The sequence below is a fragment of the Loxodonta africana genome, chromosome 21 (assembly GCF_030014295.1).
Source record: "Loxodonta africana isolate mLoxAfr1 chromosome 21, mLoxAfr1.hap2, whole genome shotgun sequence".
Classification (NCBI taxonomy): domain Eukaryota; kingdom Metazoa; phylum Chordata; class Mammalia; order Proboscidea; family Elephantidae; genus Loxodonta; species Loxodonta africana.
Genome location: NC_087362.1, coordinates 59,795,813 through 59,938,553, shown reverse-complemented (window position 1 = coordinate 59,938,553; position 142,741 = coordinate 59,795,813). Strand labels below are relative to the sequence as shown.

At 47.3% G+C, this 142,741-nt stretch overlaps 2 protein-coding genes across 13 annotated transcripts; both read left to right on the top strand.

The window, feature by feature from the left end:
* Window positions 1-19,254: 19,254 nt before the first annotated feature.
* Window positions 19,255-43,575, top strand: CETP (cholesteryl ester transfer protein). Its single transcript, XM_010596073.3, has 15 exons — window positions 19,255-20,075; window positions 20,954-21,068; window positions 24,131-24,265; window positions 24,379-24,449; window positions 24,670-24,757; window positions 25,971-26,040; window positions 26,260-26,320; window positions 26,677-26,768; window positions 32,886-32,936; window positions 37,397-37,564; window positions 40,030-40,097; window positions 40,713-40,746; window positions 41,219-41,288; window positions 42,891-42,976; window positions 43,154-43,575. The coding sequence occupies exons 1-15, from the start codon at window positions 19,952-19,954 to the stop codon at window positions 43,226-43,228; spliced, it is 1,308 nt and encodes a 435-aa protein (XP_010594375.2). The 5' UTR covers window positions 19,255-19,951; the 3' UTR covers window positions 43,229-43,575.
* A 6,403-nt stretch (window positions 43,576-49,978) lies between these two features.
* NLRC5 (NLR family CARD domain containing 5) lies at window positions 49,979-141,811 on the top strand. 12 transcript variants are annotated; one of them, XM_023555574.2, is made up of 48 exons: window positions 49,979-50,096; window positions 81,292-81,611; window positions 82,274-82,333; window positions 84,144-84,212; window positions 85,312-86,965; window positions 88,269-88,352; window positions 88,493-88,576; window positions 90,666-90,749; window positions 90,886-90,975; window positions 91,747-91,806; window positions 93,432-93,491; window positions 93,913-94,095; window positions 95,654-95,737; window positions 96,796-96,885; window positions 98,036-98,104; window positions 99,017-99,085; window positions 99,815-99,898; window positions 100,271-100,354; window positions 103,288-103,377; window positions 104,937-104,981; window positions 105,978-106,067; window positions 107,149-107,232; window positions 109,715-109,798; window positions 112,720-112,809; window positions 113,003-113,065; window positions 115,507-115,590; window positions 117,673-117,756; window positions 118,563-118,652; window positions 119,045-119,110; window positions 121,384-121,467; window positions 121,555-121,638; window positions 123,306-123,392; window positions 124,405-124,524; window positions 125,439-125,522; window positions 125,860-125,943; window positions 127,860-127,943; window positions 128,568-128,639; window positions 131,255-131,338; window positions 132,675-132,758; window positions 133,587-133,670; window positions 134,002-134,085; window positions 134,222-134,299; window positions 135,035-135,118; window positions 135,205-135,276; window positions 135,549-135,632; window positions 136,890-136,973; window positions 137,296-137,379; window positions 140,588-141,811. In XM_023555574.2, the coding sequence occupies exons 2-48, from the start codon at window positions 81,317-81,319 to the stop codon at window positions 140,697-140,699; spliced, it is 5,706 nt and encodes a 1,901-aa protein (XP_023411342.2). In that variant the 5' UTR covers window positions 49,979-50,096; window positions 81,292-81,316; the 3' UTR covers window positions 140,700-141,811. The 12 variants fall into 12 exon arrangements, with proteins under 12 accessions (XP_023411342.2, XP_064130074.1, XP_003416404.3 ...); XM_003416356.3 differs by having other exon boundaries at window positions 50,009-50,096; window positions 81,305-81,611; window positions 94,012-94,095; window positions 124,405-124,485; XM_023555577.2 differs by having other exon boundaries at window positions 50,009-50,096; window positions 81,305-81,611; window positions 94,012-94,095.
* Window positions 141,812-142,741: the final 930 nt, after the last annotated feature.

Here is a 142,741-nt window from a genome sequence, read left to right as displayed (position 1 = left end):
ACAGAAGTTTAGGGAATTAGTAAAAACCAAACCAAAACTACTAGAAATACTAAAGGGAGTTCTCTGGTTAGAAAATCAGTAATATCAGATATCAGCCCAAGACTAGAACACAGGACAGAGCAACCAGATATCAACTTAGATAGGGAAATCACAAAAATAAATCAAGATTTAAAAAAAGCTCAAAATAGGGAAACAGCAATGTCATTATGTAAAAGAAGACAACATTAAAACAATAAAGAGGGACTAAGAAATGTAGTCATAGATCTTTCATACGGAGAGGAAGGCAAGGAAATATAAAGAAATAAAAGTTAGGCTTAAACTTAGAAAAATAGGGGTAAATATTAAGGTAACCACAAAGGAGACTAACAATCTTACTCATCAAAATAAAATACAAGAAAAAAATAGAGACTCAGCAGAAACAAATCAATAACAACGAATAAGAGGAAAAGACAATATGTAAAGATAAACTACTCAGCACAAAAAATTAAGTGGGAAAAAAAACTGTCAATAACACACAAAAAAAGACATCAAAATGACAGCACTAAACTCATACATATCCATAATTACACTGAATATAAATGGACTAAATATACCAATAAAGAGACAGAGAATGGCAGAATGGATTAAAAAACAAGATCCGTCTATATGCTGCCTACAAGAGATGCACCTTAGACTCAGAGACACAAACAAACTACAACTCAAAGGATGGAAAAAAATATATCAAGCAAACAATAATCAAAAAAGAGCAGGAGTGACAATATCAATTTCTGACAAAATAGACTTTAAAGTTAAATCCACCACAAAGGATAAGGAAGGACACTATATAAAGGAACAATATACCAGGAGGATATAACCATGTTAAATATTTACGCACCCAATGACAGGGCTACAACATACATGATACAAACTCTAACAGCATTGAAAAGTGAGATAGATAGCTCCACAATAATAGTTGGAGACTTCAACGCACCACTTTCGGTGAAGGACAGGACATCCAGAAAGAAGCTCAATAAAGACACGGAAGATCTAAATGCCACGTTCAACCAACTTGACCTTGTAGACATATATACAGAGCGCTCTACCCAACAGCAACCAACTATACTTTCTTTTCTAGTGCACATGGAACATTCTCTAGAATAGACCACATATTAGGTCATAAAGCAAGCCTTAGCAGAATCCAAAACACCGAAATATTACAAAGCATCTTCTCTGACTATAAGGCCATAAAAGTAGAAATCAGTAACAGAAAAAGCAGGGAAAAGAAATCGAACACTGGGAAACCGAAAAATGCCCTGCTCAAAACAACTGGGTTGTAGAAGACCTTAAGAGTAGAATAAAGAAATTCATAGAACCCAATGAGAATGAAAACACTTGCTATCAGAACCTTTGGGACACAGCTAAAACAGTGCTCAGAGGTCAATTTATATCAATAAAGGCACACATCCAAAAAGAAGAAAGGGCCAAAATCAAAGAATTATTCCTACAACTTGAACAAATATAAAGAGAGCAACAAAAGAAATCCTCAGGCACCAGAAGAAAGCAAATAATAAAAATTAGAGCAGAATTAAATGAAATAGAAATCAGAAAAACAATTGAAAGTGTTAACAAGACCAAAAGCTGGTTCTTTGAAAATTAACAAAATTGATAAACCATTGGCCAAAACGACAAAAGAAAAACAGGAGAGGAAGCAAATAACCCAGATAAGAAATGAGAGGGGCAATATCGCAACAGACTCAGCTGAAATTAAAAGAATCATATCAGATTACTATGAAAAATTGTACTCTAACAAATTTGAAAACCTAGAAGAAATGGAAGAATTCCTAGAAACACACTACCTACCTAAACTAACACAAACAGAGGTAGAACAACTAAATAAACCCATAACAAAAGAAGATATTGAAAAGATAATTAAAACCCACCCACCCCCCCACCACCAAAAAGCGCTGGCCCGGACAGCTTCACTGCAGCGTTGTAACACCACTACTACTAAAGGTATTTCAGAGCATAGAAAAGGATGGAATACTCCCAAACTCATTCTACGAAGCCAGCATATCCCTGTTACTAAAACCAGGTAAAGACACCACAAAAAAAGAAAATTATAGACTATATCCCTCATGAATTTAGATGCAAAAATCCTCAACAAAATTCTAGCCAATAGAATTCAACAATATATCAAAAAAATAGTTCACCACGACCAAGTGGGATTCATACCAGGTACGTAAGGATGATTAAACGTTAGAACAATTAAAGTAATCCATTCTATAAATAAAACAAAAGAACCACATGATCTTATCAATTGATGCAGAAAAGGCATTTGACGAAGCTCAACACCCATCAGTGATAAAAACTCCCAGCAAAATAGGAATAGAAGGAAAATTCCTCAGCATCATAAAGGGCACTTATATACAAAGCTAACAGCCAACATCATCCTAAATGGAGACAGCCTGAAAGCATTCCCATTGAGATCGGGAACCAGAAAAGGATGCCCTTTATCACCATTCTTATTCAACATTGTGCTGGAGGTCCTAGCTAGAGCCATTAGGCTAGATAAAGAAATAAAGTGCGTCCAGATTAGTAAGAAAGAAGTAGAAGTATCTCTATTTGCAGATGACATGATCTTACACACAGAAAACCCTAAAGAACCCTCAGGAAAACTAGTGAAACTAATAGTTCAGCAGAGTATCAGGATACAAGATAAATGTACAAAACTCTACACCAACAAAAAGAATATCGAAGAGAAAATCACCAAATCGATACTATTTTCAGTAGGCCCCAAGAAGATAAAATACTTAGGAATAAATCTCACCAGAGATGTAAAAGGCCTATACAAAGAAAACTACAAGACACTACTGCAAGAAACCAAAAGAGACCTACTTAAGTGGAAAAACATGGATAGGAAGACTTAACATTGTAAAATGTCTATTCTACCGAAAGCGATCTATAGATACAATGACATTCCGATCCAAATTCCAACGACCTTTTTTAATGAGATGGAGGAACAAATCACCAGCTTCATATGGAAGGGGAAGAGGCCCTGGATAAGCAAAGCATTACTGAAAAAGAAGAACAAAGCGGGAGGCCTCACTCTACCTGATTTTAGAAACTATTATACCGCCACAGTGGTCAAAACAGCCTGGTACTGGTACGGCTACAGATACATAGACCAGTGGAACAGAATTGAGAATACAGAAATAAATCCATCCATGTATGAGCAGCCAATATTTGACAAAGCACCCAAAGTCTGTTAAATGTGGAAAACACAGTCTCTTTAACAAATGGTGCAGGCATAACTGGATATCCATCTGCAAAAAAATGAAACAAGACCCGTATCTCACACCATGCACAAAAACATCGAAAAGGATCAAAGACCTAAATACCAAATCTAAAATGATAAAAATCATGGAAGAAAAAATGGGGACAACACTAGGAGCCCTAATACATGGCATAAACAGTACACAAAATATTACTAACAATGCACAAACACAAACTAGATAACTCGGAGCTCCTAAAAATCAAACACCTATGCTCATCCAAAGAGTTCACCAAAAGAGTAAAAAGATTACCTACAGGCTGGGAAAAAGTTTTTAGCTACGACATTTCTGATCAGTGTCTGATCTCTAAAATCTACATGATGCTGCAAAAACTCAATGACAAAAAGACAAATAATCTAATTAAAAAGTGGGCAAAGGATATGAACAAACACTTCACTAAGAAGACTTTTAGGTAGCTAACAGATACATGAGGAAATGCTCACAATCGTTAGTCATTGTTCTTTTTGTTAGGTGCTGTTGAGTCGATTCCCACTTATAGTGACCCTATGCACAACAGAACGAAACACTGCCCGGTCCTGAGCCATCCTTACAATTGCTGTTATGCTTGAGCTCATTGTTGCAGCCACTGTGTCAATCCACCTCGTTGAGGGTCTTCCTCTTTTCTGCTGACCCTGTACTCTGCCAAGCATGATGACCTTCTCCAGGGACTGACCTCTCCTGACAACACGTCCAAAGTATGTAAGACGCAGTCTCGCCACCCTTGCCTCTAAGGAGCATTCTGGCCACACTTCTTTCAAGACAGATTTGTTCGTTCTTTTGGTAGTCCATGGTATATTCAATATTCTTCGCCAACACCACAACTCAAAGGCGTCAACTCTTCTTCTGTCTTCCTTATTCATTGTCCAGCTTTCACATGCATGTGATGTGATTGAAAATACCATGGCTTGAGTCAGGCACACCTTAGTCTTCAAAGTGACATCTTTGCTCTTCAACACTTTGAAGAGGTCTTTTGCAGCAGATTTACCCAATGCAATGTGTCTTTTGATTTCTTGACTGCTGCTTCCATGGATGTTGATTGTGGATCCAAGTAAAATGAAATCCTTGACAACTTCAATCTTTTCTCAGTTTATCATGATGTTGCTCATTGGTCCAGTTGTGAGGATTTTTGTTTTCTTTATGTTGAGGTGTAATCCATACTGAAGGCTGTGGTCTCTGATCTTCATTAGTAAGTGCTTCAAGTCCTCTTCACTTTCAGCAAGCAAGGTTGTGTTATCTGTGTAACACAGGTTGTTAATGAGTCTTCCTCCAATCCTGATGCCCCGTTCTTCTTTATATAGTCCAGCTTCTCAAATTATTTGTTCAGCATACAGATTAAATAGGTATGGTGAAAGAATACAACCTTGACACACACCTTTCCTGACTTTAAACCAATCAGTATCCCTTGTTCTGTCTGAACAACTACCTCTTGATCTATGTAAAGGTTCCTCGTGAGCACAATTAAGTGTTCTGGAATTCCCATTCTTCGCAATGTTATCCATAGTTTGTTATGATCTGCACAGTTGAATGCCTTTGCATAGTCATTAAACACAGGTAAACATCCTTCTGGTATTTTCTGCTTTTAGCCGGGATCCATCTGACATCAGCAATGATATCCCTGGTTCCACATCCTCTTCTGAAACCGGCCTGAATTTCTGGCAGCTCCCTGTTCATACACTGCTGCAGCCGTTTTCAAATGATCTTCAGCACAATTTTGCTTGTGTGTGATATTAATGATATTGTTCTATAATTTCCACATTCAGTTGGATCACCTTTCTTGGGAATAGGCATAAACACGGATCTCTTCCAGTCAGTTGGCCAGGAAGCTGTCTTCCATATTTTTTGGCATAGATGGATGAGCACCTCCAGCGTTGCATCTGTTTGTTGAAACATCTCAATTGATATTCCATCAGTTCCTGGAGCCTTGTTTTTCTCCAATGCCTTCAAAACAGCTTGGACTTCTTCCTTCAGTACCATCAGTTCCCGATCATATGCCACTTCTTGAAATGGTTGAATATCGACTAATTCTTTTTGGTATAATGACTCTGCATATTCTTTCCATCTTCTTTTGATGCTTCCTGCATCATTTAATATTTTCCCCCATAGAATCCTTCACTATTGCAACTTGAGGCTTGAATTTTTTCTTCAGTTCTTTCAGCTTGAGAAACGCCGAGCGTGTTCTTCCCTTTTGGTTTTCCATCTCCAGGTCTTTGCACATGTCATTATAATTCTTTACCTTGTCTTCTCAAGAGGCCTTTTGAAATCTTCTGTTCAGTTCTTTTACTTCATCAATTTTTCCTTTTGCTTTAGCTGCTCGATGTTTCAGAGCAAGTTTCAGAGTCTCCTCTGACATCCATCTTGGTCTTTTCTTTCTTTCCTGTCTTTTCAGTGACCACTTGCTTTCTTTATGCATGATGTCCTTGATGTCATTCCCCAACTCGTCCGGTCTTTGGTCACTAGTGTGCAAAGCACTGAACACTAGTGACATTAGCCATTAGACAAATGCAAATCAAAAGTACAATGAGATTCCATCTTACCACAGTAAAAAGGCTGGCATTAATCCAAAAAACACAAAATAATAAATGTTGGAGAGGTTACGGAGAGACTGGAACACTTATACTCTGTTGGTGGGAATGTAAAGTGGTACAACCACTTTAGAAATCAATTCAGCACTTCCTTAAAAAGCTAGAAATAGAATTACCGTATGATGCAGCAATCCCACTCTTTGGAATATATCCTAGAGAAATAAGAGCCATTATACAAACAGATATACGCACGCTCTTGTTCATTGCAGCACTGTTTACAGTAGCAAAAAGACGGAAGCAACCAAGGTGCCCATCAATGGACGAACGGATAAATAAATTATGGCATATTCACTCAACGGAATACCAAGCATCGGTAAAGAACAAAGGTGAATTCATGAAACGTTTCATATCATGGAGGAATGTGGAAGGCATTATGCTGAGTGAAATCAGTCAGTTGTGAAAGGACAAATATTGTATGAGCCCACTATTATAAGAACTAGAGAAATAGTTTAAACAGAGAAGAAAACATTCTTTGATGGTTACGAGAGTGGGGAGGGAGGAAGGGAGAGGGATATTCACTAATTAGATAGTAGGCAAGAACCATTTTAGGTGAAGGGAAAGACAACACACAATACAGGAGAGGTCAGCACAACTGGACTAAACCAAAAGCAAAGTAGTTTCCTGAATAAACTGAACACTTCGAAGGCGAGCGTAGCAGGGGCGGGGGTTTGGGGACTATGGTTTCAGGGGACATTTAAGTCAATTGGCATAATAAAATCCATTAAGAAAACATTTGGCATCCCATTTTGGAAAGTGGTGTCTGGGATCTTAAACACTAGGGAGCAGCCATCTAAGATCCATCAATGGATCTCAACCCACCTGGATCAAAGGAGGATGAAAAACACCAAAGACACAAGGTAATTATGAGCCCAAGAGACAGAAAGGGCCACATAAACCAGAGACTACATCACCCTGAGACTAGAAGAACTAAATGGTGCCCAGCTACAACCCACGACTGCCCTGACAGAGAACATAACAGAGAACCCCTGAGGGATCAGTAAAGCAGACCTCAAATTCTCATATAAAGACCAGACTTAATGGCCTGACTGAGGCTAGGAGGACCCCAGAGGTCATAGGCCCCAGACCTTCTGTTAGCCAAAGACAGGAACCATTCCCAAAGCCAACTCTTCAGACAGGGATTGGACTGGCCTATGGTATAGAAAATGATACAGGTGAGGAGTGAGTTTCTTGGATCAAGTGGACACATGAGACTATGTGGGCAGGTCCTGTCTGGAAGGGGGATGAGAGGGCAGAGGGGGTCAGAAGTTGGCCGAATGGACACGCAAACAGAAAGTGGCGAGAAGGAGTGTGCTGTCTCATCAGGGGGAGAGCAACTAGGAGTACATAGCAAGGCATACATAAATTTTTTTATGAGAGACTGACTCGATTTGTAAACTTTCACTTAAATCACAAAAAAAAAAAAAAAAAAAAAGCCAGTCAGTTAAAAAAGTTAAGTGAATAATAGTCAAAGCATATTCAAGAAAGACAGAAACTGTGGCAGGAGCTCCTGAATGATCGAGGTTCAGGGAACACTAAAGACTAAACGCTTTGCACATGCACAGTTCACAAAAAAGTGGAAAAATACACAAATATCAACACGTTTGTTTGTATGTATTTCTGGTGGGTCCTATGGGCATATCAGAACAGGTGTGTGGATATGGGTGTATCTGGTGTTCCACTCTGTCCTGCAGAGTTGCTGTGAGCTGGAATTGACTTGAAGGCAGCAGATTTGTTTTTGTTTTTGCTGCATGCTAGTTTCTGAGTCGCTGCTGAGGCCTACTCGGTGGTGAGGCTGCCTGGCAACAGTGACACAAGGATGTCTGTGAAGTCACTTCCCCTGTCCAGCCCTCAGCACTACACAATGGGCCTGGGCAGGAAGCCTGAGACTGGCTGTTCGCCAGCCACCAGGGGGCAGAGGATGGCTGGGCAAGGCTGCTTTTGCCTGCAGTGGGCCCCTTTCTTCTGGGACAGGCTTGGGATCTTCACTCAGGCAGGGTTGCTCTGAACCTGGCACAGAGGCCCTCCAAAGTCTCTCTCAGCCCTGTCCCCATCTCCCCTGACCCTCCCACAGGCCTCTGCTGGATTAGCCAGTGGTCCCTGACTGCAGCTTTCTGGAGGGTCTAGGACCCAGAAAGTGGACCTGTTGTTGTAGGGTGGAATTGGAGCCCCTGGACAGACAGGGTGGTCTCATGGGATCTTGGGGGAAGGGATGCTCCTGGCCCACCCTAGACTGGGCCCCTCAGGTGAGGCACCTGGGCCTCTGGGAATAGGCTGGCCGCTTCTGGCTCCTCCACAGTCTGAGCTTTGTCACTCTATGTCTGGCTCTCTTTCATGGGTGCTCTGTATAGTATGATCACATTTAAAAACAAACAATAACCATTGCATAGGTGCCAGGTAAAGGGTTTGAAGGGACACAAACCAAGGTGTAAACAACAGCTGTCATAGAGAGGATCATTGGTATTGCACATTTTTTTCTTTGCTTGTCTGAATATTTTTCGGTATTTTTTCCTGAGAATTTTTCCAAATAAAAAATATTTTTTTACTTGTTTGAAATTTCTTTCTGTAAAGTTTTTATGAATTATATTGGTTAATAAAGAAAAAGTGCAATTAATAAAAAAATTTACAAGGGAAACAAAAAACTGGCTGAAGTACAAGGTCAACTGTCTGAGGGCAGAAGTAAAAAAGAATTTTGGAAATCCAGGCAAAATGAATCACTGGAAACTTCTTGGAGAGAAGGCATTGGGGCTGGAAAGGGAAGACTTGTGAGTGGAGGAGGACGTGGTTGGTGGAGCAAAGCTCTGAAAGCCAGTTGAGCTAGCAAGGCAGGGACTGCCCACAAGTCGTTTCCAGATCCCCGGTCAGTAGGGTGCTAGTAAAAGTTTAACAATCAGCTCTTGTAGGTGGGAACAGGAGGCCTCATGTATAGTATTTGCCAATTTCTGTGGTGTAAATATTTCCACCATGGCCAATTGCAAGCTACCAACATGATGCCACTGAAGGCAAAGCTGGGAAGAGATAACGCAATAACAAGCCATTAAATAGTTATTTCCACTCTACAGATACAATAGACGTCAGTACTCTCAAGAGCATCAACGGTAGTGAAATGTACTAAAAAAAAATTCAGAAGTGATCAGTTTTGAGTATTTATTAACTTTGAAAAATAATCTATTTAATTATAAGTTTATGTAATTTTTAATAATGGCTGTGTTTAACAACTGTCTTGCAAAATTCCAGAAAATTGAGCAATTGGCCCTTAGAGTAGGCCAGGCTCCTTCAGGGCTCCTTGAACTGAACCCAGCTGACTCCAGAGCTTGTGGCATTCCAGCCCTGAGACCTCACCTGGGTTTGAGCTGTGACTGTGACCAGAGCTCTGCCCTCGAGAGTGCGAGAGTGAGTGCGTGAGTTTCTCCAGGTCATTGACCTGCAGCAGGAATGCCTGGCCCCTCCCTCAGACCTTGGTTGCAAATAGGAGGTCACAGATTTGCCAGCCAAGGGAAAGTTCCTTCCTTGCTGCCTCGAGTGAAGCCTTCCTGCCCCATTTGGCTGACCCCTCATCTTGCCTTGCTCTTGAACCTGGAGGCCTCCACTGTGCTCTCTATCTGGAAGAGAGATGGGTCATTAAACAGTCCACCTATCTTCTAGGCTGGGACTCTCCCCAAAAGAGTTAGGGGAGTGCCCCAGCTCAGGGCACAGCTGTCTCCAATCCAAGCTTCTCTAGACCCTGAGATATATGCCCCAACACCCCAACTGTTGAGCACCAAGTCCCCCCACTGGAGCAAATGATGAAGTTGGCTTTCTCTCTTGCCCCCACCTCCACACCTTAAGTTTATTTTTCCTCCTTGATGCACTCTATTTTTCTCATCTAATGCCCATAAACTTCTTCCTCTCTCCATGATTAATACTTACTTTCAGAAAAGGAATTTATTAGCTACTTCTTGCTGTTGTGTACTTGACTAATATGGCAAAGTCTTAGATGAATAGAACTTCCCAACTGGTGGAATGAGAATTTTGGAGCTGGGTTCTGGGTCCACGTTTGCCACAAATTCTTCTTTCTGGGCCTATCCTCCAAAGGTGTCATCTTAGGCATCACTGAGTGAGTGGAGAAGGTTCTTAGAGTCAGTGGGCTGTCACCCATGGGACAAGATCAGCAAAGGGGACATGACAAGCCATACTGAAGCCTGAGGCAAAAGGAAAAATCAGTAATACTGATCCTGTCTTTGTTTAAAGTTTTGGTCATTATGGATATTTTTGGTAACTTTGAGTTTTAAAACTATTGCATTTAAATAATATTTCTCGGCAATAAAACTAGAGATCAATAACAGAAAAACGAGGGAAAAGAAATCAAATACTTGGAAAATGAACAATACCCTCCTGAAAAAAGACTGGGTTATAGAAGACATCAAGGAGGGAATAAGGAAATTCATAGAAAGCAACGAGAATGAAAATACTTCCTATCAAAACCTCTGGGACACAGCAAAAGCAGTGCTCAGAGGCCAATTTATATCAATAAATGCACACATACAAAAAGAAGAAAGAGCCAAAATCAGAGAACTGTCCCTACAACTCGAACAAATAGAAAGTGAGCAACAAAAGAATTCATCAGGCACCAGAAGAAAACAAATAATAAAAATTAGAGCTGAACTAAATGAATTAGAGAACAGAAAAACAATCGAAAGAATTAACAAAGCCAAAAGCTGGTTCTTTGAAAAAATTAACAAAATTGATAAACCATTGGCTAGACTGACTAAAGAAATACAGGAAAGGAAACAAATAACCCGAATAAGAAATGAGAAGGACCACATCACAACAGAACCAAATGAAATTAAAAGAATCATTTCAGATTATTATGAAAAATTGTACTCTAACAAATTTGAAAACCTAGAAGAAATGGATGAATTCTTGGAAAAACACTACCTACCTAAACTAACACATTCAGAAGTAGAACAACTAAATAGACCCATAACAAAAAAAAGAGATTGAAACGATAATCAAAAAACTCCCAACAAAAAAAAGCCCTGGCCCGGACGGCTTCACTGCAGAGTTCTACCAAACTTTCAGAGAAGAGTTAACACCACTACTACTGAAGGTATTTCAAAGCATAGAAAAGGAGGGAATACTACCCAACTCATTCTATGAAGCTACCATCTCCCTGATACCAAAAACAGGTAAAGACATTACAAAAAAAGAAAATTATAGACCTATATCCCTCATGAACATTGATGCAAAAATCCTCAACAAAATTCTAGCCAATAGAATCCAACAACACATCAAAAAAATAATTCACCCTGATCAAGTGGGCTTTATACCAGGTATGCAAGGCTGGTTTAATATCAGAAAAACCATTAATGTAATCCATCACATAAATAAAACAAAAGACAAAAACCACATGATCTTATCAATTGATGCAGAAAAGGCATTTGACAAAGTCCAACACCCATTCATGATAAAAACTCTTACCAAAATAGGAATTGAAGGAAAATTCCTCAACATAATAAAGGGCATCTATGCAAAGCCAACAGCCAATATCACTCTAAATGGAGAGAACCTGAAAGCATTTCCCTTGAGAACGGGAACCAGACAAGGATGCCCTTTATCACCGCTCTTATTCAACATCGTGTTGGAAGTCTTAGCCAGGGCAATTAGGCTAGACAAAGAAATAAAAGGTATCCGGATTGGCAAGGAAGAAGTAAAGTTATCACTATTTGCAGATGACATGATTATATACACAGAAAACCCTAAGGAATCCTCCAGAAAACTACTGAAACTAATAGAAGAGTTTGGCAGAGTCTCAGGTTATAAAATAAACATACAAAAATCACTTGGATTCCTCTACATCAACAAAAAGAACACTGAAGAGGAAATAACCAAATCAATACCATTCACAGTAGCCCCCAAGAAGATAAGATACTTAGGAATAAATCTTACCAAGGATGTAAAAGACCTATACAAAGAAAACTACAAAGCTCTACTACAAGAAATTCAAAAGGACATACTTAAGTGGAAAAACATACCTTGCTCATGGGTAGGAAGACTTAACATAGTAAAAATGTCTATCCTACCAAAAGCCATCTATACATTTAACGCACTTCCGATCCAAATTCCAATGTCATATTTTAAGGGGATAGAGAAACAAATCACCAATTTCATATGGAAGGGAAAGAAGCCCCGGATAAGCAAAGCACTACTGAAAAAGAAGAAGAAAGTGGGAGGCCTCACCTTACCTGACTTCAGAACCTATTATACAGCCACAGTAGTCAAAACAGCCTGGTATTGGTACAACAACAGACACATAGACCAATGGAACAGAATTGAGAACCCAGACATAGATCCATCCACGTATGAGCAGCTGATATTTGACAAAGGACCAGTGTCAATTAACTGGGGAAAAGATAGCCTTTTTAACAAATGGTGCTGGCATCACTGGATATCCATTTGCAAAAAAATGAAACAGGACCCATACCTCACACCATGCACAAAAACTAACTCCAAGTGGATCAAAGACCTAAACATAAAGACTAAAACGATAAAGATCATGGAAGAAAAAATTGGGACAACCCTAGGAGCCCTAATACAAGGTATAAACAGAATACAAAACATTACCAAAAATGATGAAGAGAAACCCGATAACTGGGAGCTCCTAAAAATCAAACACCTATGCTCATCTAAAGACTTCACCAAAAGAGTAAAAAGATCACCTACAGATTGGGAAAGAATTTTCAGCTATGACATCTCCGACCAGCGCCTGATCTCTAAAATCTACATGATTCTGTCAAAACTCAACAAAAGCCAACAGATACATGAGAAAATGCTCTCGATCATTAGCCATTAGAGAAATGCAAATTAAAACTACGATGAGATTCCATCTCACACCAGCAAGGCTGGCATTAATCCAAAAAACACAAAATAATAAATGTTGGAGAGGCTGCGGAGAGATTGGAACTCTCATACACTGCTGGTGGGAATGTAAAATGGTACAACCACTTTGGAAATCTATCTGGCGTTATCTTAAACAGTTAGAAATAGAACTACCATACAACCCAGAAATCCCACTCCTAGGAATATACCCTAGAGATACAAGAGCCTTCATACAAACAGATATATGCACACCCATGTTTATTGCAGCTCTGTTTACAATAGCAAAAAGTTGGAAGCAACCAAGGTGTCCATCAACGGATGAATGGGTAAATAAATTGTGGTATATTCACACAATGGAATACTACGCATCGATAAAGAACAGTGACGAATCTCTGAAACATTTCATAACATGGAGGAACCTGGAAGGCATTATGCTGAGCGAAATTAGTCAGAGGCAAAAGGACAAATTTTGTATAAGACCACTATTATAAGATCTTGAGAAATAGTAAACCGGAGAAGAACACATACTTTTGTGGTTACGAGGTGGGGAGGGAGGGAGGGTGGAAGAGGGTTTTTTATTGATTAATCAGTAGATAAGAACTGCTTTAGGTGAAGGGAAAGACAACACTCAATACATGGAAGGTCAGCTCAATTGGACTGGACCAAAAGCAAAGAAGTTTCTGGGATAAAATGAATGCTTCAAAGCTCAGCGGAGCAAGTGCGGGGGTCTGGGGAATATGGTTTGCGGGGACTTCTAAGTCAATTGGCAAAATAATTCTATTATGAAATCATTCTGCATCCCACTTTGAAATGTGGCGTCTGGGGTCTTAAATGCTAACAAGCGGCCATCTAAGATGCAGCAATTGGTCTCAACCCACCTGGAGCAAAGGAAAATGAAGAACACCAAGCCCACACGGCAACTAAGAGCCCAAGAGACAGAAAGGGCCACATGAACCAGAGACCTACATCATCCTGAGACCAGAAGAACTAGTTGGTGCCCGGCCACAATTGATGACTGCCCTGACAGGGAGCACAGCAGAGGACCCCTGAGGGAGCAGGAGATCAGTGGGATGCAGACCCAAAATTCTCATAAAAAGACCAAACTTAATGGTCTGACTGAGACTGGAGGAATCCCGGCGGCCATGCTCTCCAGACCTTCTGTTGACACAGGACAGGAACCATCCCCGAAGACAACTCATCAGACATGAAAGGGACTGGTCAGCGGGTGGGAGAGAGACGCTGATGAAGAGTGAGCTAATTATATCAGGTGGACACTTGAGATTGTGTTGGCAACTCTTGTCTGGAGGGGGGATGGGAGGATAGAGAGAGAGGGAAGCAGGCAAAATTGTCAAGAAAGGAGAGACTGAAAGGGCTGACTCAAGACGGGGAGAGTAAGTGGGAGTAGGGAGTGAGATGTATGTAAACTTATATGTGACAGACTGATTGGATTTGTAAACGTTCACTTGAAGCTTAATAAAAGTTATTAAAAAAATAAATAAATAAAAAATTAAAAAATAAATAATATTTCTCTTGACCACTGAATTTTTTGTCACTCCTTAAATTTTGCACCCAGGTGAGTGTCTTATTCTCCTCCTCTGCCTCAGCCTAGTCCCAGCCCTGGTTTGAGAAATGTCCTGAATCTCTCTAGCAAAGTAAAATTGTCCTGAAAACTCATATTTTATCCTAAAAAATTCATGTGCAGCTCAAAAAAAAGTCACATTGTTGGGAGTATGTCAAAAGGATACAAGAGCAAAATAAAAGAGCTCCCAGTGGCCAATTTGAGCAGCAAAATAAATGAAGTAGGTTGAATTATAACCCAAAGTATAGAAGAAATACTAATGAGTCCGTACAGAGGTAAATACACCGATGCCTCCCTTATTGACCATCTCGTTGTCTGACATTTTGCATTTACGACAATAGTAAAAAATCTACTATCCAACTATTTTGTGTATTAATGACGTAAGTCTGGCAGTAAGAACACTGAGGTGAGAGGCAAGAATAACGCTGGCTGTAATTGTTAGAGTTATGTGTCAACTTGGCTGGACCATGATTCTCAGTGGTTTGGTAGTTATGTAGTGATGTATTTTGGCAGTTACGTAGTGGTGTGTGGTTATCCTACATTTTTGTGATCTGATGCGGTCATCCTCCATTTTTCCTTAATGACCTGGTTTTTGGAACTTAACCATGTGGATAAGTGAGGAGTGGGCGTAAATGGCTGAATAAATTAATGCATGAGGGAGAAGCGATAAATCTCCCATGCAGAAGAATTCCAAGTAAATTATGTAGATACTTTACCCTGAGGAGGAGGAACATAACTACACACTCCTTAAGCTTGGGCTATGCATAGTGGTCTCCTTCCAAAGAGTACGGCATGGAAAGGGGGGAAGAAGAGTAACTTTACAGTGGTGAAGCCTAACAAATACTACTTCAGCCAGGAGACCAAGGTCAACATCAACGGTCATAAATTATGTTGACTGTATGTACCTTTGACGTGATGTGATAAAAATGGTACTTTACCTCTGTGTTCTTCCTCCTAGAAAACCACAACTCCTGTCTAACCATGAGAATAACATCAGACAACTTCCAACAGGGGGCATCTTTTAACATACCTAAGAAATACTCCTCAAAAGCGTCAAGGTCATCAAAAGCAAGGAAAGTCTAAGAAACTGTCACAGCCAAGAGGAGCCTAAGGAGGTATGATGATTAATGTTGTGTAGTCTTGGAACAGAAGAAGAACATTAGGTCAAAACTAAGGAATTCTGAATAAGCTGTGAGCGCTAGTTGATAATAATATGTCAATATGGGTTGATTAATTGTAACACATGTGCCATACTAATGTCAGATGTTCAGTCAGGGAAACCGTGGAGGGGCATATATGGGAACTCTGTGTACTCAGCTAAATTTCTGTGTAAATCTAAAACTGTTCTAAAAAATAAAGTCTATTAAAAAATTCACCTGGAGTTTGCATTGTTCTCTGAAACATGGTTGGGTGAGTTAGAATTATGGAGTGGAGAAGATGGTCATATTACCCTGTGGCCCAGCACTCCTTGCCCCTCCCTGCACCTGAGGGCACCCCTTCCCCAGGAGCCGCAGCTCCAGTGTGAGGGAAGTGGGAGTTGCCGTGCTCTGAAGAACCTTGGTGTTCTGACTCCATTATTCAGCAATATTGCTCGTCAAAGAACCAAGAGGCAGCCTGTCACAGGGGCTGGGGCTGTAGGCCCTGGAGCCCGAGGCACTGAGCTCAGATTCTGGCTTTACCTCACCCTGGGTGACCCAGAGCACACTGTGTAAGCTTCTCTTTGCCTTACTTTTTTTTCTTTTAATCTGTAAAACAGGACAGTAATGACACCTCAGGGGCTGGTTATAAAGATAAAATGAAATAGGAAACACCTCAACTGCCCACCAACTGAGAAATGGATAAGCAAAATGTGCTATATAGATATAATGGAGTAAATTTTTTTTTTTTTTTTTTTACTCAGCCACGTAAAGGAATGAGGTATTGATAAATGCTATAACATGGATGAACTTTGAAAACTTTTTGCTAAATGAAAAAAGCCAGATGCAAAAGGCCACGTATTATATGATTCCATTTATACGGAATGTCTAGGATAGGCAAATCCACAGAGAGAAAGCAGATCAGTGATTGGGGGGTATCTTAGTCATCTAGTGCTGCTATAACGGAAATACCACAAGTGGATGGCTTTAACAAAGAGAAGTTTATTCTCTCACAGTCCAGTAGGCCAGAAGTCCGAATGCAGGGCACGGGCTCCAGGGGAAGGCTTTCTCTCTCTGTCCATTCTGGAGGAAGGTCCTTGTCATCAGTCTTGCCTTGGTCTGGGAGCATCTCGGCACAAGAACCTCAGGTCCAAAGGACGTGCTCTGCTCCTGGCACTGCTTTCATGGTGGTATGATGTCCCCATGTCTCTCTGCTCGCTTCTCTCTTTTATATCTCAAAAGAGATTGGATTAAGACACTATCTAATCTTGCAGACCTCATCAATATAACTGCCACTAATCCACCTCATTACATCGTAGTGGTAGAATTTACAACACACAGGGAAATCACATCAGGTGATAAATGGTAGACAGTCATACAACAGTGGGAATCATGACCTGGCCAAGTTGACAGGTATTTTGGGGGGATACAAGTCAATCCATGACAGGGAGGTACAGTTGGGGAGTGGGGAGAAGAGAATGGGGACTGACTGCTTATTGGGCACAGGGATTCCTTTTGGGGTGATGAGAATGTCCTGGATCTAGATAGGGGTGATGGGTATGTGACATTGTGAATGTACTAAACGCCACTAAATTATACACTTTAAAATGGCTAAAATGGTAAATTCTATGTTATGTGCATTTACCACAATTTAAAAAAATGGAGAAAGATAAAGAAAGATTAAATGAGATAATGTTAAAAAATTTTAGCTAACATTTTTATGATTATTAAAAATTTTAAGTCTGAGCCGCAAGGCTCTAAATTCTGAGGGCCAGGCTTTCCTCCTTTTTTTTGTTTGGGTTCATTGTTTTATTTTGTTTGTTAATCCATTATCCCATGGGACTCTGGCACCTGGCAATACTAAACGCTGGGAGCAGACCCCTCCCTCTTCTCCAGGCACTGTTGTTGACCACCAGAACCCTAGCCAGGGGCACTCTCGGTCATTGCCCCAGGAATAGAACGTAAACAGTCGCAAGGAGACAATAGCTGCAGGAAGTCTCTGCTCCCGGAAAAATGGTGCTCATTGAGGAGGCTCTCTGGCCCCACCCCTGGGTGTGGTGCTGGGAGGCCTATGCTAAACCACAGCCTTCTACCCCTGCTCTGGCAAGGCCAGTGGGCAGGTAGCCACTCAGCTGAGGGGAGCCCACGAGATGGCTGTGGGTAAGAGTCCCCGAGGCCTGTGTGTCCTGGGGAAGCAGACCTGCCTCTCCGAACCTTGGCAATCACGGAGGCTCAGCCCTGCCCTTTGGGTTTCTGGGCAGTCCTGGACTCTGAGCGGGAGCAGAACATGGGACTGGGAGGGACCTGGCCCAAGAGGGGGATGAGCAAGCCCACCCTGCTCAGCATTCCCTTGGCCTCCCTTTGAGCCCGGCATCCTGCCTGTCTCTCTGAGGCACTGGCTTCCCCTTACAAGGTCTCAGAGGAGGAGGAAGAGGCAGGACTCAGCCATGGGTCACAGTTGTCACGGGGGAGTTTTTAGTCCCAGCTGTGGGTAATTTTTGTAATTTTTTTTTTTTTAAGATAACACACTCACATGACTCCATATTCAAAAGGCACACAGTCCTCCATTCCTTTCTCCCAGACACCCAGTTCCTCCTAGAGGCGACCGATGTCTTCAGAGACTTCTGTTTCCATGCAGAGCTATATGCATAGCAACCAAAAGTCAGTACATAGGACTCTTTATAGGGTCCACTCCCTTCATCTCCTTGGACGCAAAGGGCAGAGATGAATATTTTCCCATTTTACAGATGAGGAAACTGAACCCAGTGACCAATCCAAGGTCACACAGTAGGTGAGGTAGGAACTGGCTACCCTACCCTCAATCAGGTTCAGGGGCTTGTGAAAGCCTTGTGCTAAAGAGAGTGTGGCCACAGGCAGCCAGTGAGCACCCTGCTGGGTGGCTACACCTAGCCTGTCCCTAGGTGAGAGAGCAGGAATGGCTGTGTGGAGCCTGTCCCCACTGCCAACAAGAGAGCTAGAAGTTTCTTGGTCCAGTTGGCTGCCCTTTGGGAAAGAAGATGTGAGGAGAGGATGGGAGTTGTTTATGACGCTTTCCAGATCATTACAGAACACGGGCTTTGTCGTTTAAGTCCTGGCCGTGATGCCCATCAGTTGTATGATCTAGAATAAGTTATTGAACCTCTCTGAGCTCAGATCCCTCATCTATAAAAGGGAGACAACAGTAACAGCTACTTATGGCTCTTGTGAGAGCAAAATAAGATAAGGCATGTAAAGAGCTCAGCACTGCACCTGGTATTTCTTTATTCAACAAACATTTGAATAAATGTGCCAAGCACCTGCTATGTGCCAAGCGCCTGCTATGTGAGGATACAATGCAGCCATAACCCGGCCCTCAGAGACCTCACAGACTAGCAGACCCATAATAAATGCCCCTGAAGAGTGAATATCATTATTCGACAAACAGCCATGTCACCTTCTGGAGAGGAGACCACCATGCCTGAGCCTCCACCTGTGTGTGTATCTCCTGTTTGAACGTGAGTCTATGAGAGAAGGGGCCAGCAGCTGTCTTGTTCTCTGCCTTCACACTCCCATCTGGTATAAAGTAGTGGGAAAAAAAAAAAAAGTTGCCATGGAGCCTACTCTGCCTCATGGCAACCCCATGTGTGTCAAAGTAGAGCTGTGCTCCACAGGGTTTTCAAATGGCTGATTTTTCGGAAGTAGCTCATGAGGCCTTTCTTTTGAGGCACCTCTGGGTGAACTCAAACCTCAAACCTTTTGGTTAGCTGCTGAGTGCGTAACTGTTTGAACCACCCTTGCTCATGAAGGGAAGCTAAATGCAATGATCTCCAACAGGGAATGTCCCAAGGTTTGAGATACAGACCTCTGGAAGAATGCAAGGTGATGTTACGTGAAGCACAAATACAGCTTTAAATAGCAAGAAGGAACGCGGGAGAGCAGTAGGCCTTTTCAAGCTTTCAAATTACAGCAAATGGAAGGGTCAAAAGGGTATCTTTTAACGCCCATGAGGGCCCCTCCCCTTTTTATTTTAATTGAGGTTTAATTTACATGCTAACGCAGGCCTCAAACTTGGGGTCACTGTCAGGCAACAGTATCTGGCAAGAATTGAATGTCTTTGTTTTATTGTCATTGTATTTTGGCCTCGGTCTACATATGGCAAGTGAGAGATAAAGAGTTTATTAGATACATTTATTTAAATTAGAAAAATAAGAAAAAACATCAAAGAAGCAATTTTCTAGATAATACAGGAGATGACAAAACTGGTGTGGATGGTTGGGGGGAGGCTAAGGGCCGGGTACCCTGGTCAGATGTCCAGCTCTGAACCCGGAGGAGGCCGAAGGGGCTGGGCAGGAAGGCGGCAAATCCCTGGGAGCAGGAAGCTGCAGCAATCAGGGAAGACCCTGCTACCCTGGAAGTGCCTCATGTCCCGTGGGGGCTGGGTGGACACACACATAAGAGCTCCAGGCCAGCCAGCTGCTAGGGCCACTCGCCCACCACTGCCCGCGAACCATGCTCTCCGCCACTCTGCTGGCCCTGGCCCTGGCCCTGCTGGGCAGTGCCCATGCCAGCCCCAAAGGCACCTCCTATGAAGCGGGCATCGTGTGCCGTATTACCAAGCCTGCCACCCTGGTTTGTAAGTACCATGGCTGCCCTTCTGCCCACCCATCTGTCTGTCCATCCAGGGCTCCTCTTAATGACACCCACTGTGCCAAGGGGTTCCCTGGCCAGAAGCCAGCCCTAGAGCCAGGAGCCACTCAGGGCAGCTGTAGCCCAAGGAGGAGAGTGCCCTGCATTGAGATGGGCTAAGCAGAGCCACCCTCACTTTTTCCTGACCTCACCTTCAAGGTCAAGCTCTCTGAGGAGAAGGTGCCTACTGGGCTGCGAGCAGCCAGGTAGAGGGGTTAGTGTTTGTATGGGACTCAGGGTCAATCTGAAGTTTCAACTAAGGTTCAGAGCAGGGCCAGGTGGGGGTTAGGTTCTGGTGAAGATTAGGAGGTCAGTGTGTATTTGGTGTTAGGGGTCATTTTATGGCTAGGGCTAGGGGTCAGCATGAGTTCAGGCTAGGGAGGCTGTGTGGGACTGCTGTGTGGCCTTGAGCAGTTCACTTCCCCTCTCTGGGCCTCAACCTCTTGCTCAGTACAAGGGAGGCTAAATGCAATGATCTCTGGAACAGACTATCCCAAAGTGTGAGACACAGGATTGTAGACTTTGCACACTGGGGTTTTGTACTGGTGGTCACAGCATGGTCGGGGTGAGGCTGGGGTCAGGATGTGGCCGGGATCAGGGGTGCCATTTGATGGGATCGTGGAGTTCCTGTGTGTCAGAATCCAGAGGCTGGGATATAACTGGGATCTCTGGCTGGGGTCAGAGGTCAGGGTTCTCTCCATGTCCCCAGAGAATAGTCATTCAACTTGCACCCGGAATGAGGCCCAGTCCAGCCCCTCAGCTTTGAGGCTTGATGGGAGGCTTCATCCTCCACCCAAAGAGTCCCAGTCACTGCCTCTCTTCCAGTGAACCAGGAGACCACCAAGGTGATCCAGACGGCCTTCCAGCGAGCCAGCTACCCAGACATCAAAGGCGAGAAGGCCATGATGTTCCTTGGCCAAGTCAAGTACGGTCTGCACAAGTGAGTTGAGCCTGGGTGTGAACAGCCTGGGGGGAGGGGAGGAGGAACAGAGCCTGGGACTTGCCCCCAGCCCATGCAAGTAAGGGCAACCAGGAGCACTCAGGCCTTTCCACTTGGCTTGGTACTAGGGTCGGAAGCCCAGCGCCTCTGCTCACCAGCCATGATTCTTCATCCTGCCCCCAACACCTGTGGGGATTTATTGACGTGTATCACCTGTCCCAGAATCCCCTGTAAGATTCGGGCCTTGAAAGGGTCCTTTTCCACAGGTAGGGACAGATTTGGTATAAGGGGAGGCAGGATAGAGGGACTCTTGGCAAAATGGGTCTGTTGACTTGACTCGGGATGATAGTGACAGCCAGTCATCTTTACAAACGATGTCTCATCTGCACCAGTTAAAATCAGTTGCTATCAAGTAGACCCCGAGTCCTGGTAACCCCATGTGTGTCAGGGTAGAACTGTGCTCCGTAGGGTTTTTGTGGCTGAGTTTTCAGAAGCAGATTGCCAGGCCTTTATTCCAGGCGCTTCAGGGTGGATTCAAAGCTCTGATCTCTCAGTTAGCACGTTAACTGTTTGTACCACCCAGGGACTCCTCATCTGCACCGTCCCCCCAATAGCCCTGCTTAAAGGACACAAACGCCCAGAGAGGTTCAACAGCTTGGAAGTCACACAGCGAGGCAGGGAGAGCATGTATGAAACAGGCCTGAGCACAAAACTTGGGTTGCCTCCTGGTACACATAACTTCCTGGCCCCTCAGGCTGCCCTGGAGCCTGGGTCTCTGTCTGTGCCTCTGTCTGAAATTCTACAGGAAGAGACCTTATCTTTGTTCTAAGACCAATCTCACCCCCCCAGCCCCTACCCCCAAAACAAAACAAAACAAAAGCAAGTTTAACCCAGGTGGACTCTTTACACAGGTAACTTGGTACTGGAGTTCTTGAAAATGTTTTAAAGCCACTAGGGGACGCTAGTGATGCTGGAATGCAGCCTCGCCTTGGGTGAGGAAAGCTGCCACCTAGCTCAGCCCCTGGCACTCTGTGGGAACTTGGGCTTCAATTTCCTTTTCTGTAAAATGAGGATAATACCATCGTCCATCTACAGTGCAAGAGGTCAGAGATGGCAAAAGAGCCTTGAAAAGTTAAGAGATAGCAATAATTCAATAAGTCCAGACTGTCCCAGAATCGATTTTGTTAACACATAACTTTTATCTAAAACAGATACGAGTGGAGATAAAATATGATTGGCCATGAGGGAGATTATTTGAAGTTGGATAATGGGTATAATCAGAATTCTTTATACTATTCTCTCTTTTAAAATAAATAAGTAGAACAGAACAGGGAGGGAAAAAACACGCAGACCTGGATTCTCCTTGCTGGGCACAGTAAATTATAGTGGCTATTATACTATATTACTTTACATTATATTATAAGCCACTATAATATACTGGGAGCCCTGGTTATACAGTGGTTAAGCACTCAGCTGCTAACCTAAATATTTGCAGTTCCAATCCACCAGCTGCTCCGCAGGAGAAAGAGGTGGCAATCTACTTCCATAAATATTTACAGCCTTGGAAACCCTATGGGGCATTTCTACTCTGTCCTGTAAACCACCAACCAAACCCATTGCCATCGAATCAATTCTGACTCATAGCAACTCTATAGAACAGAGTAGAACTGCCCCATAAAGTTTCCAAGGAGTGCCTGGCAGATTCAAACTGCTGACCCTTTCTTTGGTTAGCAGCCGTAGCACTGAGCCAGTATGCCATCAGGGTTTCCCCCTGTCCTATACGTCACTATAAATCGGAAGCAACCTGAGAAAAACTGGTTTATAATATAGTGGGTGGGACAGGTCTGGGGTCAAATTCCATTTCTGCTGAGGCTGTTTTAAGCCACATAAGCTCTCGGAGCCACTTCACCTCTGTCTAGTGGGTACAACAATAGTAGCCACCTCATGGGCTTTTGAGGGTTGAAAGGAAGCTCCAGTAATCTCTGGGTGCAGTGCCTGGCATGTGGTAGCTGCTCGGTGCCCAGTAGCTGCTTTTATGATGTCACATTCCACTTGCTGAAGCCAGGACCATGGAGCAGGCTTGCTGTGCGTAGACTGTGTGAGAGTCTGATTGTGTCCCACTGTCCTCCCTGCCTCCGGTCTCTGCCCTCTGGTCCTTGCTTTCTGGGGCCTCACTGAAACACCCCCTGCAGAACAGACTGTCCTTCAGGCTCAGCCCTGAGACCTGAAGCCAAATCCCTCGCCTGGCATTCAGGGCCCTCCCTGGCCTGGCTGAGGCTGCCTTCTGAGTCGAGCCTCCTTCTATTCTCCTCCAAACTGCCCTTCATCCTGCTCAACTGCTGCACACCCTCCACTCCAGAATCACCTCCTCAAGGAAGCCCTCTGGATTCTCTATCGTTGCCATAACAAAAGGCTTAAAACAGCACACATTTACTATCTTACAGTTCTGAGATTCAGCACTGGTCTCACAGGGCTCAAATCAAGGTGTTGGCAAGGCTGCATTCCTTCTGGAGGCTCCATTTCCTTTTCCAGGTTCTCGATGGCACCCACATTCCCCGGCTCATGGCCCCGCTCTCCTTCTTCAAAGCCAGCAACGTCACATCTCTTTGAGCATTCTTCCATAGTTACAGCTCCCTCTGCCTCTCCTGTTCTGCCTCCTCTGGCCACTCTTAAAGACCCTTATGATTACGCTGGGCCCACCCAGGTGATCCAGGATCATCTCCCCTCCTCAAGGTGTCTGCAAATTCCCTTTTGCCATGTAAGGTAACATAGCCACAGTTTCTGGGAATTAGGATGTGGATGTCTCTAGGGGCCACTCTTTTGCCTACCACAGCTTCGTTGGTCCCCCAGGCAGAGTTGGAGGCTTGCTCACTGGGGCTCCCTGCATCACCCAGCTCCTGAGGATGACTCTCTCCTTCTGTATGTTCCGAGCTCCAGGAAAGAAGCACAGGGCTTCTCCCAGTGTAGGCCATGGTTGAGCAAGTGGGGGTGTGACAAAAACACCACTTTCTCCCCATCCCCAGGCCCCACAGTGCCCACCCACTCCTCCTCTGTTCTCCCAGCATCCAGATCAGCCACGTGTCCATTGCCAGCAGCCAGGTCGAGCTGGTGGAAGGCAAGTCCATCGACATCTCCATCCAGAATGTGTCTGTGATCTTTAAGGGGACTCTGAACTATGGCTACACCGGTGCCTGGGGGTGAGCATTCCCACTCAACTGACATGCTGTGTGGCCTGGACCACCCCCTGCCCCTTTCTGGGCTGCAAGGCTGGAGGGCAGAACGAGGGTCCTGGGTCCTTGGCTCTTTACAGGTTGGGCGTTGATCAGTCTGTAGACTTCGAGATCGACTCCTCCGTTGATCTCCAGATCAACACGGAGCTGAGTACGTATCCTGTGCCCTGGGGAGGCAGGGAGGCTGGATTCCAGGAGCTGGCCTCAGTGGGGTGGGGCTGTGCAGACAGGGGGTTCTGAGGCTGCAAAAGGAGGCACAGCCTGGGAAGCAGGTGGGGGGGGCCCAGAGCTGGTCCATCTCCCTCTGGCAGCATGTGGGCCTCGCCCGGTGGCTGAGGCTACCCTGATGTGGTGTTGGTGCCTATCTACAGCCTGTGACTCTGGTCGTGTGCAGGCTGATGCCCTTGACTGCTATCTGTCTTTCCACAAGCTGCTCCTGCATCTCCACGGGGAACGTGAGTAAGTGCTGAACCTCTGTGGCCCCTATCCCTTGCTTGTGCCCCATCCCGTCTGTGTGAGCCCCTGAGTGGATGGTAGTGTGTCCACTGCCCACAGTCATCCACATCTGGGGGCATCAGCACCCTCAGTGAGGTCACTTACTCCCCCTCCCTACCAATAGCCCCAGAAATAATAATAATAATAATTGTTATATCAATAATAGTCCTATCAATAGCCCCCAAAATAATAATAATTATTATTGTAGCTAGAAATAATTGTTGACAGTTTGCTGTGTCCCAAGCACCTTTCCATGCCAACCCTAGGATTCTGTTATCAACCCCATTTTTACGTATGGGGAAACTGAGGCACAGAAAACCTAGGCAGGGAAGAAAGACTTGTATCCACTGAGCACATCCTGCATCCCAGACATCACACTAATCCACAGCTAAAGTTCCCAGCCAGTGCCAACTGGGTGTTTCCTGTGGGCCAGGCACTGCGTTAAGGCAGTTAATTTAATCCCCACAACAACCTTTGAGCAGACACTATGATTTTCCTCATTTTAAACTGGTTTAGAGAAGCTAAGTAACTTGCCCAAGGACACACAGCTCGCCATTCGGGGGCAGGGGATAGGATTTGCATCCAACACCCTTCAGCCCCAGAACCTGAGCTCCTGAGTGCTCTGCTCTCCTGCTTCCTGGAGAGGAGGGCTGTTTGTCTTGGCTAATCCTTTGTAATTTTTTTTTTTTAATCCTCTGTCAAGGAGTTGTGAGAAGCCTCATTGCACAGAGGAGGCTACTGAGACTCAGAGAGGCAAAGAGACATGCACAATTCACACAACAGTGACAGTCCCAATAGGAGTGTGGGAGGGACCTGGTGGGGGGCAGGGAGGAGCCCTCGATTCAGGCCTCTCTCTGCCCATGGAGCAGACGTGGATTGGACTCTAGCATGTCCATGTGTGTGAGTGTGCAGCAGGTGCAAATGTCACTGGACTGGGGCCTCCTGAGGGACTCTGGGGTGGTGCAGCAGTGAACATCCATGCCTGAATTCCAGCTCTGAAGGCCCTTGGGAGTGTCTTTGCCTCTCTGAGGCTCAATGTTCTCAGCTGTGAAATGGGCATGATGATGTCTGCCTCCCAGGCAATTTGAGGGTCCCAATGCTGGCAGAGCCCCAAGCAGTAGGTACTCATGAACCAGGCAGGGCTGGAAGGCACTCACTGTATGCTTGCTCCCCTCAGGCCTGGGTGGATCAAGTATCTGTTCACAAACTTTATCTCCTTCACCCTGAAGCTGGTCCTGAAGGGACAGGTGAGTGAGGTCTACTAACCCCACCTAGCCCTGCCAATCTACCATAGAGAACACTGAGCAGTCCAGGGTCTTGCTCAGGAGGCTGGACTGACCTCCCTCCCTGCCCTTCCCTGAGAAAGTGCCCACTGTGGCCAGGCCCCTCTACCCATTCCCAGTGGTGCCACCTCACCCAACTAGAAGGAGGCACTATCTTTGCCCCTACTCGGGTCTCCTCTCCAGGTCTGCAAAGAGATCAACGTCATCACCAACACCATGGCGAACTTTGTCCAGAGAAGGGCTGGTGAGTGCATGTTGGCCTGACTGCCTCAGAAGGCAGTGTGAGAGCCAGAGGGTTGTCCGTGGTCACTGTGTGACCTTCAGACAGTCACTCCCCTCAGCTGGGCCTCATGGCCCCTGACTCTGACGCTTGGTGATTAGTTATGGTCAGGCTATGGCAAATTGTTTCCCCCAGACCATGTGCACCCCAGGACCCACTTTACAGATGGGGACACTGAGGCTGGAGGCTGAGGGCACCTGCTTGTGGAGAGGGCACTAAGTTGGTGAATCAGGGCAGGCGGGACCGGACCCCAGTATCTGGACCCCTGTAGGCTGGTTCCCCCAATCTGAGGCCCCGTCTCAGTGTTTCCCTCCCCACAGCTGACTTCATCTCGGGCACAGACATCCAGGTGGACATTTCCCTGACAGGATCACCTGTCATCAAAGCCACCTACCTGGAGTCTCATCACAAGGTGGGAGTGGTAGGAGGGTGAGAGCTGGAACTCAACCTACTCCTTGGGCTGGGTCCTCGCATGTGCCCTGATGCTAACCCCCCAGTTTCAACCCTATGGAGACCAAGTGCCCACACTGACCAGGCCCAGTCCAAGGCCAAGGCCCCATTGCCACACCTTCTGTAGGGCCTTTCCTGATGCCATAAGCCCTCTTAGCAGACATCAGGGCTCCCAACTCCAAGGATCCCAGCGAGGCACCAGGCCCTTCCTAGATGGCTCATTGGCTTTTGTCAACCAGTGGCATGGGGGAGTCACCCCACTCCCCCTCAGAGGATCTGACAAAACCTTTGTACCCTTTATAACTTTGGATGTAGATTCAGTTGCCGTAACAGAAAGACCCAGAATGATAACAGCTTAAACAAGATAGACATCTATTTCTCTCTCTCATGTAATAGTCCAGGGGTTCACAGTCCAGGATGGAATTGGTGACTCCATGGGGTCCAGGCTCCATCTGCTGTGTACTCCACCATCTACAGGGTGTGGTCTTTGTCCACATGGTCCAAGATGGCTCACCTGACCACTACCACATCCACTTCTAAAAAAGAACTTCTAGTCAGGAAAAATGGAAAGGCAGGTGGTGGGAGATCTTCCATTTAAGGGCATGACCCAGAAGTTGCTCCCATCACTTTTGCTCACTTCCCATTGGCCAGAACTTGGTCACATGGCCACACCTAGCTGCAAGGGAAGCTGAGAAATTTACTCTGGATAACCATGAGCCCAGCTAAAAACTGGGTATTACAGAACTCTGAGAGAGATGGGGAGAATGGATTTTAGGGAACAACCAGCCATCTCTGTGGTGGAGTTTCTCCCCAGAAGAGTATAGAAAATACTTTCAGGGGTTTATAGACACCCCTGAAGCCCATTCACAGACTACTGGGCTGGATCCTATTACAGGGGCCAGGAACAGGGCAGTGGCTCATTTTCCTGATTTCAGCTGCCAGGGGCTGATGGCCAGTTGGCTATCTGCTCCCTTAAGGTGCAGGGCCTGGTGGTCAGCCAGGGTGGAGGTGGGGACGTGAGGCCCGTGGTCTCCCAGGTGTTCTGATGGACATCCTTGCTGGAATAGAAGCCAGTGAGGGTGGGGACCATGCCTGTCTGTTTCATCTTCTATCTGGCTCATCTTACATGCCGCCTGGGGCATAGCAGGCACTTGGGAAATATTCGTTGAGTGAATGAAAGACCAGCTGGGTGGGGGCCTTAGTTCTGAGAGCAGCTCTTCCTCAGTTTCCACACCTGCACTCCAGACTGCATGCTTTCCAAGGCTCTTTTTGGTCCCGCTGAAGATGATACATGGGGAAGGGCAGGGGAGTGTCCAGCCAGCACCCCGGCTTTCTCCAGGGACTTGTCATCTACAAGAATGTCTCCGAGGACCGCCCTCTCCCCAACTTCTCGCCCAGCCTTCTGGGGGATTCGCGCATGCTGTACTTCTGGTTCTCTGAGCAAGTCCTTGACTCCCTGGCCAAGGTTGCCTTCCAGGAGGGCTACCTCATGCTCAGCCTAACAGGGGATAAGTTCAAGGTAAGTGGAAAGGGCCAGGCTGATGGGGGAAGCCACTCATGTGTATGATATGTATGCGTGTATGCACACATGTGTGGAGGGGGAGGGAACTCTGGGAAACAGGCAAAGGATTATAGACTGTCTAATCCAGAACAAAAATACTGAAGTCCAGTGTTTTAATTATCTCATGCTGCTATAACAAAAATACCACAAGTGGATGGCTTTAACAAACAGGAATTTTTTCTGTCACAGTTTAGGAGGCTAGAAGTCTGAATTCAGGACACCAGCTCCTGGGGAATGCCCTCTCTCTTTGGGCGGTGGGGGAAGGTCCTTGGCATCAATCTTCCCCTGGTCTAGGAGCTTCTCAGGGCAGGGACCTCAGGTCCAAAGAATGCACTCTGTTCCTGGCACTGCTTTCGTGGTGGCATCTCTCTCTTCACTTCTCTCTTCTTTTATGTCTTGTAAGATGAAAGGTGATGCAGGCCACAACCTAGAGAAACTCCCTTTACATTGGAGAAGGGATGCAACCTGAGTAAGGGTGTTGCATCCCACCCTAATCCTCTTTAACATAATCTAATCTTGCCTCATTAACCACAGGCAGAGATTACTGTTTACCATACATAGGAAAATTACATCAAACCACAAAATGGAGGAAAACCACACAGTACTAGGAATCATGGCCTACCTGAGTTGACGCATATTTTTGGGGGACACAATTCAATTCATGACAGTTCAGCACCCATCAAGGCCTACTACATGCTGGTACTACCACGTGTCTGTCAGTTTGTCCTACTGTGGCAGCTTGTATGTTGCTGTGATACTGGAAGCTTTGCCACTGGTATTTCAAATACCAAGAAGGTTACCATTGTTAGACAGGTTTCAGTGGAGTTTCCAGGCTAAGTCAGACTAGGAAGAAGGACCTGGCAGTCTACATTTGAAAAATTGGACAGTGAAAACCTTATGAATAGCAGCTGAACATTGTCTGATATAGTGCTGGAAGATGAGCCCCTCAGGCTGGAGGGTACTCAAAATACAACAGGGTAAGAGCTGCCTCTTTAAAGTCAAGTCAGTCTTAATGACATGGTTGGAGTCAAGCTTTCAGAACCTTCATTTGCTGTTGTTGCATGACTCAAAATGAGAAGAAACAACTGCAAACATCCATTAATAATCAGAACATAGAATGTAAGAAATATGAATCTAGGAAGACTGGAAGTTGTCAAAAACAAAACAGAGCATATAAACATCAACATCCTAGTCATTAGTGACCTTAAATGGACTGGTATTGGCCATTTTGAGTCAGACAATCATATGGTCTACTATGCCGGGAATGACAAATTGAAGTGGAATGGCATTGCGTTCATCATCAAAAAGAAATTTCAAGATCTACCCTGAAGTGCAATGCTGTCAGTAATAGGATGATATCCATATACCTACAAGGAAGACCAGTTAATACAACTATTAGATCAAATTTACACACCAACTACTAGGGCAAAGATGAAGAAACTAAAGATTTTTATCAACTTCTACAGTCTGAAATTGATCAGACATGCAATCAAGATGCATTGATAATTACTGGCAATTGGTACGTGAAAGCTGGAAACAAAGAAAAAGGATCGGTAGTTGGAAATTTTGGCCTTGGTGATAGAAATGATGCTGGAGATCTGATGATGGAATTTTGCAAGACCAAAGACTTCTTCATTGCAAATACCTTTTTTCAACAACATGAATGGTGACTATACACATGGACCTCACCAGATGGAATACACAGGAATCAAACTGACTACATTTGTGGAAAATTGTGGGTGATGGAAAAGCTCAATGTCATCAGTCAGAACAAGGCCAACTGTGAAGCAGACCATCAATTGCTCATATGCAAGTTCAAGCAGAAGAAAATTAGAACAAGTCCACAAGGGCCAGAGTATAACCTTGAGCGTATCCCACCTGAAGTTAGCGACCATCTCAAGAATAGATTTGACGTGTTGAACACTAATGATCGAAGACCAGTAGAGTTGCAGAATGACGTCAACGACATATATGAAGAAAGTCAAGAGGTCATTAAAAGGACAAGAAAGAAAGAAAAGACCAAAATGGATGTCAGAAGAGACTCTGAAACTTGCTGTTGAACTTAGAGTAGCTAAAACGAATGGAAGAAATGATGAAGTCACTGAAGGTTTCAAAAGGCAGCTCAAGAAGACAAAGTAAAGTATTATAATGAAATGGGCAAAGACCTGGAGTTAGAAAACCAAAAGGGAAGAACACACTCAGCATTTCTCAAGCTGAAAGGACGGAAGAAAAAATTCAAACCTTGAGTTGCACTATTGAGGAATTCTTCAGGGAAAATAAATGACACAGGAAGTATCAAAAGAAGATGGAAGGAATACACAGTCACTGTACCAAAAAGAACTGGTTAATGTTCAACCATTCAGGAGGTAGCATATGATCAAGAACCTATGGTACTGAAGGAAGAAGTCCAAGATGCACTGAAGGTGTTGGGGAAAAACAAGCCTCCAGGAATTGACAGAATACCTATTGAGACGTTTCAACAAACGGATACAGTGCTGGAAGCACCCAATTGTCTATGCCAAGAAATTCCAAAGACAGCAGCTACCTGGCCAACTGATTGGAAGAGATCCATATTTGTACCCATTCCAAAGAAAGTTGATCCAATGGAATGTGGAAATTATTAAACAATATCACACACACATAAAATTTTGCTGAAGATCATTCAAAAGTAGTTGCAGCCATACATGGACAGAGAACTGCCAAAAATTCAAGCCAGATTCAGAAGAGGATGTGAAACAAGGGATATCATTGCTGATATCAGATGGCTCATGGCTGAAAGCAGAGAGTACCAGAAAGATCTTTGCCTATGTTTTATTGACTATGCAAAGGCATTCGAAGGTGTGGATCATAACAAATTATGGATGATGTTGTGAAGAATAGGAATTCCAGAACACTTAATTGTGCTCATGAGGAACCTGTACTTAGACCAAGAGGTAGTCATTTGAACAGAGCAAGAGGGTGCTTTGTGGTTTAAAGTCAAGAAAAATGTGCATTAGGGTTGTATCCTTTCACCATATTTATTCAGTCTGTATGCTAAGCAAATAATTCGAGACGCTGGACCATATGAAGAAGAATGGGGCATTGGAGGAACACTCATTAACAACCTGCAATATGCAGACGACACAGTCTTGCTTGCTGAAAGTGAAGAGGACTTGAAGCACTTACTAATGAAGATCAAAGACCACAGCCTTCAGTATGGATTACACCTCAACATAAAGAAAACAAAAATCCTCACAACTGGACCAATGAGCAACATCATCATAAATGGAGAAAAGATTGACGTTTTCAAGGATTTAATTTTATTTGGATTCATAATCAGTGCTCACAGAAGCAGCAGTCGAGAAATCAAAGGACACATTGCACTGGGCAAATCTCCTGCAAAAGTGTTAAAAAGCAAAGATGTCACTTTAAGACTAAAGTGCATCTGATCCAAGCCAAGGTGTTTTCAATGAACTCATATGCATGTGAAAGGTGGACAACACAACGAATAAGGAAAACCAAAGAAGAATTGATGCCTTTGAATTATGATGTTGGCAAAGGATATTGAGAACGAACAAATCTGTCTTGGAAGAAGTACAGCCAGAATGCTCATTAGAAGCAAAGGTGGTGAGACTTCGTCTCATGTCTCACATACTTTGGACGTGTTATCAGGAGGGACTGATCCCTGATGAGGGACATCATGTTTGATAAAGTAGAGGGTCAATGGAAAAGAGAAAGACCTCAAAGAGATGGATTAACACAGTGGCTGCAAAGATGGGTTCAAGTACAGCAATGATTGTGAGGATGGCGCAGGACCAGGCAGTGTTTCATTCTGTTGTGCATAGGGTCGCTATGAGTTGGAACTGACTTGATGGCACCGAACAACAACAACAACAAATGTGCCGATGAATCCCTGAATGGTAAAAACAGTTAAGCACTTGGCTACTAGCTGAAAGATTGGCTGTTTGAATCCACCCAGAGGTGCCTCAGAGAAAGGCCTGGAGCTACTTCGGAAAGATCACAGCCATTGAAAATCTTATGGACCATAGTTATACTCTGACACACACAGCGTTGCCTTGAATCAGAGTCAACTCATCGGCTACTGGTCGTATGTGCTGGGTGCTTTAATACGAATATAAAGTTTGGCAAAGAGTAAGCGTGCAATAAGTGTAAGCTGATGTTAATATCTTTGTTGTGCTCCCTGAGGTGAGGACTATTCTTGCCTCCATTTTACAAAAAATAAAATAAAATCTAAGCTTAGAGACGGTAGGTTTCTTGCTCAAGGTCACACAGGTGGTTTTCAGTCAACGCCTATCTTTGAACCAATGGGGAAACTGGGGCTCACAGAGGGGAAGGAAATTGCCCAGGAGTGACAGAGCAGGGACCAGAAGCCAGGCCTTCTCAAATCTTGTCTGGAGTGGGGTGGGTGTTGGGTCTGGGGAGAAACCCAGCCATTGATACCTCGCCTTCTCCCTGCAAAGTTTCTTTCTGAGGACTAACCTTCCCACCAACTTCTACCACTTCTCCATCTCTATGTAGGCAATGCTGGAGACCCAGGGCCTCAACACCAATCAAGATGTCTTTCAGAAGGTAACAGTCCCCCTGAGTGGGCTTAACCTTGTGCACACTCCAATCCTGCTCTTGCGTCGGGATCTACCACCCCCCTCCCACCCTGCCCCAATCAATAACAACAACAACGGCAACCGTAATAGCTAACACTAGGAGGCAGGCACTGAGCTATACACTGTATTACATCCCTTCCTTCAGTGCTCAGAGCACGTCAATGAGGGAGGCACTTTTATGATCTTTGTTTTACTCACAGGGAAACTGAGATGCAGAAAGGCCCACAGATTGACCGGAAGCTTCCAGTTAGTAAATGGCAGAGCTGAGTTTGAGCCTAGCTGTGTGGCCCTCAAAGACTGTGCTTTATGCCCTTACTCTATGGGCATTAACCAGGCCATAGGGCCTTGTGGGGGGCTGGGACTCCGGGAGGCAGCCCCAGGCTTAGACAGCCACAGCAAGAGGATGCTACTCTTGCTTGCTCCTAATTCCAAAGCCAACCTTGAGCAAGCCTCTTGAGGTGAGAACCTCTGCCTGCTCTTCCCATGTGGATGCCCATAATCTCCTTAACGCAAGGTTCCACTAAGAACCCACGATCCCCTACCTCAAATGGGCTCTTGTCCTTTCTGGGTAACCTTTCTCAGCTTTCTAGTCTATTCACTGGCCTACCATCTGCAATGACTTCTTCAGTCCTTCCCTACTATCGTCAACTCTCCAGCTGGCCCCTCCTATCTACTTTCTACTTTCTGCTCTACAAACAACCTTGCCTACTACTTCACAGAGCTGGGCAGTGCTGTCAGTAGAACTCTCCTTCATCTTCCTGCTCCCAGTCCTAGTGATTCACCCATACCTGTGCCTTCCTATTGTCCTTCTGTTCTAATAGACCATGGTCCCTCTGCCCATGTGAACCTCAGACCTGCCTTTTCTGTCCCTCCCCAGTCTGTGAATCAATATCTCTCTTTCTCTCTTGCTCCTTCCAGTTCTGCAACTCAGAATCTTAGTCATGATCTTAGCCCCTTCTTCTCCCTCACTCTCATCTCTGAGTCCTATCCACTTTATGTCCTAACTATCTCTACAGTCTGTCCCCTTCACTCTGCACCTTCACCCTAGGCCAAACTACCATGGTCTCTTGTGGGGACCCTTCTACAGCCTCCTCGTGGGTCTCCCTGCATCCTGGAGCTCTTACAGCCTGTTCCCCCCGCACCAGCCAGAATAATCTTTTTCAAGAAGTAAAACTGATTATTCACCTACCTGCTTAAAACTCATCCTTTATGGATAAGACTCTTAGGATAAAAGCAAAATTCTCTGACATGGCCTCCAGGGTGCAGTATTTTCTAGCCTCTGTCTACCTATGAATGTAGTTGTTTCTCTAAGGATGCTTTTAAGATTTTTCTCTTTGACTTTGGGGATTCAGCAGTTTCTCCAAAAGATGTGGATTTGGTTTTATATGTACTGCTTGGGACCCAGTGTGATTGTTCAGTTTCTCAGCCACTATCTCTTTGATTATTACCTCTCCCCCATTTTCTCTATTCTCAACTTCTTGAATTTCCATTAAACATATGTTGGGCCTTCTTATTCCATCTTATGTGTCTCTTGGTTGTTCTCTCATATTTTCAATCTCTTTATATCTCTCAACTAGATTATTGACCAAACCAAACCAAACTTGTTTCCTTGGAGTCAGTTCTGACTCATAGCAACCCTATAGGACAGAGTAGAACTGCCCCATAAGGTTCCCAAAGAGTGGCTGGTGGATTTGAACTGCTGACCTGTTTTTTTTTTTATTATTTATTAACTTTTATTGAGCTTCAAGTGAACGTTTACAAATCAAGTCAGACTGTCACATATAAGTTTATATACACCTTACTCCGTACTCCCACTTGCTCTCCCCCTAATGAGTCAGCCCTTCCAGTCTCTCCTTTCGTGACAATTTTGGCAGCTTCCAACTCTGTCTATCCTCCCATCCCCTCTCCAGACAGGAGATGCCAACACAGCCTCAAGTGTCCACCTGATATAAATCGCTCACTCTTCATCAGCATCTCTCTCACACCCGCTGACCAGTCCCTTTCATTTCTGATGAGTTGTCTTCGGGAATGGTTCCTGTCCTGGGCCAACAGAAGGTTTGGGGACCATGACCACCAGGATTCCTCTACTCTCAGTCAGACCATTAAGTATGGTCTTTTTGTGAGAATTTGGGGTCTGCATCCCACTGATCTCCTGCTCCCTCAGGGGTTCTTTGTTGTGCTCCCTAACAGGGCAGTCATCGGTTGTGGCTGGGCACCAACTAGTTCTTCTGGTCTCAGGATGATGTAGGTCTCTGGTTCATGTGGCCCTTTCTGTCTCTTGGGCTCTTAGTTGTCGTGTGACCTTGGTGTTCTTCATTCTCCTTTGATCCAGGTGGGTTGAGACCAATTGATGCATCTTAGATGGCCTCTTGTTAGCATTTAAGACCCCAGACGCCACATTTCAAAGTGGGGTGCAGAATGTTTTCATAATAGAATTATTTTGCCAATTGACTTAGAAGTCCCCTTAAACCATGGTCCCCAAACCCCTGCCCTTGCTCCACTGACCTTTGAAGCATTCAGTTTATCCCAGAAACTTCTTTGCTTTTGGTCCAGTCCAGTTGAGCTGACCTTCCATGTATTGAGTATTGTCCTTCCCTTTACCTAAAGCATGAACTGCTGACCTTTTGGTTAGCAGTCGTAGCTCTTAACCACTGTGCCACTGGGGCTCCAAATTATGGACAGTTTCTTCAAATATCTTTTTTCAATTCACTAATTCTTTTTACTGTGTCTGTTTACTCATCTACTGAATTTTTATTTCAATATCAATAGTTTTCCTAAAAAAAAAAAAAAATTCTATTTAATTGGTTTTCAAATCTGTTTTTTTTTTTTTTTAACTCTGGATTCCTGCTGTTTTACTATGGCTTCTTCCTTTAATCATTTAAAAAAAATTAATTTAGTTTCTTCCAGATTGTTCTATCATGTCAGAATTTTGGGGGTACTTATCCACTTATTTGTTGTGCTTGCTAGCTCATGGTGGATGGTTTCTTTGTGTGGTCTGTAATTTTTTGTCTATTTGTAAAATCATACTTAGTGGGGTTGGTTTTTCTGTGGATGTACTCTGCTCCCTACATTACCTAAATGTCCTTAGAGGGTGGTTTTGCATTTACTTGTGCTGGGGATCCCAGAAGTTACACGTTCATTTTTCTGCTAATTTCTCAGCTCAGGAAGTCCTGCACATGCTGGTGGTATGAAAAATGCTCCAGGCCTCCATATGCATGAGCCTGGGTTTTCCATTTATAGCCCTGTCTCTACCGCAACACTCCTTGTGGCTTCCTTTCTTGAGTAAAGTATTTTAATCTCCTTTTCATTGAGGGAAAAGTCTTTTTCTACTTCCTCATCTCACTTTTTATCCTCTCAGGGTGTTAAAATCCCAGGTCAGTGTGATTTGAACCAACATCCAGGTCTTTTTCTTTCTGGGCCATCTGCTTACAGTTATGACCATCAGTTCCCTCTTCTTCTCTAGCACCTAAGATTGTCCCTTTCTTTATTTTGAGCTCATTTTTTTAATGTATTAAATTAAAACTTTGTTGTAATGTGTGCATTGCTTCAATTCTGTGAGGAGGGGGAGCCCTGAGTTCAGTCCAACAGGCTGCAGATTGGAGGTCCAGCTGACCTGCTCAAGCCACCTCAGGCTATACTCCCCAGCCCCACTGGCTGCCTGCTGTTCCTTATATCAGTCATATTCCTTCCACAGGTCCTTTGTCCATGCTGTTCGCTCTGCCCAGAATGCTTTTCCTGCTTTCGTTCCCCATCCAACTTCTCCTCAACCTCAGTGAAGGCCTCCCTCACCTCTCTGACTAGTTTAGATGGCCTCTTGAGGGCTCTTGTAGCCTGATGTGTCTTTCCTTTGAAATACTGCCCAGTTGCAACTTTGCAGTTATTTATAAGATTATTTAATAAATGTTGAACTTCCTGAAGGTAGAGACCATGTCTATTGGCTCTCTACTATATCCCCACCTTCTAGTCCAGGGCTGAAGCATCGTCAGGACTCCATAAATATTGTTAAATAAAAAAAATAGGCATATCTTTTGAAGGGTTACCATGCAACAGGTCCTGTTCTAAACTTTTTACATGGATTATCTCAGTTAATTTTCACAACAACCCTACGTGGTAGACACTGTTATGATTCCATTTAACAGATGAATAAGGTGAGCAGGGCAAGGAACAGCTTCAGTGTTATACAGAAGAGAAAACGGAGGGTCAGAGAGGGCCAGGTCGTGCCCAAATCACAAAGCAAATCAGTGATGGGGTGGGGCTTAGGCTCAGGTCTGAGTCATTACCCTGGGCTGCTTCCTTTCTTCCCAGCCCTGGGATGCCAAGTCAGCTTCCTTCTCCCCCCAACCCCCCCCACCCCATCATCTCCAGGACAATGGCTGCAGCTGTTCTAACTGGGCCCTGTCCTGAACATGGGGCCCTTGTCTCCCACAGCTTTTTGGTGGCTTCTCTACCAGCCAGGCCCAAGTCACCGTCCACTGCCTCAAGATGCCCAAAATCTCCTGTCGACACCGGGGCATTATGGTCAATTCTTCTGTGATGGTGAAATTCTTCGTTCCACACACAGGCAGGGAACTCTTTGTGGCTTACTCTTTTGAAGAGGTGAGATGGGTGCTATTAAAGGCTGGGAGCAGGGAGCCTAGCCCACATAGGGGACATCTGGGGCAGGAATCTGAGGGTCTCTGAAACCTCCAAATTCTTCCCATTCATCTCCACTGTGATTGGTTGTTTCTTAAACATGGCTTTCCTTCTGAAAATTGTAGGATATAAGTTAGGAGGGGTACATATGAGGGTTTTGCCAATTTTAGGAATATATTATTTCTTAAGCTGAGTGGTGGGACATGGGTGTCTGTCACACAGGTCCACTGCCCCGTCCATATCCACTAGGGCCACGTGAGTTTACATATTCAGAATTTTGTGGCTTTTAGAAAGGTCTGTGTGATATATTACAGAACACTTCCAGTGGGGTTGGGGTGGTACCCCATGATCAAACAGTTAATATTCCTCCAGCATATAGATATTCACAAGAAGTGAGATAAAGGCTATAAATAATCTCCCATCCAAATGGCCAGGTTTTGCTGACAAACTTATGAAAAAAAAACAACTTTCAGTTTTCAGAGATTGTTTGATTTTGGAATTGTCGATAAGGAATTGAGGACCAGTGTTATCCACAATGTCTTTTTGTATGTCTTCAATATTTCTTAATACATTAAAAACGAAAGATTAAAATAATTCATGAACATTCTAGAAAATACAGAAAAGAATAAAGAAGAAAACCACAGTCACCCATTAAGCCCTTGCCCAGAGACCCCCCCACTGTGGACACCGGGGTGCGTTTCCTTCTGGCATTTTATTATTTTTTAATAAACTTTTTTATTTTGGAATAATTTTAGATTTGAAGACAAGTTGCAAAGATAGTGCACAGAGTTCTCATATACTCTTCACCCAGTTTTCCCTGTTATCATCTTACACAACCCAGGTACACTTGTCATGACTAAGAGATTAATATGGGCACATGACTATTAGCCAAACTCCAGACTTTACTGGAATTTTATCTGTGTCTCCACTAATGTCCTTTTTCTGTTCCAGGATTCCATGTTACATTTAGCTTATTTTAAGACTTTAAAATTTTCCTGCTGTTTTATTTATTTCTTTTTTTCTTATTTAAGGATCTGAAAAGTTCAGCATACTCTAACAAATACCTGTAAAGCCAGAATGTTCTGTTTGTTCTAAAAGGATTCACAGCCCTCCCCAACGTGGACTTTTCTAGGAGTTCCCTCAGGTTTCTGCCTCCTGAAGACTTACTTCCCTTCTTGCTTTGTGTTCGGGGTGTACAGAAATGTTTTCAACAATCTGTGTTTACCAGGCCTTCCGTGTGTGGAGCTGAGGGGAGTGCTTCTGGAAGGGAGAGTTAGCTGGATCTCAAGGGACAGGGAGAGAGTGATAACAAAGGTGTCCACTGAGGGAGGAGCATAAACAGGACCTGAAGAGGGAAATCCCAGGATGTGTTGGTGGGAGGGGTGTCCTTTTTAGCTGGAAGAGTTGCAGGTCAGGCCAGGGAGGCAGGTCAGGCCATGTCGTGAAGGCCAGAAGGAGGTGGTAGAAGCCAAAGAAGGCTTTGGAATGGGAAGTGGGGAAAGCTGGTACGATTGGGCTGGCAGTGCAGGTCGGTTGGGTTGAGGAACATCAATCTGAGCCCCGCCGAAATGGCAGAGAGTGGGAGCAGCCTTCAGGGGTCAGCTGGGCCACCCCTTCACTGTATAGAGGGAGCCCCAGAAGCCAAGATCCAGCAGGAGACTAGTTCAAGGTCACATTCATGACAAAATCAGAAGTTTCTGTCCCCCAGGGCTTTTTACTTGTTTGTTTGTTTATAGTCAACAAATATATGCTCAGTTCTTACACCTAGCCAGGCCTAGATGGTTCCTGACCTCAGGAAGTACATACAGACTAATAGACAGAGATAGACAATAAGTAACTAGTCAAATAAAAGACTATATAACCACTAATGGAGCCCTGGTGGCACTGTGGTTAAGAGCTTGGCTGTCAACCAAAAAAAAGGTTGACAGTTCAAATCCACCAGGCGCTCTTTGGAAAACCTATGGGGCAGTTCTACTCTGTCCTATAAGGTCGTTATGATGCTGCTGGTCCATACACCCCACTTGGACTAATGCCAATCTAGTGTATAAAAATATAGATAAACCAAACTGCGAGCAGATCAGACCTCTGTTGCTTTGGTGGTGGTCTGGAGGTGGAGAAAGTGAGCTAAGTGGGGAAGTCTGGCCGGGTTTATTTCTGACCAGTGAGGGAAGAAGTGGTTGGGAGGTGGATAAGTCAGAAACCAGGAGAGAAAATGACCATGTGACTTCTCACATCCTGACGGTGAAGCCTTGGGTGCTGGGAACTTTCTTTGGTTTTCAAAAGGTCAACAGCTAGCCTGGGCCCCAAGACCCACTGCTCCCCATTTCTCTCTGATCAATTGGTGCAGAGTTGAGGGTCCCGGGTAGGGGGCATTACTCTCTGCTGAGGGAAGGCTTGCTGCTCACTATGAATCTGGTTTCTCTCCCCAGGACACCATCGCCACTCTCCAGGCCTCCTATTCCAAGAAGAAGCTCTTTCTAAGCCTCTTGGATTTTCAGTATGTACTGCGAGAGGGGAGGGGTGAGCAGCTCAGCAAATCTTTCCCTGGCTTCTCTAGTGTCAAGCATGGCATTGCTGAGGAAACATAGCTCCTTCCTTCCATAGCTAACTCCCAGGATAAGACTCCTACCAACAAAAAAAAAACCCAAACCCATTGCTGCCTACCTGATTCCGACTCATAGTGACCTTATCGGACGGCTTAGAACTGCCCCATAGAGTTGCTAAGGCTGAAATCTTTGCGGAAGCAGACTGCCACATCTTCCTCCCATGGAATGGCTGACGGGTTTGAACCACCAACCTTTCTGTTAGCAGCAAAACACTTAACCACTGCACCACCAGGTCTCCTAAGACCCCTGCTCAGAGTCTTAATTGAGAGGGAGAGGCACCAGGAGAAATGGAGGGAGGCCAGAGCAGAAGGGACTGCTGGAGCAAAGGCCCAGAGGGATGGGGGTAGCTGGAATGGCGGTCTGAAGAGTGTCCTCTAGAGGGCTCTTTGGAAGGTCTTAAATATATTAGACAGAAGTCCTTAGACTTATTGCTAGAGTTTCTTTTGGGGAGTGTTATGGGAGGGGGCCCAAGTGAGGGCCGAACTCTCATCTCTTTTTGGTTTCAGGATTAAACCAAAGACTGTTTCCAACTCGACTGAGGTGGGTAGTCCTGAGTGACTGGGAGAAATAAGCCCTGTAGGACTTTATGCCTTCAAGAAAGCAGACAGAGGGCCCTAAAGAAAATCAGACAACAGACCAAAGGAAATTAAAGCAGATGGTCGTTCCCCTGTTGCTTGTGGACCTTCTCGCTGTTGTGTCTGTAGGAGAGCCCTTGGGCTGTGGAAATGGAATCATAGTGGTGTGAGGAGGTTGGATGGGAGAGTACTAGTCAACCAAAACCTCCCTGGGCTTCAGTTTGCCCTCTGTGGAATGCAGTAACAGTCCTACCTCTCCTCAGGGTCTAGCAGGGATCACTCATAAGAGGCACTGTCTGGTGGGGGTAGGGGGAAGGCTCAGGAGGAGAAGTGTGGGTTGGATGGGCAACTGTCCCCCTAGCCTGTATGACCCTCTGCCCTGTGGGTCACTTCTCTGCTCCCAGGGAGCACTGTACTCCTGAGTCTCTAATTGGCAGAGCTCCGAGTCCATCCAGAGCTTCCTGAGGTCGATGATCACCACAGTGGGCATCCCTGAAGTCATGTCTCGTAAGTGTGGGCTGGAGAAGAGGTTGGGGGACACCGAGCATGACGAGGAGGCTCTTACTTCGTCTTCTAGGCCCTTCCCAGAGCTCCAAGTGCCTCTGACTCTCCAGCCATCAAAATCTATCAGTCTTATGACCCTTGCCCTCAAGGCACCGCTCCGTCCTGGTGACAATGCATGCCAGTGACTTAGCCAGATGCACAGACCCCTGGTCCTGGTTTGTTGTTGTCTTTGTTGTTAGGAACCATCGAGTTGATCTTGTCTCACAGCAACCCCATATGACAGAGTAGATCTGCCCCATGGGGTTTTCCAGGCTGTAATCTTTACAGGAGCAGATGGCCAGGTCTTTCTCCCACAGAGCTGTGCTGTGTGGGTTTGAACCACCAACCTTTCAGTTAGGAGCCAAGCACTTAACCACCGAGCCACCAGGGCTCCTCTTGGTCCTGGTTTACCTGGAGAATATTATCTCTGCCACCCAATAGGTGGCTCAACCCCCTTTAAAGACACATGATTCAAATGGCAATTTGTTGTGGCAGAAAGAACCCTGGGCTGGGAGGTCGAAGACCTAAGTTATAGCCCAGCCCTGAGCCTCAGTTTCCCTTCCTATAAAATGAGAATGTTGAACTTGGTGTGATGAACTTGATGATTCCTTTTTGAGTCTGACATTGTAGGCTCTTTGTCCTTAAGAGGTGACTCGAATAGTGGAATCTCAGGCATCGTAACAGGGTGTGGGGGGGTTATTTTGGAGAAGGCACAGTTGAGAGCTTTCTGCCTCCTTCCCCCAGGGTATGTGGTATATTGAGCTGGCCCTGCACTCAACTTGAGTATCTGCTTGTCCACATGTGGTTTGGGTAGACACGGAAGGAGTGGGGGGGAGCGCTTAGTTAGGATCACTCTGGCTGGGTAGCTTGGGCTCTCTGGACCTCAATTTTCCCCATCTGTGCTAAGGAGACAGATTAAACTATTACTAGAGCTCCTTGCAGGAAGCCACTCTGTGTATGGCTTCAAAGCTCCTTTGATAAGCTTCTTGGGGTGAGGAGTGACCCCTAGGGCGTGTTTGAGCAGTGACCGCCACAACCACCAGTTGCCATCGAGTCGACTCTGACTCATGGCACCCCATGTGTGTCAGAGTAGAATTGTGCTCCACAGGGTTGCCAATGGCTGATTTTTCAGAAGTAGATCTCCAGGTCTTTCTTCCAAGGTGCATCTGGGCAGGCTCAAACCTCCGACCTTTAGTAAACAGCCAAGCATATAACCATTTGTACCACCCAGGGACTCCTAAGCAGTGACAGATGCTCCCTAAGCTTCCTTCCTAGCAGGGTAGATCTGGCAATCTATAGGCCGTGTGGCCAAGGGTGGGGGGGGCTCAAGATTGGGGCAGAGTGAAATTTCTCAGGACAGCGATGGCCATCCTGCAACCAGATGACCTCTGCCATCACTCGTCCTCACCAGCACTTGACTTTTCATGTAAATCAAAGAGAAACCAATGTTTATGCAATATTGGTCTGGAGGGGCCCCAGTGTCTCCGGATGCCTGGGGTGCCACAAACCTCAGGCTGACCCTACTCCCCAAGAAGGGCTGACCCAGTTCTGTCCCCCATGACCCAGGGCTCGAGGTGATGCTTACAGCCTTCATGAACAGCAAAGGCCTGGACCTCTTCGAAATCATCAACCCTGAGATTATCACTCGGGATGTGAGTACAAAGACCTCCCAGCCCCCAGTTCCTGGGGAGGGGGCCCCCAGGCAGCATTCTCCGGATGACAGTTGGCTGTGCAGAGACCAGCAGAGGGGTCTCCACCGGCTTGCTCCCTGGGGCCTGGCACTTAGGGCATCAGCCCAGCCTGATCATCTCCCCTCCTACTCTGTCTAGGGCTACCTGCTGCTTCAGATGGACTTTGGCTTCCCTGAGCACCTACTGGTAGATTTTCTCCAACACTTGACCTAGAAGGCTCCCAAGAGGTTGGAATGGAGCTCAAAGCAGAAGGCACTCCAGCTTGGCTCCACTCCATCAGACTCACAGCTGGAATGCTGGAGTCTCTGTCCAGGGTGGCTGGGCCAGGGAGGGGGTGGAGAGATGGAGACTGGGTTCCAACCTCTTCTTGTCAGGAAGGCCTCTTGGCATTAAAGGGCTGTATTGGAAGCTGGGGGAATACTTCTTCTGTGGCTGGAGGATATGAGGGTGGGGAAGGAGAAGATAAGCATGTCTCATGGGTCCTTCCCCCTTTGCTGGACACATTTGTTGTGCCTCATCCCTGGCAGTCCCCCCTCCTTTCAGCGCCCCCTCCCAATTCTATCCACCTGCCAAGCATCTGCTTCTAAACCCTCGGTGCTCCCCAGGGCCTGGAGGAAGAAATCCAAGCTGCTCACCTTGGAGTCTAGGCTTGTCACGATTACTACCAGCTGCTGTTGAGTCCATTCTAATTCATGGCAACCTCAGGTGTGTCAGAGTAGAACTGCGATCCATAGGGTTTTCAATGGCTGATCTTTTGGAAACAGATCTCCAGGCTTTTCTTCTGAGGTACCTCTGGTGGACTTGAACCTCCAACCTTTCAGTTAGTAGCCAAGCGCATTAACCGTTTGCACTGCCCAGAGACTGTCTCCATGATGGGCTCCTGGATCCCTTCCAAACTCATCTTCATAATCTACCACTCCTCAGCAGAACCTCTTCCCATCACACTGGTGCTGCTGCCTTTGCTGGACAATCCCAACAAGTTCTGTCCAAGTAGGCCACCCTCCTCCCACCCCTCCAGAACCACTCCACCCTCCCAGGGACAGATCAGGCCTTCTTCTCTGGGAACCTGTGCCAATCACCCACAAATACCCTCTGATGTCTCCCTTCCAAATCCATGCGCCTACTACCCATATGTACCACTCACAGGCCCTTAGCTCATCAACCCTGAGGCTCCAAGGAGCACCCACATACCCAAGACACAGATTATGAGTCCTCAATAGCAAACAACAGAATACAACTCTTGTGAAAACCAAAAAAATGACTATATTTGGGGGCATCTGGAATAGCTCATAGAATGAACAGGAGGCTGCAAATCCAGGCTTGGATCTTAGGGTAGAGCCCAAGGCACCTTGGGGCCTTGAGATAGCAAGGACTCCCCAGAGGTTTCATCAGGTGGCATCTAAGGAAGGATCAGTCCCAGTTGGTTTCCCATCCTTGCATTGGTCCTAATTGGCTGAGCGTGGGTGAAGTCCCACCCCTTGGCTGGGAACAGACAGGGCACTTTGATGGGCAGCCCTATGCAAGTTTCCACCCTGAGGAAACTCACATTTGGGGTGGGGTACCGGCAGGGACACTCATTTTCAATCTCAGTCTGGCCAGTAGAAATGATGACATTGGGCTGTGTCCTGAAGGCTGAGCAGGAGTTTGCCAAGTGGACACATGAGAAAGGTGCCCCAGCCAGAAGGACAGCAAGTTAGGTCTGGAAATATTCACTCACTCACTCATCAATTCACTGATGAGTTTATTTCAGTCATTGATCAAACATGTTGTTGTTGTTAATTGCTGTTGAGTTGGCTCTGATTCATGGTGACCTTATGCACGACAAAACAGAACATTACCTGGTCCTGCATCATCTTCATGATCACTGGTATGTTTGAGTCCATAGCTGTGGCTATTGTGCCAATCCATCTCATTGAAGGAGTCTCTCATTTTCATCGGAACTTCACCAACCATGATATCCTTTTGCAGCTGTTGGTCTTTCCTGATGATACGTCCAAAGTAAGCGAGTCTAAGTTTTGCCATCCTCACTTCTGAGGAATATTCTGGTTGTATTTCTTCTAAGACCGATTTGTTTGTTCTTCTGGCAGTCCACGGTAGATTCTTTGCCAACACCATGAACATACCAGATCAAACATACCGGATAATTTTGATTATCCTACATTCTCTCCAAGAGGTGGAACCTTGGACCTAGATGCTGGGACACATCATGTGGCTGCCTTGTTGGTCAGCAGAGAGCTTCTCTCAGACCCTCTCCCTCCCTTCCCCCAAGGCCCTTTCAGGCCCTTTGCCCACCCACCATCAAAAGTCCTATCATCTCTTCTGACCAGTCTCCTGCATGCATGTTCTCATTCTCTGTCCCACATGGTTCCGGGGCTGGATAGAAAGTGTGGCAGGATGGGGGAAACAGAGGTCTGGCATATGTGGAGGAGGGGGAGGAGGCCTTCAAAAAACAAATCAGGATTTTATATGGAAAAGAAACCTCTCAGGAGCAGATTTCCAGCCCATCTTATTATGGTCAGAGTGTCTTCTTCCCATCCTCCAACTACAATACGAAAAGTTCCTTTGTCTCATCCTAGACTTGGGAAGTACCAGACTCCAGAAGGGGTGTGTGTGAAGAAGGTGCATCCTGCCATATTGGCCAAGCAGGGTGGGGAAAAACAAAGGAAATGCAAAGGCCCTGGAGTAGAAGGGAGCATGACAGCTTCGAGAAATTTAAAGAAGGCTGGTATAGCACAGAGAGCAAAGGGGAGAGGGTGAGAGAGGAGGCCAGGGTGACAGGCAGGGTCCAGATCACGAAGGTGGCAAGGGTTGACACAACCCTTATTTTAAAGGCCAAAATAGATGACCAGGAAGCAGGGGCTGGGGTGGAGCTTTGCAGTGGGATGCCCCCTTTAGTTTAGGACGATTTGAGGGGACGGTACAATCTTCTGAATGAGGTCCCTCCCAACCCCTTCCCTCTCCAAGTACTTTCTTCCTGTTTCTCTTTTTTGTTCAGGGCCCAAAGCAAGGGTCTGACTCACTAAGCTGAGTAGGCGCACTTGTGGGGGGCAGGCAGGCTTCCACAGGTGCCCTTGGCAGACAAAGTCAAAGCCATCTCATCTATCCACCCATCCCTGACTCTAATGTGAGAATTCCAAACCTTGAGATATTAGCCTATGACCTTATTAGGAGCCTCTCTCCCCACAGAGCGTTCCCTGCAGAGGGCTGGAAAACCCCAGGCCTCCCAATGCCAAGATGACAATATCTTGGCAGCCCAGGACAGCTGCTTTCCTGAGTAGAAATTTCATCATCACTGGGGCAGACAGAGAAGCTGCTTGGCGTCCTGCCTCTTGTGGACCCCGGCCCAGCTGGGATCCCTCACCAGAAGGCCCTGGGGCTCATTTCTGCTCTAGAAAGGAAGGTAGGTCTTCTCCACCTTCAGAGAGCAGCTCCCCAGGACTGAACTAGGAGGGCTCTTAGACACTACCATACCACCCAAGGAGTTCATTTAACAATGGGGAAGCCAAGTCCCAGAGGAGAAGGGGTTGCTGGAACAGCACTGAACTGCTGGACCCCTCTCCCAAGTCCTGGCCCCTCTGTCCAAGCCTGAAGCTCTGACCTGAGCCTGGAAAGAGACCAGGAAGTCCTCCCAGCCTGGGCACAGCCTTGCCCCAGGGGAAATCTGTTCCCAGAGTATCCAAGGGAGGAGGCTGTGCCTGCTGCTTCCTCCAGGGAGAAAACAAGGGCTGCCCAAGGCCAGGAGCAGTCGGAAGCATATCCTACTGTCTAGACTGCTGACCCTGGGCAGGGTGGCAAGGTGGAGCCCAGGATGTTTGGGGCCAGGCCTCAGGCAAGTGGGAAGTGTAGGGAGAAGATATGGCCTTCAGACCTGGATTCAGACCCTAGAACCACCAGTTACTAGTTCCACCGTCCTGGGCCCTCTGTGCTTTTGTTTCCTCACCTGTTAAATGGGATGATAATTTCTACTGCATAGGGTTCTCATGGGGACTGCGTTAGCCTTGAGGGAGCATGGGACAGTAGCAAGTAGCAGGGGCTCTGGAGCTGGCCTGCCTGGGTCCGGATCTCAGCTTCCCCACCTCCAGATGTGTAATCTCGGGCACGTTATTTAGTCTCTGCTTCAGTTTCCTAGAAGTATCTGAAACATTGTAAGCACTACAAAAATGCCAGTATTTGGTTATACTGCATAAAGAGGACGTTCTTGGCACACAGAGGGGCCCAGTTAATGTGGGCTCCATCCCCTGGCTCCCCCGATTCTGCCCTGCAGCTGCCTCCTATGTTCTCTTTACTGTCAATCTCTCCTTGCATACCTCCTGTTTCCTACCCAACAATCCAAACACTCAAGATTCCCTCTGATCTCCACCCATAAAATCTGATTAGCTTATTCATGAAAAAAAAAAAAAAAAACCCACTGCCGTCCAGTCGATTCCAACTCATTGCGACCCTATAGGACAGAGTAGAACTGCCCCATAGAGTTTCCAAGGAGCGCCTGGTGGATTTGTACTGCCAACCTCTTGGTTAGCAGCTATAGCACTTAACCACTACGCCACCAGGGTTTCCTAGCTTCTTCATACTCAAGTGTAAATGACCAATAAACATTTCATTTATATTGGGAAAGCCTTTACCCTTCAGCCAAAGGAGCCAGGTACATTTGGCGCTCTATAACCACAAGTTCCGTATCCACGAATTCAACCAACTACAGATGGAAAAATACTGGGATGGGGGTTCCAAAACTCAAAACTTGAATTTTCCTTACACTGAGCACTACACTGAATCCACATGAATGAAATAATGTGTAGGCATACCCTGCTGTTGCCTCCCACCTTTTCGTGGTACCTCAATCTCCCTTCAGCACCCATTTAAAGCATTGTTCGTCCAGTGTCTTGTCATTATTCCCTAAACAATAGAGTATAATAACAATTCATACAGCTTTACAATGTATTAGGTATTGTAAGTAATCTAGAGATGATTTAAAGTATACAAGAGGATGCATGTAGGTTATATGCAAATACTACACCATTTTATATAAGGGACTCCAGCATCCCTGGATTTTGGTATCTGTGGGGTATTGCTGGAATCAATCCCCCAAGAATACTGAGAACAACTGTACTACTAGTAGAATCTTAGGCCGCAGACCAGGCTGAAGAGTGAAGAGTTTGGGAAGGTAGCTCCCTCAGCACCCTTCTCTGAGAACTTTCCCAGCTGGCCTCATACCACCAGGTCGAAAGAGCACTGGGTTCAAGGCTCAGCTCTGCCTCCTGGTTGCTATGTGACCTTTAGCAACTTGCTTGACCTACCTGGTCTTCAACTTCTTTATCTACCAAATGGGACAGCGGCCTTTGTCCTGTCTACCTTATGGAGTCGTTCAGGATTAAATGCACCTAAAAATGGTCAGCATTTGTCTCTCTGAATTGTCATTATTTGCCTATATGTCTCTTTGTCTCTTCTTCTGGAGCGGGAACAAGACAAAGTCTTTCTTGGGACCTCGTGTAGGGCCAAGCACACAGTAGGTGCTCAGTGAACACGAGCTGAACTGAAGTGCACATCCTGACTTTGGGATCTAACCAACCTATCCCATGTATACAGTTGACCACCCAGCTTCTCATCCATTCCCTACCACATTCTGCAGTGGCCAGTGGAGGCTGGGATGCCCATTAAACAGACAAAGAAACTGACATCAGGGCACTTGCCTGAGGTCATGCAGCTAGAAGTGGCAGAGCTGGGAATCACACACAAGCAATTTGACTGCAAAGTCCATGCTTTTCTCACCCCCTGCTCCCATGACTTCTAGATATCTGAGTTGGTCCTAGGAGGGGCAGCTTGAGTCTCAGGGACGTGGGGCCTAGAGATGGGGACAAAAATATAAGGAGAGCTCATGGGTTTCAGGCACAGGCTGCATAAGCTCCAACTTGAGGTCATCAAATTCTCACGACCATGTTTTGTGGAGGTATTATTATCATTATCCCCATATGCCGGATGTCAAAACTGAGGCTCAGAGAAGTAAAGGCACGTGGTCAATGCAACACAATGTAACACAGCCAGTAAGTTGATGATCCAGGGGTGTTTGCAGTTGAGGGTTGTGCTCATGACCACTATCCAGTGCCCTCACACCCACAGCTGGTGGCAGTGGGGGTGGGGTGGGGAGGTGGCCTGGGAGTGAACACTGCCCCACCATGGGGAGGATCCAGGGAGGTGGATTTGGGCTCAATGGCAGGAAGGCCTTCCTAGCAGAAAGATCTCTCCAAAGAGTAAGTCCTCTGCAGAAGGAGGGGAGCTCCATGCCCCAGAAGGTGCCCAAGAAGGCAAGGAGGCTGTAGTCAAGCTTTGAATGGGACCAACTTTCAAGAGTGCCCTTGACCCTCTCCTGGGGGAGCAGCCTCCCTTTCTTTCTGCCTCCTCTGTTCTATTCCCCTTTCCTTCTCTCCCTACTCCCCTCTCTTCCTCTTGTCTGCCTGTGATTCACTGTGTGACTTAAGCAAATTCCTTCACCTGTCTCCTCTCTGAGCCTCAGTGTGTTCATCTGTAAATTGGTGTAATACTTGAGGATAAGATAAATAAACCTCTGTAGAGTATAGCGGGCATCTGGCCAGGTACAGGCTCCGTTGATAAGCCCCGTTATTGTTGCTGTTATTCCCCGTCTCCCCTCATGTCCTGCAGACGACCGAGGCAGACAGTCAGGACCCCTGACTTAGACTGCTCCTCCCGCACAGCCAGCGAGCTCCTCCCTCCCATCCTTTCTAGTCTTAAGGAAACAGGCAAAGGTAAACTCCAGCCCAAGGTCTGTGTTGCCCACCCATTCCTCTGCCTCAGTTTCGAATCCACCTAAGGGGCAAGCGACCCCGTGTCCTCCAGGGCTGTCCCTGGGTCCTTCCCGCAAAGTGGCGCTGAGCGCCCGGGGCACGGGGGTGGTGCTGAGATCCGGTGTGCCCGGCCCCAGCCCATACTGGCCCGCGCCCGCGCTGGGGCTGTCACCTCTAATCCACGTGATTTCCCGGCAGCTGCCGCCGGTTCTATGCACTCACCCGATCGCTGGGGGCGCCCACTTTCAGTTTCAAGCGGAGCGCGGAGATGCTGGGAGCAGCCGGTAAGTGCAACGCGCTCTGCGGGGTAGCGGGTCCTGGGCTGAAGCGAGGGGCGTGGGGAGGTGCGGGCTTCAAATCCTGCCAGGAGAGGGCGGAGGGGATGCCCGGGGACTATGGGGCGGGAGGTACCAATAAAAAAAAAAAAGAAAATAGCCAGGTGGATGTATGAATGGGGGGACCGACAGACAGACCGACCTGCTGGTGGGCAGATGGGGCGCCGGGGGCCGGGGCAGGGTACAGCCTGAGGCCCTGGGGAGTTTGGGGGATGAGTTTCGAGTCGCAGGAGAAGGCAGACGGGGGTCTCCTCGGTTGGGAGGTCGCGGGATGTGTCTGGGCTCCCTCCTTCCTGTCACCTCCTAGGAGCCACCCCTTTTTCTCTTTCCCTTTTCAACTTTTAATTGCTTTTATCTCACTGCTCGTTAGGCACAATTCAGACTTTTTAACTTAAAAGAGAAAAAACAAAAATTTTTATTATGGAAAATTTCAAGCATATACCCAAGTGGAAGGAGAGAATTAGGTTGAGCCTACGAACTTCCCGGGCTTGATGTACTGAACCCCCATGTAACCCCTACTTGGCTGCCACCGTCCTGGTCTCAAGGCTAGCCCCAGTTTCGACACCATTCTCTGCCCCCCGCCCCCATTGTTTTAAACCGATGGCAGACATCATAGCATCTCAAGAACATGTTTCAGAATGTACTAAAAGATACTCACCCAGAAACAGTCCTTTTAAAAACAAAACCAGGCTACCATCAGCAGAACTTAATCATATTGGCCAGAGTCCCTTAACGTCAAAACTCTACAGGCTGTTTCTAATGGACTTTTTCATTTCTTGAGTAACATGCAAAAACATGGGTTTCATTTTGTTACCGGCTTTTTGTGCTTCCATGTGGTTTTCAGCTGCCTCCCGCATTCCAGAGGCCAGGACCAGCTGTTTGCTGGGTGGCCCATGGGTAGGTGCTGGAGGGCTGGAGAGGGCCCCTTTTATAAGTTGGAGTTCTTAAGTTTCCTCTTTAAAAGGTTGGGGGTTCAGGTGGCTTTTAAAGCAGCTTGAAAACCAGCAGTTCCCAGCCTCGGAAGACCTGGAGTGGCAGCAGGTGGTGTGGAGCCCAGGCCAGTACCAGCCTGTTGTCCCTCCAAAGTGCTTTTCCTTCCCTCTAAGGGAGCGATGAGGCTCCTGAGTGGAACAAATGGTTTGTGTTCAACTACTAACCTAAAGGTTGGTGGCTTGAACCCACCCAGCATTGTTGTGGAAGGAAGGCCTGGGTGATCTGCTTCCATAAATATTACAGAAAGAAATCTTTCTGTAAAGAAAACCCTAGGGGGCAGTTCTACTCTGTAGTTGGAATCCATTAGATGGCAATGGATTTTTTTTTTTTTTTAAGGGAGAAATAAGTCTCAAAAAGCACTAGACTTGGTCTCCCTGCCAGAGAACAGGATGATTTTAAGTTGCAGCTGGACTTTCCATCCAATGCACTTTCTCCAACCCTTGCTGCACTCTAGCCCTGACTAGCCATTGACTTCACTCACCTGCCTTTTCTCCAGAAACTCAGCACGGGAGGTTGACTGACACCTGGCATGGCAGGCAGACAGGGGCCCTCAGCATGTTGTATTTGCTGGGTCACCTTGGGGTAGTCATTTCCTCTCTCAGAACATGGGTTTTGTCTAAAATTGAGATGGTAAGGTATCCTTCAAAGGGTCTTCTATGGATTAGATGAGATGGGGTATACCCAGTCCTTGGTTGTTCTCATTTCTTGGTGCTGCTGTAAGAAAAAAAATTGCGCAAATGGGTGGCTTTAATGAACAGAAATTTATTTTCTCACAGTGTAAAGGGCTCGAAGTCTGAATTCAGGGTGCCAGCTCTGTCTGTCTGCTCTGGAGGAAAATTCTTATTTCCGCTTGTTGGTGTTCCTTGGAGATCTCCATGAGACCTGTATCTTCCCCTTATTCTGTGCTTGCTTCTCTGTGCCTAATCTTATCTTATCATATCTTAAGAGTAGGTTTCAGACACACCCTATTCTGGTATGGAGCCCTGGTGGCGCAGTGGTTAAGGGTTTGGCTGCTAACCTAAAAGGTCGGCAGTTTGAATCCACCAGCCACTCCTGGGAAACTCTATGGGACAGTTCTCTGTTCTGTAGGGCCTCTATGAGAGTCAGAATTGACTCTGTGACAACAGGTTTGGTTTTGGTTTGGCTTACACTAGTATGGCCTCATTAACGTTTAACAAAGAAAAATCTGTTTCCAAGTGGGATTACATCCATAGGTATAAAACCAGTTGGGGTTGAGCCTTTATGGCTGTGAAACTGAAAAAACAGGTATGTGCTGCAAATTACTATTTCTACAGGGTGTTATATGAGATGTGTGCATTTTTGGTAGGAAACACAGAAGTTTTGAAAATTTTTCTTTGGGACGCCATTTGTCCCTCAGAACTCTAGGGGGCATCTGGAGGTGGGATTAGTGGAACAATGTATATCCCTTGAGACTCAGAGAGTAGGATTGTTGGTGGGGGCAAAAACAAAACAAAAATTCCATACTACCTACCAAAAATTCAACAACACTCAATGATTCAGCATGCTTCCATTAATGAAAACACATGGTATCAACCAAAAATTCCAAGCAGAAAATAATTGAGTCTTGAATTAATGTACCGCTTAAGTGTGAGGTTGAGTCCTTGATAAAGACAAGTCAAGCAAAAGAGAAAGTTCTTTGGAAGTTTCATGATATATTCAGCCTTATTCTAGGGCAGAGGTGTCCAGATGTTTGCAGGTCCAAGGTCAGGCTCTCCCCACCCCAACAATATACTCCTTCTCCTCTGAAGCAAATTCAGCAAAAACTCCTTAACATACCTTTTCCCATCCCAGCATCTCCCTGCTGCCTTACACACAGAGTTGGACTAAGAATTAAGAAAGTAATACAAGTGCAAATGCTTTGTAACAACTTTCTGTAGAGCCCTGATGACGGAAGCTACTGAGTTTCTTTGCTGAATCTATTTTTTTAGTGTTGGCTGGTGGCCCAAATTCAACAGCCCCCCCAAAGTAGATGTGGCTGAAACTCAGAGTACAGGGGAAATGCTCAGACAATTTGAATGTGAAAAAAGAAAAAAATCAGGAAATTTGATCAGTCTGGCTGTTGGTACAGGCTGTTGGCACAGGCTGTCTGGAGAAGAGAAACTTTTTGGGTCCCTAGAGGAGCCCTGGTGGTGCAGTGGTTAAAGCGATCGACTGCTACCTGAAAAATACGCAATTCGAAGCCTCCAGGGGCTCCTCAGGAGAAAGGTTGGCAGTCTGCCTTGGAAACACTGTGGGATCGCTGTGAGTTGGAATTGACTCGATAGCAGCCGGTTAAGATACCTTGGAGGACATGTCTCTGCCATCCACTGCTTCTAAAACCAGGCGGAAGTGGTGAGGCAGGCAAGTGCTTGGTTGTGTGTGGGACTTCACCCTCTGGGCCTGTTTTCTAATCTGTGCGATTGGCATAATTGTGTAACTCATATGCTATTCAGAATTCTGGGCTCTTGAGAGCTGGGTAAATTTTGCGTGGACCCCCATTCTACTCCTTAGGGAAGTCCAAAGTGTTCTCAAGATCTTTATGGATCTGGAAGGTGGGTGTGGATGTGAGCTTAGTTCTTCTGGCCACCTCTGGCCCCGGACTCCTCTTCTGCTCTGTGGTCATCCTCTCACCCTTGTTGACCAGATGTGAAACCAGCAGGTTCTCAGGGTGGGGAGATGGGAAGGAAGCCTGGGGAGGCATGGGCTTACTCATTCATCCTGCTGGTCGCAAACCTGACTTTCTGTGACAGGGTCCCATTCCATCCAGTGAGCCACTCCAAAGTCTTCCGATAAATTCCTATACACAGGAGGTGTCCTCAGAGGCCTTCAGTAGCTCTACTGGCTCGGATTCTCTGACATTTGGCAAAAGAGAAGTTCAAGGAAAAATTGAGTTCACATTCAGGGATGACCTCAATGGCAATGGCCAGTTTGGTTTATTTCCTTCCAGTCTTTTTTCTACGTGTGTCTACTCATATATATGAAATCATACATAAAAACACAAATGGAATCAAACTTTTAAAACTAGATAATAGATAATGGAATTATATATTAAAGGAGAATTAAATATTTCCTATGTGATATCATTTTTTAAGTTGCTTAATTTTTCTGTAGCTAACACATGGATATGGCACAAAATAGAAAACATGCTGAAGAATATATAGTAGAAAAATAAGTCTCCCTCCTCCCCTGTCCTCCAGCCACCTAATTAACCTCGCTGAAGGCAACCAATATTATCAGGGTCTTGTGTCTCCTTCCAAAATAGCCTGGGTAGGTCTTTACAAACATGAATATATATAAAATTTCCCTCTCTCATAAACATTAGTATGTGTAGTGTACTCTCTCTTGGGCTTTTGTTTCTTTGCTTGCTTGCTTTTTTTTTTTTTCTGGACTTAACAATGTACTTTGGAAATATTTCCACATCAAAAAAAACAAAAACAAAAAACCTACCTCTTTTCTTTTTCTTCTAAATAGTTACTTAATATTTCATTGTACAGTTGTTCTGTGATTGATTTAACTGTTAGGAGACATTAGGTTGTCTCCTGTGTCTTGCTGTCCCACATAGTGCCATAATGAACATCCTTGTACAAGCATTGTTCTTTGTGTGTGAAGGAGTAAGTCTTTAGGACAAACATCCAGGAGTGGATTGGCAAGTACTAGGGGAATGTCCAGTTGGAACTGTGATAAACACGAGCAAATGACCCTCCTTAAGTACTAATCTTCACTCCCACCAGCTATGTGCGAGAGTGCCCACTTCCCACACCCTCCCCAACACCCTATGTTAGTAAACTTCTCCATATTTGCAAACCTGGGAGATGAAGAGTGGCATCTTTTTTTTTCATTTCTCTTGTTAGGAATGAGGTTGGCCATCTTTTCAAACATTTAAGAGTCGTCCGTAGTCCCTTTTCCATAAAGTGTTCATATCCTTTGCCTTCTTTTTCTCTTGGTCTTTTTCCTATTGAGCTGTAAGAACACTTTACATATTAAGGAAATTCTCTCTTTTTGATGTGAGTATAACATCACTTACTTTTTTAATTTTAATACTCTATTTTTTAGAGACGTTTTAGGTTTACAGAAAAATTGTGCAGAAAGTACAGAGAGTTCCCATATACCCCTTCTCTCCTCCCACTCCCTACAGCTTCCTCTACTAGTAACATCTTGCATTTGGATGGTATGTTTGTTACAGTTGATGAACCAACATGAATGCGTCATTATTAACCGAAGCCCTGGTTTACATTAGGATTCACTCCGTGTTGTGCAGTCCTATGGGTTTTGACAAATTCATAATATCATGTGTCCACCATTACAGTATCATGCAGAATAGTCTCACGGCCCTTAAAATGTCCTGTGCTCCACCTATTCATCCCTCCCTCCCTCCCTCCCTCTGACCTTTTTACTGTCTCTATGGTTTTGCCTTTCCCAGAACCTCATATAGTTGGAATCAAATCGTACATAACATTGTTTTAAAGAGCTAAATAGTTGTCCATTGAATGATGGAGCCATATCTGCCGTTGCTGACCATGTAGATTGGGTCACGTTTTCTCCTAATACACATGTAATATTTCCCCTTTTTTATATAATAAACAAGATGTGACATTTTAATTTTTTCAAAATCTGTCTTCAGAAGTCCTCTCAGGGAAGGAAGTATGTTTGAGAAAACACCTTGATAGGCTTTGGGGTGGGTGGAACCTGTGTACAAAGTTGTCATTGTCAGCAGGGACCAGGACATCAAAGGAAAGAACACTGCTTTGCATGGCTTGTGTGTGTGTGTGTTTGTCAGAGAGAGAGGAGGCGTGAGGGGAGAGTGCTGTTTTGGCTCCTAACGGGGAGAGGAGAGAAGGCAGGAGGGGCAGGAGGTGGAGAGAGGCTAGGCTACACTGGGAAAAGACCCCAGGAAACTTCTGGGGAGTGGGATGGCCAAAGGGCTTTGTTGGTCAGCTGGGACCTCCTGTTCGTTGTGAGATGGGTACTAGCAACATAACCCCCTCCTCCTCGCCCCATCCCTGCACTCATTAATCCACTAGGCACTTGTCTACTGAGCTTCTGCAATGCACCAGGCACTGCTCTGCGGTCCTGGCTGTGGCCGAGAACATAACAAAGTCCTTGCCCCATGGGACTGATGTGCCAGAGGGAGACTGACAATAAACAAGTAAACAAAGATGTACAATCTGACATCCAGCAGGGGCAAGTGCAGTGAAGGAAGCAGGCAGGTGAGGGTGGAGCCTGCTGGGCTCAGGGCTAGGTACTGTGTGAGACAGAGAAGGTAGGCAGGGCTTTCTCATAAGAAAGATTAGGAACATTTGAGGGGAGAGACTTGAGGGGGGTGAGGGAGGAAAGCACGAACCATGAAGAAGTTCGGAAGAGGCATGAGCTAGGCAGAGGAAATGGCGAAAGCAGGAGAAGGCAAGGGGGGGCAGGAAGAGGAGGAAGAGAAGTTGTTTAAAAGCTTATCTGCTCACAAATGCTTCCTGTACTTTTTGTTTTGTTTTGTTTTTAATATATTATTGTGTTTTAGGTAAAAATTTACGCAGCAAGTTAGGGTCTCATTTAACAATTTTTATGCAAATTATCCATGACATTAGTTAGTTTTCACAATGTGTCAGCATTCTCAACATTTCCATTTTGTTTGATCTGTTTCCATTGCTCTAGTTTCCCTTCCCCTGCTTGCCTTATCTGGCAGCTGTTTTTTTTTTTTTTCATTGTAGCATTATTTAAAAAAATTTTTTTATTGAGCTTTAAATGGAGGTTTACAGAGCAAATTAGTTTCTCATTAAACAATTCATACACCTACTGTTTTGTGACGTTGGTTGACACCTCATGACGTGTCAACACTCTCCCCTTCTCAACCTTGCGTGACGCGTTACCAGCTGTCCTGTCCACTCCTGCTTCTCATCCTTGTCCCCGGGTTGGTGTGCCCATTTAGTTTCATTTTGTTTTATGGGCCTGTCTAATCTTTGGCTGAAGGGTGAACCTCGGGAGTGACTTCAGTGCTTAGTTAAAAGGGTGTCTCGGGGTTTCTCCAGTCAGTGTCAGATCAATAAGTCAGGTCTTTTTGTGTGAGTGGGAATTGTGTTCTATGTTTTTCTCTAGCTCTGTCTGGGACTCTGTTGTGATCCCTGTCAGAGCAGTTGGTGATGGTAGCCAGGCACTATCTAGTTGTGCTGGACTCAGTCTGGTGGAGGCTGTGGAACTTGTGGCCTGTAAGTTTTTTTGCATGTAATTTAATGAAGGCTGAACCTGAAGCAAGAGCCCTTGGCCACTACAAGCTCCCAGCCCATCCTCGGGAATTCCCAGGCCATGGTATTGCAGGTAGGTTGGTATTTGAGTCATTTTATCTACATCAGGAAAGGTGAGGCTGCCCCCATTGGCATCCATGCATAAATGACACTATGGCGAACACCTTTGTAGCTAGAGCTTTGCTCACATTCTGGATTATTTCCTTAGGCTAGATTCTTAAAGTGGTCTTCTAAGGGCATATGTGGACTTTTATTTTTAAAGTGTTTGAGACAGTGCTGCTAATTTCTCTCCGGAAGGATTGTGTCCACATATACAGGCAGCAGGCTGCCAGGAAACTGCTTGAACCCCCAACACCCACAGACCTAATATTCTGCAGGAAACTCAGCTGCCCCTGGGTGAAGGGGTGGCTCATGTATGATGACCAAAGTCCCCAGCAATTCCCGGCAGGTTCCTTCTGCTCCTCATGGCGAAATGGAGAGAAGTTCAAACCTTGGGGACCTGGCACTCAGAGGCATTCAGACATTATCAGGGTGCCTTGTTTGAAGAAAGAAATAACTTGATATTTTATGTGTCTCTTAGTAATGCCCTTTTCTCTGAGTTTTTGAAGGTGCCCTGTGCAGTTCTGGGCCTCAGAATCACCCATCTTGAAATGGACAGGTCAGTGTTTCCCCAGACTCCTACCAGCAGGAATCAACAAGATGATTTTAGGAGGGCCATGGGGTTGTCATTGGTAGCTGCCATCAATTTGGCCTCCAACTCATGGTGACCTCACACACAACGGAACAAAACACTGCCCCATCCTGTGCCATCCTTATGATCAGTTGCAGATCGGACTGTTGTGACCCATAGGGTTTTCACTGGCTGATTTTTGGAAGTTGATCACCAGGCTTTTCTTCCTAGTCTACCTTGGTCTGGAAGGAAGCAAAATAGAAACCTCCACAGACAGACAGGTGGTAGCCTTGCATAGATACATTGGCCAGTAATCAAACCTGGGTCTCTGGCATGGAAGGCAAGAATTCTACCACTGAATAACCAATGCTTCATAATAGGAGGTGCACGGACAGGGCATTAAATTATTGAGTCACGTGGTAAGAAAGTTGTTCTCTTTTCAGTTCTCTTTAATCCTTCCTGACTAGTCAAGGAGAAAGTCTCATTCTGGCCCTAACGTGTCTGTAAAGTCACCTACCTTTCAGCAAAGGGAGAATCAGAACACTGAGCAGGCCACAATACCCAGCTGCCATTCAACGTTACGGGCAGTCCCTGGGTTACAAACATCCGACTTACAGACAACTTGTATTTATGAACGAACATAAAATCTATTTATTAAAATTTCAGTTAAGTACAATGGTTCATAATAACTAACACATGCACTGTTTTGTGACATTCATGGAAACATTGTTCAGCTTCAGCAGGTCATTGGCTGGAGGAAGGTGAATGCTGTCCCCCATTTTAAGCCAGATCACATTGCCATTAACACTGTTTTGAGTGTGTCACTTTGTATTTGGCTTACATTTCCCTCTCATTTATCCTCGTAATCGTGCATCCAAAGCCTAAATCCAACGGAAGTGCCGGTTATACACCAAAGAAAAGGAAAATGATCATGACTGAAGAACTAACCAACGAAGACCTTATAGAACTAGAGCAACAGATGAGGATTGCGTTTGAGGAAGAAGACTGGGACCTAAAAACTCTACAGCAAAAAAGTGTCTGATCAAAGAGTTAGTTGAAGCCTTTCACCTAATTGAAGAAGGGAAGACAAAGTTAGAGGAGCAAGATCCTCTAATAGAGAGGTTCTGTTTACCATAGTTTGCCATACAACTACCTAGGGCCTCAGCTGCTACAAGGCCATTTATGAGGAGAAAAAGGAAAGCTCTATACAAATTACTTCAAGAAATTTGTTGTTGTTGTTAGGTGCCATCGAGTCATTTTGGACTCATAGCAACCCTATGCACAACAGAACGAATCACTGCCCGGTCCTGCGCCATCCTCACAATTGTTATGCCTGAGCCCATTGTTGCAGCCACTGTGACAATTCACCTCATTGAGGGTCTTCCTCTTTTCCGCTGACCCTGTACTTTGCCAAACATGATGTCCTTCTCCACGGACTGATCCCTACTGACAATATGTCCAAAGTATGTAAGATGCAGTCTTGCCATCCTTGCTTCTAAGGAGCATTCTGGTTGCACTTCTCCCAAGACAGATTTGTTCATTCTTTTGGCAGTCCATGGTATATTCAATATTCTTCGCCAACACCACAATTCAGAGATGTCAATTCTTCTTTGGTCTTCCTTATTCATTGTCCAGCTTTCGCATGCATATGGTGCAATTGAAAATACCATGGGTTGGGTCAGGCACACCTTAGTCTTCAAAGTGACATCTTTGCTCTTCAACACTTTGAAGAGGTTCTTTGCAGCAGATTTACCCAATGCAATGTGTCTTTTGATTCCTTGACTGCTGCTTCCGTGGCTGTTGATTGTGGATCCAAGTAAAATGAAGTCCTTCACAACTTCAGTCTTTTCTCCTTTTATCATGATGTTGCTCATTGGTCCAGTTGTGAGGATTTTTGTTTTCTTTATGTTGAGGTGTAATCCATACTGAAGGCTGTGGTCTTTGATCTTCACTAGTAAGTGCTTCAAGTCCTCTTCACTTTCAGCAAGCGAGGTTGTGTTATCTGCATAACGCAGGTTGTTAATGAGTCTTCCTCAAATCCTGATGCTCCTTTGTTCTTCATATAGTCCAGCTTCTCATATTATTTGCTCAGCATACAGATTGAATAGGTATGGTGAAAGGATACAACCCTGATGCACACCTTTCTTGACTTTAAACCAATCAGTATCCCCTTGTTCTGTCTGAACAACTGCCTCTTAATCTATGTAAAGGAAAGATTCCTCATGAGCACAATTAAGTTTTCTGGAATTCCCATTCTTCACAGTGTTATCCATAGTTTGTTATGATCCACACAGTCGAATGCCTTTGCATAGTCAATAAAACACAGGTAAACATCCTTCTGGTATTCTCTGCTTTCAGCCAGGATCCGTCTGACATCAGCAGTGATATCCCTGGTTCCACGTCCTCTTCTGAAACCAGCCTGAATTCCTGGCAGTTCCCTGTTGTTATGCTGCTGCAGCCGTTTTTGAATGATCTTCAGCAAAATTTTGCTTGTGTGTGATATTAATGATATTGTTCTATAATTTTCACATTCTGTTGGATCACCTTTCTTGGGAATAGTCATAAATGTGGATCTCTTCCAGTCAGTTGGCCAGGAAGCTGTCTTCCATATTTTTTGGCATAGACGAGTGAGCACCTCCAGTGCTGTATCTGTTTGTTGAAACATCTCAATTGATATTCCGTCAATTCCTGGAGCCTTGTTTTTTGCCAATGCCTTCAGAGCAGCTTGGACTTCTTCCTTCAGTACCATCGGTTCCTGATCATATGCCACCTCTTGAAATGGTTGAACATCGACTAATTCTTTTTGGTATAATGACTCTGTGTATTCCTTCCATCTTCTTTTGATGCTTCCTGCATCGTTTAATATTTTTCTCATAGAATCCTTCACCATTGCTACCTGAAGCTTGAATTTTTTCTTCAGTTCTTTCAGCTTGAGAAACACCGAGCGTGTTCTTCCCTTTTGGTTTTCCATCTCCAACTCTGCACATGTCACTATAATACTTAATCTTCTCTAGCCAACCTTTGAAATCTTCTGTTCAGTTCTTTTACTTCATCAATTCTTCCTTTTGCTTTAGCTGCTCGACGTTCGTGAGCAAGTTTCAGAGTCTTGAGACTTCCGACATCCATCTTGGTCTTTTCTTTTTTTCCTGTCTTTTCAGTGACCTCTTGCTTTCTTCATATATGATGTCCTTGATGTCATTCCACAACTTGTCTGGTCTTCGGTCACTAGTGTTCAATGCGTCAAATCTATTCTTGAGATGGTCTCTAAATTCAGGTGGGATATACTCAAGGTCATATTTTGGCTCCCGTGGTCTTGCTCTGATTTTCTCCAGTTTCAGCTTGAACTTGCATATGAGCAATTGATGGTCTGTTCCACAGTTGGCCCCTGACCTTGTTCTGACTGATGATATTGAGCTTTCCATCATCCCCTTCCACAGAAATTTACTCCAGTAATAACCACCACCACCCCACCAGCAGCAGAATCAAACCCTGACTCTCTAACGCCAGGCTTATCATCTTCAACAGTAGCCATCTCTCCATCATCTTCTCCTGCATCATCCAATTATCAATGTTATCATAATGTTACCTCATGAATTCCCCTGCTGGTATGCGAGACATGAGTGGAAGGACAGCGAGTGTTAACCTTTAGTCATGATCTTTTTTTTTTTTTCTATCTAAACTGTTTTAGGACCTGTTTCTCTACTGTATTTTACAGTACCGTATACCCACAGACATACACACACAGAGATTCTCTCTCTTCTGTACAGTTCCATACGTAGTTACTTTCATTATTGCAGTACTGTGTTATCAATAGAAACCCTGGTGGCTTAGTGAGGTTAAGAGCTACAGCTGTTAACCAATAGGTTGGCAGTTCAAACACACCAGGTGCTCCTTGGCAACCCTATGGGACAGTTCTACTCTGTCCTATAGGGTCACAATGAGTTGGAATCAAGTCAACCTCGATAGGTTTGGTTGGTTTTGGTATTGTTATTATGTTTAAGAAGTTTTAGTGTATTTGAAAGTGTTTCTTAGTGTTTTATATGCATAGAAAGGTAAAATATATGCTACAGACTAAGACAAACATTTGACTAACTGACACAAAATAAGAATCGTATGTACCTGTTCCAACTTACCTACAGATTCGACTTAAAGACAGACTTAGGGATGGATCTGGTTCACATCCCTGGGACTGCCTGTATTTTGGTTTTGTTGCCTTTGTGTTTTCTTTTTGCATTACCTTCAGTTCATGGCAGATGATACTTTAAAAACTAAATTTAAGTTAAACAAAGTGTCATGGTTTCTAGAAAAATTTTAAGGAAATAATGTCCTGATCCCCAGATAAGACAAAAATATCCTCAGACAAGGATCCTCCAAAGTGCTGGAGATTATACACTCATCCCTAAAGGGTGAGACGGTGGGGAAATTTCACACTGCATATTTCTGCAATGCTGAGAACTTCCCGAATAAGCGCACATGGTACTTACAAGGAGAAAATGAATAAAGGTGTAATAAAGTGATGATTTCTTCTTGAAAGATGGCCACTTGTTGAAGGCAGTATAGTGTTTTAGTTCGAAACCAGTGTAATTTTCAAATCCACTTTGCATCTTGACTGCTCAGAGCCTGTGTCTTCATCTGTAAAATGGAGGAAGCCATCTGCCTCCAAAGGTTGATTGAGGATTTAATGAGGAAATGCAGGTGGGATTCTGCAGCCCGATACCCGACCGGGGCTAAGAGCTTGTGTCCTCACTCTGTGCTGTGCGCTTTGTGTTTTAACATCTTCAGTCCTCGTAGTGACCCTGTGAGGTAGACACTAAATCATCACCTCCATTTATAAGCAAACCATTGCACAGAGAGATTATGAAACTTGCCCAACTCTGCCCAGAACTAAGGGTTGCAACAAAACCCGGGTGGCATAGTGGTTAAGAGCTATGGCTGCAAACGAAAAAGCTGGCAGTTCGAACCCACTCCTTGAAAACCATATGGGGCAGTTCTACTCTGTCCTGTAGGGTCACTATGAGTCAGAATTGACTCGACGGCAGTAGGTTTTGGTTTTTTTTTTTTTTTTTAAGGGTTGAAATCAGGATTTGACCAGGTTTCCTGATCCCAGAGGCTCTTTTATCAGCTCTGCAGATCCTGTGAGACAGGCTGGGTAGAAATTATTAGCCCTACTCAACATACGTGCCTGGGTGGGGCAAACGGTTAAGATGCTGTGATGTTAACAGAGAGGTTGACAGTTCAAGCCCATCCAGGGGTGCCTCTGAAGACAGTCCTGTTTTTTGTTTTAATTTTTCTAATTCCGAAAAATCAGCTATTGAAAACCCTATGGAACACAGTTCTACTCTGACACACATGGAGTCGCCATGAACTGGAATTACTCAATGGCAACTGGTCAACTGTTTTTTGTTTTGTTTTGTTTTTTGGTTGGCAGTTCAAATCCGCCAGGCGCTCCTTGGAAACTCCATGGGGCAGTTCTACTTTGTCCTACAGGGTCGCTATAAGTTGGGATCGACTCAACAGCACTGGGTACTGGGTTTGTTTTTTTTTTACTTGACATACAAACTGTGGCCCAGAGAGGGAAGGGACTTGCCTGGTAACACCCATGCGTTGCAGTGGATTACTTAATGTGGCCCTTCTAGCCATAGTCTTTGTAACTCTCACACAATGATTGGGTGAGACCGTGTAAATAAGGTATATGGAACCCCAAGGAGGTGTGCTAGTTAGTGTTATATGTTGGCTTGGCTAGACTATGATTCTCAGTATTGTGTGGCTGTCCTCCATTTTGCGATCTGACATAATTACCTAATTAACCTCCATTTTATGTGTTGTAAATCCTAACAGCTGTATGTTAATTAAGCAGGGTTAGTGTAGGGTGTATCTTGAGTCACAGCCTTGTAGGAGGGTGTGACTCAAGTCCCACCCTTACTCAAGTCACGCCTTTCCCTGGGGTATGGCCTTTATCCAGTGTGTATATGTGGGTGCTCTGGCAAAGCTCTCTCTCTCTGCATCTGGATCCTGCATCTGGCTGTTCATTGGCCTCTGGTTCTTGGAACTTGAGCCAATGGCCTGCTGTCTAACCTTCTGACTCTGGGATTTGCCAGCATCCGCAGCCTTGTGAGCCAGCAGCCTATTGTCTAGCCTGCCAATTTGGGTTCATCAACCCCTGCAGCCATGTGAGTCAGGAGGATCCTATACCTGACCCATGGGTTTTGGTCTTGTCAGCCTCCACAACCATGTGAGCCATCTGCTTGATATAGTTGATGAATTTGTGAAGCATTGCAGTGAATTATGGAACTCAGAAACAGAAGTGAGAGTACTGAGGGTAGGAAGGGTAGTTGATGTTAGAGATGATGGACTAGTACAGCAATTTGGAAAAGTTGGGCATTTGGGACATCTTTAATCTCTGCCTCATAGCAACCAGCTTTGTGCTGATCCTTATAAAAGAAATTATTCGTTTAGTTGGTGTCAGTATGGTAGGTTTTGCTGCAATGGTACAGACTCACTGGATTATATGGTTTTGGAAAAAAGGGGATAAATGGGAGAATGAGAAACTTTTGGTTCCTGGACAAGATAAAAAATGCCCATGGATTGAAGCAGCTGTTGTGTTGCCATCAGTTGTCCAATGCAAAAGCTCTTCATGGGAAGTAGGAGTGGTGGACCTAAGGCCTCAGGAATCGGCTAGTTGGATGCTTATGGAAATACAGAGTGATAAGGAAAGGGCCAGACATACAATTCCTTGTTTTCTGTTAATAGTAATACCTGCAATGGCAGGGAAAAAGAATGTAGGGGTGGATTTTAGCACTGAACCAAGCCCAGATCCGGTCAGTGGTTCCTGACAGCTGGTTTCAGGGCCGACCTCAGGGATGACTCAGAAAGGAAAAATCATGTCAGAACAATGGGAAGCACCCCTAGAGCATTGGACACCAAGAAGGTAGTCTGGGAGGGGAACGGGAAAAACCAAGAAACTATTGAGACCGGGGGTATGGTATAAAGTTGTTGCTTCAATTTGTAGATCGGTGTCATCAGTTTCCTGAGGAACCAGCGCTAAAATGGATTGTGAGAGCAACTAATTTAGGGGCAGTGTCTTTAGTTTTGATGTTGCAGAATGGAAGACTATGTTTGGGTTGATGTAAGACCCACAACTCACCATGGATTGGTTAAAAATCATGATACAAGATCCAGTTACACAGCAGGTTAACCCAGAGGGGACAGCCAGCCTGGTGGACTGGAAAAAATTTGCAGTGCGATTTGTTTACCCTGAGAAGGAAAACTGCCCTCTACCCCTCTAAATACCCAAGGGAACACTCCAGAGGATGCAAATCATGCTGGAATGGCTTTATAGTAATCAGGATGTTCATCCATTGAGTATGCCCCTTACATAGGTCATGGTAGATATGGTAATCAAGGGAGCCTCTTCTACATGGGCACCCCATGTAATCTTGCTACTGCAAAATAAAGCAACAATCTGAGAAGGCTTATCAGTTCTGTTGGCACAGCTTCTGCGCATGGGACTTACAGATGCAAGAAACATAAAGGTGATTCATAGGAGAATGTGAAGAAGCAATGGGGAAAGTACTTACCCCCAGCAGGATGGAGATGTTTAAATGGTTACCAAGAAATGGGATGAATATAGTGGACATTGATGGGGTTAAGACAAAGGTTCTAACGCAGCTCTACAGGAGATTGGGTGGGCCAATGAAAAATCCTGCTGGTCCTCCAACATTAAAGAGACCTAAACAAGTTCAATCTCTACACCCTAGTTGGGAGAAATTTAGTGATGGGAGTTCTCACCTAGGACAACTGAAGCAGAAGCTCAGCTAGTTGGTCAGTTCTGTTGGCACAGCTTTCCCACAATATGGATTGACAAGGGGTCCAGGATCTTCTGGTTCAGCCCGTAGCAGGATACCCAAGGCCACATGCACACGTGTGAGTGAAATGGCCCAGGAATAGAGAAGAGACCTTGTTGGGGCTCCTGGACACAAGTAGTGTAATCCCCAAACCTGTCAATAAAATCTTGAAGAGGCCTGTCATGGATGGAATCATGTCTCCCCAAAAATGTGTGTATCAACTCGGTTGGGCCATGATTCCCAGTATTGTGTGGTTGTCCTCCATTTTGTGATTGTAATTTTATGTTGAGAGGATTAATATGGGATTGTAACACCACCCTTATTCAGGTCACCTCCCTGATTCAAGGTAAAGGGAGTTTCCCTGGGGTGTGGCCTGCAGTCTTGAGAGATAAACGGAAAGTGAAATAAGCAGAGAGTTGGGGACTTCATACCACCAAGAAAGCAGCACCAGAAGCAGAGTGCGTCCTTTGGACACGGGGTCCCTGCACCTGAGAAGCTCCTCAACCAGGGGAAGATTGAAGACAAGGACCTTCCTCCAGAGCCAACAGAGAGAGAAAGCCTTCCCCTGGAGCTGAAGCCCTGAATTTGGACTTATAACCTACTAGACTGTGGGAAAATAAATTTCTCCTTGTTAAAGCCATCCACTCGTGGTATTTCTGTTATAACAGCACTAGATGACTAAGACAGGACCCAAGGTTCAACTGGGGGCATATGGGAATGCAACAGTTGATGAGACTGAGGTAAAAGTTTGGTTGAGAATTGGAAGATTTAAACAGATCTTGTATGAAGTAGTTGCATCTCCCTTACTTGAATATGTTATTGGTACGGATATTTATGTCTAATTGGGTAACACTCCTTCTACCTGATATTGTAAATCTGAAGTTGTTGTAAGTCTGCCCTTAGACCAGTTTTGATTAGACTTGCTAAATGGGAACCATTAGAATTGCCTGGAACCCACTCAGGTTGTTAATTTGAAACAATACAGGATACCTGGTAGACAAAAGGAGATTACTGCTTTGATTAAAGATCTGCTAAAAGCTTGAGTGTTGGTGCCAACAAGTTCTCTGTATAACAGCCCTCTATGCCTGGTGAAAAAGACAGATGGGTCATGGAGGCTGACAGTAGACTCTTGAGGCCTAAATAAAGTAGTGCTACTGTGGCTTCAGCTGTTCAGACATAGTATCAATGGCGCAGAAAATACATCAGGCTAATAGAGACTGGTACTAAGTGACTAGTCTCGCAAATGCCTTTTTCTTGATCCTAATCTTGGAAAAGAGCAAGTCACTGTTTGCTTTCAGGTGGAAAGGATCCCGATTTACTTTCACCGCATTGCCACAGAGTTACTTCAATTCATCAGCTTACTATCATAGTTTGGTTACAAAAGACTTGGACTTGGTGCAGATCTGACGTGTAATGATACATTACACTGGTGATATTATATTAATACCAAACACCAAAGAACAGGCTAAGGCTGATTTGAATACAGTAGTGGCCCACATTACCAACAGAGGCTAGTTAATAAATCTGGCAGAAATCCCAGGGCCCTGCTCAAACGGTGAAACTCTTGGGAATAAATTGGGCAGGAACCACCGGTGTCATTCAGCCAGCAACCAAGAATAAGTTGTTGTTGCTACCTACCCCCAAGACTCAGCAGGAGACCCAAAGTTTGATTTGTTTATTTGGATTTTGGAGAACACATATTCCACATCTGGGAATATTGCTGGCCTCCATCCATAAAACCACTTGGGAAAAAAACTGTCTTCAAATGGGAGCCAGAGTAACAGCAGGCTATAAATGAATTACAGAAAGTGGTTTCAGTTTCCCTGCATTTTAGGCCCTTATGATTCATATTCGGACATGATTAGGGAGGTGTCTGCCACATCTGCTTATGCAAACTGGAGGTTAAGGCAAACACCTGAGAATACCACCCTACAGCAACCACTGGGATTCTGGACTAGAAGGTTTCCAGATGCTGCAGCATGATACATGCCATTTGAAAGGCAATTACTCGCCTGCAATTGGGTGTTGACTGAGACTGAAGGGTGTAAAATTATCTTGAGACCTGAAAAAGCCATAGTGTCTTGGATGATGTCAGAAAAACACTCTAATAAGGCAGGTGGTGCCCAAAATAGTTCCATAATAGAATGGAAATGGTTCCTACAAGAACAAGCTACTGGGGGAATGCAGGGAGGCACCCACAATATCCACAAGCAGTTAGCCTCTTTTCCCACAGATTCTACCCTGGAACCACTTGAGAAGCTACCAAAGCCCATTGCTACGTGGACAGTACCCTATGAACTCCTTTCTGCTGACTAGGAGAAGGCTTCTTGGTTCACAGATGGCAGTTCCAGGGTACATGGATAACACGTGATATGGAAAGCTGTTGCATTAAGACTAGCAATGGAAAGACTGATCGAAGAAGTAAGAACAGGTTATGAAACTTGCCCAAGTTTGCACAGAAGTAAGGGTTGTAATCAGGATTTGAACCCAGGCCTCTTGACCCCAGAAGCTCTTTTATCAGATCCTGTGAGATCGGCTGGGTAGAAATTATTAACCCTACTCAACATGCATGCCTGGGTGGTGCATGCTGAGATGCTAAGAGAAAGATTGAGCGTTTGAGTCCACTCAGAGGTGCCTCAGAAGAAAGGCCTGTTTTTAAAATTTTTCTACTTCTGAAAAATCAGCCACTGAAAACTCTAAGAGCACAGTTCTGTTTGGATACACATGGGGTTGCCATGAATTGGAATGGACTCAATGGCAACTGTTTTTTTTGTTTTGTTTTTTACTTGACATACAAACAAACTGTGGCAGGGACTTTCCTGGTAACACCTAGCCAGTTGGTCTGCCCATTGAGCACAGAACCCAGGCCCCACCCCAGCCCCCATCCTCCCCAAGCCTTTCTTCTGTCAGCTGGGAAGGGAAGAGATGGTTCAGATGATCCATCCCAGAAATAAAATTCCCCTTCTAACTTCAAAGGGCTCAGCTTTCTGTATTACTCACTGACTTAGTCATCTAGTGCTGCCATAATAGAAACACCACCAGTGGATGGCTTCAACGAAAAGAAACTCACTTCCTCACAGTCTAGTAAGGTAGAAGTCCAAATTCAGGGTGCCAGGTCCAGGAGAAGCCTCTCTCCTTCTGTCGGCTCTGAAGGAAGGTCCTTGTCATCAATCTTCTCCTGGGCTAGGAACTCCTCCGTGCTGGAACGCAGTGTCCAAAGGATGCGCTTTGCTCCCAGCACTGCATTCTTGGTGGTATGAGGTCTCCAACTCTCTGCTTGCTTCCCTTCCTTTTTAACTCTTTTAAGATAAAAGGTGGTGCAGGCCACACCCCAGGGAACCTCCCTTTACATTGGATCAGGGATGTGACCTGAGCAAGGGTGTTACATCCCACCCTAATCCTCTTTAACCACAGGCAGATATTACGATTTATAACACAGAAAAATCACAAAATGGAGGACAACCGGGCAATACTGGGAATCATGGCCTAACCAAGTTGACACATATTTTGGGGGGACACAATTCAATCCATGATACTCATCTTTTGTTTTCTTTTACCTTAAAAAATTTTTTTTTAATTTTTTAAACCATACAAGTGATACATGACGAAATCCTCCTTGTAAAAAGCAAAGAACTTTATATATAAGACTAAAATCTCATTTACTCACTGCTTCCCACCCCATTTCCAGTCCCATCCCCTGAGGTAACCACTGTTTGGTGTGTCACGTTTCAGAACTTTATCTAAATATGTGCATCATACATATAATAATACTTACATTATAATACTTATGTTATCTATTATTATCCATAAAGTTTTCATTGGCTAACGTCAGGTTGGTAAAGTAGAGGGTCAGAGAAAACAAGGGAAACCCTCCATGAGATGGATTGACATGATAGCTACAACAATGGACTTAAACATACCAACAATTGTGAGGATGGCACAGGACCAGGCAGTGTTTCCTTCTGTTATGCTTAAGGCTACCATGAATCAGAGCCAACTCGACAGCAACTAACAACAACGACAACATATATAGCTTACTAAGTGCCAGACACTCTTTTGGATTAAACTGTGTCCTTCAAAAATATGTGTTGTAAATCCTAACCTCTATGCCTGTGGTTATAATCCCATTTGGAAATGGGTTGTCTTTGTTATATTAATGAGACAAGATTAATGTAGGATGTATCCTGAGGCAGTTTCTTTTCAGATTAAATGAAAACTGGCAAGTAGAGATGGGGGAAGAGAGATGCCAAGCCACATGGAGATCACTCAGGAACAGAAGCTAAGAAGAGACAAGGACCTTCTTCCAGTGCCGACAGAGAAAGAATGCCTGCCCCTAGAGCCAGCGCCCTGAAGTCAGACATCTAGCCTCCTAAGTGGTGAAAAAATAAATTTCTGTTTGTTAGAGCCATCCGCTTGTATTCTGTTATGGTAGCACTAGATAACTAAGATAGAATTTGGTACCAAGAGTGGGATGCTGCTCTAACACATACTAAAATGTAGAGGTGGTTTTAGAATTGGGTGATGGGTAGAGGCTGGAAGAGTTTTAAGGTGGTGGCATAGTGGTTAAATGCTACGGTTGCTAACAAAAAGATCAGAAGTTTGAATTTACCAGCTGCTCCTTGGAAACTCTATGGGGCAGTTCTACTTTGTCCTATAGGGTCACTATGAGTTGGAATCAACTCGATGGCAATGGTTTTTTTTTTTTTTTTAATAGGAAAAGGCTACTAACCAAACAGTTGGCAGTGTGAATCCATCAGCCGTTCTCTGGAAACCCTATGGGACAGCTCTACTCCGTCCTATAGAGTGGCTATGAATTGGAATTGACTCAATGGCAAGGGTTTTTTGTTTTGTTTAATAGTAAAAACCTAGATTGCCTTGAAGAGACTGTTAGTGGAATTATGGATGTCAAAGGCAATTCTGGTGAGGGCTCAGAAGGAAGTGAGGAGAGTTATAGAGGAAGTCTCTATTGTCCAAGAGAATACATATGGCACCAGCAACAGAATGTTGCTAAAAATGTGGACGTTAAATGTGCTTCTGGTGAGGTTTTAAAAGACAATGATGACCATGTGATTGGACAACGGAGGAAGGGTGATGCTTTTTATGCAATGGCAAAGAGCTTGTTTGAATATGTTCAAATGTTTAGTTGTTTCTCCTTGCCACTTATAGTAAAATATGAGAGGAAAGAGACAGACTTGAAAATCAGCCACGCAAAATGAAAACAGAGCTTAAAGATTTGGAAAATTCTGTTGTACAAACTAAGGACATGTGTCCTAGAATTTTCATCAGGCTACGCAATCTTTTGTTAAAGAGATTAAGCCTGTGACTGATGTTTCTAATCAAGGACCACAACAAAAACCCATCAGTGTAGACTGAAGGGGTCAGAGCCAGGATGAAAGGAAAGAAAACTGTCTTCCTCTTAGAGTTCTACAGGCAGAAAACAGACCAAAGGAGCTACATCTGTGTCCCCCAAGAAAAGGACCATCTCTTTAGCAGCTCAGAGATCAGCCAAACTGTTGGAAGAGGCACAAGAAGCAGGGCCTTTTCAGTTTCAAAGGGTTAGGCCATGGCCTCCTGAATCTCAAAGGTGGGGCCACAGCCTCCTAGGTTTCAAATAGTCGAATTTTCACCAATCAGTTCTGGAATGTAGGGTTGCCGTTAAGGAGTGCTAAGGGGTTGAGATCTTCACCCAAAGCTGAGGGGATGGGGCTGCCATACCCAAGGAGCAGAAGAACAGAGTCTGCTGGGGCTGAGGGGGTTGGGGTCACCACTAAGATGGACTTGAAGAATGGGGCAACCCAAAGCTGAAGGAGCAGAGCTGTGACCTGGAAGGTGGAGTTGAAGCCCAGGGCCAAGGTGCTTCCATCAAGAATCTGAAAAGCATAGCCAACGCCCAGAGTCTGGAGAGCAGGGCCTTTGCCTAGATGGTCTCAGAGAACAGAGGATTGTTTTCAAGCCTTGAGAGCTAATGTAAATTGTTCTGCTGGGTTTTGGACTTGCTTGGTGCCTGTTATCCCTTCCTCCCCTCCAGTTTCTCCCATTTGTAATGGAAATGTCTACCTTGTGCCGGTTCCACCATTGTACTCTGGAAACAGATAACTTGTAGTCTAAATTTCACAGGTTCCCAGAGAAAGAGGAATTTTGCCCCAGGGTGGAATATGCCTAAAGTCTCACCCGTATTTGGTTTGTTGTTGTTGTTGTTAGGTGCTGTTGAGTTGGTTCCAACTAATAGCGACCCCATGCACAACAGACGGAAACACTGCTTGGTCCTGTGCCATCCTTACAGTCGTTGTTATGCTTCAGCTCATTGGTGCAACCACTGTGTCAATCCACTTCACTGAAGGTCTTCCTCTTTTCCACTGATGCTGTAATTTGCTAAGCATGATGTCCTTCTCTAGAGACTGATCCCTCCTGACAACATGTCCAAAGTATGTAAGACGCAGTCTCTCCATCCTTGCTTCTAAGGAGCATTTTGGTCATACTTCTTCTAAGACAGATTTGTTCATTCTTTTGGCAGTCCATGGTATATTCGATATTCTTCACCAACACCACAATTCAAAGGCGTCAATTCTTCTTCGGTCTTTCTTATTCATTGTCCAGCTTTCACATGCATATGATGCAATTGAAAATACCATGGGTTGCGTCCGGCACGCTTTAGTCTTCAAGGTGACATCTTTGCTCTTCAACACTTTAAAGAAGTCCTTTGCAGCAAATTTATCCAGTGCAATGTGTCGTTTGATTTCTTGACTGCTGCTTCCGTGGCTATTGATTGTGGATCTGAGTAAAATGAAATCCTTGACAACTTCAATCTTTTCTCCATTTATCATGATGTTGCTCATTGGTCCAGTTGTGAGGATTTCTGTTTTCTTTATGTTGAGGTGCAGTCCATACTGAAGGCTGTGGTCTTTGATCTTCATTTGTCAGTGCTTTAAGTCCTCTCCACTTTCAGCAAGGAAGGTTGTGTCATCTGCATAACACAGGTTGTTAATGAGTCTTCCTCCAATCCTGATGCTCCTTTCTTCTTCATATAGACCAGCTTCTCGTATTATCTGCTTAGTATACAGATTGAATAGGTATGGTGAAAGAATACAACCCTGATGCACACCTTTCTTGACTTTAAACCAATCAGTATCCCCTTGTTCTGTCCAAACAACTGCCTCCTGATCTATGTAAAGTTTCCTCATGAGCACAATTAAGTGTTCTGGAATTCCCATTCTTTGCAAGGTTATCCGTAATTTGTTATGATCCACACAGTCAAATGCCTTTGCATAGTCAATAAAACACAGGTAAACATCCTTCTGGTATTCTCTGCTTTCAGCCAGGATCCGTCTGACATCAGCAATGATATCCCTGGTTCCACGTCCTCTTCTGAAACCAGCCTGAATTCCTGGCAGTTCCCTGTTGGTATGCTGCTGCAGCCGTTTTTGAATGATCTTCAGCAAAATTTTGCTTGTGTGTGATATTAATGATATTGTTCTATAATTTTCACATTCTGTTGGATCACCTTTCTTGGGAATAGTCATAAATGTGGATCTCTTCCAGTCAGTTGGCCAGGAAGCTGTCTTTCATATTTTTTGGCATAGACGAGTGAGTACCTCCAGCGCTGCAACTGTTTGTTGAAACATCTCAATTGGTATTCCATCAATTCCTGGAGCCTCATTTTTCTCCAATGCCTTCAGAGCAGCTTGGACTTCTTCCTTCAGTACCATTGGTTCCTGATCATATGCTGCCTCTTGAAATGGTTGAATATCGACTAATTCTTTTTGGTATAATGACTCTGTGTATTCCTTCCATCTTCTTTTGATGCTTTCTGCGTCGTTTAATATTTTCCCCATGGAATCCTTCACTATTACAACTCAAGGCCTGAATTTTCAGTCCTTTCAGCTTGAGAAACACCGAGCATGTTCTTCCCCTTTGGTTTTCTATCTCCAGCTCTTTGCACATGTCATTATAATACTTTACTTTGTCTTCCTGAGCCGCCCTTTGAAATCTTCTGTTCAGTTCTCTTACTTCATCAATTCTTCCTTTTGCTTTGGCTGCTCGATGTTCGAGAGCAAGTTTCAGAGTCTCCTCTGACATCCAACTTGGTCTTTTCTTTCCTGTCTTTTCAATGACCTCTTGCTTTCTTCATATATGATGTCCTTGATGTCATTCCACAACTCGTCTGGTCTTCGATCACTAGTGTTCAATGCATCAAGTCTGTTCTTGAGATGGTCTCTAAATTCAGGTGGGATATACTCAAGGTCATATTTTGGCTCTCGTGGACTTGCTCTGATTTTCTTCAGTTTCAGCTTGAACTTGCATATGAGCAATTGATGGTCTGTCCCACGGTTGGCCCCTGACCTTGTTCTGACTGATGATATTGAGCTTTTCCATCATCTCTTTCCACAGAAGTAGTCAATTTGATTGCTGTGTGTTCTATCTGGCGAGGTCCCCCGCGTGTCTGTCAGTTTGTCATACTGTGGGGGCTTGCGTGTTGCTGTGATGCTGGAAGCTATGCCACTGGTATTCAGATACCAGCAGGGTCACCCATGGAGGACAGCTTTCAGCTGAGCTTCCAGACTAAGACAGACTAGGAAGAAGGACCTGGCAGTCTACTTCTGAAAAGCATTAGCCAGTGAAAACCTTATGAATAGCAGTGCAACATTGTCTGCTATAGTGCTGGGAGATGAGCCCCCCCGGGTTGGAAGGCACTCAAAAGATGACCGGGGAAGAGCTGCCTTCTCAAAGTAAGGTCAATCTTAATGACGTGAATGGAGTGAAGCTTTCGGGACTTTCATTTGCTGATGTGGCACGACTCAAAATGAGAAGAAACAGCTGCGGACATCCATTAATAATCGGAACCTGGAATGTACAAAGTATGAATCTAGGAAAAATGGAAATCATCAAAAATGAAATGGAATGCATTAACATCGATATCCTAGGCATTAGTGAGCTGAAATGGACTGGTATTGGCCACTTTGAATTGGACAATCATATAGTCTACTGTGATGGGAGTGACAGCTTGAAGAGGAATGGTATTGCATTCATCACCAAAAAGAACATTTCAAGATCTATCCTGAGGTACAATGCTGTCAGTGATAGGATAATATCCACACGCCTACAAGGAAGACCAGTTAGTACGACTATTATTCAAATTTACACACCAACCACTAGGACCAAAGATGAAGAAATAGAAGATTTTTATCAGCTGCTGCAGTCTGTAATTGATTGAACATGCAATCAAGATGCATTGGTAATTATTGGTGATTGGAATGCAAAAGTCGGAAACAAAGAAAAAGGATCAGTAGTTGGAAAATATGGCCTTGGTGATAGAAACAATGCCGGAGATCGAATGATAGAATTTTGCAAGACCAATGACTTCTTCATTGCAAATACTTTCTTTCACCAACATAAACAGCAACTTTGGTTTAGATGATTCAAAAGATGAGATTTTGGCTTGGAGTTGATTTAATACTTTTGGGGTGATGTGATGGGGTGAATGTGTGTTGCATGTGGAAAGGACATGAACATTGGGGGGCTAAAAGGTGGAATGTTATGGATTTAACTGTGTCCCCAAAAATGTGTTGTAAATCCTAACCCCTATACCTGTGATTATAATCCCATTTGAGAATGTGTTATCTTTTTTATGTTAATGATACAGGATTAGTGTAGGGTGTACCTCGAGTCAATCTCTTCTGAGATATAAAACAGATTAAATGAAAACTAGCAAGTAGAGATGGGGGAAGAGAGATACCAAGCCATATGAAAATTACCCAGAAGCAGAAGCTCAGAAGAGACAATGTCCTTCCTCCCAAGCCAACAGGAAGAGAAAGCTTTCCTCTAAGGCTGGTGTCGTGGACTGAATTATGTCCCCCCAAAAATGTGTGTGGCAACTTGGTCAGGCCATGATTTCCAGTATTCTGTGGTGGTCCTCCATTTTGTGACTGTAATTTTATTTTAAAAGGATTAGGGTGGGATTGTAACACCCTTACCAGGCCACATCCCTGATCCAGTGTAAAGGGAGTTTCCCCGGGGTGTGGCCTGCACCACCTTTTATCTCTCAAGGGATAAAAGGAAAGGGAAGCAAGCAGAGAGTTGGGGACCTCATACTACCAGGAAAGTAGCACCAGAAGCAGAGTGTGTCCTTTGGACCTGGAGTCCCTGAGCCTGAGAAGCCCCTTGACCAGGGGAAGATTGAGGACAAGGACCTTTCTCCAGAGCTGACAGAAAGAGGAAGACTTCCCCTATAGCCGATGCCCTGAATTTGGACTTGTAACCTACTAGACTGTGAGAAAATAAATATCTCTTTGTTAAAGCCATCCACTTGTGGTATTTCTGTTATAGCAGCACTAGATGACTGAGGCAGCTGGCATCCTGAATTCAGATACCTAGTTTCCTAAACAGTGAGAAAATTAATTTCTGATTGTTAAAGCCTATTTGTCGTATTTCTGTTGTGGTAGCACTAGATAACTAAGACAGTCCTTTACATGTTTTAACTCGTTTAAACCCCACAGTAACTTGGTGAGGTAGGAACTATTATTATTTCCATTTTATAGATCAGAGCACTGAGGCCTGGAGAAGTTACATAACTCACCTAGTATCACACAGCCTGCAAATGTGGAAAGATCAATCCCAAACCTAGACAGTCTAGCTCTGAACCTCTAAGTTATAAATATAAAACCATGCTATAATACCCCTGTGGAAAAAAATATAGTATTGTTGTTGTGTTTTTCCATTTCTAAGACATACAGTACCGTATCGTGCATGTCATTATACAACGTCTTGAGAATCTGGCCATGTCAACACATAATCAATGTTCTCCAACCCCATAATCCATAGTGTGGTTACACAAAAATTTATTGATTTGGATATCTGGGTTGTTACTAACACGATGAAGGGATTTCCTTATCCAAGGCTCTGTGTGTTCCTGGATGGATGACTCTCCAGGGTAGGTGTCAAGAAGTCTAATTTTAGGGTCAAAGGTAGACAGACTTCAAGTTTAGTGGCTACTGCCAATTTCCTCTTCCAAGTAGTCTACTCAATTCTCAGGCCGTGAGTCTGAACCTCGGGACCAGGCCTTTTCTCCTTTGCACCTCGTGCTTTCTTCTTGTCCCAGGACCCACCTCAATCCCCAATCCAGCACAGGGTTCCTTGGTCCTCAGCCCAGCCTATGTCCTCATGGTTGGAGAATAGAGGGGGATTTCCAAACCTCAGCTTTATTTTCAGTTTGCTGAGCCCTGGTCTGGGTAAGAGGAACTGGCAGAACCATATAGCTGGGAAACAAGGTGCTGAATAAGGAGCCAGAGCAAAAGGCCCCACATGGGACAGGGGGGCAGGGCTGAGTGTTAGTCACCAGGAGACACCCTCAGGGACTCCATCTCAATATGGCTGCCTTCATAGCCTTCCCACCCCCAAGGCCTTAGGGGACTCTCAGAGGGCAAGAATTGCTTGACTCTTGTAAAAATGGTGTGGCGGGGGCATCTGACTGACCTCCTCTAACTTCATGAGGAGGAAGGAGAACCAAGACGAACAACCCAAAACTGATTCCTATGAGGCAGAGGTCAGACATACCTCCTCTCTCCAACCTTTTGACCAATTCTGGCACCAACTGTCCCTCCTACTATACTTTTTACTTCTCTGCTGGGCTCAATAATTCCTTGCAGTGGCCACGAAGAACTCACAGACTATACAGTTATGGGACTTATTAGGGAAGTAACAGGTTACAACTCAGAATCAGAAATGACTCAGGATACGATTCTTCGATCAGGACAACCTCTTCTTAGCTGTGCCTGCAGGCAGGCCTCTTTCTGGCCCTTGGCTCCTTGGCCGGCATCTGTCCTGCTAGGGCAAGTGTTACAAAGCTCTTTAGCTCTGCCAGTAAGTGCTTGGCACCCCACTCTGCCAGGAAGCCTTAGCCCAAAGACACTCAGCTCTCTCGATGTACCAGCCAAGAAGCCCACTCCACTGTCTTCTTCTGGTCTTCTGATTCTGCTGCCTCTGCTGCTGCCATTTTCCTGCTGCGGCTTCTCACCATCTCTCACTGTGTCTGGCATTCCAGTTATCTCTCTCTGTCTCCCGGGTCTAGGAGGTTCTCAGCACAGGGATCCTGGGTCCAAAGGATAAGCTCCATTCCTAGCTCTTCTTTCTTGGTGGTAGTGAGGTCCCCCTTTTTTGCCTCTGGGATGGCTTATTTTAAGCCTAGTGGGATGGCAAAACTGACCAATCCCCTTGTTAGGGTCCATATACCTTATTTTGGTCCCAGCCCCACAAGGGTACTAGGTACCTTATTTGCATTATCAGCAAGCTGTCCAATCCCCTTTTTGGGCCACAAGCACCTTATTTGCATAGCCCCACCCACTCATTTGGTGGGAGTTATAAGATCATGACGAGAAAGGCCACATAAAAGTGATCCACTGCACCTCAGCTCTGGTTTGTTGGAGAAGCAGAGCATCAAGTTCAAGGGGACTCTTCCCATTAGGAGTGGAGAGCTGAGCATCCTCTTCTTGGGACCTAGAGCAGAAGTTCCTAAACTTCACATCAGAAGCTTCTTCTTCTACCCTGCCCTTACCTTACCCCCTCAATAAGCACTTTTTCAAGAATCTCCATCTTGGGCTCTGCTTCTAGGAACCTGATCTACAGCGTCCCCATTTTACAGATGAGGATACAGAGGTACCATGAGACCAAATAACCTGACCAAAGTCACATGGCTAGTAACTGGTAGAGACTCGAATTCAGGGCCCTGGTCCCAAGCCATTTGCTCTTATCCAGAATCAGGTGTTGCCTCTGCTCTTGAGGTAGTCCCAGCCCACTGAGGGAAGCCGGCAGGCCGGTAGGAAACAACAATGTGGGGTTGCAAGCTCTGCAATACAGAAGTAAGGAGAGAATGATAGAAAAGAAGCCCGGCAGTCAGAGGTGTAACTCGGGCTAGGAAGGCAGCGGGAAGACTTCCCTGAGGTTGGTCTGGAAGGAGAAGGAGCTATTTGCAAGGCTGGAAGCAAGGGAAGGGTGTTTGAGGCAGAGAACCCAGCATGCACAAGGCAAGGAGTCCTGAGATGGGATTGGGAGCAGGTCACGGGGCGGAGCTGCATGTGTGTGAGGTCCGGGAGAAGATGGTGAAGGACCATTTGTTTATTCATCCTTTGAACCTTTCTTGGACACCCGATGTGTGTCAGCTTTGTGGAGGCCACAGCAACAAGGCTTGACTTTATCTTGGGAGGGTGGAAACCTGACAGGGATTTGAGGCATAAATGAAGCCAGACCAGAGCTGAGTTTTAGAGATAATATATCCAGTGGTGTGTGCATGTGTATTATGTGGTGTGTGTGCATGTATGTGTGTGTGTGTGGTGTGTCTGTGTGTGGTGTGGGGTGTGTATGCGTGTGTGGTATGTGTGCGTGTGACTGTGTGGACTGGAGGTGGGAGGGCTCTCCAGGCAAAGGGAACAGCAAGAGCAAAGACCTGGGGGCTGCAGTGATTCTATCTCATTCCTTTGGTCATTTTTTTCTATTTTTAGTCCAGTACCATAAAGTTCTAATAATGGTCTCTTTATTATATTGAAAACATTTCCGCTATTGCCTTCCTCTCCCAACAAATAGGCTGGAAGAGAAATTTAAGGATGAAGAACCTCTCCAGAAATCATGCCATCCAGGCACCCCTTACTTCCACTTGGCACCATGCTGCCTGGGTGATTTCTTTATGGGCAGCATGGACTTTGGACATTATAGGCCAGAAAAGAAGCTGTGCCCTAGGTCATAGCCACACTTTCTTGCCAAAATGGCATAAAGTCCAGGGGCTTAGCACTTAGCACTTGTCTGGTGCCATCTGTAGCTCCGTGGCCTTGGAAATTAATAGCCTGGGAAGCAAGAAATCTTGTTTCTAATTCTGGCTCTGCCATGGTCTTGTTGTATGACCTAGGGCACGTCTTTTATCTTCCCCAGGCCTCAGTCTTTCCATCTGTTCACTGGGGATGTTGAGCCTTGCCTACCTCGGAAGGTCATGGATGTGAGCATGTGTCATGAATTCTAAAGCTCTATGTCTGGGCAAGGAGCTGCTGCTATTAGTCCAGCTGGGGAGGAATGACCATATGGGCTGAGGACACATGCCCAGGAGGGCTGTACCAAGGACCATGGGAGTAACTGGGGTCTGAACCCCAGGACACATTATCCTGTGCCCCAGCCTCTGGGCAATGGCAAAACTGGCTCCAGGGTGGGCCCTGCCCTTTTCAGGTTTTGAAGTAGAGTCCCTGGGGTTGTGAGGATTAAATGAGATATATCAAGCTAAGTGTTTGCTATTATTATTTAGGAAATACAAGCAGTGCCCGAAAGTACATTTGAAAATGTTACAGCATATCCCACCGTATGGATAGACCACCATTTAACAAATGCCCAACTATTGGACATTTAGGTTGCTTCCAATTTTTAGCTATTATAAATAATATTGCAGTGGACATCTTTGCAATTAGAATTTTTCTGTACATCCATGATTGTTTCTAAGGTTAGAATCCTAGAAATAGAATTGCTGAATCAAGGGCCTGCACACTTTTTAGCCCTCTTGCTATGTACGCCATTTATTCGTACTTCCACCAGCAAGTTGTTTGAGAATTCCAGCTTAGAAGGGGAAGAATTTGTTTAGAGAGATCAAGGAGATTGTTTGTATTAGCTAGGATTAGATTTCACTGTAACAGAAAGTCCTAAACAACAGTGATTTAAACAAGATAGGAGGGTATTTTCCTCTCATGTAATAGAAATCCAAAGGCAGAGAGTCCAGGCAGGTAGACTGCTTTACTTTCTACCTTCCTTAGGACTGGCTTCTACCTCATAGTCCATCATAGTTGCTCAAGTTCAGCCATCACATCAACAGCCAGCCAATAAGAAAAAACAAAGGATATACAACATTTCCACTTATATTCCATTGACCAAAACTTATTACATGGCTACATCTAACTGAAAAGAAAGCTGAGAAATATAGTCTTTATTCCAGGTGAACAGGGAATATTCAGGGGTTCTAGTACTAAGGAAGAAGGGGAGAACAGATTTGGGGGACTAGTTGTCTCTGTCATGAGAGTAACTCAGGCTGGAAGCAGCACAAATGAGTCTATGGGAATAAGAATGAATGAAGCATCTTCAGGGGACCATAAAGGGGTGGACTAGACCATTCCAGAGAGTCAGGACATAGGCACAGATAAGGAAGGGGTATGTGGAAGAAGGAGACTTATCCTGGGATCAATCCCTGGACAGAGGCATTGAGACTCCATGGAGAGGCCACTTATCTGCCTATTTTCTGCCCCTCAGATGTGGGGGTTTGTTCTTGACTGTCCCCTTGGCTGCCCTCCTAGCTCACCTCTCCCCCCAGCTCACCTGACTCCCAGCTCACTCATCTCTCAGCTCACCTGCCTGCCCTATCCTCCCCCAACTCACCTGCCTTCCAGCTTGTCCCCACAGAGCCAACTCTTAATGGACCTCGCTAATCTCCAGCTGGGCACCGGGAACCTGTTGAGCTGTCTCGTGAGGCTGCTCAGCAAAGAGCCAGAATGGCTGAATGCCAAGGTGAAGTTCTTCCTCCCCAACATGGACCTGGGCTCCAGGAAAGAGGCCCCAGACCCTGCAGAGGGGGTCATCCTACAACTCAGGAGGCTCCATGCCAGAGGTCTGGCCACCTGGCAGGCATTCATCCACTGTGTGTGCATGGAGCTGGAAGTGCCGCTGGATCTGGAGGTGCTACTGCTGAGCACCTGGGGCCACGAAGACGGTAAGGGTGGGCATGAGAGGTGCAGACAGCCAGCCCAGCCCCCATGTCATGGGTAGCCAAGGGAGGAATATGGAGGGACCGGGACCCGCGTGAGTCACACAAAGAGGACATGGCTGAGCCAGAAACAGAATTCCATGCTTCCTGGCACTTCCCAGAGCAAATCCCCTGGGGGAATAAGCTTGGGGCCTGGAGGACTGCTCCTTCCACCTTGCCCTGCTGTATGTGTCCTGGGAGGCAGGATGCAAGGAGAGAAAGGACTAGATGACTCCTTCCAGCCAGAAAATTCCAAATAGCCCAGAATGCCCTAGATGTTTCTTTTTGCAACATGATCAGAAGCAGTCACTGGGATAGCCCTCTGACTCCACTGATGAGCAGGCAGGTTTAACACCATTTTGTTCAGTGGGCTTTTATTGGGCACCTTCTGTTGGCATAGCACTGTGGGGGACACACAGGACATTGAGGACACATACGTATACACACACATTTCTGCCCACCTGCCTTCAAGGCTCACCATCGCTTTCCTTTCCACAGTGTTCAGTTTACTTCTCCTGTCCCGGGTGCCCACACTGTGAGTTAAGCCCTAAGCTAGCCGCCAGGCCAGAGCTGGCCCCGAATTGTCCCACAGAACCTCCATAACACACTGTGCTCTTCCTCTCTTTCAGGGTTCCCCAGCCAGCTGGGAGCTGGCGAGGAAGGCTGCTCTAAATCTCAGCTCCACCATGGTGAGACCTGGGGTTGGGAGGAGGAAGGGATGGTTGTGCTAAGTCCCCACCTCAGAGCTCGAAGAGGCTGGAGGTGGGCTGGGTCCAGCCATCTCCCATAAACCATCCTCCTCGTCCCTGGCCCATCTGCACATGCACCAGTCCTCTCACCTCACCACCCCCATGTCTTTCAAGGCTTTGGCTTGTCCCGATGCCCATTCCTAGCGGTCAAACATGCCACCCCCTGGGAGTCTAAAGGCATCAGTCCCCAGCCACCGCCAGAATCCCCTGTCTGGTTTCACTTGGGAAAGACTGTTCTCACTTCCCTTTCCCTCAGCCCAGGGGTCTTTTGGTCTCAGCCCCTAAGTCAGGTTTCCCCCAGGAAGCTCTAACCTCCTATGCAGACCCCTGGGCCAGCACTAACCCACTGTTTTTCTGATGGTGTGCAGCAGGGTGGCAGTCAACGGTGACTACCTCACTGGTTCATGGACCACGTTCTGTCTCTCAGATCCTGTATTTCTTTAGAAGTGTTGACTTTTTAATCGTAGCTGTACATGGCAGTAACATTACCAGGCTTTAATAGAAAACATCTACCTTGTAATCCCAAATAAAAAGTGTTGTCCTGGCCCTGGTTTCTCTGGCCGTTATCACTGAGCTGTGACCAGGCCTGGTTGATATCTGGCCAGTGAGTCTGTTGTTAAAATAGGACTTGTTGAAATATTGAAGTGACCTCAGACTGGGTCCAGCACCTCCTGGGGATTTCCATATCTCCCTACAATCCAGCAGCCCAAAAGTTAACACATGGCAGCTCAAGGGGCCTTGGACCCGCCTCCTGGCTGTTTTGATCAGTCACTGTAGGAGTATCTTGCTCTACTTGTTAAAATTCTGCCATACATTGCACCCCAAATATTCAATTCCTATTGCTTTGTGGCAGTCAATTCTCAATTATCAAAAACTAATTTTTCTATACAGCACACCTTTAAAAAATCACCATGTAAGAGCAATGGTCAAACTCTAAAGCAAAGATGAAAGGGTAAAGGGACGGGGAAACCAGATTACTAAAAACAAAACGTCTAAAATAGAATTAATGAGAATACTGACACATTGTGAATTACGTAACCAATGTCAGTGAACAATCTGTGTAGTAATTGTTAAAGGGGAACCAAATTTGCTGTGTAAACTTTCACCGGAAACACAATAAAATACTATTTAAAGAAAAAAAAAATTCTGCCATAAACCCTCTTTCCTTCCTTCCTGACCTCTTTTCTCTCCCCTTCTTTCTTTCTTCCATTCCTAACCCCTTCCAGAAAGGCTTTCAAGTGACTCTTGAAAACTCATACAACAAGACAACAACTCATGAAAACATGAAAGGAAGTGAGGAATCGTGGGCGGTGGGAAGTAGGTGTGATAAAAACACACTGGCCCAGGAAGAAGGTAGCAGATCCAGCTAAGCCCTTTTGAAGCTTCACTTTTATACCCAGCAGAGGCCTCGGCAGAGCTTGGTGCTTCGCTGGTGGAGAAACAGCCACTCAGTGCCGGGGGCTGGGCGTTTTAGAGACTGCTGACTGTAGGCCCTGCTCCTTGAATCCTAGACTGGGAGACCCCCAGGCCCCGAATGCCCAGCCCTCCCCCTGGGCCTGGGACCCTCTCCTGTAAACAGAAACTGGTGTTGTGCAGCCTTGCCCACTGCCCACCTTCATTCAGTCCTGGAGTGTGAATGCATGTGCCAGCTTGGTGCCTGTTGGAGGGTAGATATCCGCCAAGGTGCTAGGTACCCCTCAGCCATAGCCCCTAGACCTCACCCCTCTGTTCCCTCCTTCTCTCTTTCCAGCCCTGAAGCGGCCTCATCAGAGCTGTGGGTCCTCGCCCCGCAAGAAACAGTGCAAGAAGCAGCAGCTGGGTGGGTACCAAGGTGGGGAGGGACCAGGATGTGGAGATTGGATTGTCCTGGGGCCAGGACACAGATTCTGGGCTCTATCTCCCGCTGACAAGCCTCTAGGGGTCTAGTGACTCTTGTCTTCCAAGCTTCCATAAGAGAAGAATTGGTGGACCATGGGCAAGCAGAGGAGAGGCCTGGGTCTGGCAGGAAGGCCCCCATCATCAATCCACAGGGGGACTTCTCCAGAAATGTCTCAACCGGAGGAGCTAGAAGTACCGCAGCCGGAGACAGCCTCATTACCCAGGCTGGTCCAGGGATACCCCCATGTCATTAGGGTTGAAGGGGTCTCAGGATAGTGACCAGCATGGCCTCAGGCCTGGGCCCTCATGGGCCAGGTTAGGGTGCGGTGGGAGTGATGAGGATGCTTGGGGAACTCCCCAAGGAAAAGGCCCTGGGACCCATGGGAGACGTAGGGGACTGCTGAGGACCGGCCCACCCAGTGGACGCAGAGGAGGCAGAATTTGTCTCATTCTCAGCCAGCTGTCCCACCAGGGTATTCACAGGTGGTCAGAGGAGTCAAATCTATAGGAAAGAGGCCACTACTCCCAGCAGCCACCCCAATCTTTCCCCTGGGCCACTGTCCAGTGACCCAGCAGTTAAAAGGTCAATGCTTGGCCTGGCAGGGGTTCTGCAGACTTGGGCCATCTCCTGCAGACCTGACTGGTCAGTGCCTGTGCCTACAGGTTGTTAGCAGCCTTCAGTGTTACCCTTGGGCATCTTGGAATTGACATATTAGCAAGGGGCACAGGTTACTCAGATATCACTATAAGAGGTTGTTCCAATAAAGGTGGCAAAGAAGCACCCATATTTTCTCCTCCCTCCTCATTAAAACACTTAGATTGTTGCAAAACAAATAGAGCCATGATTCGCATTTCCCCATTCACACTTCCCAGTTCAATTGGCTGACAGAGCTGGGGGTTTTGATAGCTCACTGGGCTTCTGTAGAACAAATTCCCTCTGGCTGTGCTCTTGTGCACCCACCCCCCTTGACCTTCAATAGCCCAATACTGGGGCAAAGGAGGGGGGTCCTGCCCTCATGCCACCTCCCTGCCCCCTGCAGAGTTGGCCAAGCAGTATCTGCAGCTCCTGAGGACCTCCACCCAGCAACGCTATGGAGGCAAGAACCCCAGGCTGGGACAGCCCCTCTCCTTCCATATCGCCCCTATCCTGCAGAAGAGCCGGGACACAGCACCCTTAGACACTCAGGAGGAAGCTGTTATGGGAGACCCCAAGGCGGAAGATGGCATCCTGGAACTCTTCAACACCAAAGCGAAAAAGGGCTCAAGGGTCATAGTGGTCCTGGGGAAGTCGGGCATGGGCAAGACCACGTTGGCTCACCAGCTCTGCCAGAAGTGGGCTGACGGCCAGCTGGACCGCTTCCAGGCCCTGTTCCTTTTCGAATTCCGCCATCTCAACCTGGTCACAGGTCTCCTGACGCTGCCCCAGCTCCTCTTTGACCTCTACCTGAGCCCCAAGTCAGGAGCAGACACTGTCTTCCAGTACCTGGAGGAGAATGCACACCGTGTCCTGATTATCTTCGATGGGCTGGGTGAGGCTCTCTACCCCTGCTCCAGCAGAAAGACGGAGGGCCCTGACGCCTCAGGTCCCATCTTCACCCTCTTCTCTGGCCTCTGCAATGGGACCCTCCTACCCGGTTGCTGGGTAATGGCCACGTCCCGTCCAGGGAAACTGCCCACATGCCTGCCCGTGGAGGCAACCATGGTCCATATGTGGGGTTTTGACAGGCTGCGAGTGGAGGAGTATGTGGGCCGCTTCTTCAGGGACAATCCATTGCAGGCAGCAGCCCTGGCAGAGGTGCAGGCAGATAGGCGTCTCCAGAGCATGTGTGCGGTGCCTGCCCTATGCCAAGTGGCCTGTCTGTGCCTCCACCATCTGCTCCCTGGCACCTCCGTAGGCCAGTCTGCAGCCCTCCTGCCCACTATCACGCAGCTTTATGTACAGATGGTGCTCATCCTCATCCGCCAGAGTCACTTGCACCCCACGTCCCTCCTGAGCCTCGGCGAGGTGGCCTTGAAGGGCCTGGAGGCCGGGAAGGTTGTCTTCTATGCAGGAGACATCCCTCCACCCATGATGGCCTTTGGGGCTGCCTACAACCTGCTGACTTCCTTCTGCGTCCGCACAGGCCCTGAGCACCAGGAGACAGGCTATGCCTTCACCCACCTCAGCCTGCAGGAGTTCTTCGCTGCCCTGCAGCTGATGGCCAGCCCCGAGGTGGACAAAGACATGCTCCCCCGCTATGTCACCCTCCATTCCCGTTGGGTGCACCGGACCAATGCTAGATTGGACCTCCTAGACTACCTGCCAACCTTCCTGGCAGGTCTGGCATCCTGCGCCTGCCGCCCCTTCCTCAGCCATCTGGCACAGCAGGATGAGGTGTGGGTAGGTGCCAAACAGGATGCTGTTGTGCAGGCATTAAGGAAACTGGCCACCCGCAGGTCCAAGGGACCAAAGGTTATGGAGCTGTGTCACTGTGTGGATGAGACACAGGAGCCAGGGCTGGCGCAACTTGCTGCCCAAAGTCTCCACTACCCACTGTCCTTCCACAATTTCCCACTGACCTACACTGACCTGGCTGTCCTGGCCAACATCTTGGGCTACAGGGATGCCCCCATCCACCTGGATTTTGAGGGCTGCCCTCTGGAGCCCCACTGCCCAGAGGCCCTGGTGGGCTGTGGGCAGGTAGAGAATCTCAGGTAAGAGTAAGGGTGGGAGAAGGCCTGGTGGGGGGAACTGGGCGTCTGGGAAGGTGGAGGCCAACTGGTCTGGCAGACCCTGCTGAGGGAGACTGGTAAGAATACTGACTGTCAGAACAGAAGAGGCCCTTACTGCCCGCTAGCTTTGGGATGTGGGTGGGGAAGCTCTATCCCTCACCAGGACTTCTGGGGTCCAGCTGGCGTCTCTTCCTCCCCCTGGTTTCTGACTCCGACTGTGCTCCCAGAGGCTGTTTGACTTTGGGCAGGTTATTAACCTTTATCAGCCTAAGTTTCTTCATCTCTAAAGTGAAGAGATGACTCAAGCTAACTCCTAGGGGCACTGTGAGAAGGAAATGAGGCAATGCATGACAAACACTTCTTAGCACAGTGCCTGGCACTCAGGAAAGACTCATCACCTGTATTATCTTGGGCAAAGGCCAGGCTGCAGTAAAAAAGAAACTCCCAAAATACAGTGCCTTAAAAAATGGAGAAGTTTGTTTCTCTATCATGGAAGAGTTCCAAGTTAATTGGTCCAGGTCGGGAGGATGGTTCAGCTCCACGTAGTCATGCAGGGACCCAGGTCCTTTCTATTGTTGCACCATCTCCTTGGACATCTTGATTTGCCTGGTTAGCACTGAGCCGAAGGCATATCTGTGCTGTGGCTTGGGGGATGGGAAAGAGAGAACATGGAGGAGACAGACACTCCCAAAGGGTTAAATCTCAGATCTAGAAGTAGGACTCATCACCTCCACTCACTTTCTACTGGTGAGGACATAGCCACCTGGCCACAGGGAGCTGCAAAAGAGACTGGGAAATGCCATCTCTGGCTAGGGAACCATGTTCCCAGCTGTAGTGCTATTTCTATGGATGAAGTGCAGAATGGCTTTTGGTGGACAATTGGTAGTCTCTGCCATATACGTAGGTCCCTATATGGCTGAAATAGTTTGTGCTTGACTACTAACCTAAATGTTGGCAGCTCAAACCCACCCAGCAGTGCCACCGAAGAAAGGTCCAGCAATCTTTCTGTAAAGATTACAGTTAAGAACACCCTTTGGAGCAGTTCTGCTCTGTCACATGGTGTCACCATGAGTCAAGGCCTACTCAATGACAACAAGTATGCTTTTTTGTTTGGCCATGTATGTATTTGTTATGACAACAGCTACCACTAGAATGTTAAGTTTCATCTGTCAGAGGAGGGAATGAGCGTCAATATCAGAAGGGCCTCTTCTGTTCTGATATTCTGACCCTGCCTCTAAGGGCTGCCCATTACTGACCCTCTGCCACTTTCTTCTCCCTGTGGCAGCTTTAAGAGCAGGAAGTGTGGGGACGCCTTTGCAGAAGCTCTCTCCAGGAGCTTGCCAACCATGAATAGCCTGCAGAAGCTGGGGTGAGCCTGGACTTATAACCAAGAAGGGTCTTCAGCCCAGGGAAGCCTGGCATTTTCCTCCCTCCCCTCAACCTGACACAGGGCAGATTCTTGACTCTTCCTATCCTTGTTCCTTCCCAACATCTTTGCTCATCATGTAGGTTAACAGGAAGTAAGATAACCTCCAAAGGCATCAGCTGTCTGGTGAAGGCTTTGTGCCTCTGTCCACAACTGGAAGAGATCAGGTGAGTGAGTGCATGGGGAAACCACTGGCTGGGGAGGGGAGTCATTGCTTAGGGCCCACATCCCCTCCCAGGTCTGGGCTGGGCCCTACGTATTCCATCAGGGACTGGCCAGTAGGTTTTCATTGAGACCCAGAGAGGGGAGGTATCTCTCCAAGAACTAGGTGGGGCTGAATCCAAACACAGGCCAAACAAAGACCCTAGACCATTGCTTCTCTCATGTAATATTTTGGGGGGCATCTGGGAGGAGCATGGGTTTTGAGGCTCCCTCCCCTCTTTCTGTGACCCTGGGAGAAGTGATAGCAAAGTGTTAGACGTTGTGTGTACCCATAAATGCATGAAACACATGCCTTCACATTCATGCACACGTGTATACACACTTGCACAGAAATGCACACTTACCTACTCACTTAGGCATACGACCGCCCCCCCCCACCACATACACATTCATGTTGTTGCTGTTGTTAAATGTTGTAGAGTCGGTTCTGACTCATAGCAACCCGATGTACAATAGAGCAAAACGCTGTCTGATCTTGTGCCATCCTCACAATTGTTGCTATGTTTGAGCCCCTTGTTGCAGCCACTGTGTCAATCCATCTCATTGAGGCTCTTCCACTTTTTCACTGACCCCCTACTCTACCAAGCCTGATGTCCTTCTCCAGGGACTGGCTCCTCTTGATAACATGTCCAAAGTACATGAGATGAAGTCTCGCCATCCTCACTTCTAACAAGCACTCTGGCTGTACTTTTCCCAAGACAGATTTGTTCGTTCTTTTGGCAGTCCATGGTATATTCAATACTCTTTGCCAACACCATAATTCAAAGGCATCAGTTCTACTTCTGTCTTCCTTATTCATTGTCCAGCTTTCACATGCATATGAGGCAATTGAAAACACTACGGCTTAGGTCAGGTGCACTTTTGTCCTCTAAGTGACATCTTTGCTTTTTAACAGTCTGAAGAGGCTTTTTTCAGCAGATTTGCCCAATGCAACGTGTTATTTGATTTCTTGGCTGCCGTTTCCATGGGCACTGATTGTGGATCCAAGTAAAATGAAATCTTTGACAACTTCAATCTTTTCTCTGTTTGCTTATTAATCCAGCTGTGAGGATTCATAGGTGCACATTCATAGGTGTGCACATGAGCAGCACATGCATACATGCACACTTAGATCCACACACACCTTTAGATGCAGGCACACACTAACACAAGCACATATGCACAAATATACCCCTGCCCTGTATCTGGGACTGAGTGGCCTGGGGAGCGGTGGGGCCAGAATCCTCCTCAGCAGGTCACAGGCAGGACCATTGTTAGCTTATACAGGACCTTTGCGAGACTTAGAAAAAGTGCCCCTTCACCTGGGCAGATGCAGCCTGGCACTGGATACACCAGTCGTTGAGTGGAGCATGAGTTGGACCACAGCCCCTGTTGTCCTCTTGGCTGGGTACCTTTGTGAAGTGATCACTCTGGTCAGAACAAAGATTAGGAAATATTGAACTTGTTGGTACTTACTTTTCTTTCCTGATTATCATGAGTCACTTTAATTTTTTCTTCTATCACCCAGCTGTAGCTCTTAATTATCTACAAAGCCCTCAGCTCATCTGTTCCTCCAGCAAGGGCCCAGAGGGCTGGGTTGTGTGCCCCAGCTGACAGGTGAGGGACATGAAGTCAGTGAGATATGTGCTTGGCAAAGGGCCGGAGCTGAGGCTGGAAGCGGAGTCTCCAGCTTCCCAGTCTAGACTCTGTCTGACCACCTGGGGGCCAAAAAGCATATCTCAGACATAAGTCCTGCAAACAGGGTGCTGGGGCCCCTCCTTCTACATCACGAGGCCTTCACAGTCAGCCATCTGGACCCCCTGGACCGCCAGGCAGGAACTCACCCAAAGGGACTGAATAGGGATAGAAATGAGGTCAGCAGAGGGCCTCTCCTACTAGCTGTGCCTGCTGGATGCCAGAGAGCAGGTGACCAACCTCCTCTGAGCCCCTGTCTTGTGTTTGGTGCATGAGTGTGGTCACACCTGTCACCTGCCAACTGGAGTTTCCAAGTGTCCCAGCCTCAGGGCTGAGAACTGGGCCTTGGTCTCCCTGCAGTTTGCGGAACAACCAGCTCAAGGACCAGGAGCTGCTGGACATCGTGGAGATGCTCTCTTGCCTGCCGAGGCTGCGGAAGCTTGAGTAAGCAGCCTCTCCACTGCCCTCGAGGCTAGTCCTGCTCCCTGCTTGATTCGTCCCCCTCCCTTGAGGGGCAAGGAAGGTCTGGGGCCCATAGGGTGGGGAATTCACTCCTGACACCTTTGCCGCGATCCTGCAGCCTGAGCCACAACAATGTCTCCGTGTCAACCCTACTGAGCTTGGCAAAGGTGGTAGTCACAAGCCCAACCATCAGGGCACTGCAGGCCAGGTGAGCAGAAGGAATGGGACCCTGGCCTTCAGGGTTGTGATATGAGGGGAAGGGAGGTTGGAAGATGGGAGAGTAGGAGGTACCTTATCTGCAAGATCTGTGTATGCATGCCAAACTCTGTTTTAGTCACAACTGTACCCCCAGAGCCTAGCTCAGGCCTGGCACCTAGTGGATCAATAGTGAATGGATGGGTGGATGGATAGATGGATGGATAAATAGTCAAATCTACAAAGTATCAAAACCCAAACCCATTGCAACTGAGTCCATTCCAACTCATAGTGCTTGTTTAAGTAGAGTAGAACTGCCCCATAGGGTTTCCACAGAGCGGCTGGTGGATTCAAACTGCCGACCTTTCGGTTAGCAGCTGAACTCAACCAGCGTGTCACCAGGGCTCCTTACACAGCATAAGCAAGATAAAGGAATAATGAGCCATGGGTTGCTCTCCATGGTCCTGAACCAGCTTTGCCTGTTTGGATCACGGAGTAGATGGTTGTACCTCTTAACCGTAAAACACCTGGAATGCCAATAAACACTCTCAATGTTCTTATTTTTTCTTATCTTTCTTGTAAAAATATTGTTTTCCTGCATTTTAGAAACACTCTTATGGGATTCATCAAGCCATGACATAGTCACGATTTTACGTGCCTGATTTGGAGCACTTTTTTAGTTCTGTTGTTTTTCCGGACATTTGGGGCGGGAGGGGGTGTGCAGGTGGGAGTGACTTGCTGGTTCCCACTCTGTGGGTTTCATGGCTTGGTGTCTGACCTGCAGGCAAACGGAGCTCATCTTCCTTCTCTCCCCGTCCACAGAGACAGCTGCAGAGCTACAAGGGTAAGAAGCCAGGGTCGGGGAGGGTCTGGGCCCATCCTAAGATGCAATATGATCTCAGGCAGTTGAAATGGTCAAGAGATCCAGGGATAAAGCTGGAATGTGGGGATTCTTCCTGCTGCTGTTGCCCTAAGGAATGAATTACTCCTCAGAGTTGGCAAAGGACTTCAACTTTTTCTAGTGGATCTAAAAAACAAGAGAATGCATCCCCAGAAGCTTCAGAACAAGCCAGGCCCTTAGGGAGGGCATGAAGAAACTGTTAGATTGGCATCATTATGTGGGAAAAACTCTCTCAGCTGCAATGAGATGGGGAGTGCAATTCTGGTACCTGCATCTTACAGTCGTTCTGAGAATTAAATGCATTAATAGGTTCAAAGTGCTTAGAACACTGCTGGCATGCAGTTGGTTTTTAAATGCTGGCTATTCCAACTGTCTAAGGATTTCTAGTGGTGCAATGGTTAAGTGGTGAGCTGATAACCAAAAGGTTGGCAGTTCAAATCCGCCAGCATCTCCAGGGGAGAAAAGACCTGGTGACTGCTCCCATAAAGATTGCAGTCTAGGAAGCCCTATGGGGCAGTTCTACTCTGTAACGTGGGGTCACTATGAGTCAGAATTGACTCAAAGGCACACAGCAAAAACAACATTTCCACTGTGCCTGGCTTCTAGGTTCTTGCCTTGGCCAGTCTTTTTGGGCAAAGAAATGGAAGCCACCTTCCCCTGAAAGAACATTCCAACTGTTCCTCCCTGGCTGAGACTCAGAGGCAAATGTTGTGTGCTCTTTCTCTGCTCTGAGCCTCAATTTCCTCACCTGTACAATGACTCGGTAGGACCAAGGTCTCTTCCACCCTGTCTAAAGCTGCAACGATCAAGACAGCAACCACCCTCATAGCTATTTAAATTTAAATTAATGAAAATTAAGTAAACTGAAATGTTCAGTTCATCAGTTGCATTAGCCACACTTTAAACGCTCAAAGGCCACAGGTAGCTAGTGGTTCCCACAGTGGATGGCACAGATACAGAACATTTCCATCATCACAGAAAGTTCTGCTGACCCTGCCAATCTAGAAGTCTGTGAAACCCTAGCTCATAATGTCATGCCTTCCCTGGAGACCCCAGCCTTCCCTTGGCTTGGTGGGAGGGAGCCTGGACCCACATATGGTTTATGCTCCCTGCCTTCTGACCCACAGATGCCGTATCTACAAATGGAAACCATCACATAATAGACCACGGCAACTTCTTTTTGCTAAGTTTCAACTTTGTGCCTATGCTGAGCCTTGACCATACATCATCTCATTCAATCTTCAATCCTCTATCTATGCATTAGATGTTGTCGTCCCATTTTAGAAAAGAGGAAATGGAAACTCAGAGAGTGAAGTGTCTTGCCCAAAGCCACATAGATATGCATGGCAGAGCCAGCATTTGAATAAAAGTTCTGTTTGACCTCAAATCTTCTGCTCCTGTTGCTTTGCTAAAAAGCACCTTGAACACCTTCAAACAACTGTTATTGTTGCTCATTCACTGCGGGTCATGCTGTAGGGTTTTCAGCCCCTAAAAGCCAAGGGAAGAGGCTTGGTCCATCAGACCCTGGACTCCGGAGCCCATGGCAATGTTTGATTTGTTCTTGGCAGAGCCCCAGACCTACAGAGAAATGCCAGACAGAGGGAAGAAGCACAGACCAGAAACCTCAGGTATCTCAGTGGGATCCGTTGCCCTAGGGGGAGGGATATGATGCTGGGGGGAAGTGATGTTCCTTCCAGGGAAGGTATGGCAGGGGCAGGGAGATAAGGAGAAAGCACGCAGGAGGCAGAGCAAGGACATGAATAACCTATTTTGGCTTGGGTAAGAAGCATCTGTCAAAACAACAACAATAATAATAATAGCTACTATTCATTGGGCCCTTGTTATATGCTAGGCACTAAGCTAAACATTTTATATCCATTACCTCATTGTACTCCTCTGGAAAGCTCTGTGTAGTACACATTATTATTCCTATTTGATAGGGGAGGAAACTGAGGCTCAGACAGGTTAAGTGCCTTGTCCAAGATACTCAGCTGCTAAGAGATGGAGCTAAGATTAGACCCCAAGTCTGTCTATTCCTGACTCCTCCAGCTCCCACTCCCTCCACTGGCATTTGGAGCTGGAGGGGCCATGCATGGTGCAAATGGTTTCCCTGAGCCCCTCTGTCGCCAACCTCCGCCCACACTCCAGGCTCCGCAAGTGTCAGCTCCGGGTCCATGACGTGGAGACGCTCATAGCCCTGCTCCGGGATGGCCCCTGCCTGGAGGAAGTGGAGTGAGTACCATGGGCAGCCCTGGGGCAGGAGACAGGAGGGTGGGGCAGTGTGATCGGGGCCTCGCCTTTGGGGGAGAAGGGGGGGAAAGGAGTAGGAGAGGAGTATGCTGCCTCACTAAGAATTGGGGGAAAATCAGATCATCATAGCAGCTTCCACTTATTGAACACTTGCCCTCTGCCGGGCACTGGGCTAGGGGTTTTTACATATACCATCTCATTTAATCCTCACAACCCCAAGTGGTAAGCGCTGTTATTATTCATGTTTCGTTGAGGAGGAAATTAAGTCACATAGAGGTGAGCTTGCTCAAGATCACACAATTAGCAAGAAGCAAGGCCAGGGTTCAAGCCCGGATTGATTCCTGGCCTCCCCCTCAGAACCACTGCTGCCTCTACCACTGAGATCTGAAAGTAGAAATCCCCTAAGCCCACCATACCTGGGTCTGTGTTCCAGCCCCCAGCCTCCCAGGGCCCCGTCATCCTCGGTCTTTCTCCCAGAGGAAAATGGACTAACCTTCTCTTTGTGGGCGGGGGAAACTCCCATGATGCCCAGCTCCCAGGCAGAGCCTGCAAGAGCAGGGCTAGGGGGACTGGTGGAGGTCCTGTCATGCCACTAGGAGCCAGTTCATCCCTAGGTGGGCTTACCTCCTAAGTAGCTCTCCAAACTATCCTCTTTTTTCCATCTCCTCTTTATCCTTCATCCTGGTCTAAACCACCCTCACCTCTCACCTGGATGGCCCCATCAGCCTCCTTACTGGTCTCTCTGTTTCTACCCTGGCTCCCCCACCCAGCAAAGGGATCTTTTCAAACTGCAAATCTGATCAGGATTCACTGCTGTCTGCCCCTTCAATATCCTCCCAGTAGCTTCCCACTGCTTAGGATAAAGTCCAAATCCTAAAGACTCTATGTGGTCCCAAAGCCTATCCTAACCTCTCAGGCCCATCTGACCTGCCCTCCTGCTCAATCTTTGATCTAGTTCCTTAAATGTGCTACGCCACAGGGCCTTTGAATGTGCTGTTCATGCTGCCAAGAGTGCCCTTCCACCACATCTCCCCTACCCTTTACCTACTGAACTCTCAGTTTTTCTAGTGAGTAGCTCAGACATCAGGGAAGGCTTCCCTGACCCCCAGACTAGGTCAGATACCCCTAGATGCATGATCACACCTTCCCTGTACTTTTCCTTCATGCCGTTTATCACGTATGTAAGTTGCAGCATAAAGGAAGGGTTGAGGGTGGGGCCTTGAACTGAGGCTGCCTGGGTTCAAATCCCAGCTCCACCCATGAGCAAGTGCCTTAACCATACTGTGCCTCAGTTTACTCATCAGTAAGACGAGCGTAGTAATAGTGCCTACTTCGTAAGGTTGCTGTTAGGATGAAATGCACTGATAATTGGGTATAGGACAGTGCCAGGCATATAGTGAGCATCTCTCAGCCTTAGTTATTATTCAGGTTCATTTATTGGAGTGATATTTTGACAAAAGTTGATGAGGGACTAGGTGAGTGCTGGGGGCCCACGAGGACTCCAGCCCCCCAGCACAGGTCATCAGACCCTCTGTCTCAGCCTCTCAGGGAACCAGCTGGAAGACGAAGGCTGTCAGCTGATGGCAGAGGCTGTACCCCAGCTGCACATCACCAGGAAGCTGGAGTAAGTTGCCCAGCCCACAGTTGTGTAACAGGGAGGACCTGTGAGAGCTCCAGCCTGTGCCTGCCACCCCGGGCTTCCATGCCCACTGTCACTAGAAAGAGTGTTGTCAAGTTCCCTAAAAACAGTAATCTTCCCAGAAGTCGTGCCGACCACCCCCATTCTCTCTTGAATTCAGCAAAGTTGGAGTGGTTCGACCCTGCCTTGTCTGCCTCTGGCAAGAGCCACTGCCTTAGTTCCAATTATAAAACCCCTTGTGCATGTCGAACAGTCAGTAGTGTTCACTGGAAATCAGTGCTTTGTGTTCCAGTTAGCTCATCCTTGCAGCCACCCTGGGATGAGGTGTGGTGTTGCACTGGGACAGTGTTGGGATACTGGGGTGCATCAGTGCTGGGGCGTTGGGTTACGATGTTGGGGTGGGAGTGGCATGTTAGTGTTGGAGTAAAGGATGAGTTGTTGGGTGGTGGAATAGAAAGAAGGGGTATTGGGCTATTGGGTTGCTGACTGGGGTGGGGTGGGGTGGGAGGGATGGTGTTTGGGTAGGGTGTGTTGAGGTCTTCAAAGCAGGCTGGGATGGGGAAGTGTTGAGATTGGATAACAGTGGTGTGGGGCCTTGGCTTTGGATTTAAATCCTGGCTCTGTTACTTAGTAGCTTTGTGACCCTGGAAAAATAACTTAACATCTCTGGGCCTCAGTTTCCTTATTTATAAAATGAGATTAAATGAGACCATATATGTACCAAGCCCTTAGCACAGGCCCTGGTACAACCAGTGCTCAGGAAATGAGCTTATTTTACAGGTGAGGAAATTGAGGCCAGAGAGGTAAAAACAGTGAGTGGGTTCTTCCCACTCAAGCCACAGAACTTCATTCTCTGTGAGTGGGGCGGGGGGTCCTGCCTCTCTTGGCTGGACCAGAATTCTTTGAGAATCCCTGGTTAGGGACCTGGGGCATCCCCGGTGTGACAGCCAGCAAACCACAGAGCCACAGGAGGGGGCTGGAGCTGCCTGGGGCTGGGGACCTGAGCCACTTGCCAACGGCTGTCTCCTTTATCCACTCCACAGCCTCAGTGACAACGGGCTGTCTGCATTGGTGGTGCACTGTGTGCTGAGCGCGCTGAGCACCTGCCGGACCCTGGCAGAACTGCACATCAGGTGGGAGCACCCAGTGGGCTCAACTAGTAAAGGGTTTTGTAATCATGGCACTATTGACATTAAAACCAGTTACCATCAAGTTGACTCGTGGCGACCCCATGTGTGTCAGAGTAGAACTCTGCTCCACGGGGTTTTCAATGGCTGATTTTTCTGAAGTAGATCGCCAGGCCTTTCTTCTGAGGCACCTCCGGGTGGACTCGAACTTCCAGTCCTTCAGGTAGCAGCTGAGTGTGTTAACTGTTTGCATCATGCAGGAATTCTATGTGAATTATACCTCAGTAAAACAAAAGACAAGGAAAAACTGAGGGTGTTCCAGGCTCTTTAATCTGTTGTTGTGTGCTGTTGAGTCGATTCCAACTCGTAGCGACACTGTATGATAGAGTAGAACTGCCGCCATAGGGCTTCCTAGGTTTTAATATTTGCTGGAGCAGATTACCAAGTCTTTCCTACCGCAGAGCCGCTGGTAGGTTCAAACCACTGACCTTTCGGTTAGCAGCCAAGTGTTTAAACATTGCGCCACCAGGGCTTCTTAAAGGAGACTATACAGACCCCCCCAAAAAACCTCAAAAGACTTGAAGCACTCACTCAAAATGTTAAGAGTGATAATCAATATTGTCCCGAATGACTTTTCTTTATTTTCCTTTTCCTTTATTGTATTTTCTAAGTTTTCCACAAAGACTAAGTATGATTTTTAAAAAGAGAAAAAAGCTAAGTTTAAAAAGTTAAAAATGAGTTCCATTTACAAAAACGAGATGAAGGATGCCTGGGTTATAAACGACAGCCCCGTTGAGACCCTCAGTGCCTGTCCCCAACACTGGCAGTGCGATGTCTGTCCCTCGGCTGGGGTACATTAGGGCTGAGAGTTCCTTGAGTTTAAGAGGAGCCCTGACTGGCAGAGGGAGGAGGGTTTCAGTCTGGGGCCCAAACCAGAAAACAGCTTGCAGAATTTAACTTTGTTTTCATGAAGCACTTTTCAGGAAATGAGAACAGAATACGCAATAGGTAAGTTTGTGAAATCTCTGTGGTAGAAAGATTTCAGCTCAGGGAAAGTCAGGCGAAGCCTCTGCAGTTGGAGGCAGAGGTGAATATGACACAGAGCAACAGGGGCAAATAAGCTTCTCGCCTCCTCACTCCTCTCTTCTCTCTGCAGCCTGCTGCAAGAAACTGTGGTCCTCATATTTGCCCAAGAGCCGGAGGAGGAGAAGGGAACCCAGAAGAGGTAGGACTTCAATGTCCTGGCCCCAGCCTCAGTCAGCGCCACCTCCTTCCTGACCTCCACAGGTGGAGAGTGCTGTCAGACACCAGGGAGACCTTGACAAATGCACGAAGTAGCAAGAAGCAAGCAGGCTTTGCAGGGGGGATACGGCCTTAAAGAGACAGAGTCAAAGGACCGACTGCCTCCTATGTCTAAGAGTCCTGTGAGCAGGACGGGGGCCACTTCTGGAGCAGGGGTGAGGTAGCCGGAGAGTGATGCTAGGAGGCTAAAACCCTTCTGCCTCCTCCAGGGTGCCTTCCTGGCCTGCCCCAGCCTAGGTCATGGGCTCTTTGCTCCTTGGTGTCTACCCACAATTTCTTCTGTCGGGTCTGAACTATTGATGGCTTGATTGCCGTCTCTGAAGGCATCGGTGATGATGATCATGAGACTAATAACAACAATGACAAAAACAGTTACCATTGAGTCAATTGTGACTCATGGTGACCCTCATGTGTGTCAGAGAAGAATTGCAATCTACAGGGTTTTAAATGGCTGATATTTCAGAAGTAGATTACCAAGACTTTCTTCCAAGGTGTCTGTGGGTGGATAGAACTGCCAAACTTTCAGTTATAGCCAAGCACGTTAACCTTTGCACCACCTAAGGACTCCAATAATAATAACAGCCAGCTTTCACTGAGCACTTCCTATGCACCAAGCACCAAGCTAAGGCATCTCACTTACATCATCCCAGTGAGAGGTTAAGTGACTTGTCCAAGACCAAACAGCCACAGAACAGAGAAGCCAAATTAGACCCAAGGTCTGCCTCACTCCAGGCCGCGAGTGGAGACGGAAGGGTGGAAGGTGAGGCTGAGGAAGGACTTTGGAGACAGTAGATGAGGCATTGGCTCAGCCTGGCTTTGGTGCATGTCCCTCCAGGGCTGCATTTCTGGACAACCTCATGCCCCAGATGCCGTCTGAGCTGCCCCCGAGCTCCAGGAGGATCAGGTACAGTGACTACCTCCCGGCTCTGTATGTGGTTCCAGGCTTCCCCTCTCCTCGACTCAAAGCCCCAGTACGCCCCAGAGGGGACCATGGCCTGCTGTGTCCAGGAGTTGTGGCCTGACTTCCCTGCCCCTTTTCCCTGCCCAGGCCACCCCGGCAGGGCTCACGAGGCCGGCCTCTCAGTCACCACACCTTCCCCAACCCAGAGGCCCACCGCCCTTAGCTCCCCTGGCCACCAGCAGCTAGGGGTGGTGGGAACTCTGGAGGGAGAGAAAGAAAGAGTTTGGCCCTTCTTTCCTGGTCCTGGTCCTGTGCCTGGGGCTTCAGCTCAGCCCTTGAAGGACTCCTTTCTCATGTTCTGCCTGAATACACTTCTCTCTCTGATTGTCTGTCTTGCTCTTTGTCTCTCTCATATTTTCTGTTTCTCTCTGTCTCTGCGCTGTCTGGCCCTCCTTAGTCTTGTCTGTCTGTCCTCCTCTGGCTGTCTCTCTCTCTTTTCCTCCCTCCCTCCCTCTGTCTCTGAGTCTCTCTGGTTCTCCTCTGCCTGTGTGTGCCATCTTTTGTGTTTGGTATGTGTTGGTCCCTCTCTGTAGGTCTGTCTGGTGGCCCAATGAGTCCCAGTTCCTCTTCTCCTCACTCCTCACTCTCTGATGTGTGTCTGGGGTGGCGGGGCTGCTCTTGCCTCCTCGCTGGGGTCAGGCACTGCAGGGCTGTGGCTTTGCCTCTCTGCAGGCTGACTCACTGTGGCTTCCAAGCCAAACACCTAGAGCAGCTCTGCAAGGCACTGGGAGGAACCTACTACCTCAGTCACCTCGAGTAAGTGGCTGCCCCTCGGAAGGTGGGTGGGTGTGGCAGAGCGGAGCAGAGTTAGCTGGTGTTAGCAGGTTAGGGCTTTTTTTTTTTTAAGATTTACTGCTAGAGTCAGAAACACCTTAGAAAATTTGGTGAAGTTGTGACTCTTCCCTCCGAGTACAGGTCCCCCTCATTTGATACCTCCTGAGGCCAAACCCTGACCCTCCCAGGGGCCCACAAACTTCACTATAGGAACCCTGGGGGAGAGCTCGCTGACCCTTTGTGAAATCTGGCCTGGTAGCCCTGGGCTGTGTTTCACAGTTTTAGGAGATGTTGAGGGAGAGGTATGTTACCACCTACCACCCCCTAATATTTTCTCCCCATTTCCCCTCCCAGCTTATCAGGCAATGCTCTTGGGGACGAAGGTGCTGCCCTATTGGCTCAGCTGCTCCCAGGCCTGGGCACTCTGCAGTCCTTGAAGTGAGTAGCTGGGCTTGAAAATCTTCTGAGCTTTGTCCCATTGACACGGAGGATGTGTGTGTTGGGGAGGGGTCTGGGTTACTATACAGACTAAATCAGAAAATGCATGTCAATTGCCTGATTCAGTGCCCCATACGAGGTAAGGGAAAGATGCTGTTAGGTGCTATCGAGTCACTTCCGATTCACAGTGACCCTGTGTTTAACAGAATAAAACACTGCCCGGTCCTGCGCCATCCTCACAATCGTTGCTATGGTTGAGCCCATTGTTGCAGCCACAGTGTCAACCCATCTCGTGGCGAGCCTTCCTATTTTTTTGATGAAACAGTAGCTAATACTATTAAAAAAAAAAAAAAAAAACTATGGCTGCAGTTAATATAGAGCCTGGCCTCCGTGACTCAGTAAAGCAGCTCCTGAGTGAAAGTTTCATTTCCTGACGCCTGTCTCTCTATCTCTGCATTGGGCAGGTGGCCGTGGGTGGGAAGTATTACATGACTAACTTGGAGGGACTGGGGAATGATCAAAACAGGTGCCTAGGGCAGCCAGAGGGCCCTGAGTCCCGGGCAGAGAGTGGAGAGATGTCCAGGTATGGAAGGGAGGCCCTGGGAGGAGGCCAGGAACCCCAAACTTTGCCTGCAGCCGACCAGGCTAAGGCCCCTGGTGTTCTTGGCTCCCACATACCCTCTTCTCCCTGAACTCTTCTGAGTCAGACAGAGGAGCCCTGGTGAGACTGCGGAGCTCCAGGCTGGGCTTTGCTATCTACTTGCTGTGTGACCTTGGGTAGATGACCACACTTCTCTGAGCCCTTTGCTCCCAGTCAGAAAACACATAAACTGCAGAGGGTGTGGCCACGGCTTTTTGCTGGGGGCTCTTCTTGCTCAGTCTTTCCTTGGAGGGTGGGAAGAAAAGGAAGTTGCCTCTGTCCCTGTTCAGGGCCTGCACCTGGGTAGGGAGGAAAGCCCCGTGGTTGCAGGCAAATTTTATGCAAATTGAAGGCTTTCAAGCAAATCCCTGTGTGGACCTCTTAATAACCGTGGTGGCCTGGTAAGACCCCTGGGCCAAGCCTGGTACAGGAACGGAAAACTCGAATGCCTAAAGGGCGGGCAGGCAGGTGAGAGAGCACAGTGGGCCTGGTTGCAGGGCAGCAGGGAACAGTGGGGACTGGGGCAAATTATAGTGTTCATCCTGTCTAAGGTCAGCCCTGTGTGGCCAGATCTGATTTTTCAAGACAAGCTGGAAATCTGAATTTTTGTGTAATATCTCCCAATATTTTAATGTTCACAACAGATTCAAAATTATTACTAAACATTTTGCAGGCTCAACTATATTAGAAGTGAGGGCCAGATACAGGCCACATGCTGTGAGTTTGAGATCTTTGCTCTGGTTCTTTGCTCAGAAGCTCCATCCACCATCCCTCCCCATGGTGTCCCTTCTTCTTTACTGGGAAACAGACCAATTTACAGATCAGAGGGGGAGGTGCCCAAATATCTTGGATTGTTGAGTCTAGTAGGCTTACTCATTGCCATCAGTCGACAGAGTAGAACTGCCTCATAGGGTTTCCAAGAAGCAGCTGGTGGATTTGAACTGCTGACCTTTTGGTTGGCAGCCAAGCTCTTTAACCCCTTCGCCACCAGGGCTCCCTAGTAGGCTTACAATGGCCCATCCTCAGGACTGGTTTCATGGGCATGCGACTACTGTAGTCACACAGGCCCTAGGCTCAAAAGGGCCTCCTGTTTGGGGTTTAATGTTTAGTAGTTCTGAAATTATTAATGATTTAACCTTTGACCTTGTGTTTTGTAAGTGAAGGCCACTAGGACAATATGCCAGGGGCTTAGAGCTTGGGCTCATGAACAGTTCCCTTTTCCACTGCCTTCCCAGGACAAGTTCCCCTCTGCCCTCTCCCTGCCTCCACCCAGCAATGGCTACCGCCCTCTACCCCTAGCAGAGTCCTGGGCACATTTGAGGGAAGGACGAGGGTTGAATGCTTGTGCCCTGAGCAATGAGTGTTAGAACGGGGCCCCAGGCATCTGTGAGGATCTGCATTTACCCTGAGAATAAGCTCATACCCGAGGGCAAATAAAAAAACACCATATGACAACGGAGCTGGAGAAAAATGTAGAACAAAATTCTAACTCACAAATAAATAAATAAAAAGACCAGACTTACTGGTCTGACAAAGACTGGAGAAACTCCAAGCATATAGTCCCCGGGCTCCCTTTTAACTCAGTATTGAAGTCACTCCTGAGGTTCACCCTTCAGCCAAGATTAGACAGGCCCATAAAACAAAACAAGACTAAATGGACACACCAGCCCAGGGGCAAGGACGAGAAGGCAGGAGGGGACAAGAAAGCTGCTAATAGGAAACTCAAGGCCAAGAAGGGGAGAGTGTTGACATGTTGTGGGGGTGGCAACCAATGTCACAAAACAGTCTGTGTATTAATTGTTTAATGAGAAACTCATTTGCTCTATGAACCTTCATCTAAAATACAATTAAAAAAGAAAGAAAGAAAACACCATGACAGGTTGAGAGAGAGACCAGAGGAAAGGAAAAAAATTCCTACTTTTTGAACAAGAGGTTCCACATTTTCATTTTTCACTGGGCCTTGCCCCTCCTTTGACAGGTGGGGAAACTGAGGCACAACTCTGTACAGAAGCACTCTCCAGATTCATCAGACCCAGGGCACTACTGAGTTCTAGTCTCAGCTCTGTTACCAACATATCTTGTAATGTTCAGCAAGACTATGCCTCTCTCTGGGCCTCAGTTTCCTCACCTGTACAATGAGGAGCCAGAAGAGGTGCTCTCTGACCACCTGGACTTTAGTGAGTTTCCTTGCCTGGAATGTGGACAGCCTCCCCTGCCCTGTGCTCTCACCACAAAGAGGATGCTTTTGAGTCCTCAGTGACCTCCCTCAATGTCGCTTCCTGTGATTCTCCAGCCTCAGTGAGAATGGCTTATCCCTGGATGCTGTGTTCAGTTTGGTCCAGCCCTTCTCTACTCTGGAGTGGATTCTCCATTTGGACATCAGGTGAGCTTGCTTCTCAGCCTCTGACCCCAGCCTCACCTACTAGCACCACAGGCTATCAGCCCCCATGCTGGCCCCTGTGTCATGTTCACCATATGTTATCGAGATCCCCACGCAATACTGGGTCCAGTGAGCATGCAACGGGTATCTGTCGGATGGATGGATGGGTGAATGGATGGATAAATGGATGGTCAGATGGATGGATGGACGGACGGACGGATGGGTGGACGGATGGATGGATGGGTGGGTGGATGGGTAGAATAGTAGGTGGATGGGTGGAGGCTGGATGAGTGGATGAATATGGCCCAGGCACACCCATTTCTCCAAAGTCACTGTGGGACACGGCTCATCAACTCTCCCTTGCCCTTTGGATTGTCCTTGAAGACTTCTAAGAAATTCAGAGCTCCCTAGCCAAGGTGAAGTATGGTCCATTACCCTTTAAGAGTAAAGAATATTCTTAAATTGACACCTGTACTCTTCAGGAGGAAATAAAAAGCATGAAGCTATAAAGAATATTAACTTCACACCTTCATTCTTTAGGAAGAAATAAAAAGCATGAGGCTATATTATTTATTTTTTTTAAAGAAAGTCGGTATGCTAGGTAAATAGGTTCTATTCATTATATATAATAACCATCATTTATAAGGAATTTACTTCTGGTGTGTGTCTGCCATTTTCTCGTTCATCCACCACAACAACTGTATGTCATGAGATCTTTTGAATACCCCGTTTTATAGATGGAGCCCTGATGGAGAAGTGGCTAAGTGCTATGGCTGCTAACCAAAAAGGTTGGCAGTTGGAATCCACCAGCCACTCCTAGGAAACTCTATGGGGCAGTTCTACTCTGTCCTCTAGGGTTGCTATGAGTCAGAATCAACTCGACAGCAAAGATTATTTTACAGATAATAAAAATGAGACATAAAGTCTGTGGTGCCCATGGAAGGAGTCTGTGGTGCACCGTTCAGAAAAAAAAAAAAAGAAAGAAATTCGGAGCTCCCTGTATTGTATGAATCTTTTACAATAAAAGTGTATTAATAAGAAAAAAGAGAAAGGGAACTCCCTGGTTGCTATTGGGTGCTTAGGGATCCACCTTAATTGTGGGGTCACTAGAGGTGATAAGAATATAGAAGAAAAGGTACCACTCAGCCAGGCAGCCCAGTCCCCCCAGTGTCTGCCAGCCATGGTTTCAGGTGAGGTCTGCCCATTCCTCCCCAGCCCCTTCCCTGAGGATCCCAAGACTTCAAGGGGGCATAGCAGACTGACCAGCTTTGGGCAGGCCCCTGAACCTCTCCATGCCTCACCTTCTTCATCTGTAAAATGGAGATAAGAATACTCCCCTATCTCACAGTTTTATTGTGAGAATCAAATGAGATAATGTTGGGAGTGTGTATTGTGTGTGCCTTGATCTTTGTAGTTGCTGTTTAATATATTTCCAGTCATATTTGCTGAGAAAGTGGACCGCCTCCAGGCCCTCCTTGAATGGACCAGGCTGGTCTTTTGTCATGGCCTGGGAAGCGAGCCCTTTGCCCTTTCTCAGACTGCTGCCTCCTCTCTGCTTCCAGCTTAGAGAGCCAGTGCTTCCTCCTGAGAGGTGACAGAAGACGCAGGTGAGGAGGGAGTGCTCCGGAGAGGGCGGGTTCCCTTCTCCCTCTAACCCCCTATTTCTCTACCAGCGTCCCCCATCCCCAGACCCATGCTGACCACCGTTAGCCCTAGAGTTAGCCCAGGTCTGGCACACTAGAATTAATAACCCCTTCCCCCACCCCCACCCCCTGCATGTAAATTTCCAGTAATCACCTGTCTTCTCTCTTCTTGGAAGAAGGCAATGCAGCTGGAAGGGAGGAAGGGAGAGGATGACAGCAACTGGACCTAAACAGGCACTAGCAGATTACAGCTGTGCGGGAGGGCAGAGGGGAGTAGTTGTGTTTCTGCCTCTCGGGGACTTTTGCAGGCTCATGAGTCACTGCCTTTTCACACTCTGAGTACCACATTTCAGAAGCCAAGAACCGTTGGTGCTCTGAAAACATTTTCCACATCTTTGCAACAAACAATGAACAATAGTTTTAGTTCTTCAGGCATGCTCCTGGCTACCCCCTAGTGGACCTGGGCATCCTGGTCTCACTTGCCTGTGTTGGTGACCCACAAAGGGTAGCCTAATGCCAGGCCAGCTGGACAGACTGGATTCATAGCCAGTGTGTCAGACAGCCACACCAGGTGGGCTGTCTGAAGCCAGGGGTTGCCCGAGGCTTCCTGGGCTGGGATCTCTGTTTCTGGGAACCCTCTAGGCTCTTGAAACCAAAGGAATCAAATTCCAGGGAGGTAGGAGTCATTGAATGCTGGGTCGGTGTTTAGAGAGGAGGATCTCTGTCCTGACCCTCCACCTCCCCATACATCTGGTCAGGTGCTGCCCCACCTGGCCAGGTGTGAGCTGCTGCCTTCCCCTCTGTGAGCCCCAACGTCCCTTCTGTACAATGAGAAGCTACACTAAGATCTGCTGACTTGATTGTCCCTGGGACTGCCTCCAGTCCTAACTAGGCTTGGCGCGTAGGGTTCCTGTGTGGATGATTGGAACAGTCCTTTCAAAATGGTTTCTCCATTCCAAGGGATGCATTGGCTAGTGGATCATTGCCAGAGTGCCCCGCTGGAGCCCAGTTCTTGGGGTTCCGTCAGTGCTGTGTCCCCAGGAGCTTTCGGTACAGTGTTGGTCACTTCTTCTTTGGGGGGTAACGAGCATGGGGGTGAGGGCTCAGGGATCAGCTCCCTCTTTAGATCTGTGCCCTCCTGGAGTGAGGAGAGCCTGGAGGCTGAGGCCCAGGGTTTGAGAAAATGGAAAGTTTGAGAGAAGCAGAAATGAAAAAGGGATGACTTAGGGGGTACTTATGGCCCTTTGGGGCAGCTTAGCTGGCCCAGACCCCAGCATTAGGGAGAAGATTCCACATTTCTCTGAAGAAAACAGGACAGCCCAGCCACTCCCTGCTTGGAGTTGCCTTCTGCCTTTGGGGATACTCATTTTCCATAGGAAGGAGGCCGGTCTCCCTCCCCAAATACACTGCCTCCCCAAATTCTGCAGAAAGAAGGAAAGCTGCCTTTGCTTGAGGCCTGATCTGAGACTTAGGAGACTTCCCACCTCTACCACTAGGGGCTGTGAGACCCTAGCTGGGGTCTCATCTTTCTGGGCCTCAGTCTTCTCACCTAAGAGGAGAGATACCCAAGCCAAGGCCCAAATAGGGTTTTCTAGAAGAGGAGGAGAGGGAAGTGTCCCAGGCAGGAAGAACTGGGGAGTGGAAGCATTCAGTGTGGTTGGAGCCTAGAAGGGGAGGGTGGGGCAGAGTGGACCATGGAAAGACATTTTAGCTTTTAGTTAAGGGTAATGGGGAGCCACAGAGACCAGGAGTGAGGCCTGGTCAGATTTGCACAGTTAAAAGGTGAGACAGGGAAGAGTAGAGATGGATTGTAGGGGGCAAGAGTGCAAGCCCAGGGGGTATTCAAGTGGTCCACGTGAGTGATCTATGGCCTGGACTCAGGCAGGGGCCGTGGGGAGGACTTGGTGAGTGACTGGACAAAGACAGCTGGACACTCGGGGGCCTTGATTGTCACTGTCAGAGTGGTGGGGATGGTAGAGACAAGGGAGAGGAGGCGAGTACCCTGCTGGGGAGGACCTTCAGCCTGAAGGTCAGGGAGGAGGGCTGGTGGGAGAAGGAGAGAGCCCCTGGGGGCCTGGACAGAGTCCAGGGCCCTCTCTGATCCCCTGTCCTGCCCACTGCCCCTTTTCAGCCTCAGGGAGTGTCAGCTGGAGCCTTCATGCCTCAGCCGCCTCTGTGAGGCCCTGGAGAAGTGCCCAGGACCTCTGGAAGTCGAGTAAGTAGAAAACACAGCACTAGAGGAAAGAATGGGGACATCTGCCCAGTGACCTGGGAAGGGGTTTCCTGGTTAGAGGCCAGGTGAGCCTTTCCCCATCCCTGCCCTCCAGACTCCACTGGCCCTCCCCCACGGGAGTTCCCTGATCTAGGAGTAGAAGGTAGGTTGCCTCCCAGTAGCCCCTAGCCCCAGGTATGCAGTGCTGCATGGGGGCTTCCCCCTCTCTGGGTCTTCACCTTCCCCATGCACTCGACTCAAGGCACCAGGGAGCCCAGCCTGCTCCCATGCCTAGAGCCCCACCCAGGCACCCACCTGAGTCTGCCTGCATGTCTGGAGCTTACCACCTTTGAGGGCTCCTCCCCTGTAAAAAAAATGGCACAGTGGCGGCTTCTGACCTCTATTCAGCCCAAGGCTGATTCCCACGAGGCAGAGGTCAGACATGCCTCCTCTCTCTGCCATCTTTACCAATTCTGACACCAACCATCCCTCCAATGGTACCCTCTACTTCTCTACTGGGTTCCATAATTCATTGCAAAGGCCACACAGAACTCACAGACAACACTCAGATTATGGGGTTTATTAGGGAAGTAAGAGGTTACAATTCAGGCTCGGGAACACTCAGGATACAGTCTTCCATCAGGACAGCGTCTTCCCAGCTGTGCCACAGGCACGCCTCTCTCTGACCCCTCAGTCTCTGCCCTGCTCAGGCAAGTGTTATAGGGCTCTTTTAGCTCTGCAGATAAATGCCCAGAGGCACCCCGCTCCACCAGTAAGTGTCCAGGGGGCACTTGGCTTTCTTGCTTCTTTTTTCTGCCACCTCTTCTCTGGCTGTCCTTCCTTGGTGGTGGTAGGATCCTCTTCTACTCTGGAATTGAATCTCTTTAAGGCAAAACCGACCAATCCCCTTGGTGGGCTACAATTGCCTTCTTTGCACAGTCCCACCCAATAGCCTGGGCAGGAGCCACAAGACCATGGTGAGAAAGGCCACACAAAAGCAATCCATTGCACAGCATCCCTCCTCACCTGCCCCCCAGCTAACTTACCCCTGGTACCACTTCACCCACTCCAGAACACCTGGGTCTATGGCCAGAGAATGGACTTGGAATCTGGCGGAGTGACCTTGAGCCAGTAGCTTTAACTCCCTGGGCCTCAGCTTCCCCATCTGCAAATGGACGGTTGGCCTTTCCTTTTTTTTTTTTTTTTTTTTGGTCACTGTTGTGATTTTATTACAATTGCCTTAGAATGAAGAAACCCGAGACAAAAACTGCCTCACCTAAACAACCCCTTCTTTTCATCAAATCGATACTGTAATTTATCTACTTGAACGTCTACTCCTGGTCTCCTTGCATGCTCAGTTTTTACCTGTTTGCAGCCATAGACCAGGTGTCTTCCACAGTGGCCCCTTACATCATGTCTCACGGGTTCCATTTTGCTACAGCCTTTGCATTCTTGCTTTCTGGCTCCCGTCTCCAATGCCCTTCCAGCCCTTCCAATAAAGTAATCCTTGTTGACCCCTGGGTGTGGGTCCTTCCCTGCCTTTCTCCCTGTTCAAACACTCCTAGGCCTGGAGAGAGGCGTTTTTGCCATTGTTTTACAGACGTGGGATCTCACCATGTAATTTCTCGGCAAGCAGCATTTGCATCATAACAGTACAAGCATGGCTTTCCCTGAATATCAAGACATGTGGAGCCAATTAGTTTTCCTTAGGGTGGTAAAATACATAACACAAAATTTACCGTTGCAACAGTTTCTGAGTGTGTGCTCAGTGGCGTTAAGTACATTCGTGAAGTTGCGTAACCATCACTACTATCTATTTCCCCAAGTGATTTTTTAATAAATTATTTTAGAATAATTGAGACTTGATCTGAAGCCCCTTTGGCCCTGTGGAAGGACTGTGTCAATCTAGGGGACTCAGAGACTACGGGTGTCCCAGCTTCCAGATAGAGTAGAGACCAAAGGGTGGGTGTCCACAGTTTCTCCTAAGTGTCCTGGTTCTGGAGAAGTAATTGTGGTGGGTCTGGTTTTGATGGGCAATCAGAAGTGTCAGCAACCCCACATGTCCCCTTTGCTGACCTGTCGTATGCCTGAATTTCCACTCTCATACTCCCACTCTGGGTGAAGGCAGCATTCTTTTTTAAAAAAAGCTTCATCATAGCCCTCAAAATAATGATCCTGCTCACCAGTGTGGTTTGGGACAGAATCTATTAAATCCGCTTGGAAATTCACAATGCACAGCAGTCTATTAAAGGCTCTGAGAAGTCCCGCAGCAAAGAAAACGATTGCATTTGGTTTAACTCATAAGTTTCCAAACTTATATGGCCTTTGTCTTCCCTCACTCCACAACGGTATCTCAAGGACCCAGTATTTGGAGGAATGTGTGGGGCAACACCGACTTAGAGCCCATCTCCAGAAGGGCCTGGGTGTGAAGTCCTGCTCCCAGCTTTCCCCCGCCCACCCCTCACTTGGATACTTTTATCCACAGGTTGTCCTGCGAGGTCCTGAGCGACCAGAGCTTAGAGACCCTGCTGCACTGCTTACCGTGGCTCCCCCAGCTGAGCCTGCTGCAGTAAGACTTCGTCTTGCCTGGTTCAGTGCAAGGCCATCCCTCCCCTCCCCCACCCCCCGCCAGCCCCCGCTTCCCTGGGGCAGTTTCATCATATTATCTGGCACAGCTGGAGGTTCGGAGGTTCAAGTTGGCTTCCGGCTCTACTCTCATGCTTCATCAACCTTGGAGGGAGTTATTTGACCCTTCTGAGCCTCAGTCTCCTCATCTGACAAATGGGGTTAATATGCCCCAGCCCCTCCGTGCTGCCTTCCTAGGGTTGAGACTCAAACAAGACAATGGCTCTGAAAACACCTTGAGGAAGTCAGGCCTGTGACAGGTGGGGTGTCATACTTCTGCCTGTGGAAGGAGCTTTACCGGTATAGCTTGTGTGCGTGTCACACAAGGCTTTTTAAAGGTCACCATCTAACTCTGTAAACGGAGAATTTAAGCAGCGAACTCAAAAGTACTTAAAACTCTATTTTCTAATTTCAGCTCAGACTGGTTAGAATTTAAAAAGGATTTATTTAAATATTCCTCTAGGAGAGGGGAAAGCAGCTGCAGCTGAGATGGAAAAATACAGCAGGAAATTAAGTCATGCCATCGATAGCAGCAACATCAGTGCTAATGCTGAGGACTTCTGGGACGCCTAGGACAGCTCCAGGGTCTCGCTTATCCCCGGGGCCTAAAATTTTTTTTTTTTCTATGGGGGGGTGGTGAGAGGCAAGAGACGGGGGATAGTCCTGATGTGAGCAGGCTCAGCACAGCTCATGCCAACTCATGTGCCCCCTATAGCCCCACCTTGCCAGGAGGGGGAGGGTCAGGAAGGACTCCTTTGGATACAAAAGGTGATGGTGGGCTAAAATGAACAAGTAGGAAACGTCAGACCAGAGAGGAACTTCTCTATGTCTAAGTCACATAGCATCAGCCCTCAACTCCTTATCTGTCTTGGAACCAGGTGGCCAGGCTGACCCTCATCAGGGCTTAAACTTTGGCTTACTCAACCCGTATTTCTTGCATACCTACTATGTGCCAGGCACTATTTGGAATGCTGGAGACATGCAGAGAAAAAAGAAAACTGACTAGGTCCTTGTCTTCTTGGAGCTTACCTTGTAGGAGGGGGAGCTGGACAATAAGCAAGGTCAAATCCAATAAGATGAATTCAAACTGTGATAAGATATTTTTCAAGGCAATGTGGTTGTGAGTGCCTTGGGAGGTGACTTAGACGATGGCAGGGGCGGTCAGGGAATGCCTCTGAGGAGAGACACCTGAAGGAGCAGGAGGAGCCAGCCCTTTGTGATAAGCAGGGAATGGCATTCCAGGCAGAGGGAACAGCATGGGTGAGGCCCTGAGGCTCAGCTTGGTGAACTCAAGGAACAGCCAGGAGGCTAATGCAATGAGAGCACAGTGGCTGGCAGTCCCAGGAGAGGAGGTGGAAAGGTGGGCAGGGGCAGGTCACCCAGGGCCTGGTAACCATGGAGGAGTTTGGGTTTTCATCCAAGGGAACTTGAAAGGCAGGGGAATGGTTTGTGTTTTCAAAAGCTCAGCCTGGCTGCGAGGTGAAGGGATTGAGGAGCAAGACTGGCAGTGAGAGTGGAGAGGAGGCTGTTTGCAGCCAGGGTGGGAGATGATGATGACTGGGAATCCTGTGTGTGGTGTGTGTGTGCGTGTGGTGTGTGTATGTGTGTGTGTGGTATGTGTGTCTGTAGAGCGTGTGATGTGTGTGTGTGTGTGGTGTGTATGCGTGTGTGTGGTGTGTGTGTCTGTAGTGTGTGTGATGTGTGTTGTGTGTATGTGTGTGTGGTATGTGTGTCTGTAGTGTGTGATGTGTGTGGTATGTGTGTCTGTAATGTGTGTGATGTGTGTGTGGTGTGTGTATGTGTGTGTGGTATGTGTGTCTGTGATGTGTGTGTGTGGTGTGTGTATGTGTATGTGTGGTGTGTGTGTGAATGTGTGTGTGGTGTGTCTATATGTGTGTGTGGTATGTGTGTCTGTAGTGTGTGTGGTGTGTGTATGTGTGTGTGTGGTATGTGTGTGCGGTGTGTGTGTGTGTGGTGTGTGTATGTGTGTGTGTGTGGTGTGTGTGCATGCATGTGTGTGGTGCATGTGTGTGTGTGGTGTGTGTCCATGTGTGTATGTGTGTGTGGCGGTGCAAGGGAAGTAGGTGGATTCGGGTGGATCTTGGCAGTGGAGCTGATGGGGGGTTATGGGGTAAGAGAAAGGGAGGCATCAGGGATGCTCTGAGGGGAAGGCAGAACATTCTCATTTTCTCTAAGGCAGTGCTTCCTAATTAGGGGCAATCCCCCCGCCTCGAAACAGGGGCCATTTGGCAATGTGGCTGAGACATTTTGGGTTGCCATGACTGGGGGTAGGTGGGTGCTAGTGGCAGCTGGTGAGTAGAGGCCAGGGATGCTAACATCCCGCAGTGCACAGGGCAGCTCCCACGACGGTTATCCAGCTCCAGACCTCCATAGTGCTGAGGGTGGGAGATTGTGCACTAAAGGCCTGGAGATTCCTGCTCCCTCTCAGCAAGGACTCACCTGTTAAATTCTGTGTTTGCCGGTAACAGCAAGAGTAGTAATGACAGCAAGCATCGGCATCCTGCTAGGCAGTTCACAAGCTTGATATCATTACATCCTCATGGCACCCTGAGAGGAAGGCATCCATCCCATGATTTATCCTGTTTTCCAGATAAGGAAACAGGCTCAGAGAGGTTAAATGATGTTCAGCGTCACACAGCCTAATCCAAACTAAGATTTAAACTCAGGTCTGCTCCACCATGCCCCTATTTGTCCCACCTGCCCCGCTGCCTTCTATTGCTTTGCTGACCCTGCTGGCCCTCCCTCCTCCCTTGCCTGTCCCCTCCAGCCTACCCAGGTCCCTTGTCCACTGGCCATACTTTGCAGTGATTTGCTGATATAGGGCCATGCCCCTTCTGTTCTCAGGCTGAGTAAGACGAGACTGTCCCCAAGGAGCCCCTTGCTGCTGGCCAACATCTTCAGCTTGTGCCCACGGGTTCAGAAGGTGGAGCTCAGGTGGGCAGTAGCCTGGGCCACTGGGACAAGATTCTGGGAGGGTTGTGCCTGGGGTCTGGTGGGTATGAGGGGTTGGGCTGGAGGCGGTAGGGCTCAAGCCAGAGGCTGTGCTTCAGAGAGAGCGGTGACTGTCCCCTGGGGACATCCTGAGGCTGTGGCCAAAGGGGACTGACCCAGGTACTGTCTGCTCCAGGTACCCGCATCACGTGTCCCTACACTTCAGGTCCAGTGAGGAGCAGGAAGGCGTGGACTGCAGGTAAGTGGCCCGAGCCATACCCTGGCATCCAGGGGTCACTGGGGCTGAGCAGACATGGCCTCCCAGGTACCCAGAGCAGAGCAAAGACTGCCTGACCCAGCTTGTTCCCCTGCAAGGACCCACCAATCGAACTTGTTTCATCCAAGCTGCTTTTACAAGAGGAAGCAGAGGCCCAGAGAGGGTCAGTCTTTGCCCAAGGGCACACAGCAAGTCCATGTCAGACTGAACCAGAACTCAGGAAGCCTGGGAATGTGGAAAGGGCTTTGCAGCATTCGCATCAAGCTTTGAATCCCAGCTCCACAGAGAACCTGGTGCTACATGTGCCCTGGGACTTTGGGCGAGTTACTTAACCTCTCTGATCCTTGGCTTCCACAGCTATAGACAGGAGCCACTATATTGCCAGGAGTTTGTGAGGATGAAGGGAAGTGACATGTAACATACCAGGTGCTCATAGATGCCGGTGTCCTTGCCCCTGCTGGCTCCTGGACCAGTGCTCTGTGGTTGCATCAAGTGGGAGGCAGGAAGATATTGCACTGGGGTCAGGATAAGGGAGGAGGGCTGGAATTCAGAGCTGCTGATTCCTGTAACTATTTGATACCACTGGCTTCTTGAACCATTTCCTTCTCCTCTCTGAACCTCAGGCTCCTCAACAGTGAAATACAAGAAATAGGGCACTGCCAATCTGCAAGGTGTCATGCTAAGAGCCTTACACGTATTAACTCATACCAGCCTCACAGCTGTGGTCACACAGCAGGAAGTGGTGGAGTTGAACGTGAACTCAGGCAGCCTGGTCCTGTTCCTAGCCCAGAGGTGGGCAAAGTTTTTCTGTAAAGGGTTGCCAAAAAAAAAAAAAAAAGAGCCGCCATTGAGTTGACTCTGACTCATGGCGACCCCATGTGTGTTAGAGTAGAACTGTGCTCTGTAGGGTTTTCAATGGCTGATTTTTCAGAAGTAGATCGCCAGGCCATTCTTCTGAGGTACCTCCGGGTAGACTGAAACTTCCAGCCTTTTGGTTAGTAGCCAAGCACGTAACCATTTGCACCACCCAGGGTAGTAAATATCTTGGGTTTTGAGGCCATATGGTCTCTGTCACTACTCAAATGCTGCTGTTTTGTAGCTTGAAACAGCCATAGATGATACATAAACAAATGAGTGTGGCTGTGTTCCAGTAAAAGTACAGTTATGGACAATGACATTTGAATCTCATATAGTCTTTATGTGTCATGAGATAGGATTCTTTTGTTTTGTTTTCAACCATTTTAAAATGGAAAAAACCATTCTTAGCTCTCAGGCCATACAGAAACAGGCAGCTGTGGGCTGTGGTTTCCTGTCCTAGCCCAACACTACTCCAACTTATAAGTCAGGATTTTCCAAAATGTAGGACCTAGACCATGATGAGATGATTTTTAGCAGGTTGGACAAATAGTAAGGTTCAATATGACTGAATCCGTTACTGAGAAAATTACTCCCTTTTCAATCCTCTTTTTTCGGATTAGGGCAGGGCGGAAGTCTCAGCGGGGTGTTAGTGTATCTGTACACCTCTCCAGCACTTGCTAACCTCCCTTTTTAACAGAATGCTCTCAGCAGCCCTCATCAAATTTAATAGTGATGACATTTTGCTTTCGTTTTATGTGTTTTTATGCTTCTGGTCCAATTAGTGACAGCTTTCCATTTAAGTTAATGGTATAAGGTCTCCTTTTAAAATAAATGTGTTATTTATTTATTTTTAATTAGCTGATTCCAAGAAAATATTAAGTAAATGATAGTATAATATGGAATTTAGGAATATGGAAAAATCATGAAGATAAACAGTGATCAAAAAATTTGACAGCGATTTTAGAGACTTCCTGATTTTAAGATTTTTATTTTTTAATTGCTGGCTGTCGTAGCCCCTTAATTTGCCTACATTGTGTGGTCTCATTCTAGACTTTTCAAAGGTAGACTTACTGCGACTTTACCCCAGCATCAGTAGCCCTCTGCAGCAGCAGGCATCACGCATATCCCCTTCCCCATCTCCATTCTGTTCCTTACCCCGAGGGTAGAGAGGCGGGGAGATTCCCGAGTCATTAAAATGACCCCAGAGCTGCAGTTCTTCAAACTTGAGCTTGAATCAGAATCTTCTGGAGGGTACATTAAAGCATGGATTGCTGAGTCCTGCCCCAGAGTTTCTCACTCAGTGGGTCGGGGCTGCAGTCCCAGAAATTGTCTTTTAACAAGTTCCCAAATGATGCCAATGCGGATCCTAGGACCACACTTTGAGAGCCACTGGTCCAGAGAGAGTGGGGCACCAGGTGGGATCTGCTGGGGGTGGGAGTGATGGGTGCCGGATATTTCCAGAGTATCTGTGCTTGGAGCTCAGAGGCTGCCCTGGGGCCTAGCTGGGCAGAGGAGGTCTGAGTGACTAAGCCACCTATCCCCTGCTCATTCCTCCCCACCAACAGGTTCATGGGCTGTGGCCTCCTCCAGGAGCATGTGGAGCCACTGTGCTGGTTGCTGAGCAAGTGTGAAGACTTCAGCCAGCTGGAGTAAGTTGGGAGCAGGGCACAGGAGCGTGTGCCTAGGTGGCACTGGAGGTGTGTGTCTGTGCATATGCGTGTGCGTTCATGCAGGTGTGCATGCCTAACCTTTCAGGACCAGCTGCCAAAGGACTCCTGGAACTCCAGACCCATTGTATCTTCCCCAGTCCCTCGTCCCTGCCTGGTGGACCTAGGTTCATAGTGTGGTCCTTGATCTAACTTGGGGAACCCTTCACAAAAGGCCCCTAGCCTCAAGCTCTGCTGGCTGGTGGGTTCTGAAATGCAGGGCCCGTTGGTTTGCTTGGCAGGTGGTTGAAAGTACCAAGAGCTCAGCGTGAGGAGGGGCCGGGAGTCAGCCAGGGTAGGGACTTCTGGGCTCTGGTATTGTTGAGAAGGGGATGGTTTGTGTAGCCTGTCTTAGGTACCCAAATAGGGCAGCCCCTTCATGGGTGAAAAAATAATAGTAATAATAATAACTAGCATTTATTGAGTACTTTCTCCCTGCCAAGCCCTGTGCTTTCCATGTATTAACTCTTTATTTGTTGTATTAACAACCCTGTTACTGTTGTTGTTGTTAGGGGCCATTGGGTTGATTCCAACTCATAGGGACCCCATGAGATGCAGTAGAACTGCCCCCAATGGGTTTTCTTGACTGTAATCTTTACAGAACCAGATCGCCAGGTCTTTCTCCCCACAGAGCCGCTGGACAGGTTCGAATTGCCAACTTTTCGGCTAACAGCCGAGTACTTAACCATTGTGCCATCAGGGCTTCCAACAACCCTAGGTACTATTATTGTCCCCATTTTACAGATGAGGGCACTGAGGCACAGAGAGATTAAGAACTTGCCCAAGGTAACACAGCTAGTATGATGCAGAATCTTTGCTAATAACTATCAAAAATCTAGTATACGGCCAGTGGGAAATAAAGGCAGCTGTTTAAAAAAAGAATATGTGTATTTCCCTGGGTGGCACAAACAGCTTACGCTCAGTTGCTGACCAAAAAGTTGGCAGTTTGAATCCACCCGGTGGCACCACGAAAGAATATCCTGGTGATCTACTTCCGTAAGATTACAGCCATTGAAAAGCCTGTGGAGTACAATTCTACTCTGACACACTTGAGGTCGCCATGAGTCAGCCATGGGTTTGGGTATAGATATAGATATACACACTTCACTGGGTGACAAAAACGGTTTGCGGTCAGCCATTTATTGAAAGGTTGGCGGTTTGAATCCACCCAGCGACACCGTAAAATAAGTGAAGTGAAACAAGTTTCAGATTGTCATAATCAGGGCAAAATGGGTTCGAAACAGTAGGATGAAAATCAGATATTCCAGATTATTGTATTTCTCAGACTGTAGTCAAAACCACAGAACCTTACAAGGAAAGGAAGTAAGAAAGTGTCCAAGTTCAGTTTTCAATGTTGCAGTCCCAAATTCAAAGAAGAAATCTCTTTGTTAAATGAATCCTCCACACGTTTTTCTTTTTCCGGAATTTACATGTGTTCAAAAAGTGTGGCTCCCAGCTGGTGCAGGCTAAGGGCAGAGTAGAAGCTCATTGGTTTTCCCCTAACTCCCGAAAGCCTACTGGAGGCACGTGAGCCCTGGGAGTGGTCACCAGATATTGAAAGGGACGATGAGGGCTGGTTGACTGTGGTGCTGGAGAGAGGGACAGTAATGGTAAATACAGGAGCTGTTGTTTCGAAGGTGGTGATAATTCTAGTGGTGATGGAGATAATGGTGATGGTGGTAATGGGTGTGGTGAGTCAAGTTGGTGGTGATCGTGATGGTGGTGGTGGTGGTGTTGGTGATGTTCATGGTGGTGGTGATGTTCATGGAGGCGGTATCAGGCATGGTGATGTGAAGTACATAGTAGTGAGGGTGCTGGTAGCAGTGATGGAGTTGTGATCATGGTGGTGGTGGTGATGATGATGATGGTGATGTTGAGATGGTAGTGCCTGTGATGGCGGTGATAATGATAGTGCTGTGTGAGTAGAGTGCCAGTCATGGTAGACCCAGTGGTGATGGTATCAGTGGAGGCAGAGAGTGAGGAGGCATGTCTGACCACCAACCATCCTCTTCTTACCTCTTGCAGCCTCTCAGGAAACCTGTTGGGTGATGATGGCCTCAGGAGCCTCCTGGAATGTCTGCCTCAGGTGTCCATCTCTGGTTCACTTGAGTAAGTGAGGAATGACCTTGGAGACAGCTAGGAGGGAGACTTCCCTGGGCCAAGAGCATTAACAGGGTTCTTTTGAGAGCGTCCCTGGAGAACTCCAGAAGACAAGGACTTGTAAGGGGAAAGAGTGTTTCTGACCTTGACTCTGCTAGTCCTGGGTCCTTCCTCCTTCCTTCAAGCCCACCATGGGAAAAGTACCCCCCCACCTCACCCCGGCCAGATACCCAGGAGAAGCTATGTCTCACAAGAAAGTGGATCCACTCCTGCATGTAACCCCTTCCAGAGAAGGTCATCGGTGGGGCAGGGAATGGACAGTTCACCATTCCTAACCAGCTGGTCTGGGATTTCAGCCACCCCAGCTCCTGGTCCATCCCGCCCCTGAAACTCCTCTGACCCAATCTACAGGACACAGTTTTAGAGTGTGTCCCCCTAGCAGACAGAGTCCCTAGGAAGTCATCCACACTCTCACCAGAATGAGGGTACAACCTAAGTTGCTAGGCAACTGAGCTTTGTACTCTGGGAGTCTCTCATCCATGTGGGAATGGAGCCACCAGCCTGGCCCCTCAATACCCTGTCCCTAACCACGTTGTGTGCCTCACCCCAGATCAGAGTGTGGTGCCAGTGCTGCCCATGTGGGGTAGGGGCCCCTCAGGATCTCTCTCTGGCCTTCAGTGTCTCCATCTGCAGGATGGACCCTTGGACATTGAGGCCTCTCTTCTCAGATCTGACAGCTGCAGGCAAGGGGAGCTGGCCAGGGCTCTAACAGGTCCTGCCCTCACCCCCAGTCCTGAGCCTCATTTCTCTTCTAGTCTGAGCCACAACAGTATGTCTCTGGAAAGTGCCCTGTACCTGGTGGAGACCCTCCCCTCCTGCCCAGGCGTGGGGGAGGCCTTGGTGAAGTAAGGAGATGTTAGCGCCCCTTGTGGATGGTGGGGGAAGCAAAACTCACACACTGGAAGGCCCTATCTATGGGGCTTGGGGGAATCCCTGCCTCTCTCCCAGCCTCAGTTTCACTGAACATGGGATCATAATTTCCGTGATTCCCTGATGCCCGGGGGCCATGGAGAACAAGGAGGTCACGGGACGGGGCAGGCTAGGTTTAAGCATCCTCATGGAATGAGTTTGGGGGTCTCCCCTGGTTGGCAAGAGCCTTCCCTTCCTTCCCTGGCTTCCTGCTTGCTTGGGTTCCTGTGGGCCCTGCCCCGTTCTCTCTCTGCACCCCACGGGCCCCTGGGTCCTAGGATGCTGGTGGGTCTGAGCCTCGAGCCTCCCCACACCCCTCTCTCTGCAGCCTGGGCCCTGAGCAGAGCTTCCAGATTCAATTCTCCAGGCAGGAGGAGGCTGGGAAGACACTGAGGTAACTCCTGGTCTGGGGTGATGGGAAGAGGGGAGGGTGGGGAGAGGAAGTGGTCACTGCGGCAGCCTCCATGCCTGCTTCTTTGTTGAGCCCTGTCGTCCTTTAGACACTTCTAGCTCACTACCTGGGCTAGACTCTCCCAGATCTGAATCCTAAGCCCCCACACCCCAGCCCTCTGGTGGGGCTTTCACGTTGTTCTTGTACATCATAGCCATGTCCCAACTATAAATCTTGAGGTTCTGAGTGTTGGGGTTAAGAGCGCAGACTCTGGAGCCAGCTAGGGATACATCCCAGCTCTACCACTTACCAGCTGTGTGACTTTGGACAAGTTGCTTAACATCTCTGTGTCTCAGTTCCTATTTATTTATTTATTTTTAAATTATCTTTTTTTTTTTTTTGTATTTGAGATGAAGGTTTACAGAACAAACTAGTTTCTCATTAAACAGTTATTATACATATTGTTTTACGACATTGGTTAACAACCTCATGACATGCCAGCACTGTGCCTTTTCAACCTTGGGTTCCCTAGCACCAACTTTCCTGTTCCCGCCTGCCATCTAGTCTTTGTCCCAGGGCTGGTGTGCCCCTTTAGACTTGTTTTGTTCCATGGGCCTGTTCAGTCTTTGGCTGAAGGGTGAACTCCAGGAGTGACTTCATTACTGAGCTGAAAGGGTGTCTAGCGGGTGTACTCTCAGGGTTTCTCTAGTCTCTATCAGGCCAGCAAGTCTGGTCTTTCTTTTTTAGTTAGAATTTTGTCCTACATTTTTCTCCAGCTCTGTCTGGGACCCTCTATTGTGATCCCTGTCAGAGTAGTCGGTGGTGGTAGCGGGGCACCATCTAGTTGTACTTGACTCAGTCTGGTAGAGGCCATGGCAGATATGGTCCATTAGTCCTTTGGGCTAATCTTTCCCCTGTATCTTTAGTTTTCTTCATTATTCCTTGCTTCCGAAGGGGTGAGACCAGTGGACTATCCTAGATGGCCTCTCACAGGCTTTTAAGACCCCAGATAGTTCCTATTTTTTAAATGGGTAATAGTAGGACCTACCTCTTGGGGATTAAATAAGTGCTTGGAACAGGCCTGGCTCCTTGAGTGTTGTATCAGTTATTACTACTAGTACCATCACCACCATTCCCTGGTGGCCCTGAGCTCTGTCCCTGTCTCTCAGCCTCACTGCCACTTCCTTGAGTCAGTTCCTCTACATGTCTTACTTCAGCTGTTGTCATGGCCTCCTAATTGGTCTCCTGCCTCTGGCCAGGCATCCTCCAGTCCATTCTGCCCACAGCAGTCAGAGAGATCTTCACAACACACACATCTGATTATGTCACTCCATTGCTCTAAGCCCCTCAGTGGCTCCCTCTTACCTCCAGGATGAAGTTCAAACTCCTTAACCTGATCTTCTGGGCCCTTCACAGTCTGATCTGGCTGTCACCTCCCAGCATGTTCTTCCAGCACCCCCACCACAGACACACAGACACACACATACACACATATATACACACACACACTCCAACTATAAGGGATTTTTTCTATGTATTCATTGAACATGCCTTGCCTAGCCAAGCTTCCCTGCCTGTGTTCATGCCAGGCACTTAGCCTGGCATTTCTTCCTTTTCTGGGATAAAATTCTACCAATTCTTTAAGACCCAGCTCCAATATCAGGCCCTGCTGAAAGCCTCCAGTGAGCCTCCCTGTGGTGTTCTGCTGGGTCCTCTCTTCAGCTGGGAGTGAGACAGCAGTCTGGGGGTGCCTGGAGGGCAGGGCTATAGCTGAGATCCTCAGGCTGTCTGTCCTTCTTGAGGTAGCCTCTAGTAAAGCAATACTGGGCACAGTGGGGTAGTGGTTAAGGGTTTGGTGTCTGGAGTCCAGGTGACCTGGATTGAAACCAGATTCCACCCTTCTTACCAGCTGTGTGACCTGGGGTTAGTCAGTGTCCCCATCTGTAAGTGACACTGTGAGAATTAAGTGAGATGCTGCATGTAAGGCAGGCACCCAGTCTTGTTCACTTCTGTGCACCGAGAGACTGGCACAAGCCTGGCACATAACCAGGCTCAGTGAGTATCTTACTCCTCATGCTGCCTTAGGGGGATATGGTCTCCTCAGAGAGACAGAAAGCTCCTAGACAGGAAGGCACATCTTAGGCCTCTTCTTAGATACCAGTCCAGGCCTTTGCACTTAGTGAGGGCTCCCCCTGTAGGCCTTGGAGGACTTGGAGGAAGCCAGAGCTGCTGCCCCCACAGGCCTCACAGGGCTTGCCCTTGCTCTCTGCCCTCAGGCTGAGTGAATGCAGCTTCCTGTCAGAACATGTGCCCAGACTGGCCACTGGCCTGAACCAGGCCCTCCAGCTGACGGAGCTCACGTGAGTGACCAGGCCCAGCCTGTGGGGACAGCCGAGGGGTGGGGACACCCTGCTAGAACCACCTCAGTTACTGATCTCTGTCCTCAGACTGACCCGGTGTGGCCTGGGCTTGGAGCAGCTGACCATCCTCCTGAGCCTAGTGAAGCGGCCAACAGGGCTGCTGGGCATCAGGTATCTTCTTCCTCCTCCCCTTCCCTGCCCCAGAAAGTGGGGTGTGGTGTGAATAGGGGGCAGGAGCGGGCACTGGAGTAAGGGTCCAGCCAGGGTCATGGCCCTGGCCATTTCCTGCCACCTGGACCCAGAGCAGACCCTGCCCCTCTGTCCCAGAACCTCCCCAAGACATACGGAGAAGTCATTCCTCCCTGGGGTAGGGCCTGTGCTTTGAGACTGAAGAAAAAAACGAACTTTCAAGACTGCTCAACTGAGGACAAAAGTAACATGATCCTGTTTATTCTTTATGAAGATTTTCAAACATTCAGATAAATATCACATTCAGAGAAGCTACCCCAAAATAAAGAAAATAATTTTTAAAACTCAGATTCCCATCACCTAGATCTAACAATTATTAATACTTTTCCATATTTACTTCATATTTTTGGCAGATGTGTTCTGAAATAAGTTACAGACATCATGCTGTTTGACTCCTAAATATTTCAACATAAATTGCTAAAAAAAAAAGTCATTTTCTACATATAACCTCAGTTAGGATGTCTAAGAGAATCGGTAGCGATTTCTACTGAAATGTCCCTCAGTCGGGACAGCTGGTTTTTAGGTCCAGGAGCCAGGCAAAGAGCCACATTTGCAGGGGACAGTGACTCTTTGGATCCGTGTCACCCCTTTCCCAATTCATGTCAGTGTCCTGCTGACAACAGCAGCAGTGTTCTGTGGACTGTCCCTTCCTTTGGCCAGGTCTGCTTGCCCCCTGTTGTCACAGAGCTTGTTCCTCTAACCCTCCACTTTCCTGTAAACTGAAAGTTATATCAGAAGTTAGATCGGAAGGCTCCATGTGCTTTCATTTACATATTTGTGGCAAGAAAATTTACTTCTTGCCACAACCCGTGAAGAGGCACATGTGATCTGGTTGTTCCCCAGGAGAACATTTTAAAATAAAACTTCTCTTACTCTCAAAAAAAAAAATGTGTGTATATATATATGTACACACACATGCATATGTATATGTATGTGAGTGTATATATATATATGTACTTATAGAAATTTGTGGAAAACTCAGAAGAACATAAAAAAGAAAATAGTGCTTTAAAAAAAGTCCACGTAACTTAAAAACCAGGAGTATTTTCAATGACTCTGTTTTTCCCTGCTTATAAAAGTGTATACACACATTGTAGAAAGCTTAGAAAATATAGAAAAGTAAAGAAATAAAATAAAAATCACCCGTGAGCATTCTACTACGAAAACAACCTCAGTTAACCTTTAACATAGTTTCCTCATCTTTCTCCCTCTCTCCTTCTTGGCATATATATTTTTTTCTTTTCTTTTAATGAAATTGGGCTATGCTTAATATAAGTTCTGTTTACTTATCTTTGTAATGTAATACTACATGGACCTTTTCTGAAGTCTAAAAATATTGTTTTAAAAATTAATATTTTCTCTTTGGATTCTTAAAATAATAATTGTTAGAATAAGGATGGTGTTAATTTTCTTTTTTATGCTTATGCCTGGTTGTGTAATTTTATAGTTTTAAAATCAGCAAAAAATTAAAAGCCTCTAGGCCCCCTTTGACCCTCCTCCTTGCTCCCCTACCCCTGCCCTGCCCTCACCCCTGCTGGTTAGGCACTGCCCACCCTTGGAGACTCTGTCTCTGTCTGCTTCCATGACAGGGTGGAGGAGCTGTGGGTGGGCAGAGTCGGGGTGCTTGAACTGCTAAGAGCCAGCGCCCAGGCCTCAGGCAACGTCACCGAAATAAGGTAAGTCCAGGAAGGAGTTGTTCTCGGAATTCTTCATCTTTTCATGACCCTGGGGACCTTCCCTCGTCTAGATGTTGGTCCCTTGTTCTGTGGGGTAGCAGCTGTGTCCCCAAGATAGCTCCTGGGCACACGTGAGAGGGCAAAGAATGCTTGTTGGGACTTGTGCAGCGGTCAGGCTACAGCGCCAGAGTAAGGATCACAGCCTGAGATTCCAGACAAAGGGTTGTCCTATCCCAGGAGGATACCACGGGGGGTCCAGGCTGTCTGTGGCTTTGTGACCAGGGTAAGAGAATGACATGGAGTGGCTAAGAGCAAAGGCTTTGGCATGTCACCAACCTATTTTCAGATCCCAACTGAGCCACTTGGTGGCCTGAGCCCATTACTGAGCTGCTCTGGTCTTAGCCTCCTGGTCTATAAACAGCGCATGGTCACCCCCACATAGTGGGGCTGAGTGAGGATCGTAATCACTAAAGCTTGGGAAGACCTCAGATGTGCTGTCGTTAGCAGAACAGCCTGCCTCTTGCTTCTACCCTCTCTCTTTCACAAGTGACCAAGGAATGGCTTGAGAGTACTTTAGCCACCACTCCAGCATGACCCTCAGCCCCTTCCCCAAAGACCACCACCCTCACCCCATAAACATAATATTCAAATAAAGGCCATGAGCTCAAAATGCAAATGCAGGCTTGCCAGGCTTCCAACCACATTTGGGCCCCTGAGCCCCTCCCTCAGTAAATTCTGGAACTTCCTTTGGATCCATTTAGTAACTCCCCATTGTGGTCCAAAAAGCCTCATTCATTTATTAACTTAAAATGGTCGAAAAGGCACCACTTTTGGTGTATGCGACCCAGGGGAGCATCTGCTTTCTCTCCCCCAAGCTGGACACTAGCAGGGGAGGGGGGACCCAGGTCTAGTTCTGGAAGCTCAGAGTCAGGAGGCTGGGCAGCCCCACACTAGCTCAGCCTGTGAGGAAAAGCTTCTACAGGCCTCACCCTGGTACCCCTTTCCTCCCCAGCATTTCTGAGACCCAGAAGCAGCTCTGTGTCCAGCTGGAATTTCCCCGTCAGGAGGAGAACCCAGAGGCCGTGGCCCTCAGGTGGGACTCAGCTCCTGGGAGCCCAAGGGAATGGCTCGGGTAGGGACACAGCCACTTCTGACCAACATTTCTCACACCCCTGCTCAGAGTCCTTTGATGTCCCAAGTTTCTGCATGGCCTATGAGGTCTCACCCAACCTGTCTCTCCATGCTCTCCATCCTACCCCAAACCCCAGTCTCTCCTCCGGCCATTCCCCCACTCCTTGGATTGTAGCTCTTCAAACATCACTTTGTTCCCTTTGAACTCAGGGCCTTTGCACAGGCTGTTCCCTCTGACCAGAATGTTCTCTCTTCCCGCACCCCTTCCTCCTTCTTCATCTGGCTAATTCCCACTCATCCTTCAGGTCTCAGCTTAAATGCCACCACCTCAGGATGGCCCCTCCTGAGCCCCAGAGCTCCAGGGTGGAGTCAAGCCCTCCTGTTATCACTCTTACAGATGCTTGAATTCATAGCATCTCTAGTCCAATAGCACATTTTTGGAAATTAGAATAAGTGGACGGATGAAGCCCTGTAGGTATATGTTTTGGGAAACAGTGTTGCTAGATCTCAGTCCCAACTCATCTCCTCAGATGGGTGCCCTTATGCAGTGAACAACCTTCACAGCCATACCAGCTGCCCCACCTGGACCCCTCCTCTAAACACTTCTCACAATTGAAGAGCAAATTATGGGGCTTTATTTCATTAATATTTGTTTACCCCCACATCATCAGCGGAAATTCTGGTGGGGTAGTGGTTAAGTGCTACAGCTGCTAACCAAAAGGTCGGCAGTTCAAATCCACCAGGCACTCCTTGGAAACTCGATGGAGCAGTTCTACTCTGTCCTATAGGGTCCCTATGAGTGGAAATCAATTCGATGGCAACGGGTTTGTTTTTTTTTTTTTTAACACCATGAGCTCCTTGTTGTCAGGGACTGAGTCACTGGTGTTCAGAACTGTCACCTCCTGTCTGCCCCAGGCTGGCTCACTGTGACCTTGAGACCCACCACAGCCTTCTCATCAGGCAGTTGATGGAGACATGCACCAGGCTGCGGCAGCTCAGGTGAGCACCCTGAGCCACTGTCTCTGTGCCTGGCCCTCTGCCCCAGGTCTGGCGCCTTGAGCTCCCTGATTGGTCAGGATGGGGATGGAGATCCTGCTAGGTGAGGCTGGTGGAGGGCGTGGGGGAGCATACTAGACTCTGGCACTCTGGCTTCCCTGTGCAGGAGAAAATCACACTTGAGCAGTAGGGGAAGGGACCCAGGGGAGCGCAGGGAGCCCTGCACCACTGGGAGCTCCTGGATGGTCCTTCCCTCTCTCTGGGCCTCCCAGTCTGTATGTTATGACCCTGAAAGGCGTCCAGACCTACAATCCTCTGGAATATGTTTGGCCCTTTCCAGCTTGTCCCAGGTTAACCTCTGTGATGCCAGTTCTCTGCTGCTGCAGAGCCTCCTGCTGTCCCTCTCTGAGCTGAAGAAATTCCGGTAAGCAGACAAGACTCATGCCCCCTTGCTGCTCAGCCATTATCCCCGAGCCCTGGCCTCAGAGGCATTCTGGGTCTCCGCCCTGTGGGCTGGCCACAGTGCTTCTAGAGATGTTATTAGGCCTTAGTAACACTGAGTCACGTGGCAAGAAGATTACTCCTTTTTCAATGCTCTTCCTTTCTTCTTTGTTCTCTCCCCCTTTATTATTTTTACTTTTTATTTTGGAATAATTGCAAACTAATAGAAAAAGTGGAAGAAGAATGCAAAGAATGTCCATATACCATTCACCCAGATTCACCCTTTGTCAATATGTTTGCACAATGGCTTTACCATTCTCTCTTTCTTCCCTTCCTCCCTCCTCCCCTTGCTCCTCACTCTCTCTTATTTCCCTTCATTTTTTTCTGAACCATTTGAAAGTAAATTGTGTACATCCTGCCCCTTATTCCTCGATAGTTCAGTATATTTCCTAAGAATGAGGACATTCTCTTCCTTAATCTAGTAAAATTGTCAAATTCAGGAAATTTAACACCGATACACTACTGTTATCTAAACTACAGATCAGATCGTATTCCACTTTCACCAATTGTCCCAAAAAAAAAAAACAACCCAAACCCACTACCGTTGAGTCGATCCCAGGTGATGTTATTTATTGCATTATGTTTTCCCATCTGGATTAGTCCCAGATCCCACACTGCATTCAGATGCCAAGTCCCTTTGTTTTTGTTGTTGTTAGATGCTGTCAAGTCGGTTTCAACTCGTAGTGACCCTATACGAAACACTGCCTGGCCCTGCACCATCCTCCCAATCATTGCTATGTTTGAACCCATTATTGCAGCCACTGTGTCAATCCATCTCATTGAGGGTCTTCCTCTTTTTTTTGCTTACCCTCTGCTTTGCCAAGCATGATGTCCTTCTCCAGGGACTGGTCCCTCCTCATAACGCATCTCTTTAGTCCCCTCCAATCTGGAACCATTCCTCAGCCTTTCTTTGTCTCTGATGACCTTGGTACTGATGTGTACAAGTCAGTTATTCTGTAGAATGTCCTTCAACTTGGGTTTGTCTGATGTCTCCTCATGCTTAGACTTAGGATCTGCATTTGGAGCAAGACTATCACAGAAGCGATGTTGTGTCCTTCTCACTTGAGGCACATGGTATCTGTTTGTCCCACTGCTGGGGATGTTACCTGTGATCACCTGGTTAATGGACTGCCTGCCAGGTTTCTTCCCTTGCAAAAAAATTACTGTTTTCCCCTTTATATTTAAAAAGTATCTTGTGGGGCAATAGTTTGAGACTATGTAAATATTCTGATCCTCTGAAACTTTCACCAAGGAATTTTAGCAACCAGTAATGATTCTTGCCTGAATCCATTTTCAGTATAATGGTTGCAAAATGAAGCTTTTCTAACTTTGAATTCTCCTTCAATCCAACTGATTACATCAAGAAGAGTGTCTTCTGCAAAAAAAAGAAAAAAAGAAGAAAGACTTTTGGTGCCAATATATCTTTAACGCCTCTCCAATACTTGCTATTTTGCTATTTTTTTAAAAATAAAGATGCGGAACTTGTGGCAAACAACAGTAACTAGCTAGCCTTTAAAAACAGTTTGTTTTCATTGTAATTCTTTTTATTTATCCTCTGTTTGTGATAAGTTAAATGACAGTATCGTAATCCTCAATCATGGCATAAACTGTGAAGCTTCAACCTGAATGATTGTGGTTTTAGGGAAATGTTCAACTTGTCCTTGCTCCTGCCTCCAACCTATATCTTGACCTAAAGATTTCATGTTGGGAGAGATTTATGGAGGGAAGGAGGTCCCCTGCCCAGTACCCCTCAGGAGCCACACCCCTGCCCTGTGTCCTTGCCCTCTGCTGCCAGCATTCAGAGCTCTTTCCTGACCTGCTGTCCTTTGACTCCACCAGGCTTACCTCCAGCTGTATGAGCATCGAGGGCCTTGCCCACCTGGCATCTGGCCTGAGCCACTGTCACAACCTAGAAGAGCTGGAGTGAGTCACAGGGTTAAGAGGTCAGGGGTGGGGTGGTCCAGCCTCTGGGCAAGGGGTGGAGAGGGCAGTTGGCCTTTGGGTAAGGTGGACAGTGGGACTTCAGCCTGTTTTCTTCCTGCTCAAGTCCAACAAATCTGGGTGTGGCCTGGGGAGGGCTGAGCCCTGTATTCTTGGTCCCAGCTTTGCCACTGACTCATAGAGTGACCCTGGGCAAGGAACAAATCTTTGGGCTTTGATCCCCTCATCTGCAACATGGCACTCATAACCCTTGCTCTGCCTAGGGCACCTATGTGTGCTGAGGCACAGAGAGGGCTAAGGGGTGGAAGGAATAGTTGTGTGCCTGCATGCGTGTTATCCTCGTCCCAGCTTCTGCTTTTACAGCCCTCATTCCAGGACCCAGGGGCTGGCTCGCCTGTGACTGCCCTGCCCCTCCTCCTGCAAGGACCCCGAGCCTGACCCTTGGGGCCAGGAATGTTCCCATGGAGCCTGGACAGAAAGGGTGGTCCAGGATCTGTAGACCCAGAGGCGGCCTCCTGGGGAGCTGAGTGGGGCCTGATGAGACAGCTCAGCTCCAGGGGCTGGGCAAGCTCATCTAACCCTCTTCTTGTACTTGGTCCCCTCCAGCTTGTCTAACAATCAGTTCAACGAGGAGCTGATGGGGACCCTTGAGGAGAAGTGCAGGCTGAAGAAGCTTGAGTAAGTGGTGGTGATGGTGGTGATGGTGGGGGCAGGACAGTGTGGAGGGAGCCTAGGAACTTTCACCTCTTATGAACACAGGTTGTCCAGTCCCTGGATGGACCCAGGTGAGCTGAATGCCCTCTCAAGGCCTGTTACTTCCTTACCTGGCTCTGATGGCCAGCAAGATGCTTGGTCTCAGGAAAGAGAATACTCCACTCAAACTGGCCCACGTCAGGAATTTATTGGCTTGTGTCATGGAAAATTACAAAGGAACTGACTTCAGGCATAGTTGGATCAAGGGGCTCAACATTTGTCAGGCCCTACTCTATACTCTAGACTGAGCCATTGTGGCACAGTGGTTAAGAGCTCGGCTGCTAACCAAAAGGTCGGTAGTTCAAATCTACCAGCTGCTCCTTGGAAAACCCAGTGAGGCGGTTCTCCTCTGCCCTACAGGGTCGCTGTGAGTTGGAATTGACTCAATGGCAATGAGGTTTTTGTTTTGTTTTTTTTTATTTTTACTGTCTATCTAAGTAATCTAGTCTTCACTCTCAGGCAGGCACTCCCTGTAGCAGCAGGCTTACTTTCTACCATCTCAGTGGAAAGGGAGCGCCTTTCTCTGGCACTTATAACAAAAGACCCTAGACTGAATCTCACTGGAGTAGCTGGGGTCATGTGTTAATCCTGAAACCAATCATTGTGGCTCTGAGGACAGCATCTTCCGATCGGCCAGACCTGAGTCTTGTGCTCACTCAATAGTCTGGATTTACTGAGGCAATTTTTCAGGGTGCCATTAACAGAAGAGGAGTGCCAGGGTGGTACGAGGAATTAATGCACTCAGCTGCTAACTGAAAGGTCAGAGGCTGAAGCCCACCCAGAGGCACCTTGGTAAAAAAGGCCTGGTGATCTACTTCCAAAATATCAGCCGTTGGAAGCCCCAGGGAGCACGGTTTTACTCTGACACAGCTGGGGTCACCAGGAGTCAGAATTGGCTCGATGGCAACTGGTTTGTTTTTATTAACAGAAAAAGGGGACACAAACGCTGGCAGAAAAAAAACTCACAGATGTCCCCTGCTTGTGCCTTTTGCCTACAATTGTTTCCTTAGTAACCAGCAACTTTTATCCTCACCCATAATTTAGAGTCACCAAAATCTTAGAAATACCAGAAATAGCCCAGCCCACCAGAAATAGCCCAGGCCTCCATCCTGCACAGACCCCTGTTGAAACAAGTATCTGGGCAAACACATTGACCGGGCATTTTCTGCTTTTAATCTTTAAGTGTTTCTGATGACCAGGGATACACATTGGTTATACAAAGTTCCATCATTACAGAAATATTTAACAAGGGACGTGAAATCCCTGGGTGATGAGACCCACCCAGCCCCGAGAAAACTTCCAGGAACAGTAGGGTGAATTTCTCTCCAGATTTTTTTTCTACATATGTTTTTAATACAGTTCGAAATATCGATCTTTTGGGGTTTTGCCCCTTAACACTGAAATCCCCCCACTTTGTCTCTATTTGCCTGTCCTGGGTGGGAAGTTCTGGTGGGGGAGGAGAGGGGAGAGAGGGAGACCTTTGACTAGGGGGCCCTCCTGTTCTTTGAGCTGCCCGTTTCTTTGGTCTCCTCCTATCTGCCTGTATCTTGGCTCAACCTCCCTTCCTTTTGAAAGCTCGTATTTGGGGATTTGGAAGCCCAGTGATTCATTCATTGGCTCATCCATGCATTTGACAAATACATATCGAGCTGTGTGCCTGGGCCAAGGCCAGGAGCTCCACGTACTGTCCACCTTCTTCCACCTGTCCACTGCAGGAAGATGGTTAGGGTGTGGACCTTGGTCACAGGCCACACTACTGGGGTTGGTATGGTGGCCAACTGTCCCAGTTTTAATGCTAGAAATTTCCGTGTCCTCAAAAGCCCCTCAGCTCTAGGAAGCCCAGGGTAGCTGGTCACCTCTAGGTTCTACTTGTTAATGTGTGAGCTTGGGCAAGTTCCTAAACTTCTCTGCACTTTAGTCCCATCTTAACTCACTTCCTGGTGTTGTTGTGAGGATTAAATGAGATAATACCTGGTAAGTGCTCAGAACAGAGCTATTATTGTTATTCTCACCCTCTTCCTCCTAGGCTGGGGACCTTAAGGAGAGTGATTTCATGAGTAGCACGTGACCAAGGCCCAGGAATGGGAGTGTCCAGCCTTGGGTTCTGTTCCTGAGGCTGCCACTTTCTGTGTGTGACCTTGAGCAAGTTTCCTAACTCTCTGAGTCTCAGTATTCCTCATCTGTAAAATGGCGATGATAATAGATCCACCTTTGAAAATGGCCCTGAGCCCAGTGCCTGGCCCACAGTACATGCTCAGTATACGGTTGTTAGTCTGGATCCAGACATAGCTCTAAACCACCAGGGTTTCTGATTCAGAACATAGAACTGCTAATTCATGCAGGGAGATGCCATTTGGATTTCCCAGTGCAGTTTTGTTTTGTACAATTTTTATACTGTGTGGATGTAAGTGACTGTCTTAGAGGACTTAGGCATTGTTAACCACAGAGACTGTGAGCCCCCAAATAGGACCGGGCCTCAGTATGTACCTGGGACCCGACCCCAGAATTCCTAGGTCCTCACCTGGCCTTCTTTCCTTTAGCCTCAGCCACCTGCCGCAGGGTAGCTGGTCGCTGGATATGCTCACTCAAGGACTAAGCCACATGGCCCTCCTGCAGAGCCTCACGTGAGTAACGAAGGGGCCTCAGGGGAATGAGTGGAGGACACATTTTTCTGGGTGGTCGTCTTGGCTCTTCTGGGACTATCACCCAGGGAAGCATCAGGGCACCTCCCTGAGGGCCCTCCTCTCCCTGGGACATCTCTGGGCCCTCCCAGGTTGGTGTCCACTGTTCTTGCCTTTCAATGCCACCAGCTTCCTCCTGGCTACAAAAGTGGCCTGACGGGGTTGGTCCTAAGCCCTGGAATAACTCTCGTCCAAGCCTTTATACGCACAGGAATCAAGTGCTAATTCTGGTTCTGCAGGTCTGGGTTGCCTTGATTCTGCACTGCTATGCAGCTCCCAGATGGTTCTGATTCTGGGGGCCACAGGCCACATTTTGAAGGTCTCTGAAGGTCTGGACTCAAACCTGGTGACCTTGCATTTTCTCCCTGCCCACTTTGACAAACGAATATTATGCTCTCTTTTTAACATGATTTTTAAAAATATGAAACATTATGGCTAAAAACAAAGTCAAGCAATGACACAAAGCATTGCTTTGTTTTTATCCAAGCCCCTACCCCTATTCTGGCCGAGCAGAGTGGATAGGAAATGAGGTCAGAGACTGGGGGCCTTGGAGGGAGGGCAGATCCCAGAGGATCAGGTCATTTGGTCATTTCTCTTAAAATCAGTTTACTAAAAGGCAGTTCAAAATTTGATTTGCAAAAACAAAAGAACCCTCAGACAAATACTTTAACATGGGGCTAAGACGGCTTGCCTCCACTTTTTTGCTTTGTTTTGTGTTTTTCTGCACACACAGAGGCAGGGCAAGGTCAGGGCACAGAGAAGACAATAAACTGGGTTTAAGGAAAAGCCTACCATGTGCACAGATGAGAACACTGTGAGCCCTGGAGAAATGATTTTCCGGAATTGTGGCATTCATATGAAGCTGGTATTCCTTTGGGCTGGCCTGACAGATCCCCAGCACGGAAGCTGCAGTACAAGCCTGGCCAAACTGAACAGTATGGAGACAGCCCTTGGCATTCAGTGAATTGGTCTGCTCGCAGGCCAGGGACTCTGGGCTTTCGTCTCTACCTGGCCAGTCACAGCTCCTCTGTAGGCCTCGGTTTTCTCACCTGGACACTGAGGACAGTCATTCTCTCCCTGCTCATCATTCCCTCTTTCGGAAAAAAAAAAAAAAATTTTTTTTTTTTTCCTCCCTTCTACCCCCTCCAAATTTTTGTGACTGGCACCTGAGTTCCTGAATGGGAAAAGGCTTTGCAAACTGTAGAGTTCTTAGCACAGCCCCTGCAAAGACCTCTAAGCTGCTGACTCAAGCCCCTTGGCCTGTTCCCCACTTCTCCAGCCTGAGCAGGAATGGCATTGATGATGTCGGCTGCCGCCACCTTTCTGAAGCTCTCAGAGATGTCACCAGCTTGAAGGAACTGGAGTGAGTTGTCTACCCCTCCTGCAAACCCAAAACAACCTTGGCAGGGTGGAGGGAGGGAAAGGTGATAAAAGCAAGGCCAACTTGAGTGCACTGTTCTCGGTCTCATTTCCCTTCCACACCCACTTGCAGACTGTGCAAAAGCCCAGGTCTGGAACCTTGGGAGACCCAAGGTAGGATGTGCAGGTATCTGTTGTAGCAAGATGGATTTAGATCAAACCTCAGGGAGAGCATTACACACAGAGGACAAGAACTGGTAGTCTTCCACTAAAACAGAGTGGTGGGACTCTCTCAGTGAGAGCTGAGGCCTTTCTCTAGCCCTCAGCCTCCCCTGCTGTCTTAGTTACCTCTTGCTGCTGTAACACAAACCCTGGAAATAGGTGGCTCTAAAAGAACAGGAATTGATTTTCTCACAGTTCTGGGGGTAAAAGCCTAAATCAGGGTCTCGACCTGATCAATTCCTTGCATGTCGGTAACCCCGGGCATTCCTCAGTTCCTTGGCTGGTAAATAATCCTCATGTGGGGCCTGTCTTCTCCCGTATGCGTATGCGTGTGTCTGTGTCTAACTGGCTCGTTTACCAACTCATAAGTGATTAGATTCAGAACCCACCCTCCACTGGAATTACCTCATTAACATAACAAAAAGAAAACCTTGTTTCCAAGCAGGATCACAGGCGCAGAGGCCAGGATTTCAACATGTATTTGCTGGGGGGTGGTGGCGGGGTGGCGTCACAATGTACCCACACACTTTCCATTTGGCCTGTGAGTGTGGGCAAGATGGAGTGGAAGGCAGGCTGATGGTCCTCATTCTCCTGCTGTTCTCTCCCCAAGCTTGAGCCACAACCAGATTGGAGACACTGGTGCCCAGCTCTTAGCTGCTGTCCTGCCCAGGCTGCCTGAGCTCAGGAAGCTAGAGTGAGTCTCATCCTTATCAATGGGGGCCCACACTGGCCACACAGGGTCCTTGGACCCACCTGCCCCCTGGCTTAGGCTGCCAGGGAAGTTCCTCTCTCCCCCAGCCTCCAGTGTTCAGGCAGTGGGGCTGGGTAACCTGCTGGCCCAGCCCCTATCCTGACTGTGGAACCTTAAACAGCCCAGACCCTGTTCCTCTCAGGCCTTGGTGGCTCATCAGGCTGTGAAGGTGCAGTGGGGTTTGTCTTTTAGGGTCCCTGCAGCTGGGGTGGCAGTCCCAGCAGATGTGGCAGGGGTGGGGGGGCAAAGGATCTAATGTCCATGCTTCCTTCAGCCTCTCAGCTAATGGCATCAGCCCGGCGGGGGGAGTGCAGTTGGCTGAGTCTCTCAGCCTCTGCAGGCACCTTGAGGAGCTGAGGTGAGTGTCTGCCTGGTTGGGCTGCCCTCTGCCCCTGTGCCCTGCGGGCCCTATGTCCCTCCTCTCCCCTATGGGTACAGGGCATGGGCCCTGAGCGGCTAGCCCAGGGCTCATTACTCACCCCCTCTTCTTCCAGGCTTGGGTGCAATGCCCTAGGGGATCTCACAGCCAAGGTGCTGGCTCACAGTCTGCCCCTACAGCTGAGGGTCCTGCGGTGAGTGTCCCCCTGATTACGGTGCACACAGAGCTGCACCCCACCAAGTCAAAACCTCCATCAACTGAGCTGGCCCTGCCTTGGGTCAAACTGTGGCCTGTCCTGGGCATGGCTGCCCCTTTCCCAGAGACAAGAGCGCTGGCCTGGAAGTCAGGAGACCTGGCCTTGTCCTGGCACTGCCACCAACTCCCTGCGTGTCCTTGGCCAAGCCCCTGCCCCTTCTGAGCCTCAGTTTTTCCATTTGTAAAATGTAGCAGTCTCCTCTCAGCCTGTCTGTGAGCCAGTCTTGGAGGGTGAATGAGGAATGTCAGCAAAGGGCTGTGCCAGAGAAAAGCATCAAGCAGCATGGCCCAGTACTTTACAGTTTATATCCATGGTCTCATTTGAGCTTCACAGCAGCCCTGTGGGGCCAGAATTTCTATTTGTTCCATTTTCCAGGCAAGGACACTAAGGCTAGGAGAGGTGTTGAGAGCTTCCCTTCATGTGTTAACATGAAAGAACCAAGCCTTGAACTTGAGACCTTAGGCCCCAAAGCCAGGGACCTTGGCACCCACCCAGGTCCTATGTGGACAGGGAGGGGTCTTGGGTGTCAGTTACCCTCACCTGTGCTAGCTTTGCCCAGAGACCGCCTAAAGCTGGATGGTAAAGTCTGAGACAAGGCTGAGGGTGGGGGATCAGGGACGCCCCCACTTACGTGGTTCCCCACACTCTTCTCACCCGCTCCTCTTACCCCAGCCTGCCCTCCAGCCGCCTGGGCCCAGAGGGGGCACTGAGCCTTGGCTGGGCCCTGAACGGACATCCACAGATAGAAGAGATCAGGTGAGTGGGGCCACAGAAACTGGGCAGAGGGACAAGCCAGCAAGCATCCCAGGTTTCCCCTCACTGGTGTCTCCCCCACCCTGCAGCTTGGCAGAGAACAGCCTGACCGGAGGGCTCCCGCAGTTCTCTAAGGGGCTCCCACTGCTCAGGCAGATTGAGTAAGTAGCTTCTCTAACAGCCTGGGGACCCAGCACCTCCTCATCTTGGGATGGGCGTGGGCAACCTTGGTCTGACTAAGCCTGACACTTGGAGAGGCTTTGAAGTGACAGGGGTCTCAGGCGGCTGGAGAGAGCGGCACAAAGGGGGCGCTTTCCTAAGATTCTTGCCTAGACCTGCTGCTTGGGTCCCTCCTGCCCTTACTGCAGGGCAGGAAACAGGGTACTGCCCCCGACTCAGATGCTCTCCATTCAGTCCCCTTCTCTGTCCCCAGCCTGATTTCGTGTGAGATTGACAACCAGACTGCCAAGCACCTCGCTGCCAGCTTCGTGCTCTGCCCAGCCCTGGAAGAAATCCTGTGAGTGCTTAGAAAGCCCTGAGCTGGAAGAGGGGTATCTGGGATGTTGGCCCCAGCTCACGGTGTGGCCTGGGGCTGGTCCCTTCCTCTTGGGCCAGTTTCCCCACCTCTAAATGGGGAAGATCTTTCTTGCCCAAGCCTCCTCTAAGGAAGTTGGAACACCTGAGCTGTGGACCATGTTGGACAAAGCCATTTAGCCCCTCCTGACCTGTTCCCCCATCTGTGGGGTGGGTGGGAGGGGAGGTGAGCCAGACAGCCCCTAGGGTCTCTGTGTCCCTGACCTTCCCTTTGGGAAGTGACTGGGTAGACCACCTTGCCTGGTTCATGAACCACGTCTTTGTAGTAAAGAGAGGCTGAATCCAGCAGGCCGCAAACCTTCCCTCTGGCTGTGCCTGGCTCCCTCTTGGCAATCAAAGGTGCTCAGAACTTGGGACTGCTCAGTGCTGCCTCGGAGGTTAACTAGACTGCTATGAACTAGCCTGCGACCCTAACCAGGGCTGGAAGAAAATACTATTTCCTAAAGTACAGGACACCTTGTTTACACAGGGATGTTAGGTTTTCATCCTTCTCGCTACACCAAGGAGAAAGTCTCAGATTGGTGCTAACTCCCCTTTAACACCTAATACTGGTGATTCTTCCTTTTTAACAAACCAGGAGCAGGTCACAGGCTAAGTACCTTAGGAAGTTCCTTAGATTCCAGGTAGAAGTTCATACTGTTGTTTACATTGTATTTATCCTTGTGAGTATTCTTCTATTTAGGGTTGTTAGCACACTGTTTCCACTGATAGTAGTGATAAATGTTTCCTTCTAAGATTAATATCTTAAAAAAAAAGTGGGGCAAAGGGAGTCAACTTAAAGAAAAATAAAATTAAAATAGTAGTACAGGAGATGTACAAATGTGGCAAAAATTGGGATGATGGCATGTGCTTGGTGAAAGTTTGCTGATGGTGTTGTTTCTGCGGACCACATGTCCCGAACTCCAGACCAAGCTTGGGACTCTAGGGACACAGCCAGCTGCTAAGATGTCTGGGTTCTTGAAGGAGGATTGGCTGGGGAAAGGGGGAGAGAAGGGAAGGAGCCATCTGTTCCCTGGAAAGTCTTCAGGAGACGACTCACGAGCACCCCATCAGGAAGCCCCTCTCGCACCTGCACAGCATCCCTCCGTTGGCCCCCAGGCCTCCCCACCCCCACCCCATTGCCTTGTCTCCACCCCTCACTACTGTCCTGCCACTGACCTTGGGAACCCCTGCTCTGCAGGCTGTCTTGGAATCTCCTTGAAGATGAGGCGGCTGCTGAGCTGGCCCAGGTCCTGCCGAAAATGGGTCGGCTGAAGAGAGTGGAGTATGCTGGGCGCATCCTGGGAAGCCAGTGGGGTGGGAGGGCTGATGCGGGCCCGCATCTTGGGGAGGGCCCCCCAGGAAGAATTCCTTGAGTTGTGCACTCTGGCCATCTCCAAGCCCCTGCTAAGCTTAGTTCTCCTTGTGGTCTAGGCTTCAGCCCTCCTGCTGCACCTACCATGAGTCCACTGTTGTCTAGTGGGTCCTCTGAGAAGTGGGGGAGCCTGTGTCACCCCATCTTGACCTGGGGAAGGGACACAGAGAATCCTCTCCCCCAGCCTCATACCAGTCTTTTTCTTTCCCTGCCTCCATTATCCACCGGGAAGCCTGGAGAAGAATTGGATCACAGCCTATGGAGCCTGCCTCCTGGCTGACGGGCTGGCCAAGGGGCCTGGCATCCAAGTCATCCGGTAACAGGGGCTTGCGGGGGCAGGGATGGTGGGCAGGTTGCCATGTCAACCTCCACAATCTAAAGGGACTCCCCATAGGAGGAGGGAAGACCTAAGATGAGGATTTGCAAAGGAGACTTGGCCCACTCCAACAAGAATTTGGCAGCAGGCAGACCTGGATCAAATCCCAACTCTGCCATTTACCAACTGTGTAACTTTGCAACAGTAGCTCAACCTCTCTGACCTTCAATTTCATCATCTGTAAAACGAGGATGATGATAGTACCTATCTCAGAGGGTATAGAGCATATAAAGTGCTGTCTTAGTTATCTAATGCTGCTATAACAGAAATGCCATAAATGGGTGGCTTTAACAAACAGGAATTTATTTCCTCACAGTTTAGGAGGCTAGAAGTCCAAATTCAGGGTGCCAGCTCTAGGGGAAGGCTTTTTCTCTCTGTTGGCTCTAGGGGAAGGCCCTTGTCTCTTCTGAGCCTCTGCTCCTGGGCAATCTTTGTGTGGCTTGGCATCTCTCTTCCCCCAGCTTTACTTGCTAGCTTGTGTTTAATCACTTTTGTATCTCAAAAGAGATTGACTCAAGATACACCCTACACTAATCCCATCTCATTAACACAACAAAGACCACTCATTCCCAAATGGAATTATAACACAGGCATAGACATTAGAATTTACAACACATATTTGGGGGGGGCACAGTTCAACCCATAACATTTCACCCTTTGGCCCCCAAAAATTCATGTCCTTGCCACATGCAAAACACATTCACCCCATCACATCATCCCAAAAGTCTTAAATAAACTCCAAGTCCCAAATCTCATCTTCTGAATCATCTAAACCAAATATGGGTGAGACATTAGGCATATTCCATCCTGGGGTGAAACTCCTCTTCATCTGTGAACCTGTGAAATCTAGACTACAGGTTATCTCTTCCAAAATACAGTGGTGGAACAGGTACAGAGGTAGACATTTCCACTACAAATGGGAGGAATTGGAGGGAAAGAAGGGATTAACAGGCACCAAGCAAGTCTAAAACCCAGCAGAACAGTTTACATTAGCTCTCGTGGCTTGAAAATAATCCTCTGTTCCCTGAGACCATCTGGGCAATGGCCCTACCCTGCAGACTCTGGGTGCTGGCCACACCCCCTGGATTCTAAGTAGAGGCCCCTTGGCCCTGGGCTTCAGTCTTCCAGGCCCATGGGATGGCAACTCGGCCCCCTTGGCTTTAGGTGGCCCCATTCTCCAGTCCATATAAGTGGCAACCCTACCCCTTTGACCCCGTTCTTATGCCCCTCAGGCATGGCAGCCCTGCTCCCTCAGCTTTGGGAAACAGCCCCACACTCCAGAATAGAGTTGGTAAAGATTCAACTCTTTGAAACCTAAGAGGCTGTGGCCCCACTCTTTGAGATCCAGAAAATTGAGGCCCCACCCTTTGAAACTGAAAAGGCCTTGCTTCCTTTGCTCCTTCCAATGGTTTGCTGATCTCTGAGCTGCTTCAGGAATGGTCTTTTTCTTGTCTTAGAGGACAACAGATGTAGCTTCTTTGGCCTATTTCCTGCCTGTAGAATTCCAAGAGGCAAATAGTTTTCTTTCCTTTTTTCCTGTCTCTGACCCCCTAAATCTAAGCTGATGTGTTTTCTGTTACAGTAGTTGGTTGGATCCATCAGTCACAGGCTTAATCTCTTTAACAGAAGATTGTGTAACCATGTCCTTGGTGAAATTTCTAGGACACATGTCCTGTTTTCATTTTGCACAGTTCGTTTTTAAGTCCATCTCTTTCCTCTCACATTTTACTATAAGTGGCAAGGAGAAACTATGCAGCCCCTTTAAGATCTAGAAATATCATCAGCCAGATATCCAAGTTCATCTTTTACAAGTTCTACCTTCTACCAAACATTTTGACATAATTCAGACAAGTTCTTTGCCACTGCATAAAAAGCATCACCCTTCCTCCATTGCCCAATTGCATGTTCATCATTGTCTTTTAAAGCCTCACCAGAGATACATTTAATGTCCACTTTTCTAGCAACACTCTGTTGCTGGTGCCATACATATTCTCTTAAACAATAGAGACTTTCTCTATGGCTCTCCTCATTTCCTTCTGGGCTCTTCATCAGAATTGCCTTTGACATCCATAATTGTACCAACAGTCTCTTCAAGGCACCTTTTACTATTAGGCAACTTAAAATTCTTCCAGCCTCTACCCATTACCCAATTCCAGAACCACTTCCACACTTTAGGTATCTGTTAGGGCAGCACCTCACTCTTCTGGTACCAAATTCTGTCTTAGTTATCTAGTGCTGCTATAACAGAAATACCAGAAATGGGTGGCTTTAACAAACAGAAATTTATTTTCTCACAATTTAGGAGGCTAGAAGTCCAAATTCAGGGTGCCAGCTCTAGGGAAAGGCTTTCTTTCTGTTGGTTCTGGAGTACGCCCTTGTGTCTTCTGAGTTTTTGTTCCTGGGGAATCTTCCTGTGGCTTGGCATCTCTCTTCCTGCAACTCTACTTGCTAGTTTGTGTTTAGTCTATTTTGTATCTTAAAAGAGATCCACTGAAGATACACCCTGCACTAATCCTGTTTCATTAACATAACAAAGACAACCCATTCCCAAATGGGATTATAACACAGGCATAGAGGTTAGGATTTATGTCACGTATCTGAGGGGGACACAGTTCAATCCATAACAAGCACGGAGCCCAATGCCTGGCACATAGTAAGCACTTAAAATGGTAGCTATAATTGGGACCACCAAGTACAGTTGAATAGGTTGTGCAGTGCACAAAGGCATTGTATCTAAGGGGGCACCATTCACATAGTTGACACGATAGATTTCTAACAAATGGTAATAAAGTGACTTATTCTATCAAAACCATTTTGTTATGACAACTTTGAACAGATGCACATAAAGTGTCTTGAAGAAAGGGAGCTTTTTCCTTATTTGCACAAGTGTGTTATATTAACATGAACCTGGCTGAAATTATTAGCTCCAGGAGGAGACGACTGAGTAGGAGAGGCCTCGAGGTGGGCGTGGGGGACACCATCTTCCTAAGGCAGCCATGCTGGCCTAATACTTGCCTCTGCCAGTAACTCGGGCACGGCTTCTCCCCCCTGGGCCTCAGTCTACTCATCTGTAAATGGGACACAGGGCAGAGACAAGAGGATGAGTGAGTGGCTCCTGGTGCTGAGTGTCTGTCTCTGTGCCCTGCAGCCTCTGGAATAACCCCATCCCTCCTGACATGGCCCAGCGTCTGCAGAGCCAGGAGCCTAGGCTGGACTTCGCCTTCTTCGAAGACAAGCCCCAGACCCTTCAGAGTACTTGATGGCCCCCTCAAAACCCTTGGGATACAGCCAAGTAATGTCAACTCCCAGGCACCAGGGCAGAGGGCTCAGAAGGACCCTCAGCTTGGTGCCCCTCCACCTGCCCCAAGAGGGGGCATTTTTTGGGGACCAGGAGCCTTGTATGGCCAAAGGAGTGTCCCATGTCATGTCGACATGTATTACCAGCTGGGAACAGGTGGCATGATGGGGGTGCCATAATGTGATGCATGACACTGAGGCTCACATGTGGCAGAGTATGACCTCTTGATATGTGGCAATACATGGGACTTGTGGCACACAGCACAGAACATGTATGACACGTGTGGCCAATGGCATAGGTCCTAGTACCATACATGGGAGGACACACAATTGGTGGTGTATACTTAAGGAACCCTGGTGGCTCAGTGGTTAAATGTTCGGCTGTTAACTGAAAGGTTGCCAGTTCAAACCCATCAGCCACTCCACAGGAGAAAGATATGGCAGTCTGCCTCTGTAAAGATTACAGCCTTGGAAACCCTGTGGAGCAATTCTATTTAAGGAGCCCTGATGGCTCAGTGGTTAAGCACGTGGCTGCTCACTGAAAGGTTGGTGGTTTGAGCCCACAGGCTATTCTGCAGGAGAAAGATGTGGCAGCCTGCTTTCATAAAGATTCCCACAAACACTGATTACAGCCTAGGAAACCCTATGGGGCAGTTCTACTTTGTCCTATAGGGTCACTATGAATCAAAATTGACTCGGTGGCATGCAACAACATGATACCTGTCAAATGTCCATGTCATATGACACATGTCAGGACCAGAAGCCCTCAGGCTGGTCCAGTTTACTAATTTATTGCTTTTTTTAAGAAACCAAGTATGTATTTAGAGACTGTTACTAATTTGTTACTGGTTTTAGAAACCAAGCATTTCTAGAGCAGCTGAACCATGGAAAGTCTTCCTCCCAGGGCTGGGAGGGAGAGGTGTCCAAGCACTGACCAGCCCGGCAGCCCCCTCCAGGCCTAACCAAGACTCAGCCATGAGGCTTCTGGGCGATCCTCTCCCAGCCTCCAGCCTCAGCTTCCCCATCCATAAACTGGACATCCGCCTTAAATGCTGGTTTCCCAGGACTTTGGGCTCAGGTCCAGGTAGAGCTAGCCTGACCTTGGGAATGGACAGGCATGGTCTGACCTGTGTGAGGGATGAGCCCAGGTCTAGGAGTCCAGGGGATGGGCATTGCCACGACAATCAGGCAGGACCGCTGGGTCCAGCCACTACCTCAGCAGGATCCGGGAGGCCCCTAGGGGCTGCATATGTTGCACAGTGTTCTTGTTACTTCCAAGGGTGCAAAGGGTGGCCCTGCTACACTTGAAGCCAAGCTCAACTAATAAACGTGGGTGATCTCTCAGCCTCTAGTCTGAACCTGATGTTTCCTGCCTCCTCCACTCAGGCAGGAAGGGATCCACCCCCTGCCCCAGGACTGGAGAGCAGGGCAGACTGTGGAGAGTGGGCCGAGAGGAGCACTGGCTGGGGGTCAGGAGACAGGATCCAAGAACCACCCCTGTTTCCGTATGATCCTGTGCTTTTGGGCAAGTCGCCTCCTCCCTCTGGATCTCACCTGCAACATGAATGTGTTATAGAAGCTCAGGGGTGTTTGAAACATTTTGTGTTTGACTTGCCTAGTATTTAAACTCTTGTTAAAATTGGGAGATTTTACCTAAAAACCCAAATCTTCAGCCTCTTTTAAGTGTGAGTTCTGTATTCCCAACCAACAGTAACCCACTGGAGTTGCATAATAACTGCACACATGGAACTACACCCTTCAGTTTGCCACAGACCTCACTACTCCCTATTGTATTGCCCCTCCCCCACCTCCCTCTTTTAGCTTCTTGCCTGGCACTTGTGGGAGCGGCATGTGGCACGTTAGGAACGTGGTTTTGGAAGTCAGGCAGGTGTAGAGTGAAATGTGACTTGACCCCTTACTACCTGTCCTTGCAGGCAGAAACTGTTTCTGTGTGGGGGTTAATAAGAGCTACGCACAGGACCGTTGGAGTGTGTTCAGGGTATCT

Coding starts and splice junctions, on each gene's coding strand:
- CETP (XM_010596073.3), top strand. CDS start 19,952: ATGCTCTCCGCCACTCTGCTGGCCCTGGCCCTGGCCCTGCTGGGCAGT. Junction 26,769..32,885: donor ACCTGGAGTCTCATCACAAG/GTGGGAGTGGTA, acceptor ATCTCTATGTAG/GCAATGCTGGAGACCCAGGG. Junction 40,098..40,712: donor CTAAGCCTCTTGGATTTTCA/GTATGTACTGCG, acceptor TTTTGGTTTCAG/GATTAAACCAAAGACTGTTT.
- NLRC5 (XM_023555572.2), top strand. CDS start 50,025: ATGCACTCACCCGATCGCTGGGGGCGCCCACTTTCAGTTTCAAGCGGA. Junction 88,577..90,665: donor CCACAACTGGAAGAGATCAG/GTGAGTGAGTGC, acceptor GTCTCCCTGCAG/TTTGCGGAACAACCAGCTCA. Junction 117,757..118,562: donor TCCATCTCTGGTTCACTTGA/GTAAGTGAGGAA, acceptor TTTCTCTTCTAG/TCTGAGCCACAACAGTATGT.